Here is a 144,179-nt window from a genome sequence, read left to right as displayed (position 1 = left end):
CAAAGCTTAGAAAAGGTACCCTAAAAAACAGATACTATGACTATATGCATGCTAATGTTTATATGATCCAGGCATATGCTTCTGGACTGAGGATGTTGGATGGATGCATATTCAATACAAGGGTTATACAATCGACTAAAACTGGGAACTATTACAGCTGCACAACATTAAACCCACAGCGAACAAGAGAACAACACCCTCATCCTTAATAACGCTGTAAATGTTATCTCAATATCAGTTGATTTCCCTGCTGATAATACACTACACCCCACCGCATTCTCTCCGAATGATGAAACCATAATGATAAGCTATCATGTGTGCACAGTGGGTAACTCACCCACACAAGAGGAAACACTCATTTACAGCAATATTGAAATGGTTGCCTGTGTTTAGAGAGAGCGACACACACACACACACGCCATTTTAAATCTGATAGTTAAGCAAAACATCTCCACAATGCAGATAGACAGTGTGATCACAAAGTAGAAAGAATAATACCTACCTAAAACAAGGTTTGTGTAAAGTGCAAGTATGAAAATAAGCGGTGTAAGCGTAGACACTGACTTTACAACACTATGGTGTAAGCTAATAATCCTTTATGGATATAAGACATAAGATGTTTCTGTCCTCTGGCAAGGGAGGCGCAATGAGTCACTCTGCAACCATCCCTGATTACACATTTACACCACTAAGGCTGTATTATTCACTAGTGTTATGGTGTGCAGTGATTTTCTTCAAGCATGGGTATTTAGAAATATTCCTGTCTAGGACTTTTTTTTAAATGACACAAACTCACCTGGTGGCATGTTATGAGCAAGGCGGACCAGACGAATATCCCTGAGAGGCCCTGAGCTGCCAATGTGTTTAAGAACATCTGGTCTTCTATGATTGACCCGTTGCTTGTTCGAATAATAGTCATATTGGAGATGTCTGACTTGTCTGGGAGAATTGGTGTAGCCAGGTGAACAATAGAATTATTTTCGGTTGATGAATCCATGCCTTCAAAAGAAGTGTTCATCTGAAACAGATGGAATAAAAACACAGTCAGTAAGGCTTTCAAGTAAAACATAAGAACATCTCCCCTGTGGGTTTGACAGAATATTGCCCAATTATTTCATGCCGCCTACTGTGAACACAACATCTAGATTGTATTGTTATTATACTAAGTTAAAACAATAAATTCATTAGAAAATATACTACTGCTGAGGGAAGTGAAAGACTGACCTATTTAAATGATCACTCTCTTAAAATTCACCGTCAAACAGCTCACCTTGTCACGGGGACGGTGGGAGCAGCTTTATCCCGTTTAGATTGTACTGTCCACAATGCCAACGACCTCATTTACTGCCATTTACAAAAGGCCCGTCGACTCAATCAACGACGGGTTCAACAGACTGGACTTCCTTGTTTGAAACAGGTGTCTTACCGAGGTCGAAGTCCACACAGTCACCGAGTAAAAACTCAAACAAAACTTGTAACAAAAAACGTACTACTGCGGTAGCCTGAAGCGTTTACTCTGTGAAACACGTGGAAAAAGTCAGATTTTCAGTGTAAACGACGGGAATCTAAATTTATCCTTGAGCGGAGAGCCAGAGGAGCAGCAAAGATAAACAGGTTGGACACGCACGGGCACAGGTGAACGGGTCACGTGTCCACAACTCGTCATCACGTTGCCTACAGTATGTCTGGAATTATTACGTTTTTACTTTTTGGACTCGGAATAAAACTACATATGGTGTAAAACTAATCATAAGTGTAAAAATGAATATAACATTGAATTCGTTGTACTACTTCACTACAACTAACGTATTTGTCATGTGGTAAATTACAGTAAACTCTTATATTATTGAATTTTTTTTATCCCAATTATATTTATTTTGTATTTACGTTTTTCTGTACAATTATGTTGAGCACGTCTGCACTGTTTGTAAATGTGAACACTTTTTCAATAAAGATTGAAACAAATAGATTTTAGCCTAAGACTTACATTAAAATATTGCATATCTACTATTTGCATTGCCATTTATTTGCATATATGGGCTACTGCAATCCAATACAATCAACCACAAACTCAGAAATGATATAAAATCAAGCATAACGTTGAATAAAATCCTCCTCAACACATAATAAATAGTATATGCAGGTTATACTATATCCATGTTTTAAAAGCTGGATGTTACAAGAACAAGTAAGACATAAAATCAACTTTACAAAGTTAGGGCCCATATCATAACCAATAACAAATAATTCCAAATGACTCCCACATATTATAAATTAATTTAATGCACTTTACACAATTAAAGCAATATTCATCACAGCCAATTGGATCTGAAATAGTGCAACTCATTGCTTAGTGTTTTTTGTCATCATCTGCAGTAAAACACTGCTAGCACAGAATGCTTTGCTTTGAAATGTGTTAAAAAATTACTTTAAATGACTCTTTAACTGCAATTTCACCAATGTAACACAGCTGTAATTGACGAAGCAGATTAGAAAGATTAGAAAAAAAATAGGGGCTGAGATGACAAGAGTTGCATTTGTTTTAGAAGTGAGCTGTTTTATTTCTTAATTCTCTTCATACAAAAATAACTAGTATAAAGTCGAACAAATTCAAACAAACAAAAACGGTAAGGTTAATACATATTTCATACATTAAACTGAAGCTATTGCACATTCAGTTTTTAAGTGCACAGTGGCTTGCAGAAAGCACCAGATACAATCTAAATTGTTTTTCAGAAGACATTATTCACTGTCTCAACTAATCAAAAAGATCAGTCAACAAACAAACATTTTTGTCTTGCAGCACAAGCCTCAGGTTTTTTTTTTTATTTTTTAAAAATCACAGATTGGCATTTAGAAAATACTCAAAATATTTCAGTTTAAAAATACACAAGAGAAAAATGTGACATTGGGGGCATCTAGAGGCCTGTATTTTACCAAGCCTTTAGACTTCATGTCCATTATGTTGACCCTCTACCAGACTTGACAACTTTTTATGATCTCTTTCATTTGTTTTATTGCATCTATGGAGGAATCCTTGAGCGCCAGTCCCAGTAAGACAGGCCTGTTGCCGGCTTCTTGCGACACAAAAGTTGCCAGGTTTTTGGCACAAACATGTGTCAGAGGCTGAAAATAGAAATACAAATCAGGGGTGAGATAATTACACACAAAAATGCTGTGATGTAACACGTTAATGTCAGAAGAAAATGAAATGAAAATTGACCTATACAATCCTTGCATGTGCAAAGGTCTGTGAAACCTCATTAATCAAATGAAGAAACTACACATGTAGCACTTTCCAATCAATCGTTTCTAGTTAACACACAAACCAGTTTTCACCTTTTATAAACTTTTTTTTTAAGTGTACAGCAAATTGTCCAACACTGTTTTACAGATATCTACTCACTTTTAAAATAAAAAAAAGACCTTTCTAATAACATTGTGGTGTTGCCATTGAATATGTCGTAAATAGTCTTGCAGCATTATTGATTGGGCTATATTCCAAACACACCATGAGAAAAGTGATTTATTTTTGTGAAGTTTTCCTTTACTCTATTTTAATGAAACCCCTAATGTGGTTGTAGCAGGTTATCTGGCTGCTGTGTAATCCGTAAATTTGACAATAACAGAGATGAAGACTCGGCTGTTGGCATAATTCTTAATTATGCCAACAGCCATCACAACAATCACAATAATATTCCCTTATACGCTTTAGACCAGGGATCTTCAAAAGGGGGTCCCGGGCCCCTAGGGGGTCCTCAGAGTCAGTGCAGGGGGGCCTCCAAATTATTGTTAAGTTTTTTAAAAAGTTAACATGAATCCAACTTACTATTAGCAAACATGAATCCCCACTGCTAACTGTCCCATAGGTAGTCACAATTACCATTCTTCAACACTGCATCCCTCCTTGACTCTAAAACCCCACATTTTACAATAAAGTGCAAGTATTGTCTTATCTAAAATGACCAGAAGAGTGAAACAAATTATCCAATTCTCTATTGATGATCCGTGTCTGGCACTGCATGCCAGTTAGAAAATGACATGCTAATGCAGAGCCAAAATAAGTTTTCTTGTGCAAACGTTAACAGACCACTGAATACTGAACTCTGCTTGCACACATCTAATTTCTCTCCATTCACCACAGCAATTCAGAACCAAATCTTGCAACAAGTCAGTCTTATGTCCTGTGAACATGTCCATCTAATCTATACCAAATTCATCCAGCGTACCTCGTCTTTGCCCAGCAATACTTTGGTGGAGAATGTTGGGGTGCTGATATCATTAGATCTGGAGTCAGGTGTGACAGATATCAACGTCCCCATTTTGCCATACTGAGTGAGAACTATGAATATGTAATTGCTGAACTCTGTACAGACGACCTGTGTTGAAATTCCATTGACTTCTTTCTCTGTCTGTCGTGATCTGATGATGGGCTCAATAGAAGACATTTTGGTAATCCTGGGGAAGAAAATGGCAGTTACAATTTCCAAGAGCCGAAGGTGACAACCAAAATCCCAAAATGTATCATCATATCAGTTTACTATCATATATGACAAAGAAAATCATTAAAACCACACATGAGAGATGGTGGTACAGCAAATGTTTGGTATTTTTGCTTTTAAATTAACAGTTGCAAAATCATTAACGTTACTGTCATCACACTATAGATTAGTCATAACATTTAATTGGCATAGGTTTGTCATATAGCCTAACGATCTACAGTTAGCTAACTCATAAGTGCAAAGGAAATGCCTCTCCAGTCAGATAAGTTATTTAATAGTGATTGCTCTATGTAACGTTAGCATCCTTCAGATAAGTCTAGTGTGCATTTTCACTAACTCACTCACTCTCACTTATTTGCAAAAACGTGGAAATAATCTTAAAAGATGGCATAACGTTACGATTCAAACAAGTTATATTGGGATATTCAGACTGATACAGCACATTGTTAGCCGCTAACATTAAATAACGTTAACGTTCAGAAAGCAAACGACAAAAGTATTGGATAATTGAGCGTCCTCGCTAAAATCCACATCCCACCACCTGCAGAAACATTTTAACATCGATTATAGTGTTACCTTTCGGGGTCGAGAAAGAAAAGCTCCGCATAGGCTATGTGATGCTCGGCTACAGGGAAGTAGCTAGCTTACTGTTTACTGACATGCAGAGGCTAACATGCAGTTAGCTAGCTAAACAGCTAACGTTGCTGTTAGCTTCAGTTGTAATCTTCATAGTTGACATTACAATGAACTGATTTTTCAGCGTCTGTGTAAAATAAAAAAAATCCTCACCCTGTTTCTTTGTTTGTGCACAGAGTAAAAGCTTCTGCACGGAGACACTTGACTTTCAGCAACTTCAGTAGGGATCTGTCATTCGCCAAAAACAAACGTGCGTCGTTTGGTTGAGCGTATGCTATCTTTGCGTGATGACGTAGCTGAAGTCACGCCTGACTTCCGAGGTAGTTTCTGGCTCAACTTAAAACAAATGCGTCAATCATTTTTTCATCATGAAAAGCTGAAACCAGACATTTGGTTTTTTTTTTGTGTCAGCATAATTAGCAAATAACTTGATTCTGGTTCAGATTATTACACGATAAGATAGATAAGATAGAGTTAGGAAATGTGTCCTGGACACATAACTTACACTAGTACGTTAGGATCCAGCAACTACAGCCCCCATGAGGCTTCGCTGTGTTAAGGCTGTTGAATAAAATCGTTTTTGATGGATAGACTATTACTGTTTCTGACTAAATCTGAATTGTTTTGAATTGGATTAATTTAACAGATCTGGTAGTAGGCTACATGATTAGGCAATTATTATATATAGTTCTATGCAAAGGCTTAAATGATGTGGAACATCATATAGCCTACACTCACAGTGGCATGTCTAATTGAATGAAAAACCGAGAATATAGAAATGAAAGTTTGAACATAGGCTACTAAATGATACTGAAGTATTTTCTATTCCTTTTCTATGTATTTTAAATAAAAGCTAATACATGATGATATGTATTTTGTCCACTTGTTACTTGTTGGCCTTCCAAAATCATACAACTGTTACCATTCATATTTTCATTAGGATCTATTTTGAAATTCATGCACACAAAAATAAATCTTAAAATCCACAAGGAACTGCAGCAGAGTGGGTAAAAAGTGTTTCAGAACAAAAGATAGCATTATGGTCAGTGGTAAGTTAAATAAACAGCGAAATTGTCCCTTAAGGTATTTGCTATTTGTTCATAATCTTTTTATAGTTGTTTTTTGTCCTGGCCATTGGCCTCACAATAAACCTTCCTTGCAGGATCACCACGACTTCACCCACAGTAATAAAATAGATTAGGGTTGGAATTTTCTGTTTTTGCCTGAGGTTTGCCAGAGACTTGAAGATTAACAGATTTAAGTGCACTTTGTGTTTCTCTTTGTTTTTCTTAAAAATAATATTCAAGGTTCCAGCGTTCACAATGCATAATTATACTCAATCTGCATAGTGATTTTCCCAGAAATGACTGATGTAGTGAGGATGATTGAACTTATCAGGAGTGACTTTCTTTAGGTTTAAAAATTAAGCCGATCCTCTGCCCTGGTACATTTCAATCAATATTAAGTAACAAAACCATCTCTTCCAAAGCAAGAAACCACAGAGGCAAGACGTTTTAATTAACTGTCAATGGAGCTTTAATTTAAGGAGCAGTTAAAGTCCTGCTTTTCATTTTTATTCTTATTTATTTATTTATTTTTGCAGTGCATTTTATTTAATAGTAGCACTTTACACCCCAGGATGAATAAACCCTTTGTTTACAGGGAGAGATGTAAATATTGGCACTATGACATAAGTGGTACAAAGACTTTTATGATTATATGATATGATAAAATGAAAATGGAAGTACTCATTTTTTTAGCATGTGTGAAGAAAATCAACTGAAAAACAGTTTTCAGCCCAGCAGTGGTGGTACTGACCTGCTATTTGAACTGCATTCAAATGCTACAGGCTTTACAAGGACAGTTTAGTAGGACACTTCCATTTTGGCTACAAATTGGCCAACTACAGCTGTCACATCTGCAACAGTCCAGGAGAGGTTAGCAGTGGAGGAACTGTTAGCAAAAGTGCTTGCATTACATTTTTTTTTAGGTGGATGTGAGGCTCCACTGAAGTCTGCGAGTGCTGCATCAGGCTGATCCAAAAGGAGCCATCCCTATGAACATGACACACTCACAATGTCAAATAGAGCCGGCTCAGCGGAATTGTTATGCACTCTGAGTAAGCAGCAGTAGGTATGAAATTGGTTGGACCGCTCCCTATACTCTCTGGCTGACCATCTGTGTCCTTGACTGATGATTTTGATCTAAACAAAATTGTAATGCAAATATCAATATACAATATTTCAGCATTGTTTGTGCACAGAATCTGTGATGGTATACATGTTCATGTGAACGAGCAATGCACAAAAATGTTTTTGAAAGGCAATTATGACAATGATGACATGCCTTACCATGAATATGCATTTCCCATCACATGAGACATGATATTTAGTCTAATTAGCTATTTCCACATACAAATAGACAAACATTAACCCAGACCCTTGACACTTTTTATACATCATAATTTAAAACACACCAAAACAGCTACATGACATATTTTCTTGAAGATTGTGTTCATATCAGTTTAAGTCTAATGTCCTCATGGCCCTTGTTATTCATTAACATCAGCTATATGGCATGCAAACACAGACATGTGTTGTGAAGCTGTTCCTAACATGTTGTATACTGTTTTCGTTCCTTCATTTTCCATCTAATTGCTTTTGGTTTAACATCGCCAAATTCTCAAATGTCATCTGCTGTTATAGCTAATGCCAGGTTTATCCAGTGGGTCACAAGTAGGTTTTTAATTATATAAAATGTGTAATGAGTTTCATATTACACATTCCATGTAATATTATTTTGTGAATTACTAAGTACTTGTTTTGCATGAATTACAGTAGACTCACATTAATGGTTACAGTGGCTGTTTCAGGGGTTCAAGGGTCCTGGAGCTGTTTCCAGGAAAAATGAGGAGTAGTTCAATCCATTATAATGTGATTCATATGAAGATATTAGTAGGGAAACTAAGGCCTCTAAAAGTTGAGATACACCTAAAACAAAGCACAACCATGTTTCATAACTTTACAATGTCTATTTTTTTTAAATGGATGGTTGTAAAAATATTTTACTGCAAAAAATTTTTATTTGGTTGATGTTTGGATCCTCCCCAAAATGAAAATAGTGAAAATGTAGGCTTCTCCCAAAGGGTCAACCTTATCACGTGTCTCAGAAAATAATTATCGGGATGTCACCAAATTTGTAATGGATGTTCACAGACATTCATTACATACAGTAAAGCAAAGGTTTCATCAATATATCTGTCCATCTTTAACATTTATATACTTAAACACATATGAATTATAAGCAGAAATTGTATAGGAAATTACCACCCACAACCGAAAGGCTCTAAAGAGGGTGGTTAAACTGCTCAGCACATCACCAGGACAGAGCTGCTATCCATAGAGGACCTCTACACCCAGCAGTGCAGGAAGAAGGCCAACAGGGTATGTATCACCCCCGTACCACCAGGCTCAGGGACAGCTTCATCCCAAAGGCTACAAGACTTTTTCCCTAACCTTTTCCAAATCATCTGACATGTTAACAATAGTAGCATTGAAGCTACAGTAAATGCACATGCATTGGAGGGCCTTGATATAAAAATCTTTGCATTACATATCAAAGGGGCAGGAGTTGAATTTTAGTTGTCTATGTAAATAGATTTGTACTCATCAACATGTACTTTGGATGACAGACATGTCAAATTTAGGAACACAATGCACTTTTAAACAGTTTTTAGGACATTCTTGAGATATTATGTTTCATGATCTTTCTTTGGGCTATAAACATGCTGCAAATGCCAGCTGTATCCTAAAAGTTAGGCGTTGGTGTCACAGAGAGACAAAGAAATGTTGACTGTCACACTTTTCCAAAAGAGTTGATGGTGCTTCAGGGTTCTCAATTTTACAAAGACATCCAATGTGTCTGTATGACTAGTGAAGCATTTTATTTGTCTGTCACAAAACATACAGACCCTCTGTGTCAAAATGTCATCCCCTATGAGAATATCTTATATGCTTTATGAGGCAGCTCCCATCACCACCCTGCATTTCATCTTCACATTCAAATTTGCTCCATTTGTTTGTTAATCAAGTCTCTTTGGTACGCACTGAATACATATCATGCAGGCTAATTTTTGTCTCTTTACACCTTTTGAATAATAACTATCTCAATATTAGGCCATCAGTGATAATGTTAGCCAAGTGGATTTGAAACATTTTCCTCACACCTGCTTTGTTAAATCAGAGAAGCTCATAGAGGTGGATGAGGGGAAAAGGGCACCTTCATGCCTCAGTATATTCCATAGTCACACATTCTCACGCTCACACACACATACACACATACAGTACATACACACAGACAATTATTACCCTTGTGGCCACTAGAGTGCTGTGCTGTATTACAGATAGAGCTCAAAAACATCTTTACCATGACATTTGAAAGTTGCACGGGGGATTAACCCCTGGGATTAGTTTCCGTTAATTGTTTATAAAATACAGGCAAAGACAAACCAAAGGGTAAAAACAACATTTTCAGGGCATTTGCCTCAGTCTCAATAGACTGGATTTACCTTTTTCTGCCCACAGACCACCCAATAACAATAGTTTTGGTTTTGGTACAGCTTAATGATTTCTTTTGAATTTGGTAGTCAGTTTTTTTGTTTAAGATACCACCACTGCTACCTTCATCACAAAAATTTAAATCAGAATAAGCACACAACAAAGCCCTATCATTCCAGTATATTGCACCATGACAGGGGTTACCAATTTCTTATGTTTCACAAACCATATTAAGGCACCATGTTTCTATATCTCTTTGTTTGTCTGCTGGCTTGAATGAGTTGTGACTGACAGAAGGCAGATCCAAATATGTTGGAGAGGAAAACAGAAATCAGAGAAGCAACAAAGACGCATCCCACCCTGTCTCATCTCTGCTCTTCACAGTGTTCCAGAAATGCACACATTAAATCATGACTGGAACATCTTTCAGACAGTAAAGGTTTTTGGCTTCATGTTTGAATGCTTTGTGAATTGACTCCATGCTTCTCAAACCATATCACACAAAAGCAGAGACATAAAAACAAGATAATAATTCCATATAACTGATAGAAAAATAATCTGCTGCATAAAAACATTTATCATGGCTGATTGAAGTGCCTTTGCAATGTTGATGTTCATCTGTAGCATACAAAAGTCAAAGAAATGTCTTTTTCTCTATTTGAAAATAATTTGCTCTACTTGTTTTATGGCCATGGACAAACCATTAGCTAGCTTGTAAAAACTTCTCCCAAAGCTGATGCAGAGGCAGCCATTAATACCTCAAGGTGTAATAAAGTTAATACTTTGGAAGAAACAAACATAGCATGCTGAGGTAACCTTTAATCCAATTATGATCCAATTAGGCTACTTGTCAAATAACATAACTTCTACCTAAAAGTTTCTCTCACCAGCAATATCTGTTACTACAGTAAACATGTTGGACTGATATAAAATAAGATAAGATAGACTTTATTAATCTTACACTGGGGAAATTCCTGTGCTATGTATACTGTATACCGTAAATATATTTGAATTTTTATTTATTTGACAGGGACAGTGCATATTAATATATATTACTGTAAATATGTCAGAATTAGCCAAAAGGCTGTTTTCACCTGCAGTCCCTGGCCAGATGTTACAATAGACTCCCTGAAAGTAAAATAACAAAACAAGGAAAGGTTAAGATAAAACACAATTATTGAAATAGGGTGCAAGCAGCAACTCGTGTTAAAACATTAATTAAATTGGCATGTTAAATTAAAAAATAATGAGGTTAATGATAATAAGCTACAAAAGCAGTTTAAAAGAACTGCTTAAACCTTAATAACTGGAAAAGACGGGAAGGGATCCATTCGTATGTGTAAGCATCACATTCATAGTAATTTAGTTTATAGTGTGTCTACTGTACATAGCTTTGTGGTGTAATTAGTAATGTAGATGTGGAAGCGGCTAGTAAAAAACAAAATGGACTCTGTTGGGGAAAAAAATGTTGATTTGATGTTTCAAAAAAGAATGTGTAGGCCAACACAATAATTACTAATCAAATCAGTGTAAACATTTTTCAAGCTCTCCATTTCCATGCAGTTAACATTAGTATAACTGTTTGTCTGAATCAATTTATGAAATATCCATACCAAAAGAAAGGGAAAATATATCCATAGACCTGAGTGGAGGTGGGAACTCTGTGCACTATTAATACTTGCCTCATGTTGAAAGTGAAACCCAGTCCTTTGGTGTTATATGAGAAGCACCTTTAGATTCCTCAGTATTCCGATCAGCAATGGATGTATGCTTTGCTTGTCCATGTTTGTGGATTACACTTAGAAACATCCTTGTTAGTCTCCTAAGCAACATTTTTATAGAGTGGAAAGACCCTATCTTCACCTTTTCAGCAAGAATATGTGAATAATTAGCAACAAAGAAGACTTGCTTTAAACAAATTGCTCTCATCCCAGAGGTACTTAAGATATTAAGTGCTTCACATTTTCATTGTTCTCACACATTAAGCGGCAGTATTTGGTCCTCCATCTTGTATTTGTGATCATTAATCATTACTAACAACCTCCATTAGGTCCTAACTTAGTTTATCTATGTCCATGCATGTTTACTGTGCAGACTGAGAGCCAGACTTGGCCAATTAGGAAAATATAATAGTTAATACAAAATGGAATTAATGTCATCAGAGTCAGGAGATATTGATGAGTTTCACCAACACTGTCTAAATAGTTGAGCATATTTGATTGATGAGTTCATTAACGGTAATCAGTTTCAACTGCCTCTTGACACGTGCATGTAAATGAAACATAAGTAGCGTGCCCTTTGGTGTTGTTTAAATTTTCACACAAATGTATCACCTGATTAAGTCAAATAACTTTGTTAATTTGTGCCACTAATTATCTGCATGGTCTGTGATGCAGCACCTCATTAGACCAGCACGGCCAGAAGGCATTCATAGCAGTCTAGCTACGAAATTATATATTTCAAACTAATATTGAATGTAATTCCTAATTGAATTATTAAATGTACACTGAAACGTATTTGAAACTTCAGTACACTTTATGGATGAAAATGGTGAAGCTGTGAAGAAAAATGCAGGTTATAAAAAGTACATCCAATGTACTTTCACAGATGGTAGGCCTAATGGGGAAGGGTTATTTTTTCCTTAAAGCCTCAGGAACTGGACTCAAATGGCATCCATTTGTTTTCTACACTGTCCCTGAGTATTCCCAAGGAGTATTTACTCCACACCTTCAAACTCCAATGATACCAGGACACTCAAGGCCCCCTGGACAAACAGTATGCAAACAATAGAGTACATCTGTCTGTGGTTAAAAAAAAATAAAAAAAAACTCTGCTTGTGAGAATGTGTACACTGCTGCAAACTCTCCACAACTTGCATCGGGAGGAGGGTGGGGGCGGGGCTAAGTCAGAAGTAGAAAATATCCACTAGAAATTTTTGTTTTAATGACATAATGGTTAAGTATTTTATTTAAAGGATTGTTGGGTGACAGTGGCTTTAAGACATGTGTGGAGCATCTATCTAATAAAGCGAGACGTATCTGTATGTATGTATGTGTGTCCGTGTTTGGGGGCATGCTTGGGGGGAAGGTAACCTGCACGTCACATGCAGACGCCACATGCACAATGCTGGATATACCAAACTAACTTTTCCTCACTTTCCTGGAGCACGACCGTATAGTTGAAAGGAACATCGTGACTGTTGTATGGAATAAGGTTGACAAAAAAATGTATTACTACTATTACTCCTCTGACACTCAAATGGATAATTCACTGTGATTAAGTCACTTAACACCCAGTAAACAAAACAAAAAAAGCAGAATTATGCAGGTCAATTAAGTAGATAATACAATATAGTGGTGTCAACAATAATCGATTCGGCAATGCATCGCAATGCGGGGCATGCACGATTCAGCATCGATGCGGCAAAGTGCCATAATCGATTATGTCACTGTTTAGTTTCTGGCCTTGAGTGGACAATAAAGTTGTGAAGGTTCAATTACTTCCGGGGGCATAACAACAACAATCAAGATGGCTGAGGCGGAGGGAGATGACCGCGATAGACGGGTAATTAAAAACACACCCAAAGCTTGGAAAGCGGACAGCAGAAAACTAGACAAGACTTACGCGGTGTGTAAAACCTGCCACACTAAAATCAAGCACGTTGGCAATACAACTAACTTCACGAGCCACGTTGATTGTTGGCATCCTGAGTTGGCTTCAACAACAACAACAAATCATCACTCATTCTAAGCACTGAAAGCAGTGATTTGTGTTTTCTTTTTCAGGTTTGAAAATGCCATATCCAATACACTGTACCATTCAATTTTATTTTATTTAATGACATTTATGTCAAAGATACAGGAGAGTGAAAATACACACATAGCAGCCAATAAAATCTGTTGTTCAATATCTGACTGCTTGTATTGCGTCATGATTGATGAAAAATTTGCCTTGTTGTGTGCAGTAGAATTTTGATGCATCGCAATGCATCGTAGAATCGAATTGAATCGAATCGTTACCTGGTGAATTGTAATCGAATCGAATTGTGAGGGCAGTGCCAATGCACACCCCTAATACAATATACTGTAGCTTGTAAGACGTCTCACATCCAGGCGGGGGAAGAGGTGGTATTTTATGTTGGATCAAAAAATACATGATATGCATATTTTAGAGAGCTGAAAGTTCTCACTCATACATTACAGTTAAGAGGCAATTCACATGTGAATACTTCATGTGATGAAGTGATCCCATTTGTGAGTCTGCTGTACATTTGGTGCGATGCAGCCCTGAAGGTTCAGCTAGCATGAGTTGAACCTCAAAACAATCAATGAATAAAACAATACTCGTGGCTTCTGTGAGAATGGGGCCTTTTAATTTTCCTGCTCAGATCAGCCTCTACAGCACTCAGTTTTCCAGCCTCAATTAGGCTTGTCACATGGAGCTCTGGTGTCTGTTGCCTGTCTTTGTGTATGATGGAAGAGCAACTGAGGAAGGTTTTGTCAGCAGATAAAGAAACCTTTTAATCACAGATGTGGTCTCAATAGAGAGCCATTGCAGCAGGTTCATAAAATGTGGGTCGCTCCAGGACCTTATTTAATATTCTTAAATGTGGAAAACATTGTGAATATATTTTTGGCTGAGCAAGAGAAATTAAATCTGTAATCTACAAGCAGTCTCAACAAGCATTCTTCAATTTAGCACAGACCTCCTTTTTAGTGCTTGGTTCCCATTTTTGTAGTTGTGGTGGGTGTTTCAGTGCTGCTGTTGTGTGTCATTTTGCATGATTTATCACCAGTGAGATGACTGCTAACACACACTGAGAATGGTGTCAGGACTTGACTTAAAAAGAAATGCTGAAAAAAATGAACCGAAATAGGCTTACTTCTTCAATATGTGACATTTATGCTAATTTGAAATGAAGATCCTCATTTTGAAATACCAGCCTTTATTACGCCTTTTACATTTCGCCCACCATGGTAGATTTCAATAGCAGAATTCATCTCACATTTGGCTGGTGTTTGTTGTTTGATGTCCATTTGGGTATTGTTTTTCATGAGACATAATGGGCACAATATTTTACAGTGACATGGCAATGTCTTTGTAGGCGGACCACCCTAAATTCATTCATCAATCTGGGTCTCTGTGTTTGATGACTGGGTGGCTTTTTGTGAAGACTGAGTGCAGGTATAGTGGCAGGTCTGTGATTCTGCCTTGGCATTATTTAGAACAGCAGGAGGCACACAGATAGGCTACATTAAACACATCTGAGAAAAGGTCACAGAGAAAAATGGAGAACAGCGGCTAATTGCCGGTCCATCACATTACTAGTCTTTGTTACCACAATATGTTACCCAGTCTGCCACAGGCCGAGAACTTTGACTGTGTTACATTAATCTGGCCTGGGTGTTTTCTACTTGTCAACAAATTCTTTTTTTTACCTCCTAAGGGAAATTAGGAATACTAGAAGGAACTTTTTTATTATCACGTCTTTCATTTTTGATTTTGTGGTAACATCAGGGTTAGACTATATTGATATTTGTGGGTTTATAATGTCTAATGTCAATGATGAATATAAGTGAAAAAACCTCAAAGCTGTTTGGGGCTTTCCAGATAAGTAATTATGTCTGGAATTTATTGTTTTTGCTTTAAAATAATGTTGAAGTCCTTGATGAAAAAAAAGTGTTTTGAATGATTTACAAGATTTTGCAATTGCAAAGATTAATATGCCTTCTCATACATCCCTGAGGTTTGTGACCATGTGGCCTGTGAATGGGGACTACATCTCTAAGTATGAAAGTATCAAAGTATGACTGTTTTGAAATTCCTTCTCCAGTGGAGCTTCTCAGTGGCTCAGATCAGAATGTACTACATGTTTGTATTGCCCTAATTTTGCTATTCCTTTTTCTGTATAGACAGTCCTGACGTTACTTCCAGGCTAGCCTCTATTCCACTAGCTTCTATAACTCAATGCAATGAACATTTCAGATGAACTGATATTGTTAATTTCTCCCCAATTTCCGATCACATTTCTGTTGGAACATATCCGTTTGTGTTGCTGTTTTTCACGGTACATAGTCCCACTATATACTCTGTTGCAGACCTGCACTCAGTCCCCGGCTGCACCGGATTGTATAGAGACAGCGACAGCAGAGAACAGATCATGGAAGTTGATTAATAACTGGATCTCGGATCACAAAATGGCGGCAAAAAATTTTCTAAGCTTTCGGGTTTACTTACGTAATATGCTCTTTACACTGTGGTGACGTCACAGGTTTTTGAATTGCTTTTCGCGGCTAGAGGACGTTTTTCTAATATAAAATGTCCATGGATTCAAAATTCATAATAGAAAGAGTAGAAAGAGTAGTGTTGACGAACTGACCGAAGAGCCGGTTAATTAACCCGACTCGTTTCACTGAACCGGGAGAATCGAGTGCCATACGTCAATGAACCGACTCACTCCTGTTCTCTTAATACATCCGTGCATTCGTGCCGTTGTGTGTAGCTGGTATTCTTCTGCTAGACTGCTAGCACCTCCACTGGAGTGGTGTTAGAATCAATCAGGAAATGGCCTAGACCGCGCACCAGGCTACTGAACGAGACCGTTCTCTTAATACATCCATGAACGAGACCGAATGTAACTGTGAAACCGGCCGCTCAAGTCTAATGTAATCAAACGGTGTCTTGGTTATCGGCAAGTTTGAGTTATGAACCAAGTCTTGTTTGTGGTGCATCTTAGATGATTGTGTTCATGGCAATTCACACATTATCGATGGGGAAGTACATCACATACAAATACACGTCATGTTATCTTGGTAGTTATGTCAAGTTAAATGTTAGAGAAGTGAATGTTGCTACATGGTAGGTAGGCTGTCACGACGAGACCGCGTACCAGGCTACTGAACGAGACCGTAAGGACCGTAACCGAGGGTACTGCATGAGTCTATATTCAAACGGGTGTCTAGGTTCTCGGCAAGTTTGAGTTATCAACCGATCCCAGTAGCCTTTATGTCTCGTGCATTTTAGAATTGTGTTCATGGAAATTCATAGGCTACATTACCAAGGGGAAAGTATTATATCACATACAAATACATGTAACGTTATCTTGGTAGTTATATTAAGATAAATGTTAGAAGTGAATGTTGCTACATGGTAGTTAGACTGTCACGAGGAGACCGCGCACCAGGCTACCGAATGTAACCGTGGCCAGTACGTGAGTCTAGTGTCGGTCAGAGTGTGTAAATAGTATGTCGAGACTGAATGTAACCGCAACCGCTCGAGTCTAATGTAATCAAGCGGTTTCTGGTGGGGGAAGTAAATCAGAGCAGACTGTGCTTTTTCTAGAGGGGGTCTTAAAGAGACAGGCACTCCAACAGAGGGTAAATACAGCAGCCATGGGCAGTATGTGTGTAAATGTTTGTTTTTTTTACATTAAAGCATATGAACAAAATACAAGTATTTACCTGAAAACGAGTAAATAGCTCTCCTTTACATTAAAGCAGTCCTCAATTATTTGTCTAAAAATAGCTTAACCATGTCATGTGATGTGCTTCATGTACTCATTACACAACAAACAAATACTTGGACCACTACAGATGAACTTTTAACATTCAGGAATTCACATTATAGACACCACTGACACATACACGGTCAAGCCATATACTAGGTTTCAACCTAGTCTTGTTTTTAACTCTCCCCCAGGGCTCCACTCAATCAACAACATGGCAGGATAAATTCAGAGCCATCATTCACAAAGGCATCAGAGCATTGTATGTGTACGTATGTGTGTTTTGGAGGTGTAAAGAGTGAGAGGGTAGTGCCTGATGAAGTCAGAGAGGTGTGTACCTCTGGGGTGTTTGCTTTGGTTTGCTTTCTCTTTTGAAAAGACTCCCAGCAAAGCCTCAAATGTTCAAGGCTGTGTTTCTGCAAGTGTAGCCAGTGTCCAGGGCTCGTCAGACACAAAGAGCAAAATTATGCCAGTTTAATGTGCTCACTGAAGAGAAACATTGTGTTTGACTTTGGCTGTCCTTATCTTCCCCTTGGTAGTATCCTTCTCACATTCTAATTTGCTTTCCAGTTTCTACTGAAAGGCATATTTGTTATTAAATTATTCAAATGAATACTGCCACAGTATAAGAAATAAAGAGAACGGTTAAGATTCCACTTCAGGCAATAATGGTTGCTCACTATTTTCTAAAAAGGAAAATAATTTAAATCAATAGCCCTCAATCTATGAAGGAGACGAAAAAAGCAAGCCGATCCATTCTGTTGTCATGTGGATATTTTTGCAGACAACAGGGACTGATGAATTAAAACTTTAAACCCCACATGGAGAACATTGACCTCAGTATGTCAGTGTTTAATTAGAGTTGACAGAATTACATACACAGTGTGGGAAACTGAGATAATGCTAGTGTATTAGTAGTGGTGTCAACAATAATCGATTCGGCAATGCATCGCAATGCGGGGCATGCACGATTCAGCATCGATGCGGCAAAGTGCCATAATCGGTTATGTCACTGTTTATTTTCTGTCCTTGAGTGGACAATAAAGTTGTGAAGGTTCAATTACTTCCGGGGGCATAACAACAACAATCAAGATGGCTGAGACGAAGGGAGATGAACGCGATAGACGGGTAATTAAAAACACACCCAAAGCTTGGAAAGCGGACATCTGGGCACATTTCGGATTCTACGAAGTTAATGGGAAACTAGACAAGACTTACGCGGTGTGTAAAACCTGCCACACTAAAATCAAGCACGTTGGCAATACAACTAACTTCACGAGCCACGTTGATCGTTGGCATCCTGAGTTGGCTTCAACAACAACAACAAATCATCACTCATTCTAAGCACTGAAAGCAGTGATTTGTGTTTTCTTTTTCAGGTTTGAAAATGCCATATCCAATACACTGTACCATTCAATTTTATTTTATTTAATGACATTTATGTCAAAGATACAGGAGAGTGAAAATACACACATAGCAGCCAATAAAATCTGTTGTTCAATATCTGGCTGCTTGTATTGCGTCATGACTGATGAAAAATTTGCCTTGTTGTGTGCAGTAGAATTTTGATGCATCGCAATGCATCGTAGAATCGAATTGAATCGAATTGTTACCTGGTGAATCGTAATCGAATCGAATTGTGAGGGCAGTGCCAATGCACACCCCTATGTATTAGTATTGTATTTTACACGTTTCTACTCCGTAATTTATTATTGTATTGGTTCCCGGTACAATTTTGGGTAAAATGGGCAGTTTTTGCCACCAACACAAATTGGCCAACAAACCAAAACGACACTGGGCAGTCAAGAAGAACAGCAAGCAGGCGTCGCTGGATTGGGAAACCCTGGGTTGATTGAACTAGTTGTTAACCACCGTCGTGACACAGCTTATGACGCATATGACCACAGTTGTTAGGTTAGGTGAAGCCGGGTAAATCCAGGGCATGTTGATCTTGATTCGTAGTACAGGCCTCAGTTCACTTGTTCTTGACTGTCCAATCTCACAGAGAGAAGATCACTATCAGATAAACTTGTTGTCAAACAACTTGGACCAGAGCAGCGGGATGTTACAATTGACCAGAAAACCTGTGACAGAGGTAAAAAATACTATCAATTGTTTTGGAACAAATGGTTTGCAAAAATGCCATGGCTGCCTGTTGTGATGCTCGGGCACTATTCTGCTTTTCTTGCCTCCTTTTCCAAATCAAAGGAACAGACCAAGCCTGCATAGATATCTACAGCACCTTTCTGAAATAATAATTTAAAAAACATCCCACATTGAAAATGCCATGAAATTGGCCATGTTTGGTTAATTAAATATTGCAAGTAAACATCTGAAAGAAAAGCATGTTTAGTTATGTTCTGTTCAGTTCAGTAACAAAAAATATGTCAGTCATTATCTTATCTTTGTGGTTATTGATAGGGACAATATGAGCTGTTCTTTCTGTGTGCATTCATTAGGCCTATATTGACACACAATTGTCTCAGTGTTACAGGTTATATGTTTGTATCAGCAGAAAGTCTGCTCAATTTTTGGCATAACCCCCACTAAAATACATTCCTCCAGCCGCCATTGAGTTTTAATACATCTTTCTTCTTTGAAACTATTTGGTACCACTGATGCAGATTGTAACTGACACAATTTCAAGTTAAACTTTAAAAAGGAATCTTTTAATGAGGTCAGTATTTGATACCAACAGAATACAGTTTGAGTGGAGTGTCATAGGATTGTATCCCTTTGTCCATTTGGAGGATCAGACATTCCTTCATAAGAGGTACTGACTCATTACATTTGGTTCACAAACGTTTGGCCTGACACTAGCAGCTGGGTTGGGCCAGCTGAGTGAATTTCAGTCCTTTTGTAGGAAATTACATGACAGACGATATCATGATATACTTCACTTCAGGCTTTTGAACAGTTACCTGTTGCTGGCACTCAGATCTGTAAAGTTAGCTAGTGCAGTGAGCCAAAAACATAAAAGAGCAACAACAAAGCAGACATTTTGACAGGTTACTGCAACATCTGTGCTGTGCAAAAAGAGCTTATTTTAGCCAGTCAGACCGATGAAACAATCCTGATGAAGCTTTGGATCTGCATTGTGAAAAAGTTAAAGACTTCAACCCAGTCTCCTGGGAGATGCACATTGGATGATATAGAGTGTGGAAGATGGAGGATGGTGGTGTTACACCTTCAAGTGTAATTTGTTTACAAATATGTATTTTATTTCACATTTTAATTACCTATTACATTACCCTAATTGCAATAATGTAAGTAAAAGTAAAACATTTAAATAATGTAAGGCTTCTTACATAACACTTTTTTTTACATCTTAATTATCCTAATGTATTTATCACTTGTTTTTCCTAATCGGAAAGTTTTTAATGGCTTTTTATTTATATAATAATAATAATAATAATAATAATAATAATAATAATAATAATAATAATAACAATAATAATAATAATAATAATAATAATAATAATAATACATTTCATTTGGAGGTGCCTTTCAAAACACCTGAAGTCACCTTACATTACATTGTCATTGCCTCTTCTCTGTACTCTGTACTTGTGTTGTTTTGTTTTTGTTGGTCTTTGTAATTGACTTGATGTCATTGAGTCACCCCTTAATGATCTCTCAAGTATAAATAAAGGTTGAATGAATGAATGAATGGATGAATGAATAAATGAAAGAAGTTTAAGACTGCAGACCAACGATTGTGTCCTTTTACAGACTAGCAATTCATGTTGGCCTTTTTTACTTGTGACGATAATCTTTCTTTGAGCTGAACAACATTAGTTACCCTCCTTAAACACATCTTAACTAAACTGTAGTTGCCACATGCAGATGCTGTAGTAATAATTAATATTAATATTATTAAAGTTGCAGTTGAATATGAAACAATATTTTGCATACTTGTCGCAATCAATGTTGTTTGAGAAGAGGGTTGAAAACTCCCATCACAATGAAGCCAGTGTTTAGCATTACTGTTACAGTGCATTTTCTGGTAATATTACATATTAAAAGTCTCTTCTGAATACCTCCAACAAAATGGCTTTACAATCACCAAAGGCAAATGGCAACAATTTATGTAACTCATTTTCGCAACGCTTCATCCCCAGGAAAGAGTATAAAAATGTTAACTTTGCTCCAGCTACAAGTGAGTTCAAGCCCTGGAGCTCTTTAACAATTAATTAGAGATTTCTAATGATGGAACCATAGTTATGAATAATCCATGTGTCAAACCACAAGAGTTAGCATAGCCTTGAGGGAGATCAACAAGCAGGCTTATTGCCATTATTATCTTTCTTATTTCATTTATTTATTTTGCATCCAGTGCTTTGCTACACTTGCTGATAAAATCTGTTTCATTGGGTAACTTCAAGTCTCACATAAATAAACAGTTTAACAGCTTAGCCAACAGTTTCTTGTCATTAGCAATTAGTGAGGTATGAGAAAACTTATTTTTTCTTAAATTTCATCAATTGTCTCTTGATAATCTCTTGATTGGTGAACAGTTATCCCATGTTTACAATAAAATAAATAGAAATAAAACTATTTTTGCATCTGTAGGTTTATTTGTTAGGAGAACACGAGTCAAGTTCTAGCATGTCAAATCAATGGTTGCCGATATAATTTAAGTTAAACATTAAATAGAACAATCACTACCAGGAACTGGAATTTTTTTCACATTAGCTCTTTGACAATTTTATAGCATCATGGAGTGTTTTCATATTACTCTAACATCACAGGAAGGATTACTTTTGTGGATTATAGAGGGGCTGAGTCATGTGTGGGTAGAGCAGGTAAGCAGAAGCAGAAGTGTTGCTATGGTGTTAAACTTAAAAGGACTCTTTATGTTTCAAGAGATCAGACTTGCGTGGGCAACGTCTGCAGTTGTCATCCATCTGACCTCCAAGCTGAAGTCACATTTCTCCGTGCTGTATATAATATCAGATGTAACGTCTCAAGAGAAATCAGATCAGTGTTGGCAGTAACAAAATGGTGAAATTAGTCAAAATTTATTTCTTTCCTAAAGAAACTAAACAGTGGGAAAATATATGAATTATCATTTTAACCATGTCTTCATGTTACTAATAATAGAAACCATTGTGCAAAGAATGGAGCTCCTAAGTGCTTCACTGTAAGAAGAAGCAAGAAAAACCCAAAAGGAATGGTTAAGCAAAAAGAACCACACATTTACATCAGAAAAATAGACTTCCAACAGTTGAAACCTAGTTAGAAACTTTTATTGTCTTTTATTAAATGTTCAAATAATAACCATGTCATAACCTTTAATATTGCCAACTCACCGATTTGAAGTTGATGAACACATGGACTCATCTAAAATTTTAGTAAAAATACAATAAAATGGAATTACTCAATGCAAAAAATTTGTGTTTGAGCTTTAATTTAGTCTCTTTTACAATACTACTGTTGGAAACTGCCCATTTTGCCAGTAGTCCAACCAGTCTCATTAAACTTAGTCAGTTTTACTGTAAATTGGAAAGGGAATATTATCAATTCCAGTATTTCTATTAAAATATACTCATGTAGCTTTCAAGACTAACAGCAGCCAAATCAGAGTAGGGGAATAGAGAAATGGCAACAAAAATCCCAATTACCAGAAATAGGATGATGATTTTATAAATTCAGGAATCATGTCTTTGCTGAAGTAAATACGTTATCAAATTACTTTCTGACTCTGACTGCAGACACCTGAAGTGAGCAACACAACCCCCATAGCTCTGGTAAGCAAAAACAAAGGCTTCAACACACACACACACACACACACACACACACACACACACACACACACACACACACGCAGTTCAGCTTTTTCCTTCAGAAAGGCAACCTGGTGGGTTGAACATACTGGCTGATATACAGCATGTGTATAAAACAAGTCCCATCCTAACAACTTTCAAAGCAAAATGTGAACCAACTCAGTTCACAAATTGTTTGCCCTCTCTGGCTTGAAACTCTGTGTGCTTGCAAATAACACTTTTAAGAGCCAATACCTGAGAATGTACCCACCAGATATCTGGACTCAGTCGACTCTTCTGACTGGATTTAAGAGTTCGGTTGATGCAGAGAAGAAGTCCCTAAAATGATGTGATAAAGAAGGAAGGGGAATGTTTGAAATCGCAGTGGGCTACTGTGTGTGTGATGAAGTAAATGCATATTTAGTCTAAGTAGTTTTTGTTCTGCTGGATTATCTTATTTATATTATGCTCTAATGATTAAAAATCATTAATTGTACTATGCCTATTAGATTCCTGTGTATGTGAGGTGAGTCTCAAACGTAGTATATTATAAACTATGTACAACAGGGCACATGCTGCATGGTGTCATGCTAGTCTGGAGCAGAGGAAAGAATGCCAGTGCTTCACTGTTGGTCAGGGGGAAAGAATTCAAAGTGTGAACATATGTATGCAATCACAAAAGTGCATTGCATAAAAAGTGGCTACATTGGAGCACAATACCATCTCACTTTAATTGATTTCCTGCTGCCTATACAGAAGTGATATGACTCCATACTGTCTCTCTCTGCACGCTGCTGCTGTCCCTCAAAGTCTGATAGGATCTTGACATGGTCTAAATTAAAACCGAAATTCACCTTTCTTTGAACTGATTAATTTTTTTTACTCCTACACCTGTTCAGTATGAAATGTCAATTGGCCAGAGTGCTGTCACTTTGCCTTTTTTACTTGCTACATGGTCTGACTTATCTGAATATAGCTTTCAATGACTGTGAAATATTATATATATTATACCACTTGTATATTAGCCCTGTAACAAGGATTCCATTCATAAAAGTACTATTTAGCTGTTGAATGTAGATGTTCTGACATGATTATTGTTTTTTAACCGGATAGGATGTTAAAAGTTCACATGCACAGAGGCACCAAAGATTAACAACCATGCACGTCAGCGTGGCCCCATCATGTTTTTTTTAAGTATGGAAGTATCCTAATAAACTCTTAAGCACTCAGAGTGATTAGCTATTGCATAACCTGAAACAGCGCCAAAGGGTTAAAGCCCAGTTTTAATGTAGTTCAGGCATTACTGGACTTCAGTATTGGGCTGTATTCCAAAAGGACAATTTAAGAGAATTACTGAAGGCACATTAAGTTGTCAAGATACCCATTCCATCAATGAAAGCCTAAAGAAACATTGAGTTGCTGAAGAGAAATGCATCCCACACATGTGAGCTTTGTTCCATTGCGGCATGCATATTCTAAATGACCTATCTTCATCTAAAACAGGACAGCTAAATGTCACTAAGGTAGACAATTGTATGTGGCTACATACTGTGTGTTTCTGTTACATTTATGAACAGTTAACTGTACAGTGTGTGGGCAGAGTTACAGGAATTCACCATGACATAATAACAGCGGCCACTTGTTTTGATTGAGTACATTTATAAAGAGCTACATTATTTTTGTTTGGAAGAGGTGAGAAGAATGTTATTTTCATTTGGTGAAATAAACAGTTCTTACAGTTATGTGTATATTAGTGTGCATCAGCTTCACTGCCATCATCATTGTCTGTAATATCACATGGGAAAGCTAAAAACCATGGCAATGATAGTTCTCAAAGACATTTTGGCATATGGGTACATTTTTGGAATACATTGTTTATTAACCATTTACTTTTGGCAATTAAATGCCTCTCAGTCATTTTCACTTTTTAGAGCAAAACAACACTTCTAGATGACTTAACAGATTAGTCTTCAAGGCTGTGCTGGTTACTGTGTCCTTTTGGGACTAAATAATTTATATTCAAAAATATTTTTGGCATGTGCATTTTCAAGGAAATAGTGCTCACAATATATATTATACAATACGTCTATAATTGCAAGGAAATGGTTTATGGTTTAGCTGGCTGATATAATGCTCTATGATTGATCTTTTGTATACCCAGATTTTTTTAAGAATTGCATGACTACATTAAGACAATGTGCTGAAAAATGGAGTCCAATAATATTCCTAAAAGTTATGGGAAAGGAACTGTAGAATTGTATTTTGGCTTATTACCAGCATTGTTTCACACTAACAGAAAGCACTATATTGACTTTAATGCACACATATAGTCTGTGTTTGCAGTCCTCAGTTTCTCCCATTGTGTAACACAAACCAATAAAAACAACTTGTACTTACAGTGTACAAGGAAATGTGATCCATCATTGCAAAAATAAATAAATATTACTATTTCACCTACTGTATGTTACTTTAGATGCAAAGTCTTTGTCACTGTGACTAGACCTAAAATATTAGAGTCTGTAAGACACTGTCTGACATCTTAATGGTATTTCTTATCTTACCATTCAGGATTATTTCAAAATTTGGAACAGGCTTGGATGTTGTTAGAGTTCCAAAAATACACAAAACATGAGATTGTTGGCGCTGTCAATACTTCATTTGTGCCAAACCTTTAATGATAGTTATTGGTTTAACACCATCAAAGCATCTAATTCCATTTTTAAGTTACATTACAGTTGTTGGCAGGGTACCCAGGCAGGGGTCAGGGGAGAGAGACACAACTGATATCCATTTTATGGAGTTCTTTTGGCAGGTGATGTACACACTAATTTAAAGTTACAGTTGGACCAGACCCTCAGAGGACCTATGGCCCTCTGGTCCCTGTGGATTTCCTCAGAGCTCAGAGAGGGATTAACTGTAGTTTAAGAATATGTAGCATTTGTGACTAAAATCCAAAGAATATGCAGAAAAATAAATGTATTGCAATTTATGAGTTGTATTTGAATGGTGTTAGCATAATCATATACAGCACATTTAAAAGCTGTGTTTATAGATCTGTACTAGTGCATAATGAAAAAAGTTGCATAAAGCCTACAGAGGGCTCCTGAGGGAGAAATCTGCTAAATGATCTCTGCTTGAGGTTAGCAGATGCTCGATGGTGTTTTTTGCCTCCAACGGCGCCTTCCAGGCAGCTAACCCTAACCTTAACCCTAAACATAACCATTGCCGCGTTGCCTGGGAGGAGACGTTGGGGGAAAAAAACACCAAAGACCTTAGCAGATTCAGGCTGTATTAGCCACTACTAGTATACAAAAAAAAAGAAAAAAGAATCTCCGATCAAACTATCGGCTCTCAAGTTGCGTGTTTTGGTGGAACACGTGTATGTTCAAAAGTTGTTTTAGTCGTGCAACAGAAAACTCAGATTGGACAGATAGTCTAGCTAGCTGTCTGGATTTACCCTGCAGAGATCTGAGGAACAGTTAACCATAGTCCTCATAAATCCACCGGAGTTTAAAATTCCAACACAAACAAAACGGAAGGTAATGGACATCCAGCCGAAAAGAGTGAAATCCGGCGGAATTTCCGATGGCAACGCAGCAATCCCGGAAGTGGAACGTCATGGATATAGACTACATTGGGGGTAATATGGCACCAGGTTTTGACAAGAAAGAGGAATGCGTGGAATAAAATAGATGATATCTCGGGTATTACTACATCAATTTTTTTTAACTGTCCATTGTGAGTTGTTATAATAAATATCCAAAAAATATGTAACATTCTCTTGAAGGCCTTCTTGTCTTCTTCTGCCTGCTCTAAATGTTTCTCATTTCCTGCCAAAGAACAACACAGTCATTTTACAGCTATACAGACACCCAGATATTAGAAAAAGGTGGCCTTCATTCTTTTCAATACACAAGTCACTGTACCCGACCTCTGTGCTGTGTTCAAGATTATGTAACAAAAGGGGATTCTGTCAGATTGGCCAGAACAGCTGAACGCTTTCCTTCATGTCTATATACTGTATATGTAGACTGAATATTTGGATTCAGTTAAGAGCGATGTGTGGGAGTGCTGCATTTGATTGCATTACTATTGTCTTTGTTCTTCATTGGGAAAGCCCAGCCTGATCTCATCCGCTTTCTGAAACTCTGGCCGAGTTGATGGTCACTGACTGAGCATAAAATATTCAAGCTCTGTGACACCATCTGTGCTGCCTCATTAGAAACAATATTATCATTTCACAAAACAAAAGCTTCTATGCCACACGTAGTGGTAGAATCATAATATTATTTGTTCAGCTTCAACAACACAATGACATTTGTAAAAGTGCACCGTTATTCAAACACTAAATATTTTAAAAAGGACGATTTACATTATGCAGAAAGGTAAAGCAGAGATTTACAAAGGGTCTGTCCTGCATTAACTATAAGTAGATATTATTATTTACCAAATGATCACTGACACGGAGACTCAATAAATGAACACCATGAAAATATGAAATATAAACATTACAACATTTCAACAAAAGAAACATCTCATGTTATGTAGTGTCAGCTAAGATAAAAGGATTTGATATCCTTTCTGTTTTCATTTAAACAATGTTTCATCTTTGCCCTTCTGTGTTGTGAATACGCAAGGAATATTTGTGCATGTACTGTATTTATCATTGGATATTTCTATAGGGTCTAGTGTGGTTACTAAAGCAGCTTAGTTCTTTTGACTGCCACTGACTATAATCATCAGTAGAAAAACTGCACATAAGTGTTTTTTAATTAAAGTCTTTTTGCTTAGAAATGCCTCAGGCAGCCTCTAATCCCAAAGCAGCATGTTGTTGAGAATAGGGATATATAATTTTCAGGTCAAAATAAAATTCTCTGGTTCCTGTCAGAATCAAAGACTTGCAAAATGGGTGTCGCTTCTTCAATGCATTTGTCTAACTCCCAATATTCTTTCTATGTTCTTTCTTTTTAAGTGTAATTTCTTAGATGCAAAACTAACATAACTCAAATGCAAACTCTATAGACTTAAAACCAGTATAATGGAGAAAAACATGACAAAAACATCATTAGTAGCTGTCTCTGCAACAAAAGTCTCAAATGTGTAGTAAGGCCAAGTGAACGGACTAATGCACGTCCCTTCTCTTCATAAAGCTTCAAAAGATGATGGAATGCAAGCTTTAAAAGAGGGGTTTAAATTAAGTAAGTAAGGTTGTGGCCCTGCAGGTCTTGGAGCGAGATTCAAAGGCTTGGAGTCTAGCCCTATGACCAAACCAGAGCAGAGTTTATCAGGGAGGACAGGGAGGAGGAGAGTGTGGGAGGAGAGATGTGTGTAGGGTTGGATGAGGTCAGTGAATCAAGGAAGCCCAAGACCATGGAGGGATTTTGAAGACGACCTGGAAAATCTTGTTATAAATGCCATATAAGACTGGGAGCCAGTGTTAGTGCTGCAGAGTGTGGGCAAGGTGTTCACTGGGTCAGAGTGTATAGATCAAAGTTTGGGCATACTGCTACCTGAGTAAATACTTCAAAGAAAACAGTGGTGGTATTTATGTTCAAAACCATGCATTTTGGCTACAGGGGAATGAGTGCATCATGTGCCCTTAATTAACAAAAAAAAAATCTACTGTGTTGATGGCCCCCTTAATAGAGATAAGGAGGGTTATATTATTTTAAGTGTAAGCTGGCAACATTTACATGTGTGATGCATAAGGATGAATCTAGGCAGTTCTAACAAATGTGGATTTGGCTGTTACTATATTATTATTATTATTATTATTATTATTATTACAGTAGCGACAGCCCAGAGGCGAGTTATAAACAGCTGTATAGGTTGATTGTGCAAGCAGCTCATAACAACCATAACAACCCATAATTACATTTTTTACGAAAGCGAACGAGGAAGTGAGGTGACAAGTATAATAGCGCCAAATTCCGCTTAAGGAGGCATGCTGGGGTGGTGGACTTTCATTCAGAAGACTGGGGTTCATGTCCTGTATAAAACCATAAGTCAACTGTTACATTTTGAAATTAGGCGAGTTTTTACGGACCTAAGTATGTAACGCAATGACATTCATGACATCACCTGACGTCCTCATTTTAGTAGTTTTATGTGACTCATTTTAAACCAATTCCTGATGTTTTACTAAGCCGAACTAAGTATTATTTTTTTTGCCTAAACTTAACTAGTTCCGTTTCGCAACGTTAACTACTTGATTAAAACTGCGCCAGTTAGGTTAAATTGAACGCTAACATTATTAAAATGTCCACCGCGGTCACGTGTTATGGTTACATTTTTACAACAGCCATTGTGTGGCAGTAAATGGAACGGCCATTTGTGTCGTTTTGGGAGTCATTGACAATAGACCTATTCTGTCGTTTAGGTATGAGCATGTTTTGATATAACAATCGACCCTAAAAGGTAGAAGAGAGCTGATCAACAGATCAATTGATACCCAATCAATAGAGCAACAATCAGACAATTCTGACAAACTGCAAAGAGAACTTCAGCATTTTGAAGGCTATGGTTCACAACACAATTTTGAAGCCACAAGAGAGAAATGAAAGGCTTTTTTTCCATTACAAATCACAAAAGAATACTAATGCAAATCGAAATCAACAAAACTATAAATGACAGAACAGAGGTACAGTATTTCCCTGAATATCCCTTTATTCAGTATGTTGGCTTTTCTGCTGTTTAACATTTTCAAAGCTTGTGGTATTTGTCTCCCACAATTGCACAAAGTGACATCATTAATGTCACTAATTAGACGCTAGAAAGACAAATATTTGGGCAATGTGTGCTTTGCGGACACTGGGAGCCACAAGGCTATCTAATTTAAATAAAGGTTCAACAACTGCAGTAGCCAGGCACATGTAACGTGATAAACAACCAATAGAGATGAGGAGAGGAAACACATTTCTGGCTAGCTCAGAAGCACACATTTTAAAATGTGCTCATTATTTCGTTTTGCAGAGTGAACAACCTATCAACAATGTGATGGGTAACATGCAGGGGTAACTATTTTACAATATGATGTTATGGCCCAGTCAAATTTACTGTTACCAGGAACAATTTTAGTTTTGATGTACCAACATTCCATCAACATCAAAAGCTAAAATGGTTCTTGTTATTACCCATGATGCCAAACAAAAAGCAGCCTGGTATTGAATGGTTAGTGCCAAAATCCTCAGAATTAAAGAAATGGTTTGACATTTTTGAAAATGTGCTTTATTAGCTGGTTGCCAGGCAACCTTACGGCAATGACAGGACTCCAGAAAGTGACTGTGTCCGGCCAGGAAGTAGTCTGGCACCCCTTCATAAAACCCCAATGTGTTGTTTTTACACTTCAGTTTTTAAATGTTGGACAGATAGGGTAGCTGTCTCCCCGTTTCCAGTCTTTATGCTAAGCTAAGCTAACTGGCTGCTGGTCGTACAGTAGCTTAATATTTACTGTAATGAAAGTGGCATTAATCATCTCATCTAACTCTCAGTAAGAAAGTGAACAAACATATTTCCCAAAATGTCAAACTATTCCTTTAATACCTTACGTGCCAGCCTTACACAGACTTTATAGTTCAGTCTCATGGCTCTCAATTTCTCCCATGTAAAAACATAAAATAAATGTATTAAATAATAAATAAGTGTTTCTAAAAACCTTAGAGAAGCCAAATTTACACTACTCCCCAGCATGACAACAGGAGACAGCCAGAGTTAACAAGTGGCTAGTAAAGAAAAATATAAGTAACAAACTAAAGTCCAAGATCTCCTTTTGTGAAGTTATTTTTCTGCCTCATAGTGGTGAATTATCACAAAATACATCTTTAGGATATGAAGATGAAGCAGCTACTGTACCTCTGTGACTATAACTAAAGCATATTAAAAACCAGATGCACATGAATCAAAAAATGTAAATACATTCACATTCCACATGAGGTTATCTTAACATCCAATCCATCAATAAATATACAGAGCACGCAGCTTTACTGGGAAACATGGATAAAAGCTGGAATCAAGCAGTTGTCAGATGTCACAAACCACGACACTGTTGCACCATTTAGTGAATTAAAAAGCAAATATAACCTAAAAGATAGAGAATTATTTAGGTATATGCAACTGAAAAACTGGATTACCTGCAATTTTGACTTGGAAAAGAACATCAGCCCTGAAATGTCTAACATTTTAAGCCAAAGCAACAAAAAAAGGAGGCTGATCGGCTCTATGTACAATTTACTGATAAGCATGGAAAGCAGTGATGAATTATTACAAAGTATATACAATAAATGGACGGAAGACCTAGGGGTTGACATTAAAGAAAAATGGAAAGAAAGCTTGTCACTAACATACAAATTAACTACTAACGAAAATCTGTGTCTAATACAGTTTAAGATAATGACAAGAATATATTACACTAGAGATAAAATAAACAAGTTTGATAACACATCATCAGATATATGTTTAAAATGTAATCTATATGGTGACTCCCTTATGCATGCCTTTTGGTACTGCAAAGTAATTAAGAAGACTTAATTATAATAATTAATAAAAATTAAATAAAAAAAAAAAAACATCTTATCTTAACATCGTAAATAATTAAAGCAGTTGTTTACAAAAGTAGAATTTGATACATTTTTATCTTTTTAACTAACATTTTACTTGCCATACCAGCTCAGCTTCAAAAAGGTCACAGAATTCCCAAGGAGGTTGAGGACTAACAAAAGGATTCCACTGCATGTTTGTTTGTGCTATTTTTTTTGACTGAACATCTGATGAAAAATCTGCACAATGAAAAGCTCATTTTGACACACAGCCTATGCTTAACTCTCTGTACAGGGTGAATGTTAATTTAGCAAAGTTTATCACAATGAGGAATTTAAATGACAACAATATGTTTTGGCAGATAAAATTATCATTTCAAATGCCTTCCTATTCAGTACCCCTCTCACCTTCATGACCTCCCCCATAGAGTAAAATGTCCTCTGAATTTTAAATCAGCAATATGAAGATCCTTGTTGTGAAAAGGTCACGAGGTCTCATTTTTCATTTAGCCTTTGAGACTGTCACTGACTACCACGTTATTATTAGCAAACTAACTTTCAAGGTTTAGTAAGGAGTTCAGTGTAGAAGCCTCAACATGCATTTGATGACATTAAACTTTCAGGTGTCACTTTAAGTATTCATTGAAATGTATGATCTAATTTGAATGGAATGAAAATGCCATCTGTGCAACAAAACTTTCATGATTTATTGATTTAAAAAAACTGGATAAAACGCAGACCTGAGCCTTTGATGAGCGCAATCACATCTCATATATTCCACTCCATCTGCCATGATGATTTGCCAGCTTTTATACACCAAATTCCAAACTTTTGCCAAAGTAATATCTTTCTGTGGTACAGAGTGGACAAGCAAGTCTGTCTTTCGAGAGCCAATTTTCTTTCTGAAGTCATGCGCGCAAAAAAAACATCACTGCCAGCAGCAAATTTCACTAATAATGTAAATTCAGCGCCTAATTGGCAGCACACCAGCTGTTTCTCATCAAAATAATGAGTCTGTTTTTTCTTTTATGAGAATATTGATGATAATGATATATCCAGTCTGAACCTGCCTAATATTGCCAGCAGCCAGAAAAGAGAGAGGGTGGCTTTTACCACCAACAGGCAACTCACTGCTCAAGACATATTGATTCATTTCCTGCCTTTGTTGGTCAAGACAATATAGACCCCTTCATAAGTCTACCACCTTGTCTTCATCCTCCTTAATGGCTCACTGCATAGTTTGATTGTATGCAGATGAGGGAACCTGATGAAGTCAGTTTTTGTGCACATGCATAACCCCAGGGTATTAGATATGCCACTTGAGTGCGACTTATTAATGATTTCTGGGACTCCAACTATTACATATGCACAGAGCAATATAAAAAGGTTAATAGGTATCTTATTTTCTCAGTTTAAAGGGAGGCAGACGTGATCAACTTGCAATTCTCGCTGGGTATTAAATAAAAGAGCCTTCTGGCATCATGCTTTTGAGATCCAATGACTAGCCTGCTAGCCACTCAGTAGAATTAATGAATTGCTGTTTTAATGAGATCACTTCAACTTGTGCTGTATTTGAAAGCAAACATATCCAGGTTCTAATTAAGTCTTTGTTTGATTTTAATGAGTAAATACTTAAAAAAGTGTCACAGATCAATATCGAGGGGTTGATATTTTCTTCAGGTTTTACATGAAAAGGTCAAGAACTCCAGAAACAGAGCACATACATCTTCAGAGCAGAAACAATTTTAACAAAGAGAAACAAACATGCGACTAACAAGACTAAAAGTCTACAGCCATGCTAGTGCCTTTAGACAGAGCAGTGATTTGATCTAAATGCTGTCAGTCAGTATACTAAAATGCTCACAATGACAATGCTGATATGCTGATTTTTAGCAGATGTTTAGCATGGTAAAAACAGCTAATTAGCACTGAACACAAGGTACAGCTGTGGCTACAGGAAGAGAGTTTTGCAGGTATTTGCTCATAAAATAAAGTATTGGAAATATTAAAATATTGATGGTGCTAAATGAAAAGTCAGGAGATCACTAAAATTATTGTAATTCATCCTGAGGGTCACAAGAATTTGTGTACCAAATCTGTCCATGTACTGTACATGGTAGATGGTGATCCATCCAAACAATCTTGAGATGTTTCACTCAGAACCACAAATGTTAACCCTAATGGTAGGGAAAGAGAAAAGAGGAGATCACCAAAGTATTTTAAGATTATTGTATGGGTTTAATTGATAGGACAGCTGTAGACTGGAAAGGGGGGAGAGAGAGGTGGGACAGCATGCAGCAAAGGGCATCGAACCTGGGCCCCTGCGGTAAAGACTGAGCCTGGTACTTGGGGCACACACTCAACCAGGTGAGCTAGCAGGGCGCCCCGTCAGTGGGGTGTATCCTCTGTGGAAAATGAATGCCTGTACAAAATGTTATGGCAATCCATTCAATAGTTGTTGAGATATTTCAGTCTGGACCAAATTGGTAGACTGATTATCCATAAAGCCATGCCTCTAGTGTGGCTAAAATAATCTATTTTTAGCTAAAGAAAACTTTGGCATAAACTAGGCACTAACTCAAATGTTCTGGATTTATAAATGTAACGCATGTAAAACACTGTTGACACTTGTGGTGTAGTGCACTAAACCTTACTGTCATCCCCAGTGAGTTTTCATGTGAGATTAGATAAATTTCAAAAATTCATTTAGAGCGCTCATTGGTAATTTTCTTCCACAGCACGAGAAATATTGCTAAGTGATTGCACGGATTGCATGCAATGATGTAGGTTGAGAGGCACTAAGCAGAAGGTTCACAGCCTGTAATGTGATTAATTGTCACAGCATATGTTGCCTCCATTTGGTTTCTCAATAGAGTCATTTACACGTGAATCACAGACATCTTTTATTTGTTTGCATGGAGTTTTGATATCTTAACATGTAAGTCACTGTCTCTCCTACAATGACATTGATATTTCCAGTTAGTTATGCAATAGAACATGATTACCCACTGATCAAGATGCTCATGGATAACTATTGTTGTTAATTAGTCGCAGTTTTTCCTACTGGCACTTCTAATTATTGTTCCTTGCATACTGTTACTGATTACTGTAGGAGCATATTCTATATTATGTTGTGGCTGGAAGTTCCTGACAATCAGTTTTACAAAATGAATCTCCAAAAGTGTTGTTATGCGTAGAAGTAAGAGGTTTAGACTTTTAATATGATAAAGTAGGCAATTTGTATCTGGACTGGACAATGTGACAAGGTACTCTTCTGCTGTTTAGGAGCCACAGAACAGGAGCCTTACAGCATTCATTTTTTTTTCAGTAATATAAAAAAAAAATTGACTTGGCTTGACTCATGGAAACAGAAATGTTTTTTTTCTGTTATTGCCAGAGGAACAATAATATGATCCATTCATTGAAGTTGCCCTTTCATTGTTGGGATAATTTGAAGTAATTCCTTTATAATCACAAATACATTTGCAGTGCACCATGTACAATTTCTTGTCTTCCTTGTCTGTGCATGCCAAATGCGATAGAAGTAGCCAACCTTGAGTAGACCTGCATAATGTCTCCTAGCTGGGTTGTTCAAATTTTATCGGGTATTACTGTAGGACTCATAAATCACTATATGAATAAGTGAAGGTGACCCCAACCTCAGTGCAGTCATAATACATTGATTTCTGCATTTTTAGATAAAAAGAAAGCGAATGATGGCTTAATTGAATGCTGCCTTACATATTTAATACTTCAAGGTCCCATATTGTTAAAAGTGAGATTTCCAGAGCCATCAGGACTTCTGTATAGTTGTGATGTCACAACTATATATGCAATTTTACACTATAGGTAAGGGATAATGTAGAGCGAGGTGGTTGTTATAGCAAATACAACCCCGACAGGGTGATCAGGAATCAGCCTTTATTGTAATAAATATATTTATAACATGGCTTGGTTGAATTCTAAGGCATTCTGCGGTCTGTTATTTCTTGATAACAGACTGTTGCTAAGTATAACACACCACTGCCATGCATAGCACAGCGTTGCCATGGACGCAGTTCTGTTCACTCTGGAGGACAGCTATCAATCCCCTGAAAGAAGTCCGCCTAATTTATCAGCTGTGGGCCTGTGGGCCTGTGTGGAAAAATGAGGAAACGTGGATCAACTTCTGTCCTCCAATTCAAGCAATGACAGCAGATCTGGTGAGCGCCTACCGCTACATCTCTATATACGGTCTATGATCGCTACGCAGTAACTTCAGCCTTAGTGACAACAACATTGCATGTTTAACGTTACAGGTGTGTCAACCATAGACTGTTACTATTAATGGACAGAGCATGTGTGACGTCACCCATTGGTTTGTGGAGATCTGTTATGAGTCGTCGAGTTTGCCGTTACGGGTGCAGCCATCCTGGTTGCTGATGTGACGATTTTAGACGAGAGGGAAGAGTGAGGGAGGAGCCACGTTACGTTACACACTTTCACTGGCAATCACATCATAGCCACGCCCTAAAACACCCCCCTGCTTTATCGCCGATTTTAAAATTAACGAGACCATAATTTACAAAATGAACATCATTCTGTATTGCAGAAGACTTAAAACTAGCAATTGAGACCATACCATACCATACCATTACTGAGGTAATAAATCAAGTGAGAAGTGGGTCACTTTCTCATAGACTTCTACTAAAACCGACCTCCTTTTGCAACCACACGTGTCGCCCTCTGCTAGAATTCAGATAGAATGCAGGTTTAAGGTACTTCCACATTTGCAGCCGAACCGGATGCTTTGTCCATTAATATTAACAGTCTATGGTGTCAACTGCAGCAGCTGTGCAAAAAGGAAACAAGATAATTGAGGACATAAACGTCAACATAAATTTTCCCAAAGAAGTCCCATTCACCTTGTCTTACTTCACCGTCAACAGAAATGTTCAGTTTAATGTGAATTAGAGCAGCCGATAGCCCCCTAGCTCAATGCTTCAGCTATAATGTTGTGTCAATTCCTGCACTGCAGTGATTAAAACAGCAGCTGGGTAATTTGTCCACCTATAGCTAGCGATAGCATGGCAGCACCCACAACAGCCCGACACATTAAAATATACGGCTACTACCACAGCCTGTAAAGGGAATAAAATGCGTGCCCGGACTGGACCGGCCAGAAATGTATTCGCTGCAGGAGGGGGAGATACTGTGGTGTTGAGTGACAGATGGAGGGTTGCATTAAACAGCTACAGAGTTTACGTTGCTATGGACGCAGGATTCCAACCGTAGAGACAGAACGGACTATTTTCTTTAGCGGAAGCAATACAATCGTATTTAAATCAAGAAACTCCTTTTTAAATCAATATTATGAGTCAAATTATTGATTTCTTTGGTAAGTAGCCATAATTACATAATGTAGCATTACTTTCTAGAAAGTGATGACGCTACGGTGCCATTACAGTCAATTTCTGGTTGCAATGGCGGTTGAGAGAGCAGATGCGGAAGACCCAGAAACGCTGACCAATCAGAGCAGACTGAGCTTTTTCGAGACAGGCACTAAAATGAAGCGTTTCAGACAGAGAGTGAATGCAGGTATATTCACACAGATAGTATGAGAAAAATAATGTGTTTTTTAAACAATAAATCATGTAAACACGTTCCAGTAGAAACCCAAAATGCATGTTACATGATACAACAATACATCATTGTTGACTTTTTGTCCACACAATGACAAGAAGAATGTTTATTATACAGTGGCTATAAGTGTGTTTAGTTTTAACATATATTTGTTACTTTTGATGCAACATTACCACTCTGTGGGCAGCAGTAAAGTTAACTTAATTGTGTCTATTTTTTTTTGTTAAAGTTAAGCCATCCTACATGCCTCAGTAGTTTGACACAGTAACACAATAAATATTAATGCAAGCTGCAAACACATTTGCCAGGAGACGTAGCCAACAATCTGTTTTGAATAATAATCTTGGCACTTTTTGTATAGTCAGCTAACTAAATTGTTGTGTTTGCCTTATATCAGGCCTTATTCACAGATCATGTCAATAGTAGTGACTGTCAGGCTTGAGTTGCATGACAGCAGCTTACTTCCTCACTGAAGCTATGGGACCAATCAACTGCTGTGAGGGTATTAAACATGTTTGTGCTGCTTGTTAGATGTTTAATGCAAGTTGTGTGATGGAAGTGGCTGTTTAATAGATTTGTGATTGTATATTTGTGTTACCAAATAAAGGGAATTACTGCAAATAGTTTTCATTAAGCACATTGAACAGGCTCACATCGTGCCGGTAAGTTGAGGAACATTTTACACAGTAAATAAAATGCAAACTACCAGAGACCCATTTGAAGCAACCAGCAGCATGCTTGTTCGTCCAGTTTTTAATAATCCTTTTAATGAGTTTTTTTTTTTTTTTTTACACTTGGTGTGATATAGCATAACCAAATACTCTAAGGCATCCTCTGAAACTTCCATTTGGACTTTAATTTAATACCCAAGCTGTTACGGATTGGATGTTCAAAAAACAATGAAAGAGGAAAGAAAATTTGTAAGTGACAGAGAAAATTGTATAATTGAAAATGAAATCATGGAGCCCCTGAAGAGGCCGTACTAATTTGCATAATAATGAATACTCATGTGCTATTGTGTAGTCTGGTACATGCTGTTTAACTACACTAAGGCTTTAAAATGGTGTGTTCCTGGGCTTTGAACCTCTCGCTGTACAGCTGATGACTTTGCACTGAGCAGAATGACAGGAAAATAATGAAAAACCATCTCTCTGACATCAGAGTTCTCTGTAAATTCATTTGAACACATCTGTTTCCCTGGAGTGTCATCAAGTCATGCAGCTGTATAATATGTGGGAGCGACACTCGTTAATGGGGAAGAGCACAAATGGCTAACATTACCCATCAGCCACCATTTATTTTGAAATGAAATGGGCTTATTTGTATACACAGTCGGCTTTCTCTGCTCAGGGGACAACTGAAATGATATCCTAGCAGCGGAAACAATACATCTAAAATGTACCTAAATGTTGAATAGCTGACTAAAAACCACTCATCTAATTTGTCAATTAAAAAACACACTTTGCATGCCGATATGTCTGCCATTAGCAGGTCTGTTATTCACAGTGTTGGCAACAAGTGTTTGTTGCCCTTTAACCTGAATGAAATATTCAGTAGCGAGCCCCCCTCCACTCACTTGCTGAGCTGGGGAAACACATACAGGTGTTAGCTTTAGGTGGGCAACAAGCGGACATCTTCATGTGTAATAGTCAGAGTCATCAGGGTCGATATTGTTCTGCTCTGACCTGCTCCAAGCAGCAGAGACACCTGAATCATTTTAATGGTTTCATTGCATGGAGCCTCAGACACATGAGGAAGGATTACTGTGATTGCATCTGTCCCGCTCCAGATATCTGTCTGGGTGGCAGCATCACAGGGTCATGTAAGTCTGATTGAAGAAGCCACCGTAGATTTTAATGGACCTACAAAACAAAATAGTCCATAGAGAGAAAAGTAATTTCAGATGTGTTGATAAGCAATTTCATGTTGAGCGTCTGAGATAATATCTAACTTTAATCATATTTAGATCAAAGATGTCTACATCTAAAACTGGGTTTTATAGGATTTCAGAATGGCAGTAGTTCAAAACAGAATCTAAAAAGACAAGTCAGGTCTATACTTTTTTGAAGAAAACTAAAGTAATGGTTCGACATTTTGGGAAATAACCTTATTTAGTTTCTTGCCAAGAGTTAGATAAGAAGTGCTATCAACCACTCATGTCTGGAAGTATGGTTCCATACATGCTGAGCAAAACAGGGTTTTGTATTTGCTGAAGGAGCTGGTGGGCTTTTCAGCTGAATGCCTCCATATGCTGCATACCTCACACATGAGAGCTGCAGGCCGGAAACGAGGCAGGAGCTGTTCTCAGCGGTCCTTTCTACATGCTGCTTTTGTCTCTGGGGCTCTTGGGTTTGCGAGAGACTCTAAACTCATTCAGCATTAAAACCCTTCCACTGTTTCACATATAAACTTACTCATTTATTCAAGCAACTTTCCTTGACTAAACAATGCCTTTTTCATGAATGAATTTGTCTTAATTATCTTCTTCTGAAATTATAGGTAAAAACCTCTCATTTTTAGAAGTGTTTAGTATGCAACTACATCACTGTGATGTAACAAGCACCTAGCTTTTGCCAGCAGCAGATTATTCACTGGATCATAAAGCAATACCAGCTGCTACTCTTTGCTAATTTGCATATTCGACACCTTTGTAAATACTTCTTATGGAAGTATTCAGAACTCTTCCTGGCACACTCAATAGCACCACAGAGTTCAGTTGAATACATTTACAATTTGTTCGTACAATGTACAGTAATTATTAAAAATACTGCTTTGCAAGCTTACAGTAGCTGCTTTTTGATTCCTGAACATTAAGCCTCTCATAAAGCCAGGAGATTTATTTTCCTTTTGGCTTCTTTACAGTTTACAGTACTGTCAAACATTCACACACCATCTTCTGTGTCAATACATAACTAGAGTAAGGTTGGGTTAAGTCTCTTCAGATGTATAAGAAACTTTACAGACCGGCCAACATTTATAGATTCAACAAGGTTGACATAAGTAGCCCCAAACAGGGAGAGTGGTCTGTTTACATTTTGTGACATCAGCTCAAATCTCTTTTTATGACTGAAACAGCTTGCATGCTATTGTCACAGAACTGGAACTATCTAAAAATCCTGCAGAGCTTTCTGTGCCAGCATAATATTTGTATAACATTGTGGTGATAAGGCCAGAGTAGCCAGATGACAATGCTGACAATTTGTGATGCACAAGGCTCATTCAATAATGATTTCATAACGGTATTTGATTGTAAGTAGTATCATATTTGCTCACAGGACAGGGAGAAAAACTTAGTTGGAGTTTGGGTGCGGCAAAGGTTAATATTCACTACAATCATTTTATCGCACAATAAATCATTGATTTAACAAAAAAAAGCCATGCCGACTTGAAGCCATCTGATTTCTTCAAATTAAAGCAAAGTGCTTTTTTAAAAGGGTTACACATAGATTATTGAAAACCCATTTATCCTACTCCTACTATCCTACTATTAATAAGCAGTGTTCTCCTGTAGGTAGTTTTAACATTCTTGTATTAATCTTTCAAACTGGTAATTTAAAATGAACAGTTATTCCAAATAATGTACAAATTAATATGAGTTCATGAATAAATTCCCGTGTTAATGAGCAGTAACTAACATGACAAGCTAATAAGCTTATGAGGGATTTTGTGGTGCGTCAAAACCTCGGTGAAAATTTCAGCTAAGACGGAAGCCGTGTTCATGCATTCCTATGTGTGTGTGTGTGTGTGTGTGTGTGTGGTGCTTTTATGGCTTTATAGATTTAACAGCAACACCTACAATAACAGCTGAACATGTGCCTGTTGTGTGTGAGTGCACTTCTTTTGGCCTCTTCTCACCTTCACAGATGCAATGGTGATCAAAAGAATGAAGCCAGAGTTTATCAAAACAATCCCTTTCCATGCACCATCTGTCAGAAATCATAGGCCAGCTCACAACATTTGACCCTGCTCTTTTTATTCAAGAAACTCTTTAAGTGCAGTAATGAAAAGTTTTACAGGAACTGAGGCAAGTATTTTCTCTAAACACTTTCCAACCTCCACTGATCACACACTTCACAATCTGCTCTGCTTTTTTACCGTTACTTGAGCTAGGGAATCATTTAGACAACATAGTGTAGGCGGATGTCCTTTTGTCGGTATGCAGAGCATCTGTGTGGGCTGCCTGCTGGGCTCAGCTCTCTTATGGATAGGGCACTGGAAGGCCCAGGATCCCTGGCTGCAGTCAGATGGATGCAGACTGGTGGGCGCCTCAACTGCCTGCAGACAGACACACAAGCAGCGACTACAGTGTATCAACACTTAGTTTGAAATGACTGCGGGAGCAATGTAGATATACAGCACATGTGTGCCTGAGTCCACTTCCCTGGTCTCTGACCCGCCATCAGTCTGGTTACATCCTATATCATGAGTCAGATGTTGTGAATGAAAGAAACAATACTGTGTAGGATGAGGTATGTTTTATTAGCATTTCTGCATATATTATTGCCATAATGGTTTTATTTGTTGTTTGTACTGATTTAGTTTCATAAAATTACATGTACAAAATGAATGGTGATTAATAGTTATAATAGTTAATAGTTTTGGGAAATATGCTTACTTGTTTTCTTGCTGAGAGTTAGATGAGAACATTGATACCACATACATATAACGCCAGCGGAAGAAGACTGGAGACTAGATGACTCTGAAAAAGTATAAACTAATATTAGCAGGGTTGTCTTTATATTAGCTCACATAATTACTACTAAAGAAGATAAATAACCTAAATAGGCAGCACATCCTTCAATACTGAGAGGGTTTTCCCCCTCATACATCTCTATTGGTATACTGTATGTCTGCACTAGTTGAGATGTTTCTCAAGACATTTCAGATGATGAAAGACAGCAACAGTTCTACCAGATGAATAATTAACTAGTTATTTTTACCCCTCTGGGGCATGAAGCGACTGCCAGCATGTGTGCAGACAGGTGAGAGGATTGCTGATTGTATAAAGGATGGCATTGAGTCAGAGGATCTCATGGTTTCACAGGCATGCAGCCAAGCTTGTTAATAAAAGGCCCTAGTAGGGAATTGCTCTGCATTCAGAGCACTCTCAAATTTGAATAATTCAAATGCAGAGGTATTGTAAAGTTTATGCTACATCCCGAGCCGCTGTAAAATCATTACTAGGGAGAAATCTAAGGAAATGTTCTCTATTGTAGGGCTCTTAATGAAACAGTCAGTATTTCAGGCAAATATATTGTCATCAGCTTGATGGAAAGGACATGCAAAGAAGGCCCTTTACTTTGACTACAATGCCAAATTGTCGTGATATTCAAATTAAATCAATCTGTCACAGAACCTCAAATCCAAGTCAAGTCATTATACTTGTTGACTGTGGATAAATCGAGCCCACAAGGCTGAACAAGCCTCTGAATCATGCATGCAGTGCAATTTTGTTGGGTGCTGTGTGTAAAATATAGGTATTTCCCATCTTGCTTCCAAGCTAATGGATAGAGAAGGTACAAAAAATGACCAAAGCAGGCACACAGGCCATTATTTATTATATATGTCTTGCATCCCGTCAAAATAATCCCACTGTGCATTCCCTGTAAGTGTATCAATATGAGCTGGACACCATTTACAGACATAGAGCTTCATTACCTTGGTTAAAGGGACGGTCAACCCTTAACCTAAACCAGAGTAGCTCAGCTGGGAGAGCTGAAAGTACCAACATCAGGTATTTTTATGAAAGTACCAACATCAGGTATTTTCAGCCTTTCTTCCATCTAAACCATAAATAAACCTTGTTCATTCCAGAGTCACAGGGTACAGGCTGCATGTCACAGCTGTTGGAATAGTCTTGTCTCTTTTGTAAGGCTTTTAGTGTAGGTGGTGTGTTTATCCCACCGGTCACGCTGAGGCAGCCACCATGGGGCCTCAGCCCTCCTCGCTGAGTGTTGGCTGAGTTTGCCCACGCTCTGCTCTCCACTGTGAGCTGTCTCTCTCGGTACCCAAGCTGTCAAATATCTTCATAGGAAACATACAGGAGGAGGGGTGCAGAGAGAGGACATCATTTTCACTAAATTACAGAGCATGTACGACCCTCGCATCAGCTTTTTCTGGCTCTTGGAGAAATTATGAGGTCTGAAGTCTGACACCTTGACTGCTCCATAATGAGCATAGACACAGGCAAAGCAGAGAAACAATTAACTTCACAGAGGGTAATACCTTGGCTTAAGTGACATTTCACTACCCCTGCAGAGCCACTGATAAGAAGATAAAATCTCAAATTGGTCTTCTTGTCTTAGGGGACAGGTGATTGATATTTCAGCAGAACAAAGAAGTTTCTAACCAGCTCAACCCAAACCTGCGTAGCTGGGTGAAATGAAAACCAATCCTCAGTGATGACTGGAAGTCCCTTCTAGGTGCAATTTAAACTTTTTGGAAACCTACAGCAGGAAATATGAGATCACTTATTATCTCAAGCAGTTTATATGTGCTGACTAAATATTTAAATGAATGCAAATGGTACTCCCACAAAGGTTTGTCGGCTTGGGATCCATGTCGTAACCTAGTCCCACTCAGCGCTCTACCTAGTGTTTATGCAAATTATTCTTCAGAGTTAGCTGCTCATTGCAATTCTTTGGTTTGTGGAGGCCAGGTTAAACTGGTTCCTGCATACATATTTCTCCTTCCTTTTATCGCTCTGATCTGTCCATCTGTCAATGCTTGTTATTGTCTGCTCAGTAGAATTCTAGATGAATTCATTAAATGCAAAGTCTCACAATTCTTCATGAAATTGTATATTGTGTTAACATTCAATGGTAGAATGTAACTATCGGTAAGTATTCTCAAGGACTGTAGTTAAAGATAATATGTTACTTTTATCGGCTGGTGTTTGTAAACAGAGAGAGAGAGAGAGAGCGCAGTAGTGGTCGAGAGAGGTAGAAAGTGTATAAAGAGAGGAAGCGGCAGTGGTGTAGTCCAGGGTATACGCTGGTATACGGCGTATACCTACTTATTTTTCAGTCAGCATTGCGTATACCCACTTCTAAATCCCCCCTGATGTGCACCATTCAGTAATATCTGTGAGCCAGATTGCCAATTTTTTCCTCAAGGATAGTGAAGCCATGACCCACCCTCCTCTGCCTCTAATTGGCGGGTACTCGCTGCTTTCACTGATTAGATTGGTTAACTTTAGGCATGAGGACTGATGAGCCAATCAGAGGCAGAGTAGGGCGGGTCATGCCGAGGAAAATATCGCTAATACCTCAGGTGCCAGTGAAAAAAAACAAAAAAAAACCTCAGGTGCCGGTGCCACTTGACTATGATAACGGCAGCAGACCAAACAACAGCTGAAGAAATAACACAAGCGGCGGTGTGCCACCCCAGTTGATGGAAGACATAATTCTGAGGTAAGTTTTAAGATGGTTTCCAAATGAATCATTATTTTAAACTACTGGCAAATTGCCAGTGGCAATATGACTGCACATTTAGAGGAGAAGAGATAACACCATGTTTGCCTCATGATAAATACATTTTACATTCATCCAGGCTGCTTGTGTGACCAGTAGTAACTACAAACTGCTCCTAATCAAGTCATGATCATTTTATAATAGTGAGCAAGTAGAAATGACAGATTTTTGGGTAAACTAAATCATAGTCTTACATGTCACTGTTTCTAAAACAGGGCTTTTTTCTGGACTACTTTTAAAAAAAAAAAAAAAAAAAAAAAAAAGGTGAAAACTGAGAGTATACCCACTTCTCCAGGGACCACTACACCACTGGGAAGCGGCATTAACAAGAACAAAGCAGTGAATCAGAGGAATAAAACGTTAATTGTGTCATGGTGGTTACGTTCTAAAGCACAAATAAACACATCTATACCTCTGCAGAGGAGACAGGTAAGGAGCAGGAGAAACACTAAAAACACACAGCGCTGTAACAATCCGTTCTCATCCCAGGTCGTCAAATATCACCGCTTTGTAGAACGCAAACCCTAAAGGGTGCCTTGTGCCTCGGTATCAGACGCCAATGCACTCCAACAACTCCATGCACAATTCTGTTCCTCTATGTACTGTACTGCACTGTACATAGACTGATGACAACAAAGTGTTTCTTACCTATTATTAAAATAGAGCCAAAGAGCAGGTGCAGAAGTCTAGTTTTTCTCAGAACACTTGAATTACAATATCACCATTTATTTCTGTAAATAATAAGTACATGGTTAACAAAATTGTCACTGGGTCAGTCATTTTTCTTTACTATATAGACGTCTTTTTTCTTTAGTTTCATTTTATTCATCTGTTTGTTAGCTGTATACAGAGAAGACTGGAACAATAGCAGAGACATTAATTCCATGTCATGTGCAATCACTTCATAGCTTCCAGAGAGCAACATTCCATCTGTTTGCTGTGTTTGTGTGTTGCTGTGAGGACAATACCAAGGTATGTAAGTAGGGCTGTTAAAGTCAACAAGCACCTTTTGAGTGCAGCTTCCTATTTCTCCCACATAACATTATCATTGGTGAAGCAGCTGTAGATGTCGGCCCCACTGCTTAGCCAGTAAGATGGATCTCCTGCACTTCACTGACAGCAGATATTCCATTATATCAACCAGCAGTCACAGTCTCCTCCCCTGAATTATTGCCAGCCCTGTTACTTGCCTCAGCACCAAATTGGCTTAGCCAGTAAATTAAGGATTTGAATAATACATTGCACCTATCTGCCTCCTTTTCTTCTGCCTGGACTTCATTTAGTGACATTATAATATTTTTATTTGTAACAGTTGCTCAAGATTTACATGAAGCCTTACCACCCGCTCCAATGCAAAACAAGTAAAATCACCCGATTTCGGAAGCAGAACCGCTGTCGTTTTATACTTCCAATTCTGTATTAGAGGTAAGTATACGAAAATCTACATTTCAGTTACATGTACATGCTCTTAACTGGATTGAAAGTTCTAGGTTGTTGGTCTCCTAACTCCTTAGCTATACTTATACTTATTCTGTGTTGATGAAAACAATACCTGGTGTGTCATGAGAAGCTAAAATATCATGTGTGTCGTAGCACTCATTAAATACCAGAAAAACATTACTTACAGTTATGTTGTTGGATCAATTTCCACTTCTGCTTTATGTTCATTGTTGTTTCTTAAGTTGAATTTAGTCTTTCATAGCAAACTTTTATTTGTATTGAACTACAAATAAAATAATATGTCTATGTTGGTCTAGTCTAGTTTGTCTAATGTTTGTGTATATAATGCATAATTCAGACTATGTTCAGCAGTTCGCCAAAAAAAGTAAATTGGAGAAACATAAGTAATAAAATTGTGCTTAAAGTATTCATAGACTAAGATTGATAGCAGTGTTTGCTCGTGAAAGGACAATCACGTTCAGCTTTAAGCTAAAAGCCCTGAAAAGCATCAGTTTAACTGAAAATGCTGTAAGGACACCCAAATGCAAAGTGACAGAACAACAAGAGGGTTAAACACTAATATGTAAACAAACCTACAGTATTGCAACCTTGGATTATATGTTAAACCTGTTAAAAATCTGTCAAATGTGGTACCCCTTTGTATCAAACAGAAACTAGATTTCTAGATTTTCTTAAAACCCACACATCTGCATCAATAAATCCATTCACAGGGTGACAAGACACCATAACATTACACATTTGGATTTATAAATATTATATGAATATATATTCCTGTATATACTTAACCTCCACTGTATATTATAAAGCATTAGTATATTATAAACAGACAGTCCTATCCAATAGGAATTAAATCTTACCTGAATGACATTAAAGCGATCGTGCCCTCAAGGTAAATTCAGCTGGGAAGGTTCATTAAGAAAGCCCATCAAGCCCACCCCATCTGCTGCACTCTGAAAGCTGCTGTCCTCATGTTGTATCTGAATAAAAAATAAACAAAACAAAGAGGCAATAAAAACAGATGTCCGAAGCTTGTACTAATGTGCCTTCTCCAATGCATCCTAAGAAATACTTGCTTGTTAGGATTCAGAATTGAAGCAGAAACATTGGCATTTCTAAGAATACATGTAGCTTGTCTGCTCAAAAGAAGAATGAGACTTTTGGCTGTGACCTGTTCTTCTTTATTCTGCCAGCTGTGGGTCCTGATATCTTTAAACCTTTTTTTTTTTCATTCAGGGTGTTGTGCAGTGGCAGCACCAGGCTCAAAGGCTACAGTGTCTGTATGGGGTCATGTATCAGGCTCGCCCGGGGGTCGTGAGGACATTAAGGAGCATGATACAGTGTGCCTGTCACTCTCAGTGCTGCAGCTGCACTGCTCTGACTTCCTGGGCCGGGCTGTCGGCTTCCACATTTCACAGCTCCAACGTGGCTGCTGCAATGAGACAAGACATTGCAGCGTCTGTGCCAAGTCGTCGCACAACCACTTGCTCCCTCTCAGAGAAGTGCCTGGCTGCCGCTTCCCGACTTGCTCGGGTCATCCCCCAGACTACGTCATTACAGAGGACATCAGGCTGCACTCTCCATAAATTAAATCTGGGACTGCATTTACACAGGGACAGACAATGTGGGTTTAACCCTTGAGGCACAGATCAGAGTTTTGTCACAGCTATATCTTAGCAGGAAAATGTAATCCTTTCTTCTGTTTTCTACTTTTTCAGCTCCTTTTGCAAATAGGCTCACCTTGCCATAACCTCCATAATTTGGATTTTGTTTATGTGTGAACCCAAAGGGAAAGTAAGGAAATACAAATATACCTGTACTTTAACATGTTAATATCATCTCCTATTTCTTGTAAGCACTGTCCTGTATGACAATGCGTGGGCGCAGGTCCATATGGGTGGGAATTTGTATTCTGCAGTTTCTTGTATTCAACAATTTATCATTGTGTATTGATTTACTATCACAGGGACCAAGGCTTGACCTCTTTAGTGAAGTATGGTCTACTTCAATAGCTACCATGGCCCCTCCCTTTCTCTGCCCCCCCATTTAATCCTAAAATTTACAGACCATGCCATCACAACGTGGCAGTTTTTACTTCTCTATTGGGACTCCTTAATGGTTTCCATTTACATTACATATTCCTTTTTACATTTGTGCCTGTGCATGACATAAACAGCTTGTAATCAATCTTATTAATGTAGTGTGTACAAATATAACATAACACTAGGTCAATGTGAATATTACAAAAATATGCTGGTGATATTAGAGGGAATAGAAAGACCCCATATCACATCACATAGTCACCAAATTGCTTGGACATATTAGGCACTTCTTTTGGTGGTTAAAGGGACCCCTGCTGGTAGGACCAATGGACCTTAGTGCGGTAAAAAAAAAAAAAAAAGTATCTTCTTTCATGCAAATTATGCCCCCAACCAGACTGTGAAATTGAACAATTTCCAGCGCGGTGGTGCAGCCTATATGGTCAGAGAAAAAAGGAGGAAAAGTTTGCTCATAGATTGGCTGTTCAAGCCTGAAAGCTCATGTGACGTACTGATACTTTTCACTGCGACTGTCTTCATTAACTTGAAACCTCTCCGTTTTTATGATACAGCGGCTATCATGCGTTTTCACTTCAACCGGAGGAGTTGTTGCCGTAACCCTCCCAGCATCCGTGAACCCGCCACCATTTATAGCCTCGCGGTGACAAACAATCTTATTATGAGATTTAAACTTTGCCTCGGCTAGACTGGAGGATCAACATGCGCTCCTTTCGCACTTATTCCCCGCAGTTTCACAACTGATACAGTAGCCTAATACCTATCTAGCCTACGCACCCGCCTCCTTTGATTGCGGTTAAACGCCGGTGTCAGCTCTCGGGTGTAATAGAAAAACCCCTAGCAGGACTCCGGGTCTGTTCAGCATACATAAAGGCGAGCGGTGAGAGGAGCTCAGCCCTGAATTAAATCACTCACCGCTAAATGGATCTTTGAGACTCTCCCTTGACACAGTCAGCCGCGGCTTTGTGCGTCTTCAACCCGAAAACAGAGAACTGGGATTCTCTGTTTTAATGTTTTATTATCAAACAGAACAAATCTCCTGTCTCTTTGAAAATGTCTTGTGTTCGTGGTGACATACAGTAAGCTGCCAGCCTTGCATCGGGAAGAGGCTCTTGCTCCGCGATCGTCAAGCAGGTAAGCTGTTACAGTGTTGCTATTTTACACTTCAAAATCGCAGACTTTACAGACAGCATACTGTAGGCCTACGTTATGTCTATTGTATTCACACGGGAAAGTGGTAAATCTTTATGGTTAAAAGGGAGTGCTTTAAAGAATATTGGTGATAGTATTCGATTAGCATTGCTCGGCTGTTGTGTGCAGAACAAAAACAGCAACTCTTTTATTGAGAATACACACCGTGCAAAATGCATAATTGAACTTGTGCACCATCACGCCAAAGTCGGTGCATTTTGCTTTCGTTTCTGCGAGATCTTTGAAAGCTGACATGTACTGTGCACGGGACATGGGCGCACTCTTAGATTGCGATTCATGTGTTGCAAGTAGTCCTTTAAGTTTCTTTGTGTTAAGTTCTATCATTCTGAATATTCATTTGACTGAATACTTGTGCATTTTATGACACAATAGATTAGCTTCCCAGATGGAAGCTAATCTATACGGCTGCAGGGAAAGTAGTAGGTACTTTGCAACTGTAAACCTCTAATAACACCGCCCGCTTTAGATGTCGCTTCAGCACCACGGACAGCTCCCCGGCCGCAATTACTTAACCAGGAAAGGCTGAACTTTTTTTCAGAGATCCACACAAAGAAACGGATATCTACTCATATCGGAGTGAGAACTCATGCTAATGTGAAAGGTAGCTTTTACTTCTTATTATTACTGAATAATAAAATAAAGAAAAAGCTTTCAGCATTATGCCTACTCAGCCTACACCACAGTCACAAAATGAGAGTCAGTTTCACGGATCTATGCCATATAAACCCTGCATTAAGTCATGGCAAACGGTATGATTCTGACAATTTAAAACACATAATAAACGATCTGGGCATTGCATGGCCTGAACTTATTATGTTGACATTACACAGTCTTGTACTTATAGCCCTGTGCAGTTTTACTCAGATTAGCTGAGGATTTTGCTGTGTCTGTGCCATCTGTCTGGGAAATTCGTACTATATACTGCACGCTAGACATGTTGATCTATTTGAATTGCACAAGGCTTCATATGGATTGACTGATTTTTTTTAGTCAGCATAGGCCTAATTTCCAAAGATCTTTAGCCAGCTCTGAATGAAGACTTCCAGATTTTTTCTGTCAGGGGAGGATGTGGTGGTGGTATTGGGAAGGATCTGTAGTCCAAAGCATCAGGTTTGAAAAAAAAAAGCTGAAACAATGCCAGGTTTAATATAAATTACACTTGCGGTCACACAGCCAAAGAAATGACAAGCCCATAGGAACAATTCTCTGGCTTTCAACTCAGCTGCACTATGGATGTAGGTGTAGGAGTGCTGTATCATCTTGGCTCTGCTTAAATAATATGTTACTGTCTTAGTGACATTTAAAACCAGGAACGCATTTAAAGCTATCGTGCGTAGTTTCTGCCACCCCCATGAAGAATTCTATGACAATAACACTGTTGGTGCATCCACATGATACAAGCATTCCATGATTGCGCCCAGCCCCCACCCATCCCCTACGCAGTTGCTAGTAGCCAAGGAGGACACGGTGGATTAAAAAAACATGATGGAGACATTCATTAATATAAAAACCTTATGCACTAAAGCTTTAAGATATAATGCTTAAACAATCTGTGTTATGCCACTGCACTGCTGACATTGTATTAATTGTCAGTGGTTACCCTTGTTCCAGTCATTTCCTACAGAAGATCAGCCTCAACTTAGCCTTCACGATCAGTGTGAATCATTATCTTACTTCTTCCAACTTTTAGTGTCTAGAGTTATGACTGTTTCAAAACATTTTAGTTTTGCTGCTGTTGCTAAAGCTGTCTCTTGCATTAGCCTCCACATCTCCCTTTTTCTGTCCCCGTCTTCCTTATCTTGATTATGCAGCTGGATGATTGAGTCAGCTATTTTGTATGCAAGTTGCCGTAGCTTGATTCTTTGTGGAGGAGAGAGAGAGAGAGAGAGAGAGAGAGAGAGAGAGAGAGAGAGAGAGAGAGAGAGAGAAAGAGAGAGAGAGAGAGAGAGAGAGAGAGAGAGAGAGAGAGAGAGATAGAGAGAAAGAGAGAGATCGTGCCGCGGATACTGAGAGAGAATTACAGCTTCTCATGACGGTGAGGAGTGGAAAAGAGGCTGCCCTATTCGATAAATTGCTGTTTGAGAGAGACAGATATCCTAGGGGGACAGTGGTTTTGGAAATGTGACCAACCCTTTCTAAATGGAAATGGCAGTGCACATTACAGTTTTCCATGGCTCTATTCTGTGGACGACTTGAATAAAAGCATCCAAAACTCTTTGTTAGCAAGTTAGTCTGATATAAATCCAATTCTCTGAATTGAGAAAGATTTTACAGGCAAGTAGTACTGTGAGTGTACACAAACAGTTGTGAGTGCTATGGAGAATAAAAACCTTAAATCTAAACACATTCTGCATGTAACTGTGGCATCCCCATTTTGAGTCCAGTTGGGGACTTTCACCAGATGTCATTCCCCTTTATATCTCCCCATGTTTCTGGTTGCTTGTGAACTATTAAGGCCATATAATCATCTTTTCATCTATACTGTATTGCTGATCCTGAGTCAGTATATATACCACTGATGATATGGGTGTTTTTACGTGTGTACTGAGGTTAGTGGTGTCTCCCATTGTGATGATAAAAACGCAGTTTACTGGACACATCGGTTGAAAAACAGCCAAAACATTACATATGCAATGCAAATATGTTTTCCCATTGATGTCATATTGTCGAAAAAGACTGCAGACTGTACGTTGCAGTGATGCTCTGGTTATATGGTTAACAATGTGTAAAGTGTAATCAAAGGGACCAGTCAGGGTTTGTAGATGGAGCTGTGAAACATGGTACAACAGCATGTCATATTTCAGTTCAAGCTCCACAGCTTCAACAACCGTAAAAATTCAAACAGCAACTTCCTGTGCTGTGAGTAGTGTGTGTGCCATTTTACAAGAGCTGTTGTACCACCTTAGTTTCAAGAGTCCCATGTGACACTCAGCTGTTTTTAAAAGGAAGAATGAGCTCTCTTTTTTCATAGTGAAGAATAGTAAGGTCATGAAATTGGACACAGAGGGGTAACAACAGGAAGGAAAACATTTAATTATCCTTTCAGTAAGTGCTAAATGTCTGGATTGGATGCAGCAGATACAGTTATGTTTCAACAGGGAAAAGCCCATATACAGTAGTTTAGTTTTAACCTGCATTTTTCTTTTAGCAATTGCAATTCCGTGTATTTACATTCTGCAGTTACCTCTCTATATATTAGTTTACACTGTTAGTGGTGGAATCTGTCATTCCCACACTGGATTTAAGAGAAGTTCATTCACATGTAGAAGGTATTTATACATGCATGGAATCCAGCATCTCCTACCACTAAAACCCCCAAATGTCACCAAATCAACTAGGACTGAAATCTTAAGAATTACAACTTATACTGTATAATAATGAATAAAAATTAGAGCCTGACTGATATGGGAATTTTGAGACTGATCCCGATTTTAGAGAGGAAAGATTTATCGATTACCGATACTGTATGGTGGCCAATTTAGTGAAATTTTGAGATGGAATGAAAATAGATGTGAATTTTGCACCGATATAACTATGCAACAGGTACTCACAAGGCTTTCTTTATTAAAGCATACTTAAAAGTATTGAACATTATTATACATACAATGTATTACATTGTGAACTAATTCCAGAAATGAACACTGAGAAAATAAAAAAATAAAAACAAATAGCTAAATAATCAGTACTGTATGTATTAGTCAATTGCTGACCATGTGCTGCTGGACCAACTATGGAATAACACCATTTATAAATCACCCCAAATATTGGCAACATATACAACGATATTGATAGATACAGATATGTCTGTGAAAGGCCAATAATCGGTCGGGCTCTAATAAACATTTTCAGTTACATGACATTTCACAGAACTGATATATCATTACATTTTAAAATACAAAATGGTAACCTTTATTGGTTTGTTTATGTGATGATGTAGTAGCTACTCAGAGCTATCAGCCACTTATTATCTTAGTTTTAAAAACATATGGCAATTAATGCATTATAGCTGCCGACCTTTGCTTTGAAGCTTTTCTTCAGTTTTTGCAGTGGACAGACCTGTGAAGAGTCCTTCGTTGTGAAGGACAGAACCATCAATGACACTGACAGAGTTGCGCCTCAGGACAACAGACATGAAAAGGAAATGTTATTGACAGTAATTTAACATTCAGGAAAGGAAGGCAATTGGTTGGGGATTTCCAATATCTAATAAAGGCTGTAACTAGCAGATAATACAAAAACTGCTGCTGCTTAAATGCAGCTGCCCTGTACATTTTATTTAGCCAGTGCAAAACAAAGATGCACCTTTGTTGAGATAATATCTCCCGGAAAGCACGCAAAAAAAACATTAGCAAACTTCACCTTGATTCAGCAGCTCATCAGTCATTAACTGCACATTGTGTTCACAGAACTGTGGCCTGGTCCCATCTCAGGAAATAAAGTAATTGAGTTTACTAAGGGGAGTTTATTGAAAGTGGCAGCAATGGCTCTTTGGATTCAATGTACGTTTTAAGAAGAAGAAAAAAACATTGCCGAAGAAATGAAAGTACTTAGTCATAATGGTTACACAACCATTATTCAGTTTGGGTGAAAATGAGATTGCCATGTAAGTAGATTTTTACATATTTCTTGACAACTGATCAACCCACATGAGCTAAGCAGAATATAAATGTATGTACTGTACATGAGAAGAAAGCTGAAGACAGTAAAGTTAGAATGAGCTGCTGTGCCATTGACAGGCTGTAAGGATCAACCCGGAGATGTAGGGATTCACTTGAGGGTGGGAATCAGTCTTTTTAATTTAGGAGTGCACAACAATTAATCCACCCAAGAGTGCCAGAAACGCTTCTATGTAGTTTCCTCAGCCACCTGCTGGCTGCCTTATGATATAGATGAAACCATTTAGTAAACAAGCATCACAAAATGGCAGAGTGAGGCGTATTGAACATTGCTCTGTCTCTTCCTTGCCATCTTCTCGGCAAAGTAATTAGATGCTGGGATGCAAAACATCAATGTATCTGCAGGCACCTGCTCTGCTTGATGAATATCCTGTACATGGGAACCCATTAAAGCTGGCGATAGATAAGAGTTCTGTCATAGCTCACTTCAGAAGCAGTTTTTTTTTGTGTCAAGGGTCGTCCCTGATTGCCTTTTCTAAATTCATGCTTTTTGTAACATCAAATTATGCATATGATGATGAGCACAGAATAATGCACTGTGCCTTATGGTGTGTGGGTCACCTTTTCATTATAGACCAGAGCAGCATTTCCTCTGTGCATTGTACACAGCACAAATACTCTGTACATTACCACACACACAAAGCACTGGCATAAAAAGAGCTCTCATCTTCTTATCTATTCCATTTTATGAAACTAAACTCTTTTTATTAGTGATATTAGTTTCAATAGTCTTAATAATCAGTTTCTATGGCCAGTCTTTTGGCCATAGCAACTGATTACTGTAGCTATCTTGATAGCTACAACATAGCAACATAGTTGTTTTTTTTTTCTCCTGGCCCCACAGCACAAAAATGATCAAAACATTTCTACTGGGGGTTTATATGTTCAAATGATCAATTACATTTGACTCCAAATTATGACATCTTAATGCCCAATTACAGTGGAATTACATTAAAAGTGTAACACGGGGCTACACTTTGTATCTGTTTCAGTTCATGTCATAAAAATATCTGTTTTTGAATAACATATTTTAATCATGTACCTAAAATGATCAAACAAAATTACATTTATATTTGAACCCCACCTTCAAAAAAAAATCTAAATTGAGTCTAAATAAAAGCTGTGTAACTGTAATTCAGGTGGAAGTCAATAATCATTGTATACAGACTGCGTTCTATACAGTAAGGTGTCAATCATAAACAATAGCAGTTAAAGACCATGGGTATCATTAAGGTATTTATGTTGGTTGCAGATACAGGTGCGATTATGTCTATTATTATTATACCAAATGATGCCAGGAAACGATCAAAACAAAGTGTAACCTGGTGACAAGGGTTTACCTTCTGTGGTAGTCAGACAAACAAAGCGATGATGAATGAATAACCGGATACAAGAATTAGTCTCATTCACTGTATAGTCCAGACTGCAAATGCTCTTCATCAATCATGAAAGGGATGCTATAAAAACAATTATACTGCAGCTTGATGAGGGAAATTATGTGTCATGAATACATACAGTGTCCTGTCTCAGCTGCTTAATCAAACCAAACTAAAGGATAAAATGTGGGGTTTTCACAAATGAAATCTAACAGGCTATCTGTTAACGTGCTGTCAGGTGTGAATGAACAAAAATGACAATGTGCCATAATGACATATTTTTCATGTATTGGATGTAGCTGATTACCTTGAGTGGAAATGCTGTTTCTATAGTATAATATAGATTAGAGCAAACATCTTAAGGATCATAAAAATAGGATTAGACGTTGTAGTATTCCATTTACTATCCATCATTTTAACGGCTGACAACTACTTTAAGGCAGTCCTGGTACTCTCTAAGATATACACATGGGCACAAACATGCTCTGCCTCTCTATCTAATACACTCTCTATCTCTCTCTCTTACACTGAAAAGACAAGGCACCAATCACATTAATTGGTTCCTTGGGGAAATATAAAACCAAAGGAGTAGATCTGCAAAGTCCAAGGCACTCAAAGTCCACCAAGTAAGAAAATATATTTAAGACTGTGAGCTGTCAGTCTATCAAATTAAAATCATTTTATACAGCAGACTTTGTAGCTTGTGTTTCGCTGTGAGTTGCACATCTTTTGTTTAGATAATTATATTAGATTTAGTTACAAATAGTGTTAGAAAATGTAGCTGATTAGATCCCTGATTGGTAATGCAGCATGATTAAGCAGTTTGCAGTTTCCTACCAATTATGAAATTTAAACCAACAGCCTTTAAAGATCACAGATGCTCTATGAATAAAGTCACTCCCACATGCCACACTGAAGGCAAATGCTTTTCATCAAAATTCTTTGAGGTCAATAGATGCCAAAAGTCGTATCATGGTAATCGAAACATGGCCCTCCTCCATATGAATGTTAAGTAACCCCAGTCTGTTCTCGTAAACGGCTGATCCACTAATGTACTGAGGAAATTAACCTGTTCAATGACTTCTGCAAACATGAAGCACTACATGTGTGTTCTTCCTCTTTAACACTGCCAGCATGCAACAGTGTGGGTCTTTGACCCTCTGTATTTCTATCCTGCACTTTTTGACGAAGACTTGTAGTGCCATAATCTATTCCTCTGCATAGCAGAAATGTTCAGTATCTCCAAATACTGTTAAATTATCAGTCAATCAATTTATCAGTGGTGGCGGAAGTACTGAATCTCAGTACTTAAGTAAAAGTACAAATAACCAGAGACATATTTACTTTAGTAAAAGTAAAAGTACCACAATGACAACCCTACTTAAGTAAAAGTAAAAAGTACCTCATTTTAAATGTACTGTAAGTATTAAAAGTAAAAGTACTTGCATAATGATTTATTCTCTTAATCTTATTTGCATATTACCATTTGTAATGGTAATATGCAAATAAGAAAAAAAAAGTTGGTTAGTTCGTTAGTTTGCACCTTGGTCAGTGAGGGCACTGTCTAGCGACCCGTGATTTACAAAGGGGTGGTTCAGTTATTTTGATGCTGAGCTTCGACAGTATCCATACTGTCCACTGCCACAAACAAGGCCTGGCTTTTAAAAAAAGTTCCTATCCTAACCAGCATAAAACGGAAATATGTTGTTAGAATCGGAATACGGTTGGTTTTATTCATGGATGTATTTTAAGACGGTTTCATTTCCTTTAACCATGGGAGCGTAATCAAATAAAGTGTGTGAAGCAGTGGAAATGGGGAGGCGGATGTGAAGAGGTTCAGCCAAATAAATAAGATATGAACGCGTCTTTCGCAGCCTGGCGGAGAAGTAAACGACGCTGTGCAGAGAAATAGATGGCAACTATGATTTAAAAACAGCAATAATAAAAAACAAACATTTTCATTTTCACTTTTACCGGAGGCTGTATTACCGAGGGTCAGCGGCGCTGCGCCTGGGCTCTGGAGCACCGGAGCCGGCTTGGAAGCTGAAGGATAGATGGTGCCCAATATATATCTATGGCAACCAAACTTCACTGGTGAGACAAACATGTGACGGTCAGGAAGACGTTTTGGCAGGGGGAAAAACTGATCAGAAAATGTAACGAAAATGTAACGGAACATTGTAGAAATGTAGTGGAGTAGAAAGTACAGATAATTGCTGCAAAATGTAACAAAGTAAAAGTCGAAAGTATGCACTATGGATTCTACTTAAGTAAAGTACAGATACGTGAAAAATGTAATGTTAAGTACAGTAATGAAGTATTTGTTCGTTACTGTACTTAAGTACATAGATTCAATGACATTCTGGAAATTGGTAAACATGTGTTAAGACTCAAATTCAAAGTCCTGGTTTTTGGTATTACTAAACTGTACATTATGCATAGTTACAATGTTTATTCAGTGTAATGAATGGATGCCACACTTTAAATATTGTAAAATGAAATAATATAAATGGACAAATTATGAGACAATGAGTCCCATACACAATTATGTCAGAATGTCCTTTCACTGTTCACAAACATCCAAGCCCTCTGTCCACTCATAGTCCACTCACAATGTTGCTGGTTAATGTCTCTACTTTTTACCTCAGAGGATTGATTGTGGAGCTGTTTTTGCTCCGTGCACCCAATTTCCCCTCACCGACTGAACAAACATTTCAGTGTACAATCACCTAAAGTGAAAGCCAAGAAGACAAAGAGCAATCAGATGATCAGTCCAGGATTCATCTTCACTTTGATGTTGTGTGAAGGTCATCCCTTAATCTTACTTCACACCGCAGCCAACCACATTGTCGTCCACACGTCTTATGGATGATTTGAGCAAGTCGATTGCTTCCTGTTGAGCCAGTTTTTTAGAAGCCATAAAGGGGACAGACTGCAATGCTGGTGAGTGCTTGGTGGCTGATGGGCAACCCCCACAAATGTCCAGCTGACCCAAATAACAAGGTCAACATCAGACAGTATTCCTCTGATCATAAAAGGGACCTCTGTGACTCGCTAGCATTATAACCATTGTTTGGATGGCAACTATAGAAGGAAGATTCCATGGTAATCTAGAGATGGTCTGAGAAAAAAGGGAAAATAAAAACAATACGTAGTTTAAGTCACCTACATGTATGGCAACTCTCATGACTGGTTCTCCTGGAAACTGTTAAACAACATATTGTCGAGCATGTAGCACATAGCACAGATGACAAATCTGACGCATATGACACATTTAATGTGTTGAACATATGCTGCTCTAAGCCGTAAGTGTTTAAATCCTCCTTTTCAAAATAAAAATAATTTTCATTTGGTTTAAGGTGTATAATGTTAGCTTGTCGACTGCTCGTAATATACATCATGTTTGAATAAGTAATGCAGGAACACAAATGGCTTTTGAGAATAAAGTTCCCTTATTCAAAAGGCATCTTATCAGACAACTGATACATTTTAGGCTTAATAGTATACACTACATATACTATTCATCTCCTTTCCTCAGTTTTGTAAGTGCATTCCATGTGCAAGTATTATACTTAGGTACAAATTGCAGGTACTTGCACTTTACTTGAGTATTTCTATTTCACGCTACTTTATACTTGTACTCCACTACATTTCAGTGGGAAGTATTGTACATACTGCCTTATTTTTGAGTACTTTACTTTTACTTATTGTATCAGAGACACATTCTGGCATGTATATTTAATTCTCATTCATAATGAGGAATAATGCCATATATGAGTGATCATTTCCAGTTCCTGCAAAACCAGCCTCTTAACTCAGTGTGCAGCTGTTGTGACAGAAGGCTTTTATCACACAACAATCCCAGCATCTGTTTTACGAGTGAAGCTCGGCACCCGTTATTTTTGGGAATTTGAATGGTTCTGTAAGACAATCACAACTCTGGTGAATGAGATGTGAGGAAAGCTGAAACGTCATTGCCTCAACTGAGCTTCTCACAGGGACCAATAGCTTACAATATCACAGAGTGTGGATTCACAAAGTCAAGCTTAATTCAATGAGAAAATGGCTGCTTTAAAGACCAGCTGAGAAGGGAAATAATATAAAAATAATAGGGTGTCTGACTCATCAATAATTTCATCAGCCATATGTCTAGCCTTTGCAACATGTAGATGACTTTGTTTGTTGCGCTGTGGGGATCAAAGGTCAGTTTTGCGAGGAAATAATTTAGTACGTCTTTTTATAGCTATTGACTTACAGTGCACAAGCTGCCAGAATACCTCTAATGCATCTCTACATCTCAACTTAAAAGCCTTCAAGCACCTCTGTCAACATGGTGTATAGCTTAAGTTTTGGCAAGTGAGCAACTTTGCTTACCTAAGCACATGTGTCTTGTCATGATTAAAGAGTGCATCATATTTCAGAGTGTCAAAGCAATGGCTGTTCACCGGCTTGAATAGAGCTGCTCCATTCTTAATCAGGGAATCAGTTGACTAAATCTACAGATTGTCAGTGAGAAAGTGAAGATAGGACATTGTTACCATAGAAACTGCTCCAAAACTTAGAGCAAACATACTAGCATCTACTTATAAAAATGTGCCAGTATTCACACCATTAGCAGGCCATAACACTGCATACTTGACTTAATGTTCATTGACACTATCCAAGCCTTTAATAAAATGCAAATTACTCAAAGAGCCTGCATTATAGTCATCTAAATAGATTCAGGAAAAGGCCTAGGTGTAAGTGCTTTACACAACAAATTGCATAAGGAACCTTGAAAAAACTACACATTAATTAGGACTCACACTGTTTGTAAAAAATCCCACTGAGTCACTTGTGTTTCTGCAGTTGTTTGTCCTTTACAGAGAGATTGATTGCAGAGCAACAAAGCGAGGTAGAACGCTGGACTTTCAAAGCAATAACTAAACCAAGCCACATCAACTGGAAAAAATCACTATATTTGGTACGCCCTGAGCAATGAAGTCAGTGTTGGACTGTGTCAAGTTTTGTGCCGTTTTCCAAATACTACAGATCATGACTCAGATCGGATGCAAGACCTTTCTTGGCAGCTTACTTGGTGCTTACAGCAGCAAATCAGAAACGTATCAATATTTACCTGGATAACTGCCATGCTGAGAGCTGATGTCTCTGAACAACAGCCAGATGAATAACATCTTGCAAATATAACTTATTTCTCCCTTCCCAACAGCTGATGGAATCACAGAAAAATGTTCTGGTAGCATGAGCACTTTTGCACAAGACTTTAATTTTTTTTAGGATTATTATCCAGGTTGACAGCTGGCAAGAAAAGTGGTCCATTCCCAGCTGCAGAGCATAAATCTGACACTCCACCTGTTGTCTCTTCACTCACACCCTCCACTGCTCATTATACAGTGCTGCCTTTTAGGCCGAATCAGCTCAGCCTGGTGATCACCCACTGTGAGACCAGAGCACAGCGAGAGAACGGATCTGGGGTACCAGATTGTCAGGCCTGTGAGGTGTTATTCCTTAAATAAATATGTGTAAAGCCCGTGTGCCAATTATGATTTCCCACTTCTTTAGTACGGTATTGGAATATCTGTGAAGCTATGCAAGTAAATAAAATGTACAGTTATATGTGCTATATAAAATTAACAGGAGAAAAGCCGAATTTCTCCCATCTAGCATTGAGATAATATATCGCAATCAACTCTCTCGCACCACACAGTTCATAGTACGTATTACATCTACGGTAGCCTTCACACTTCAAAAAGCTAGTGTCTTGCTCTTTTCAATATCCTTATTCTTTTTCTGGGCGAAGAAGAGGACTCCTGTTCCTAAAATTTGGATTTTGAATACGTGTGGTCCTCCATGTTTCCTTCTTCAAACTTGCCGGGGCCGTGAAGCTACGATACCCATTAGCAGCATTAGCAGCACCTGTGAGTTTATCATGTGACAGCGAAAAAGCTGTCACATGATAGACTTCTAGTCTGTAAAATTCAGCAAGATTGTCCTTTTAAAAAAGAAAAATCTAAATGTGGGAGATCTCCATAACCTGTCTGAATTTAGAATCTGCCCAACCACTTTAGGCAAAATACAGGTGTCAAGGATTTTCACATTTAGAACATGCTGCCAAAACCAAAAAAAACAAAAAGCAAAACACTGAAGCATGTTTGCATCTGTTGTCATCTGTTAAACACAAAGAAACGATCAAAATCATGAGGCTTGATAACATTTATTAAAATTATAAAAGAGATCATATAAATCATTTCACAGCTATGCTGGACAGCAGTTTCTGCTGCTTTTACTGACGTGTGTGTGGTTTAACCGGGATGTTTGTGTGATTTCCCTGCCCCATGGTCTACCATGTAAGTTAGTGACTAAACTGAATAGCCTGCAGTCACGTGAAAATAAGGATCAGATTACATTAACTTTAAATGTATAGGCTTTTTGAGTTTTGTGGTCTCCTTCTTCAGTTGCTTATGCAGCTACTACAAATAGAGAGAATCATGGCTCTGTAGTGGCTAAAGTGCAATTCAGAAAGTTGATGAATACCAAAGTCTCATGCTGTCAGGACAGTAAATAATCTGGAAATGAAGAGTGGAGCAGAGTGCTCACCTTATGATATAATGTATCCAGATCTCTGCTCACTTTCACTTTTCATCAGTGAAATACAATAAATAAAATACAGTGACCTTGCATGCCACAGGCACTTTGCACATAAACATTCAAGGAAGAGCATGCTGTTTCCTTCTTCTTTTCTTGGCTTGGAACTTGAACACTTTGTCACTGATGTGATGCACAAAGAGAAGGCACCCTATGACCTGGGAGTGATGATTACCAGGGCACCATAGTGATGTGTCCTCCCTCCAGAGGACACCTCACCAGAGGAAATAGACTACGAGTATAAATGGTCTTAGTACAGTAGTATAGATCAGCTCACCTCCAGGGAAAATGAGAAGTGTTTAAAGGAAGTATAAGTGAGAGATGCCTGCTCTGTAGCCAACTGGGCTTCAGCTAATAGTTTTACAGTATGATTCTCTACAGTCTGAATGTAAGGACAGCAAATATGACTCCATGTAGCATTAAAATAGAAGAACACAACCCAGGCCCTTCAATATCCTCAGAGTGCTCAGTGGAGTGCTGGATGAACTGCAGGAATAAGCCTGAACAGTGAATATTACTACAAAATATACTGTGTATGTTTTATTCGAGGACAGGGCCTCCCTTGAGGGCCAGAGTGCCTATTAGCCCTGCGAGTGTGCCTGCTCAGTCTCCCATCCGATCTGCCACAGGCACAGTCCCTCTGTCAGTTCTTCTGTGTTGTGCCTCTGGTCCCTTCTCCAGGGAAGTTTTCAAAGAGGTACATCTGTTATGTCCCAGTCATAACATGATGATGAACTTCTTTTGTTTTTCTTTGCAAATTATCAAAAACATTTTCTTAACTGACTAAGACATCAAATGGAAGCATTACTACGATTAATGGTCTAATTCTAATAATACTATATATTAATTTGAGTTGATCAACTATAGCCTTATTCTTGTGGTAGCTACAAGGGTTTTCCATTAATCAATAATAAATTGAACTTTCCAACATTAATTATGCATTTTAGTCATTCCTGTAACGGGAATAAACATATTCCTGGAAATGTGTGGGAGACAACCCTTCAATTTAGCAATGTAATACAAAATTAGGTTTATTATAATTACATTAATCACAGCATAAAGGAGGTTGAAATTTCAATTAATTTTCCTTGATAGTCTTCTAAGATATGAGCCTGATTAAAAAGTATAATCCATTTTGACCACCGTATAAATCCACATCAGAAGAAGTCCATGAGGAAAAGTGCACACTGTAGTGAACATTGGGCTTTGCACCCTGTTATTAGAGGTTCAAGCCTGACTAACTGTATCCTTTTCTGTCTAATCTGATTTGCACAGCTAAATGCTTATGCCTAGTGCTACGTGCCAGTGTCACTGTACTTATAATTAAAAAATGTTAGGTCTTTCACTTTTCATTATTCTTGCTGTTTAAGGATTTTCAGTACTCCCATTTGGCTGATCTGATCTCATTACAAAGAAATACAGTGTGAATGACTCTGGCTGGACTGAGACATTGAGTGGTGCATAAAACTACGAGCAGGCAACTCTTAATAATTAGAATGCGTACACCGCTGGGAATATTGATAACCAATGTACACAATTTAATCTATAATCTTGTATGCAACACATTTCTAAAATTAGTAGCAGTACTACAATAAGACCAAAGTGGACTCACTTATGAGACTATGTTAAAGAACACATAGTTCAAAGCATACTTATCTTTTCCACATTAATTGCATGTGTGAAAGCTGCTTGATGAAAATGAGAAGAAAAAAAATGTGTCGTGTGGCATAAATCTTTTATGTGTACAGTGTTCAAAGCCCTGACACTGTGCAGCTTCTATCATACAAAGACCATAGGATGTTTCAGTCGTTAAATATGAAACAAAGACTAAAAATATGTCATTCACTGGTGGCCGGAAAGTACATCAAAGCTTTTCAAGTTTTTGTGTCTGAATATATCAGTGAGTAAAAGCTGATAGATTGGAGACAGGTTCTGCAGGCGTTCTTGGTTGTCGTCCCTGCAGCTCGGACTGCAGCCATGGTTTGGTCTGAGGCGGGGACTCAAAAGTTTGAAGGGGCCTCCCATAAGAGAGAGACAGTTGACAGTTGGTTGCAATTTCATTGATTAAAAGTTGAGTTTTCTGTGAGAATAAATTCCCTGATATGAAGTGATTCTATACTCTTTGCACTCCAGCTTTTATCAGAAATTTTAGCAGTTTTGCCAACAGTCTACAGTACAGTGAGTGCCTATAGACTACTCCCTATAGGCTAGAGTATGGGCTTCATGAATATCTTCACCTATGAAGTGTACTATGAAGCAAAAATGCAAGATCATCTTTTTTTTAATGAATATAACTAACTAATTGAAGGCTTCAGTAATCCTGGTTAAAGGAATTGTAAAAAGATTAAGCATATTGTTAAACTATCTTGAGCTCATTACAAACCTTAGTTTCCCATAATCTGATTATTTGCACAAACTATTTACTATTACTATTATTAAACCATTATTCTTCTTAAACATTGCAAGTGGTAACCTCTGCAATGTATTTTTTTTAATCATAATCTGTGTCTGTGTATTGTCTTTAGTTTTATCCTTTTTCACAATCCCCGCAATATGAACAGTTTAAATATCCTCTAATTTAAATTAAGCATGTTTCTTAACAAAATGTCTGGGGAAAAAGAAGCAGGCTCTCTTTCTTCCATGTATTTTACTATATAAAGCCTGCTGTCTGGGTCTGCTGTAGCCTGAACTGCCCTGCCATGATCCATTTGCATTTATATGCATCACAAACCATCCATGCCCCGACCACATGAGGCTTTGTGATGTAAGACATATACCATATAACAACAATGTCCTCAGTCTGAGGCCGGCTGAGGGCCTTTGTCACATGTCATGACTTGTTCTTCCCCCAATGTTGTTTGTCACTTTCTACTGTGAACTGCCAAAATATTAAGCAAAATTATGAAATAATATAAAATAATGTTTACAATTTTAATACAAATAATATGATTTATATGACAACAGTGTATATGAGCAATTATTTCTAGCATGTGCAAGAAGCACCACTGACCGGTGTGTCCGGTAATCATACTGTATCCAGTAATTACTCTGTGTCAAGTTCAAGCTTTACATTTTGCAACTGCTACCAAGCCGCAAGCGGCGGATGAGAACAAGAACAGATTATACTGTGTCGGAGTGTTTATTTTTTCATGAGTCTTGGAATTTATGCTCATAGTGAAATACAGTACATGCAGAATATTTTATGCATGGTTCACAATCTCAGCTCAGCTGTTGAGTGATAGCTTTCCTTACAATGCCTATATGGCCCACATTCAAAACAATGCACTGTTGTATTTTTGTAATATTATTCATGTACATCACTGCTTGTGTTTGCAAGGGAGACACAGAATATTTATGCAGATTAACATCTTACTCAACAAGTTCACATTCACAACATTTTTTGTTTCGTTTTAATCTTGTCATTCAGCAGGTGGATTTTTGTGAACCGCCAGTCGTGTTGGTTCTTAGCAATAATTAAGTATGAGAAAACAGGCTCTTTTGTGGAATTATATAACAAGTCCTCTCACAAAACTGGAGAGATGCCAATGGCAGCTTTGAGGGGCCAGCTGAACCATGCTTCTCTTCTTTTTTTAATGTGCTTCAGATACACAAACATGAGCCATCACACTTCCTCTGGTAGTCTACATACACTCACCTCAATATTTTTCCTTTGGGTTTGGCCTCTACATCCATGCAGTGTCTGACTTTACCTCAAAACACCAGCATTGGTTTGAAATGGGCAAGTGGGAGGGCCACTCACCTTCTTAAATTGTTTTTATTGACTCAGACAGATGTAAAGCACAGAGTGAGAGACTTGGAGAGCAAACAGAGGCAGAGGTGTCAGATACAGTAGTGAAGGTACTGTACTTGTCTGAGGCTTGTCAATAGATACAGTGACAATATATTTGTGTATTGTACTGTTGTATGGGGCAGGGTGGTGAGTGAAATGAGGGTGAGGGTGAAATCTTTATCAAAAATCAAAATCGAAATTTATATTTTTCTGATATCGATATACAGTAGCTATATACCACAATAAAGGCATATATCGCATATAAAATAATCAAATTAAAAGGACAATGCAATTGACTCTGTTGCACTGTTATGCATTACAAAACAAAGTTTTTGTGACAACAGAATTTTGATCGCAAAATGTCTTAACCCATTGCGCGTAATTGCTGCAGTTTGTGTCACAAATCGGAATCCTTTTTCTCTGAGTCAAAACTCAGTCAAATCTGAACACAAATGTATGATATATATTTAGATTCAGAGTGACTTACTCTTTCTGATGATATGATGATTATCTCAACCATATGTTGCAAATAAACATCTATAAATCCATTTATAAATCATAGAAAAAAAAATAATCCAGTGATAGCTCTCGCTGTTCACAAACAAGAACTGCAAATAGCTAATTCAGCATACTTTCAATGGTGCAAATTTGCCAAAACTTCCTGTTTATGTCCCTCAAAAGCATTATGGGACCTTTAGTTCCAAAACTACAAGTGGCAAATACTTATCACACCTACTTTTTAAAATACTAAAGCTCAGAATTTTCTATCAACATGGTTCTTAAATTCCGGCAACACTCATGAATCATCCATTCATATACAGATATTTGGCCATGGACATTCAGACAAAAAACAAATATTGCTTAACCTGTCATTAAACATGTAGCATACAACTCACAGGCAAATTGATGGCATAACCAAGCAAAAAAAGCTGAAGTTTGGCACTACTTTGATACTATATATACACAATTCCACTGTACATAAAATACATACAAATACTACTACGTGAGCCCTGTCTCTGTGCGTAATGTAGAGATTTTCCTGTGCGTCTCTACGACGAGTAATGTTAGACAGCCAATCACAAACATTATTAGATCTTGGTAGAAGCATGCTACATGCTTATTGGCTCATTGACACTGATTATATTTGCTCCTTAGGTATTGAAATTGGGTATTGAATGACAAGGCATTTTTCGATACTCCAGAGGCAATTCGGTTGGTGCCTAAAAAGTATTGAATTCGGAACCCAGCCCCACTAATATTTATATCATTTTACTTGAATAAGAAAATCTGAGGGTAGTCGTAGAGCCACTGAGAGATGAACAAAGAACTTTCTGTGAATTTTACTTTCTTGTCTCGTCCACCATCATTAGTGCTCTGCTGAATTGGTTTTCAGCTCTTATAAAATACGTGTTTATCTGGACATGTATTAGAACTGCCAAGCACTTTGATTGCATGGAGTGTATAGAAACCAGGGCCACACAAATGTCCTGCCACTCCTGCGAGCTGTAAGCTCTTCCATGCACTGCTCTGAATTACCTGTCAGCATCGATTACAGGGAGTCAGTGTGGATAGGATCTTGGATTTTCTCTCCCTCAGAATTAAGATAAGCTCCTGCCTGCCTGTTTGAGATGCCTCTTGTTGACCCACCTATTGAGTGTGATGTGAGATGTGTGTTCTGCCGCTGTGGCCATATTATCCCCCAGCTTCACACACATGCACTCACGCCAAGCTGGCAGCGCTCACTGTCCTCATCTGTTAATTTCTCCCCATCGCCCCCATTCCTCGTCTCTCATCTCACCTTTGTTTTCAGTCCTTTTTTCTTCTTCTCTCTTCTCTAACCCCTCTTGCTAAGCTATCTGCCTGCTTTTATTCTACCTCATCTCTCTCGCCACACCTCGTTGACAGCAAATTCCAAAGAGAATGTCCTATTTTTGCTGTTATCCAAGCAGAAATAAAACATTCTGCTCATTTAGTTTGTGATATTGGAAATATATAAATTTAAATAGGCAATTTCCCAATAGTTAGGGTGCACAATACTATGTACCATGCCTTCAGAATAGAATAAATAGTCAATAAAATATGTATCTGTTTAAATCTAAAGTGATACTCCACTTTAAGTAGTAAAGTCTTTTTATTATCAAATACTAATTTTCTATCGACATAAACGGTGGCTGTTCATGTCTGTTTCAATGGGTATCAATTCTGATAATTTGTCACGGCTCACAAGAAGCATCAAAATGTTAACAGAAAGAACCAACCCTGCATGTTCCAGACAGTCAGATTTTAACTAAAGGTTGATGCATATTAATCCATATTTTGGAAAAATAATAATAACTACTACACAACCAACATGAATTCAAGGTGACCACAGCACAACTTACCACTTATTTTGTATGAAGAATGAATAACCAACTTTAAACAGCCACACACGTCGATTATGATTATTGGCAGGAAATTAACTCAGCACAAAGGAAATAATCAAATGAAATTTCGACAAACTTAAAGGGGAACTATTATATAGCATTTTCAGGTTCATAATTGTATTTTGTGTTTGTACTAGGACATGTTTACATGCTTTAATGTTCAAAAAACACTTTATCTTTCTCATACTGCTCATGGTTGCTGCACCTGTATCTCCCAAAAAAGCCCAGTCTGCTCTGATTGGCCAAAGTGTTTCCTGGAATCTCCGCGCTGCAGTTTTGTTACACTAGTAGCAGCTGGAGCTACAGCAAAAATCCCAAACAAAAGCTTGTTAACCAAATACTACACAACCGGACATGTCCCAGCAGTAATGTGACCCGAAATTGGGGAGAAATTACCAGCATCGGTCGCCAAGATTACAGCTATCTGGCGTTAGCATGCAGCTACTTAATAGTTAGCAGTATGCTAACGTTAGATCTTAATGGGACGAAGCAGCACTTTCTACCGTAAAACAAATCACAGATTAAGGCTTCTGAAACGAATACTATCCGATTGGACATGTTTCAGCAGTAATGCAACCCAAAATTGGGGAGAAGTTAACAACATTGGTACCCAAGATGACATCCTTTACTGCCGTTAGCATGTAGCTACTATAGTTAGCAGTGGACACTAATAGAATATAGCAGCACTTTCTACAGTAAAAAATCACAGATAAAGGCTTTTAAACCAAATACTACATAACCAAAATTGGTTCAGGAGTAATGTGACCCGGAATTTAACAATATTGGCAGCCAAGATGAAATATTTTACTGCTGTTAGCATGTAGCTACATGCAACAATTTAAACAGCGCGATAGCTTAAAAAAACAAAACACTACAGTCCTGCCTGGCTTTAACTGGAATTACCGCCTTGCGGTTGTATGCCTTTTCCAACCAGCCAAGTTGCAGTTTACATTCCACCCAAGATTAGTGTCACCAATTCAGTATCAGACCAAATGTCTTCCCTTCTGTTCCTGAGTCACGGCATTAAATAATGACCAGAAAAGTGTTTTTGCAGAACATTATGATTGTGTGAAATGTTGTCATAATTACAGTAGGAGTTCTTTGAGTTTTGGTAAAAAAACTCGTTTTGTGAGGTAACAATGACCTTGACCTTTGACCTCCAAAATCTTATTGGTTCATCACTGAGTCCAAGTGGACGTTTCTGCCAAATTTGAAGATATAATATAAATAAAAATGAATACAGCACTACTGCAGCTATATGCCTTGTGCGTTTGTTTGTGGGCCTGGGCCGCTACTGCCTAAACGTTCAGCTTCCTGTCTGATTGAGCCTAGCCGGTCGGGAAATTCTTCTTCTCTTAATACATCCATGGTCGGGAAGAGAATTCACAGTGAGCGACTGAGCGTGTTGATGATGTTCTATCATGTGGCTGCAGGTACCGGAAGTGGACAAACAACGAGGGTGAAGAAGAAGAAGCACAAAGACGCTAATGTAGGCTAAATATTTAACTGCAGAGACAATTTTTCTGGTAAGAGCCGACGCCATTATCGTCGGACAAATTCACGGAACGGCAAGAGACTCGGTTGTTAATGACCAAATTACGAACGGCTCCGTGACCACGGTGTACCGGGTCATATCTGCCTCCTGCACACTCCAGAGAGAGAGAGAGAGAGGGAGGGAGAGAGGACTAACGTTACACAAGTTGTTATGTGTCCTGTTGTATTGGTTTGCCCTTTTATGGATACAATGCGCAAAATAGATATTTGAATATATTCCAACCTCTGTTGTTTTTTAGAACAAATATTTAAACGTCATTTTTGGCCAATTTTGACAGCCCTATTCCCTTCAGGCGTTCCTGAGGCATTGCGCTCATGATAATGGAAAAGATGTGAGGTCACAGTGACCTTGACCTTTGACCTTTGAGCTCCAAAATTGAATCAGTTCATGCCTGAGTTAAAGTGGATGTTTGAGTAAAACCTGAAGAAATTCCCTCCAGGGAGTCCGCGTTCAAAAGAATGGTTGTCGCTGGGGCAGAAGGCATTAAAAACTATTCCTGTTTTAGAGGACTTTGACTCGCTAATATTTTCTTGTATTAATGCCAGCCAGAAAAAGAGATTTTCCTGACCTCTAATCCAATGAACAGTATGTCTCACTATTATATAACTTGATAGGGTAAGAAATTGATTAAAAGATGGAAAAAGTGACCGTGGCGGTACTGAGATTAATATCTTTTTTTTTTTTTCAGAAAACGAGATTTCCCTGACCTCTAATCTTATGTACAGTTTCACTAATATATAGCTTGATAGGGGGGAAATTGATTAAAAGATGGGGGGAAAAAAGTGGCCATGGCGGTATAGAGAATATTCTATAAAGAAATGTCTTCAGTAAAGTTCTTTTCTTACTAGTAGAATAATGTAAAACTCTTTGAGGTGTAGTTCAGACAAACTATTTATGAGTCACCCAACTCAGTTTTACTATTCATTAATCATTACCAATGAAAGAACTCTGGACTGTGCATCAATATGACACTGCAGTTAAGTATTGGACCTCTGGCTTTGAGAGGGAGTTTTTCATCTTTATAGATTCTGATTGGACTTTCTAATACCCTGAGAAAATGATATGTGACTTTGTGGTGTTCCCTAAACCATCGCAAAAGCTTTCATCAGGAGAGAAAGGCTGGCCTTTAAACAAATGCTTTCCATAATTTGCACAGCTTCAAGCCTAATGTTAAGTTGATGAGAGTCTCATGGAGTCTGGAATCTAAAATAATTTCAGCAGAGGGCTGATTACACTCTAAATGGTGTGCAGACCTTTCAATATGTTGAGTTAAGTAGATACTCGAAAACATATATTTTAAGGTTTCTTCTGAGGGATTTCAATTTTACATGACTTATTTTTGTGACTTTGTGGTGTTCTCCTAAACTCTTATTACCATTTCATCTGGGGAATTAAGATGATTTTTAAGTGCATGCACCTTTAAAGATTAATGTTAACTTGTGTGAATGTGAAATGTCTCATGGATGATCTTGGAACATACACACTAAAAATTACTGGATCAAACTTTTAGGATTGTTTTAACCCAGTATTACTGTAGTGTTATTCTTTATATTACTGGGTTATTTACCCAAACTAAAATATGGTATGGTTGCAAACAGTTATATTCTATCCTATCTCTTTTTAAACTTATATGTATCTATTATTTACTGATTGTTAATAATATGTGTATCTGTCAGTTTTCAAAGTGTACATTTATGATCTTTTTAAGGTAAAATTCTTAGCTTCTTGTGTTTAACACTGGGTCAAAATCATATCTCAATTCTGGTTAATAACTCAACAGTAACATGAGAACTAACACTAAAATTGGGTCAAAACAACCCAGTAGTGGTGGGTAAAATAAAGTATATTGACCCAAACTGTACATGATTTTCAGTGAGTACTATGATGGGTCGAATCATATTTTGAGTTAGGGTTCAACCTTCTAGTCAGCAAGCTGCAGGAGCCCATTTTCAAATGTGACAGGGACTTAGGCCCTCATAGCCACGGTGCATGCCTTTATCAGCTCGTCTCAAACATGGCAGGGTAATTGTGTCCTTGTCAAGCCATTTTGTTATTGTATTTACAGTTCCTAATCCCCCAGGTAATCCCATCGACTTCACTGCAGCCACAACCCCCCTGGTTGAGCTTTTCTGGACAGCTGTCATCTGTTTCTATTTAACTGTCAAACTGTTGGGACAGATAAGGGTTTATTAGCTAGGTGTGATGTGGTCAACAACTTTTTATCGGCTTTTGCTGGCTAAATAACTGTGCCCATATGAAGACATGAAGAGTGGTGAGGTGTGGGAATAACAGCCCCATAATTGGATTCATTTGGAGATGATCATTGTCCCCGTTAGTGCCAATTGTGTACAGTGATGTAGACTCAATCTTTCATTGCCTTTCATTGCCTCCTCCTCTCCTCTTGGAAATGAACAATTATCTTCTGTAAATTGATTTCTGCCACACACCAGGTTGCACATCAAACGCATGCACATAAAGCCACTCAGTCCAGCACACCCTTTCTCTTGCTTTGAATCATGCTGCACACATGTTGGCAGTGCACTGTATCCCTTCCTGTGTGGGAGCATACATCTAGGTTGTGAAGAAATGCAAAATGTATGATTTTGTTTGTGTGATACTGGTGGAGAAAAGGACTTAGGGGCGCAGTGGCCACTGCTATCAGATGATAGTCAACAGCGCCTTAGGCACATCCCATCACGAGGTTGACATAATTTCCTTAGTGCCATCATCTATCTAATGCTGACTCTGAGGGCCAGTGTATGAGCCAACTGTCCAGAAGGGATTTTATAGTTCAGTCTTACTGCAACAGAAAACATCAAGATGCTGAAATCTTACTGGCTACTAAATAGTCAAGTGGATGAATTAGCTGATACCATCCAGTAGTTTGCTTTTCTACCGATTATTGTGTATTAAGGCTAAGCAGACCATGAACCTGAGTTGCATTGAAATCATATAGATAACATCAGATTGTCTAATAATCTAATAAGGGTCCAAGCATGAAAGTTCCAGGGGCCCCACGGTCGCTGGCACTGACAGTGCGAGGAACCTATTGTTTTGTAAATATATATATATATATTTTTTTTTTTTTTTTTGCACAATCACATTTTTGAGGGGCTTGGGATGCTGGAAGATCATGAAAAATGGCACACATGTCATATCTGGCAAAAATTCGGTGGGAGCATTGTTCTCATCTTTAGGAACACAATAGAAGTTTTTTTTCTCCTCTGACAGGAAGACAGCCATTTTGGATTCTGTGCATTCATTTTTATTTTACGAACAAATGTTTAAGGACTTTAGGATGCACAAAAACACACGTAACTTTGCACCCCTATTCAAATTATAAAGTTGTCGCACACACCAAAACTTACAGCAATTTGGTTCATGCATGTTTAGCGGGCTCCATAGCACCCCTAAGTTAACTGGCTGCTGGGTGTAGCTTCATATTAACTGTCCAGATTTTTTCTTCTAACTCTTTACCAGAATGTATCACATTTTTAACTTACTGTGCTGTACTATAACAAATTGGGTATGGGCAGAATAAACTTTTCATTTTTGGCTCTAAATGATACAAATTAATTTCTACAATATTAGTTAGAATAACATGCAACACTGAAATTCTGTGGTAAATCCCTTTTACTGTGTCTTAGAGCCTTGTGAAGAGGATTAGAGAGAAAATCCACACCATGCAGAGCTCAATCTCTGTATTGTGTTTTCATGATCATATACAGCTCGAGATTTCTTTACATGTAACACTTTCCCCCCAAAGTTAGAAAAAGAGCCAAGCATTGTAATAAAGCACTAATACAAAGACTGTGGTTTGCTGAGCCCCTAAAGAGGTCTGCACTGTATATAGCACATTGAGGGGCTGAGCCAGAGGCTGAAGGTGCTCTATAGCTGCATACGCTCACCAGGTGTTGTCTAAGATGTAGTTTAGACCTTAGTCTCCTCCTCCGCTGCTGCCTCCAGGCTGGCTGTCCAGCATCAGCCCTACAACACAGCCGCTCTCTCTCACAGTTTGTTTATCCCTGACTCCACATATTCCTCAGTCAGTGGAGCACTGAATAGCACTGACTGAGACCATGTTTAATAGTCTGTTACATGCATTGCAGCCTGAGCCTCTAAAAAGAGCAGTTCACTCGTTCTTGTAGGACTTTTCCATTTCCGCCTCCTCATACTGAGTGTTTACAGTGTCTCTGGCTCAGCTGGCTATTCATTGTTCTTGTAGTTCGTGTGTGTTTTGCATGTGTGCTTGGAAATCTGAAAATGGCTGAAAATGGCTGAAATTGTGGAGAGGGTGCAACGTAAAAGAGATTGTGCATTTTGTTGAGGTGGATAAGTCAGCTTAATCAATAAGCATAATAAAGGTTGAGAAAGAATGATTGGAACATGATTTTTTGGAGAAAAAAAATGTCAATCCACACAAATATACAGTAAATGGCATATTATGATAAAAGTAGCAATACATGTACCATGATGTAACAAGTCCCACATGAGTGTTCCAAAAATGACTCACATGGGCACTTTCTGATCTGCTGGCCCAATGGTTAAGTTATGGTACATTTAGATAACTAAATATTGATTAAGGATTGTAAAACGATTTCATGGTTGTAAGAAAAGCAATGTCGTCTAAGGTGCAGTTTTGACTGGATAGTCAAGATTAAAAATACACCAATATTGACTGTCAGTATGAAAGAACAGTTGTGTTAAAGTCCAACATTTTGGTGATCAATCCATCCATCCATCCTCCTCCCTATGTGGACTTTGTCGCTCTGTAATAAACTCACTTGACTTCCTGCTTCGCTCCCGATTGACAGAAGCCATGACTACTACAGCTGTTAAAGGGCTTTGTCACTTGAATATTAACACATTTTGGCAATGCTAATGTTTTTATACTAAATTAGAGTTACACCCGATGAAACACTCTTCTAGAATTCTGTTGTATTTTCAGCCTCCAAACTGTTCCAAACTATGTAATTCATTGAAGAACTTGTGGAGTGAACTCCGAAGTCAGAGAGGTCCAGCAAGTTTAGAAAGATGTGATGTGATGGTACAGTCCCCTGGAGTGCTTGTGCTTCTCTGCAGCTTGACTAACCCTGTGCTCTGCAGGTGGATAAGTGACAAATAACCTAAAAACTCTGACACTGTCTACTCACACTGCTCCGACTCTGATAGTGTTGGAAGTAATGGAAATCGAAGAATTTGATTCTTACCAACTTTCCGACTTCTGCAGGTGGAATAAAAAGTCTGCCTACAAAGTTCATGCAATGATGAGCACTGTTTTAGTTTAAGTTGAAAAAGTTATTGAATTATCTGTTATTATTTATTCATCCACTGTCACACAAAGGAGTCAGAACAGACAGTGCCGTACCTTCCTGAGCACTGAGACAAGAGTCAATCATAGCTCTAAGCACAGGGCATTTCTGCATGTCCTATCTCCACTGAGTTCCTTCAATACATTACAGTGATTGACGTGTGTCAAGTAGTGGGAAAAAGTCAAGCGATTTACACCAATCATTTGCTGCCTTACAGTTTGGCAGTTTAATGGGTCCATGTAAAGGGAAAGATAGACAGAAGTAAAGTGTTGCTCAGTTCTGTTGGAGGAGACAGACCTCTTCCTACAGATCAGCTGTCATTGAACTGACAGTCAGTTCTTTTCTTCCTCAAAGAAGCTGTGTCTGCCTGGTGTATCAAATGTTACATTTTTAAAACACTGCTTCTTGTACAATACTCCTCTGAGTATGTTGCCTGTTTGGTCTAGGGGATGTTTTGTATTGCGTTGGTTTGTAGGGAAGGCTTCTTTTTTTAACTAGCACAGAGAGACAAGTGTTCTGACAATTTGAGCTGTCATTTAGTACAATATACCACACTGCACTATGGATTTGGTTTCAGGAGAGGCTGTGTTGGCCTATGAGGGAGGCACAGTCAAACATAAGTTTTAATAGCCATGTTACACAGGTTTAGATGACATGACGATATACTTTGAGGCGATAGAGATTTTGTCAGATTTTTCTTTACTATTTCTACCAAGGTAACTACTCCTGAAAATCGCTTTGTTTCCATTGCAGGAAATGTTACAAATCAGTGAGCTTTTATAGCAATATTTCCTTTAATGGATTTTTGCATCGATGTAGAGATGACGCGATTAACCGATTTGAGGGACAGAAAATTAATCAGCAACTATCGTGGTAATCGATTTAGTCATTTGTCATGATTCATTCTCTAGTTACAGATGAAAAATAATTGAGCCCACCGAACTGCAACCCCTCCCCACCCCGACTACGCCTCGATATCCTGTCCATAAATACTACAAACAGGATTGGTGACAAAGCGCAGCCCTGGCGGAGGCCAACCCTCACCTGAAACGAGTTCGACTTACTGCCAAGAACCCGGACACAGCTCTCGCTTTGGTCGTACAGAGATTGGATGGCCCTGAGAAGGGGCCCCCTCACCCCAAACTCCCGCAGCACCTCCCACAGTATCTCCCGGGGGACCCGGTCATACGCCTTCTCCAGATCCACAAAGCACATGTAGACTGGTTGGGCATACTCCCAGGCTCCCTCCAGGATCCTTGCGAGAGTAAAGATCTGGTCCGTTGTTCTACGACGGGGACGGAATCCGCATTGTTCCTCTTCAACCCGAGGTTTGACTGTCGGCCGAACCCTCCTTTCCAGCACCTTTGAGTAGACTTTACCGGGGAGGCTGAGAAGTGTGATAGCCCTGTAATTGGCACACACCCTCTGGTCCCCCTTTTTAAACAGGGGAGCCACCACCCCGGTCTGCCACTCCTTAGGCACCGTCCCAGACTTTCATGCAATGTTGAAGAGGCGTGTCAACCAAGACAACCCCTCCACACCCAGCGCTTTAAGCATTTCTGGACGGATCTCATCAATCCCTGGGGCTTTGCCACTGTGGAGTTGTTTAACTACCTCAGCGACTTCCACCAGGGAAATTGACGACAATCCCCCATCATCCTCCAGCTCTGCCTCTAACATAGAGGGCGTATTAGTCGGGTTTAGGACTTCATTAAAGTGCTCCTTCCACCGCCCTATTACCTCCTCAGCTAAGGTCAACAGCGTCCCATCCTCACTGTACACAGCTTGGATGGTTCCCCCGCTTCCCCCTGAGGTGGCGAACGGTTTTCCAGAAGCACCTTGGTGCCGACCGAAAGTCCTTCTCCATGTCTTCTCCGAACTTCTCCCACACCCGCTGCTTTACCTCTTTCACGGCAGAGGCTGCAGCCCTTCGGGCCCTTCGGTACCTTGCAACTGCCTCCGGAGTCCTCCGGGATAACATATCCCGGAAAGACTCCTTCTTCAGTCGGACGGCTTCCCTGACCACGGTGTTCGAGGGTTATCGCCCTTTTGAGGCACCTAAGAACCTAAGACCACAGCTCCCCTCCGCAGCTTCAGCAATGGAAACTTTGAACATTGTCCACTCAGGTTCAATGCCCCCAGCCTCCACAGGGATGGACGAAAAGCTCCGCCGGAGGTGTGAGTTGAAAGTCTGTCAAACAGGGGCCTCTTCCAGACGTTCCCAATTTACCCGCACTACCCGTTTGGGCTTACCAGGTCTGTCCAGAGTCTTCCCCCACCCCCTGACCCAACTCACCACCAGATGGTGATCGGTTGACAGCTCCGCCCCTCTCTTCACCCGAGTGTCCAAAACATACAGCCTCAGATCAGATGAAACAATTATAAAATTGATCATTGACCTTCGGCCTAGGGTGCTCTGGTACCAAGTACACTTATGAGCATCCCTATGTTCGAACATGGTGTTCGTTATAGACAATCCATGACTAGCACAGAAGTCCAACAACAGACAAACACTCTGGTTTAGATCAGGGAGGCCGTTCCTCCCAATCACGCCTCTCCATGTATCTCCATCATTGCCCACATGCGGGTTGAAGTCCCCCAGCAGAACTATGGAGTCCCCCACTGGAGCCCCATACAGGACTCCATTCAAGGTCTCCAAGAAGGCCGAATACTCCGAACTCTTGTTTGGTGCATACGCACAAACAACAGTCAGAGTTTTCCCCCCCACAACCCGCAGGTGTAGGGAGGCGACCCTCTCGTCCACCAGGGTAAACTCCAACATAGCGGCGCTCAGCCGGGGGCTTGTGAGTATCCCCACACCCGCCCGGTGCCTCACACCCTGGGCAACTCCGGGGAAGAAAAGAGTCCAACCCCTATCCAGGAGTATGGTACCAGAACCGAGACTGTGCGTAGAGGTAAGCCCCACCAGATCCAACTGGTAGCGCTCCACCTCCCGCACAAGTTAGAGAGGTGACATTCCACGTCCCCAGAGCCAGCCTCTGCCGCCCGGGTCTGTTCCGTCGAGGCCCCTGACCTTCACCGCCACCCATGTGGCAGCGCACCCGACCCCAGCGGTTCCTCCCACAGGTGGTGGGCCCATGGGATGGAGAGAGAGGTGCCACGTAGCTTTTTCGGGCTGTGCCCGGCCGGGCTCCGTGGCAAACCCGGCCACCAGACGCTCACAAATGGGCCCTCCGTCTGGGCCTGGCTCCAGACGGGGGCCCTGGGCTTCCTCCGGGCAGGGTCAGGTCACTCTATCTCTTCCTCGATTACTCATAGGGTTTTTGAACCATTCTTTGTCTGGCCCCTCACCTGAGACCACTTTGCCATGGGAGACCCTACCAGGAGCACAAAGCTCCAAACAATACAGCCCTCAGGATCATAGGGACACACAAAAATAAATTTGTCATTTATAATAATAAACTTAATATCTTTGCTTTGTTGGACTCTTAAACAAGGATTTTTTTTTATTTTATACAACGTACAACAATACAAGGACAAAAATACTGATATATAAAATCAGAACAAAAATCATCAATAATTAATAATGTTAATCAGTTGCAGCCCTGCGTCAATGTCACAAAACACCTTGATTGGTACAGACATTCTATTTTATCCATTGATGGTTTTTCCAACTGATTTTCCAGAATATTTAATAAATATTGTAAATGTAATTGTGATTAAGATACTACAGATTAGAAGTCCTCTTGTATTGTGTTGACGTTTTGTCTGCTTGCAGTATTTCATAACATTTAAAATCACAATCTAAAGCAAACACCAATAATGCTCAATGTTCAAGGGGACATTAAGTGCTCATCATTAGTTTAGTTGGTAAATGTTAGGCTTATTTACTGATTGCACGAATGAAACATCCTGAAATGAAAGCCACCAAATGTGCGGCCATTAGGAAAGCAAGCCTTTTGTGGAAGCATTATTCTAAAGCATCCATTAAGTACAACAATATAGATTAAACAGACCATTTAAACGTTGCCATGGTGATGATAGTCACAAATCGTAACTGTAGTCAAAGCCTTTAATGGGGCTCTATGCCAATTATCCCTGAAACTCTCCTCAGTGAAATTTGCATATGTTCAGCCATTAGGATGATCCAACTTAGTCCTATGGGAGTAGCTACTCTACATCTCTTATAGTAGGCTTGTGTGGTAAAGTGCAATTACTGCACCCTGTGCCCTGACACAGCAACAATTATCTTTGAAGTTGGCCCAATGCAGCTCTCATTTTTTTAACCCTTGTGTAACAGGTCAGCACAACTGGTCTGCCACTCCCCATCTATTCTGAAAGGCTTTATACAAAAGCCTGTATATAGCGTGACTGACAATAGACAATTGCCTAACAAGTCAGGCAGGAACAATCTAACACATCCCGCCTCTGATAGGAAGTTGATGGGTGGCTTGACATAACTCTCCACGTGATGATCAGGAGTCCCACTGTGCAGGACAACACAGCCTTAGAAAGGAATTCACAGGACAGTGACTTCAATTAGTTTCTACAGTACACCATACCTATGACGGTTTTAGTTTTTCTGATATTTTATATAATAAAGTACCTTGTTTTTGAATATCATCAACTGCACCTAGCAACACCTGCTGTCACTGGAGATACGGGGCAGATGAGTCAAAAATAATTTCACCCACATAACTATTTCTAACATCATGATGTCTTTATTAACTCCACAAGACATAAAGTTAAAAACATTGTTGGAGTTTTAGGAACGAGTATTTGTCCTTAACATATGATGGAGCTTCTCTTTTACTCCTGCCTTTAATCCAGAGGTGGCGCCAGCCGATTTTGCCGGGGCTTCAGCCCTGAATGTTTTGAGCGTAGCCCCGAATGTATTTTGAAAAGTTGACTGACAAATATGAAACCGGACAATAGCCTATGTAAACCCTCAAAATCATAAGTTGCCTTATTCATTGTGCTAGAACTCATGGTAGAACTGTAACTTTGTCCAGTTTATTTTTCTGAGGTGAATAGAACAGGCAGCTACGTGCGGGGTCTGACCATCATGCCGTATTTGTTGCTATCACCTAGCAACCATCTCTAAGTGAGGAAAGCTGTGAAAGGTGTAATTGTCGGAGAAATTAAAGCCAAATCTAATACATCGATGCCATCCACACAAAGTTTAGGAGTAGGTTACTTCCTCAACAAAAGATGCAAAAGAGGAGGGAAGAGTAAATGATGCTAGGCTACATGTGTGCTGACTCAGATATAATTAGAAAAGCCGATCTACAGGAGAATAAATAGATGAACGCAATACAGAATGCCTGACAGCCTTACTGCAATATATTCCATTATGTTTTTATATTTGGATTGTAATCTATGTTTCCCTTTACATAAATATATTTCCTAATGCATGGCATAAATTGATTCAGAAAAAGGTATGACCGGAAAAAGGTATTACAGGGCTATCACTGCACCAGAATACAGGAAATGAAGTGTTTAATGCTAAAAAAATTCTGGGGGTGGACACCTAGACCCCCGCATCATTAGTGACCAAACAAATCTGGAAACAAAACCTTGGCCTTTGGGTTGCCAGACCAGTTATGATTAGGCCAAATAGTGGTGCCATCTAAATAACATATACAAACTGGGCAGCTAAAATGAACATACACTGATTATTAACAAGCTGGGCAAGATAATCGCTGTTTTGCATTGCATTCAGTTTATTTAAATGGGTCCGGGCTAAGCCCTGAATCCACTCAACTCCTAGAAACGCCCCTGCTTTAATCTTTGTGCTAAACTAACATATACCCGCGATCTTACTGTAGCAGAATGGCTAAAAAGGGTACTATACTGCCATTAGCTTGTAATAAAGAGAATACATAGTTTGTGCTAAGTTAAGCGGTATGAAAATTACATGAAAACAAAATTCTGACTGCTAGGATCAACTTTGGTCTCGGATTGGTACCTAAAGAAAATGTTTCCTCAACTCACATGTTTTTCCCCATTCTGAATGTGTGTGTGTGTGTGTGTGTGTGTGTGTGTGTGTGTGTGTGTGTGTGTGTGTGTGTATAATATAAGGCATAACCCTTTCTTGGTAAACATTGCAATATTTTACTCAAGAGTGTTTTTACTGGTATTAATGTTTAGTAGTGTTTTGAAGACTACCATTTTACAGATTACTCTCTCATGTAACATTGCAAAAATTGAGGTTATATTGTATCATACTGTAAATTGAACAGTGGATTCTTTACAACCCCCGAGTAAGGAAAGAAAGTTCATTACATCATGTTTTTATTGCTTCAGTGATCCTGCATTAGTCGTCGTCATAAGACTGAAAGATTAACAGCTTTGATACCACCTGAAGAATGATTCACTTTGCACTAGGCTACATAACACTACATTTATATTGGTAGGCCTGGAGGTATCACAGATGTTTCATAAAAAGAGTGTAATAAGTATCCTCAATATACTGCCCTGGATAATGAGTCTGTGGTTAGGGCTACAATCTGTAGTAAAGTACACTTTGTTTTTCAGTCCTACTGAGTTCCTCTGGATCAGATGGTTCTGGATATTTTGGCAAACATCTTCTTGTAGAACGATGATGTAAGCACACAGGCTTTTAGGTGGCTGGTGTGCAGCGAGGTAGAATGACAAACAGTATAACAAGGAGGCATGAGAAATGTGCTGCAAATCACACTTAGGTGAACACAATCTCTGCCTTGACTTTTAGGTTTCATAAATAATGCAGTATGGGCAAAAGAAAACATTTGGATTCCCAGGAGCAAAGACAAATACCTTTTAAATTCCACTTTTAAGTGTACTTGTTTAAAAAAAGCAAAAAGCATGTTATTCTTATCGACTGAAGCTAAGCTTCTTTGTCAAGAGTCCAAACATTTATAGCCAGAGTAGTCTAAAATGCCACTTAACTGCTCAACTTTGACCTGGAAAACACTTGTCTATTTTAAAACACAACATAAATTCAGCCCAAGAAGGTCTGGGACTTGAGCAGAATGGCAGGTGGTCCACAGTTCAAACAGACTGTAGATGAAGCCAGATTCATTCACAATGTGTTTATTTTAATGAACCAACCAACTCTCCATTGAGCATTTGTTGTAAATAATAATTAGTCACACATTCTTTGAACAGTCTATACTGATATCTTACTACTGCATCATGAGACGTATACTGTGTTTCATGTGATATAATAGTGTGAAAAACAGTGTGAAAGTGTGCAAAAATATTCAGTGTCTGGATTGTAGTTATTGTTTGAAACCGAGTAAGGTAATGTTTGTGATATGAAGATTAGAATTGTTAAATAGTAAGCTACCATATTCCTTAAAATTGGGTGTTGGTGTTTCAGATTATTTGGATATTCCAAAAATATGCTTATTACAGCCATTTCTAAAAAATGAAATGATAGTGCCCCCTCAGTTGCCAGGTAAAACATTGTTTTGTTTAGTCTTTTCTTACTGAAGGGGAAAGAGCAGTTAACTTAAAGTGCGTGCAACGAATGTGCCAGAAGAGAAACCCTACATATGTATAGATGCCTCCAATACCTCCCAATGTTATCCTTCCCCGAGCCTGACTTCAGGGTGAAGAGTTGACTTTAAAGGGCAGTGACATTGAAAGAACCCCATGAGTAGGCATGAGTAGGTCACAATAGCAGAGATATGAGTACCAACAAATACAAGTAATCCAGAAAATCAAAAACAAAATGACAAAACAGAGACACAGGGGGAAAAGCCCCAAGTAGTTTGGGAACATGAGGAATCAATGAAAACATTTAATTTAAATTTAGAAGAAGCACTGCTGACTTTTTCTTTTCTGTAATCATCAGTATCACTTTTTAGGACTATGTAGTTATTATACATATCATGCCTCAAATGGGTCTGGATTAGATGCATTGGGTTTTTCGAGTAAGGTACTGCATACACTCACACTGTCGCATTGAAAAAAAAGTCAATGAATTAATGAGAGCAGAAGTGAAAAAGGGGAGGAAGAGAGACAAACGAGGAGAGACAGAGAGAAAAATAAGAAGGGAGGTTTTTCTGCCTCGGACAGCATGTGGGCTTTTGTGTGATAGCTGGTGGCTGTAGGCGGCTGTGAAAAAATAATTTTTACTAATGGGGTGTTCAGAAGAATGTTTCATTTATTATCATACTTTGCTAATGCGACCGTGGAGTAATATCGAGCGTCTGCGCTATTCAGGAGAGCTCTGAGAGGTTTACATTGTAGGGACATTGTTAGTGGTGCTTCCAAAACCATTAATGCTGGTACAGAAGAGGCAGCTGCAGCTCTGAGAGGCTGTTATGAAGTGTAGCTTTAGAGCAGCCATGGGCAATGTTAGGTCTACAGACCTGATACTTTAATCTTTCCCATGAACACATCTCCAGTAATGTGTTTCTCCATGGTAGTTTCTTGTTCTTAGCTGTACTTTGACCTTCTTAGCACAAAGACATAAAACAGTTAGTCTATCACATTTTTGGCTGCCTTTCAACATGTCGATTTAGCATACTACAGTTCTCTGTACGGTTTCATCTAAGTTAGGAAAGACCAAACAAAGTAACCAAATAATTTACAATGTGAAATGCAATCATAAATATGTTAGCCTTTCTTAAAGGAGTACTCCACTGATTTAGCATTGCACTCCTATAACACTGTCAGACTCAAGATGGACAGTTTTTTTTTTTTTTTTTTTTTTTTTTAAGTATTAAAATCGATGCAGCAGAACCCGAGACATTGTGTTTTTTATTTTATACCAGCAAGAAGAGCAATCTATCATGTGAACTGTTTGACAGGACGTTTTGTGTTCTTGTAGATCTCCATTACTCATAGTAAGAAGCTGATTGAGAAGATAGTTTTTTAGGGTCTTTAAAGGGGCATTAATTAATACATGTAATGTGTTATAGGATGATTGGACCATAATATGCCTGCCGTTTTGATGTGTTTGATAAGACCATAATTCAATTATTAATACTTTGCCAAATTAGATTTTTGGTTTTCAAAACATACTTTCTAAGTTGCAGTCAATAAATAAAGCTCATTAACCACTTACGTTTTCTATTTCTACAATAAAGCAATGAGCTGCAGGCCACCAAACTTCTTACTATTGATCTTAGGCTGAAAAACATACGAGAGAGCAGTATTGTTATTGCAGTATTTAGCATTGTGATATACAACTTAAGCACTGAACATTTCTGTTGACTCTGTCTTGTGTTTAGCTTGGTCACTTATTCATGGAGTATGACTTTATTTTTGTGTCAAGCTACTATCACTGGTGTTGCCTGTGCCAGAGTTTCTGTATGAGACATTAAGCATTACCAGCAAGATAGTTTACCTCTTAAAGGGACAGTTCCCCTTAAAATAAAAAATGAAACATTTATTTTGTTGGTGGATGTAGTTCAATAGAAAGAAAATAGTTCCTTTATGAAACTGCTCATAACCAGGTCTTTATTTATTTTATTTTTATTTCAGGTTTATTTAACAGGGACAATGCACACTAATAATACATATGAAAATGTAAAATGTGCCAGAATTAGCCAAAAGGCTATTTTACATCTGCTGTCCCTGGACAGATAGTACAATGTCACACCTAAAAAGACAAAAGGATTATAATAGTACAATAAAATTAACTATAAATGTAAAAATTTAAAAAAATGACAAAATCAACATATAAACAATAACAGATTGTCATTATCAACATCAATACCAGCACACCTACACGAGCTAAACGTTCAGTCCATGTAACAACAACTTCGTAGGCATAGCACAAGTGGCACAAACGGGCAGGACAGGAGAGACAAAGTAGCAGCAAAATTTAGTGTCTACATGTAATGTCGACAGTCCTGATTACCTGTTAGCCACTTCTTTAAGTTAAATTTAAAAGAAACGTATGTTTTAAAATTTCTAATGTGAGTTGGAATGAGGTTCCCTTCACGAGCAGCGCTGACTGAAAAAGCTGTTTGACCGAATGCACTTTTCCTCAACGGGACAATGCAGTCACCTCTTGCTGCACTCCTTGTAGATCTGTAAGCGTTTGGTACTGTGTTTACAAACTGGCTCAATACCTGAGGAGCCAGTCCATGTAGAATTTTGTACATAAGACAAAGATCCGTATATCTAATCAAATTTTCGAAACTTAAAAGATTGTATTTTTTTAAAACATGACAATGATGATAATATATGGGTTTCCTGTCAAGTACTTTAAGAGTTTTTTTTATATAGGGAGAGTAGTGGTCTGTGGATTATCTTGAGTAACCGGGTCATAATTTCTGGAAAGAGACACTGCTGTTGAGGTTTTCAAATGTATTTTTTGGCACTTTGAGTACCACAAGTCGGGTGCCATCTAGTTCCATTATATTCGAGAGAAGGCAGACATCTCTAAGGCTGATATCTCTAACACTGGGCAATTCGCACCAAAACACTTTAAATTGATAAATAGCACTATAGGTAAGAGGAAAATTAATTTTGGGGTGAACTGTCCCATTAAAGCCTTTAAACTATATATAAGAGAGGAAATGATCCGTATTAACAAAGGGAACAAAAGTTATAATGAAAAGCACATTAAGTAATGTTGCAAAAAGTTGTATGTTCAGGTTAAAAATGGAGTTGCATTGGGCCAACTTCCTTGACAAGGAGGAGGAACATGCACACTGGGCAGGAAATGTCTCATAGGTGACCAACCTGGAGGAGTTCTGGAGGCAGAGAGAGAAAGGCAAAGCCCAGGAACACAGCCAGCACAAACAGATGTTGGAAAAGGCACCAAAAATCCAGCACAAAACCAGGTGCTGGGTGGCAGAATAAAAATGCGAGAATGTAGACAAAGATCACTGAAAGGAATTCTGCAACAGTAAGCCATGTCATGGCTAAAGAGGAATGGAGATATTAGCTCACAAAGTGAGCATATTTTGATTGAATTAAATTCAAAATAGATCCTTAATGCAATTATTATGTTGCAGACAAAGCCCAAAAGTTGAGTGAGTTGATCAAATTATACCCTCAGACAGTTCAGAGTGGTTATTCAGGGTTTCCTTTAGGATTCTTCAGCAGTGGGGGCAGGTCTGTCCAAATAACATATATCAGGATGATGAGCTGACAGAACTGACAAGTTGAACGTTTTCCAATTAGAACGGACCCACCGACGTTTTTGGTGGAGCTGTTAGTTTAATAGTCAACTCGGAAGAAAGCAAAAGTTTTGACAATAAACTACATCAACACAACAGTATGTGGAGTTAAACTGGACAGGCCCAATAACCTCTGAATAGTTCTACTTGTTGTTAAATTGCAATGTGAGCGGCAGCCAAGAGGGGGTGCATTATGTCGGCAGGATAATTTAAAAGGCAACCGCAACTACATTGTGCGTCTGCCCTATTTCTGATACCGTGGTGGCAGAAATTTTGCCATGGCGGGCCGCCACTACAAAAACAACATAGAGGAAACACTGTTATTATTGTGGTTGATTTTTTCCAGCAGTGTTTACATGTAGAGAATATAATGTATATTCCCGGCAACAAGACAACACTAAAGGCTTAATCAATTTAAATACAGTGTATCTGACAGAAATACGTCCTGCACAACTACCAAAGATAAACGCAGGATTGCAACACAGCCAATGATGAGCTGGTGTGCACAGATGTTTTGTGTGATGAAAGGACGTGCCAGAAGTTTTGTTTAACAAAAGAAGCTGAAAGATAAGTGAAAAAGACATATATGATGTTTCCCACTGAGACATCAGCCCAGCTATCTGAAGCAGTCATCTCATCCCTTGATGCAGCTAGTGGATTTTGGCAAATCCCACTGCATTAAAGCAGCCTAGAGTGCAAGCTGCTCAATGATGCTGCATGACATGTGGTATTTTTATTACCACTGTGATGTGAACGTGTGTGATCAGCACAAAGAAAAGGGGTGATATCGAGAGGAGTAAATCAAAGTGCTGGTAAACAAAAAGCTTACACATGGCATTGGATGGCACTGTGTTGATAATCAAAATAAGCAGCTTATTTTATTAGTTTGACAGATGCAGCTTTCTTTAAAAAGTCAGTCTGCTACATTCACTGCAAGGCCACCTGAGATGCTACATTCAATTTACTTTTAAACTACCAACTAAGATCAGTTCTAACATAGTTTGGTAGGGTGTCCAAGGTCGAGGTATGCAAAACTTCTGTTCCCCCTTTTTTCATTACCACTCAAGTCTTATTAGATAGTAAACCCTCTTGAGGGAAAACAAAATCAGGAAGAGATGAGAGGAGGAGGCAAGCAGGGGGAACTGGGTCTGTTTCTGTGCTTCAGCATTAGTGATGAGACATTAGCCTCAATGTACGTGAAGCCCTCCGATAATCTAAGTAAGCAAGGAGCTGATAGAGAATTAGAGATGTTGCAATTGTATTCAATGTCAAACATTTGTAACCAACTACATGCTGGTGAGAAATCAAAGATTACAGAATATGTTACCAGTATGTCCATATATTGTATAGGTATACAAGTGTTTAATAATTTATATTTTATTACACCTAGAGCTTCACCCAACTTATTATTGTGCCATGATTAATTCATTTAACCTAAATATAGCAAAGAATAACAGTATAATACAGTAAAGCAAACCAGAAAAGTAATGTATGAAAATACTTTAGATTTTTCTGTTGAGTCAAAAGCATGAAGACGCATTGCAGACAAGTGCTACAATAAGTAAACATTTCTACTGTTAAAGAAAGTGTCTCATTTTGGCTTAAAAAAGAAAATGAAGACTTGTTTCTAAAATTAAAAACCCAACTGCAGCTTTTTGATGAGTTGCTAAATATGCAGTTCCAAAGACAGACCATCATCATTTAAGATATTTGTATTGTGGAACAGACTCCATTACATTACCCATAAAATAGTAATAGATGGAAGATATAAGAACCCGTTTCCAGAATTAGAAAACACCAAAAGTTTAGTTTAATCAGCAGTCAGCACAAGTTTCCAGTGGCGTAGAGTTTGCTGAACTATATTGAACCGAGTGTGTGAATGGTTTACCTACCAAATTCAATTAGAGCATCATTAGCATAACAAGGAAGTTGAGGATTGGGCATATTTTGGTCTATATCATATTCTATTGTCAATTATTTTGTATTTCAGATATAGAGTACAGCAGATACACTGATCAGTCAGGTCACTAAATAAGGCTCAGTAAGATTTAATTTTTATGTTGGTATTAGGTCACACTCACAGTAAACGAGTAAGATTGAAAAATAAATGCAACAAAATGAATAACAAGCACTTAATGACAATCTCTAAAAAACAGAATGTAGGTTACATTTAATGGTGCAACAATACAAAGTAAATACAAAGTGTATGAACTTAATGTGCTATAATAAGCAGTTCCAAAAGAAGTTTTGGTAGTTGAATACATTCTGCTTGAATAACTGAGTGAATAATTTCGAGCAATGAGTTGGCTGCTGCACAGAATTTAATAACAACTTCAATCCTTGGATGACTCAGATACTGTTTTATGACTGTGCACTTTCTTTATATACTGTGTATCAGTTAATTTCTATAAGCATTCTCCATTGCAGCAGAATGCACAATGCAAAGACTTGAACCGACTGCTTGGCTTCAGTGTTGACACTTTAGCTTCATCAGACCCCAAAGTGCATAACCAGCTCCACTCAAACACTTTAATGAATCAACTCTGGCAAGACCCATCAATATGAAGACACTGAATAATGCCTTTAGTGCAGACACTTAACTTGTTACCCTATCCATCCTATAAGTGCTGATTGAGGAAACAGGAGAAATAGCTGCAGTGCACAGGTTGTTCTCATTTATGGCGTCAACCTAAAATGCAATTATGGTTATTAGAATTAGTTTGTTTCATGTGATGTGTTATTTACATTTATTTACAGTGCATGGATCAGTGCAACATAAAATGCTTTTGCAAAACTCATATTGAGATTTTTGTCTCTATGGTACACTGTAAATTGAACCAGGAAATGTTACTGTACACCAGTGTTTTGACCAGGTCTTTCACAGACAACAATACCTGTACATGCTTTATTGAGTAGGTCTACTGCAGAGGGAAGCAGGGAGAATAAAATGCTCTCACCTGGAAAATGAGGCTCACTGTGGTCAGGAGAGATTTTCTGAGGCTTCGCTACTCACATTACTGTAAAAAGAGCCAATGAGGTCTGAATGATTCCATATTCATGAGTGGATAAATGAACAGTCGCAGGAATCGTGTCTGCAAAGCCAAATTGATGGTTAACATTTGCCAGTGTTGAATATATGAATGGGCAAGAGCAAGCGTGCAGGAGGTTGGAGCTCGGACCACTTTCTAATGAACATAGAGGGAATGTGTACAGAAGACAGTCTGCAGTATCTCTCTTCTGCACATTCAGTTGAGTGGCTGGGACGTTCCCCCGTAAACTGCTTTAATGCACTCTCAGTGTGAGGGCACTACACACACTATGGCTGCCCTGGTTTGCAGCCTTGCAGGTCTCCGTGTTAACATATGTACAGTGCAGCTCTATGGACCCGGCACTTCAACTCCCCTGTGCACAAAGAGCTTCATGAGTTGAACAGGGTGAGATTACTTGTGTTTTTCATGCCAGATCATGTCCCAGATATGCATCACCTACCTGTAAATGTAGGGTGTCTTACTCAGTTGTACACAGTGAAGGTTTCAATCCGGACTGGTTTAGGGATTATATCAAGTTAAACATGAGGATTTTACAGCACTCTGTCATCTTGACAAACTCTGCAAACAACTCTAAGGCCTTAAGGCTGCTCAACAGCTATGCAGCAATTCCAGGTTTTTACATATCACATTCCTCGAAGTCTCCTCTGATCTCATCAATTAAATTGCAAGCTCGTTTTTATGGCGGGCTTATACCTTTTGTTCTTTCCACAGTAAAGCATGCCTTTAAAGCTATCCACATAACCTGACTGATCACAACAAACTGACATAAGTGTTTCTATTTCAATTTTAGAATATACCTGTATGGCCACTAGCAAATAATGTGAACTCAAATATAAATAAATGCATTAAATGTAAAGAGGGCATCTTATTGAAATGCTGAAATAACCCTGTTTGAAGAAGAAGAAAACTGATATTTTAAACCATTTTTATTAAATTGTTGATTTCCTAATGATGATATCAATTAGACAGGCTATGAAATGCCAAGAGTGAACTGCGGGATGCTTAATGGACTTGCTTTGCAAGCCTCAGAATCACCGTTTGAATTCAGGTCTCATGATGGCACTGATGATTGGACTCATTTTAAATTAATGCTGGAGCTGTTGGTGAGATTTTGCTGTAGGTCTTACTTTAATCGTGGCAGCAGTGCTCGAGATATTCTGCTGCTGCTGAACGTGCTAAACATTCAGAGATACTGAAATTGGATTATTTCCTGGTAAAATAAAGGTTAATAAATAAATAAAATAAATACTGGAAATTATTAGTGCTGAAAAGGAAAACAGTGTGCGCTTTACATGACTTCATGCATCTCTGTAATGAAATTTCACAATGTATCATGAATCCTTTCTTTTCCTGAAAAGAGCCTCTGTGCATTAGTCTGTCTTTCAATGTGCACTTGTTCATAACTGTTCTTCTCAGTCAATCCTAGAATGCCAGCACACAATGCCCTCTTCAGCTGGTCCTGCCCTGAAGAAACTCTGCTATAAGCATTAAAGGCAGTGGAGTAAAAACACGTAGAGCCCGTTATACTTGTCATCCTTTCATTCCACCTCACTTATTCCAGATAATAACAAATTACAGCCTGTGTCACTCAAGAGATCTGATTTTAATCGAGAATAAAAGTCATTATGATGCTTCACAAGATGTTCTTGATGAACAATCTTGGAGGGCAAAAGCAGACATGGGAGTACATGTCTTTGTCACATGCATGTGTGCAAGGCCACTTTTGGTCACAGAGTGCCATTCTGTTACTATTCATTACTATTCAGAGTTCGCCTGGAAGCAAAACAAGAAAAAAAATACTGTACGAGGCAAGGATCAGACATTAAATGAATGATTCCCCATGCAAAACAAAACAGCCCCAGAGTTACTTAATAGGTTTTCTACGTTGTACCCCGGGGTCCAGTCTGTTCACAGAGCACAGAAATGGCTTGAACAAAAGATTGTGAATGCACTTCTGAAATAAAATGTCAACAACAGGGTTTCCCTCAATGTGGCAAAGGTTAAGTGCCCAGCTTTTATATGTTAAAACAACACAAGAGGCACTGCAGTTAGAGTGCCAGGTTCTTAAAGAGATTATTATATAATAAAAAACTGACAGAAAGTACTGTACTTTACATTTTGAATATGATGATAAACACACCATCAAAAAATCTTAAATTCTAGCAGAATGTGTTGTGAAATTAATTTAAGGAAAACCACTATATTGAAGGAATATAGTGGTTGATATTATTTCCTTGGTGAATTGCTCGCAAATTCTCTTCAAAAGTGTGCTTAGTGTACCTCTGAGGATCTAAAAGACTGTAGATTTAGGGACTGTACACAAATTACTAGGGAGGGCAGAAAATAGGGAGGGTAATGTAATTTATCTTTTTTGCTGAAGGAAGGGCAAGTTTTTTCCTTTTCCGTTTAAGTCTATAATTTGATTTTATTTTATATTTGTGATTTTATTATATGAAAAAAATACCAAATAGTAGCATCAGAAGATGGTTTCCATGTGCTTTTAGGCATATGCAGAGGATATAGGGTGGGGAGAAAAGATATTGCAGTGAACGAGCCCTTGAGCACAGAGCTGCTGTCTGTTCGTCACCATTTTGTTATATTTCCTATAAATACATTATTTTGGGATATTAGGGGGAAGATATTGTAGTTTTTTAAGTGAAAAGGTGGTCCAAAGAAAATTTTGTAGGATGTAGTTGTCTTACAGTCCCTTCATTATTTCTTATTTAGAAAAAGAGGACAACACATCTAACACTTGTAGAAATACTAAATTGATAATCAAGCAGTATGTGATGTTACTGTGCATTTATAAAGTATACAGTATCATTAGGTTAACTATTAGCAGAATCATACAATTTAAATCACAAATAAATTGCATGTAACTCTTGTAGGATCTTGTAAGATTGTTAAACCACAACGTGCCTTTATCCATCTATTTAATTTAATTTTACATAAAGTAGCATGCAGGCCCGGATTGCCTCGGGTGCCGGTCTGTTTTTTGTTGGCCGCGAGGGCCGTTGTTGTCATGGCACTGGGTTGAAATATGGATGCTGTCCCTAGGCTGCCTGCACTCACAGCAGCCCCACTTTATTTATTATTTTACCGCAGTCCCACTCTTTTTATTTATTATTTTACTACAGCCCCACTCTTTTTATTTATTATTTTACCGCAGTCCCACTCTTTTTTATGAGTGCAGCCTGCAGGTTAATGATGACGTGATTATCTTTTGACTCCCTGGCCCCGCCCCCGACACGGCACCTTGCAAGTTGCTCAAAATAAAAAAAGTCAGATAAAAATGGATAACAGGAAGCGCAAAGGCGGCGCTGAAAGCTTTGGAAACTGACGCGGCCAAATGTTCTAAGCTGAGCACATTTTTCCTCAAAAAAACAAATGAACGAGGCCGGTAAGTAAGCTAACGTTAAGGTAGTTAGGAGCAGTGCAAGATGCTAGCGGCAAAACAACGTTGTCTGCAAACCACCGTTCATGTATCAAACTTTTTCTTGTAGCTCTTCAGCAGCAGCTGCCTCTAGTCCAGTTTGCTGCTAACAGTGAAGAGCAAGGCCCAGTAACGTTACCAAGCTCCAGTCATGAACCCAACACACCAGAATGGGCAGGTAGGATTGTCATTCAGAAGAACTAATAGTAATGAAGAGCCCTGCTCAATGAAAAATGCCCTGAGATAATTAATGATAACTGATGATTCAGCAATACATTAACAAAACTGACTTGACTTGATTTGAAAGCTTTGTAAAAAGGGGATATTTGTGGTGAGAAATAAATGTAAAAAATTTCATTTAGTGTCAGAAACAGAGCCAGGACCCAGTTGTGAAGAGACTAATGCTCTCACTGTGAGAAAACGTAGGCTACTGTTTTTGCACTGAATTGGAAATGATATTTTTCAAAAATACAATGAATTACAAGGCTGTAGAGAACAGTGCGCCTATTGCAGACTTATATTCTGAGGTTTTAATTACATTATTTTAATATAGTCAGTCGTGAACTAAAGTGGGCCGGTCTAAGGCATGAAACTCCAGGGCTGAAAATGAGTCCCAATCCGGCCCCGGTAGCATGTACAATTTAACTTGAGATATGAGATTTTGTGGCAGTTTCTTGCATTGGCGGTTTTTAAAATAGTTAATCAAATCTCAGTAGATAAATGTCTCAAAATGTGTCATGGTTAATTTTTTTGTTTCTGTAGACCAAAACCTCCCCCACACGCTCAGAGTACTGCAGTCATTTTGTACCTTAGCAGTAAAGTCTATAACCAGCCATGTTTTATTTTTCTGTCGAGCCATTACATCATTATGTGTGCTCTAGAAAGCATGCCATGCTACTTAAATATTGAATGAGTGAAGGAATAGCACACCAGTATCTTGCTTTCATGAAGCTATCAGGAAACCCATTCTGTCTCCAAATGTGTTTTTTACCGTCAATAGCATTTTCTATGGTTGAGGGTACTGTAAGTATTACTGCACGTCTATTTTTAGAAAGGCAATTTCAAAGTTTACTGTGTGCATACGCATGCACATGGCCAAGTTAGATGGAAGTATTCTTGTGTGTGTGTGTGTGTGTGTGTGTGTGTAAGTGTGTGCATGCGTGTTACTTTGCTTAAGGCTTGTTGTTTGTGGGTTCAACAGGCAGCGCAAACTCTTTTATTCTCCACAGGGGAAACTAGCTGTGTTGCTCTCCACTTCCATACCTTCAGGCTTAACTGAGATTGAGTCACTCAGATGTAAAACCAGAAACTTAACATCTTGAGTATGACTGTAGCAAATATGTAAATCTAATAACTTTTCCCCCGGTTCAGTTATCTCATGGTCAGTTGGAACCACCTGCATTTTTCTATCCCAACACAACCCCAGTTAGTGATTCATTTTGTTATAGAGAAACTGCTTTTATTTTATTCAATGTTGTTGGTAATGATTCTATGATTCTACATCAGTGGCCCTTTCAAAGACCAGCGATAGTTTTAGCCAGTCTGCTGCTCACTCTGTCCAGCTTGTGACTGTGCAACATGCTACAAAGATGTTTTGTGCTAGTGAGGTACTGAAATCCTTGATTAGCAACTCAGGGTTGGTGAAGTACGTAACAGGATCACCTAAACCTCGTCATCATGTCAAAAATAGTCTTATTTAATACAAGTTACTCTGAGTGTACCGCGCAAGGAGCATAAAATGGATACGTTATTGAAAAGCAACACTCTTGTCACATCTTTTTACACTAAGATTTATTTCTGTTTGGCCACTGGCCAACGGAAGGTAAGACATAATATAACAAGGTAATATAAACTACTTCAGCACACTAATCTCTTCAATTAATGAAGGGGCACAAGATGTTTAGACTTTTTTTTTTTTGTTACACAGGAAGATGAGGAGGGCACACATAACTTGACTTGGGGTTACTTCTTTTCTGAATATTTTAACTACTCTCATTTCAAATAAATTGCACCCGACCAGTCTTACAAACTAGATTTTTTTCTAAAGCCTCCACTTAGGACAATGATAGCACAGACCAAACAGAATTAACTCAAATATCCTTTACACACAATAACTAAATATTGCTACACTGTGACGGTAGTCATCTCATAGAAAGTTGACGGACAGAATAAATTGGCAGTGATTTAAATTCTGAACAGTTGCGTCAAGCTGTGGATCCCAGCAAGCTATTTTTGTCCTCGTATCAATGTGCGCTGCTCTGCACGTCAGCAGCTGGGCAGAATCAGTCAGATCGCTGCCAGTGCTCAACCTTTCAATGCTCTGGGTCAGCATCTTGGAGATGTGCCAGCTCCTGAAGACCATATGGGGTCTGTTTCTCCTCAGCTTCTCCACTCTTCCCCCCACTCTGCACTGTTTCTCCAAGAAACAAGTACATCATGTCTTATGAAAAGCAACACAAAAGAGGAGAGACCTTGGATAGTAAGACCGTGTTCAAAAGAGAGAGCATGGTAGATGAATACTGCTCCAGGTCTACATAAATGTGTCAATAATTCAGAAAAAAAAGGGATATTAAAGATTCCCTCTTAGTGTCTGTAAAATATTATTACAAGAAAACAGATTATTATATGAAATTAAGTTAAGTTCCATATAGTGTTACAAAATAAGGTGTTACATACATTATTGTAGTAAAACTAATGAGGTAAATTCACATAACAATGGACTCCCTCTAACTGTAACCTGAACACAGTTGCTACTGTAGTCAAGCAGCATCTACATAATCATTACCAACATCTTACTGTGCATATAGGACACATTGTTTATCTTCGAAGCTTCTATTTGCCAACTTCATGGTGTGCGCCAACGTGACAAACCTACCTTTATCTGATGCACAAAAACATACATGAAAAATAATTATTTTCTTCCATAAAAGTTGCTTTTCTTTGTATTTAATTCCCTTTTGGAGCCACTGTGAACATGTGTGAATGTGTTTTGAGGGGAAATTCTTAAGCAACCTGTCTGTTAAAACCCGATGGCGAGGGGGGGGGATGCTCCCTCTTGGAAATAGGATGGCAGGCAGGGGCAGCTGCAGGACTGACCCTGCCAAGGACAGAGAGCTTCCCATGCCTGTTCAATGCCGTAAAATGGGTCATTGAACAGCTAAATGGAGTCATTATGATGAGTAATTAAAAGAATACTGCGAAAGACTCCCACACTCGCCTTTTCTCTTGGTTCCGCTTCTTTTTGTGTTGTCACGGGCCTTTGCTGAAAGGCAGCTGCTTTGGGCCACTTAAAATCACCCCTTTCACTGGGATGCAGATAGCAGCCTTAGCAGCTAATTGAATAGCATTATCTATTGTCCTCTCATTTACTGAAAATGATTTCCATTACTGATTGTTGGAGATTGAATTTTGCTGGTGCTTTTCATCTGATACAGCGTGTCAAACTCTGAATCACAAGGGTTGAGAACACAGAATTGTTTCATTAAAGCAAGAAGAGTAATATGAATACAGATTGTGCAGTAATCTGGCGCTTGTCTTATGCGGATATTAATACGTACCAGTATGTAGGTGGGAAAATTGCTGCTTGGCATCGCTGCATCAAGACTCGATAAACAGAATCAACGAAACATGTATAGAAGATGAGGAAATCACATTTCATTTCTATTTCACTATTGTGGTGAATACAAAACATTTGTCTCTCTTTAGCACAAAGCTTATGTTTCGCTTTGATTTTAACTTCCAAAACAAAATGCATTAAGTTGTGCCCATGCAGCCTTCCCCGGGCATTGTGTGCAGCCCATTCACATTTACTTTACAGGGAGTCATTAAGATGATAGGGGGGGGAACTGATGTTTGATTAATTAATAAAACTAACTTTGGCAAGACCGGGCACTGAAACAAAGGATTTCATGAGCTTCTGCTTGCTAGATAAGGTTAATGAGGTGGTTCAGATATTTTTGAAAAAAAAAAAGAAATTAGAAAAAAGTATGCTGCTAAATTCATTTCGGAGACCGCAATGCCAAAAGAAGGTTATCCTTTGAAGAAGCAGCTTTTTATTACATGCCCCATTAAGCCAGGACTCCATGGAAAGACATGTTGGCTTAAATACCTTGTTATATGAAAGTGTTAAAGGGATACTTTTTTAACTAACTTTGTATCATAATAATGTTATGATAAATAAAGTATTAATTTAACTATATGTTAAACATCCCTCCATCTTACCAGTGCCCAGATCTTTCTACTCACAGGTCAGCAGAAAAACCTCCAAGTGATGCGTTTTGCGTCAAACGCTGTTTGGTGTGTGTGTGTGTGTGTGTGTGTGTGTGTGTGTGTGTGTGTGTGTGTGTGTGTGTGTGTGTGTGTGTGTGTGTGTGTGTGTGTGTGTGTGTGTGTGTGTGTGTGTGTTAGTGTGTGTGGATATGACACATGCCTTTGGTGTGGGAGACCTGGGTTTGATTCCCACTGCGATACATCAACTATGTGTCCCTGAGCAAGACACTTAACCCCTAGTTGCTCCAGAGGCGTGTTACCTCTGACATAGCAATTGGAAGTCGCTTTGGATAAAAGCATCAGCTAAATAACATGTAACGTAATGTAACTACAGACTGTACTTTGCATACAGACAAAGAATTTAGAAGCGGATGGAGAAAGAGAGCCGCTTAATGTTTTCAGAAACATATTTCAGCTTACCGTTTAACTGTTATACGAGATTGTTTGTTACCAGCCGACCGCCATTCTGTGTCAATCAGACGAGCTTGCATTGCATCACCCACCAGCGGGAGCAATTATTGGTCCGGTGCAGCGCAGTGCATTCTGGTAGTTTTCTACCTTTTGAGCGAAAGGGAATATCACAGGGTTTTTTTCTGTTTCTCTGGTCATATAGCACCAGTTTCAAAAATGTTTTGTTGCGCCATTCTACTGCAGACAGTCTAGTTTTATGAAAAGACCCTCTTTCCTTTGGTGAAATACTTCTTCACTTGTAAATATACAAAAAAACATTCACTTTATTAAGTTGCTCAAAAACAAACATATTAATAGAAAATGACCTAATATGTTTCTCTATCATTTCATTTTCCCTCAGAGTTCAAAAGGAGAAATCAGTTAACATCTGCACTGCTGGAGGACACCAGGGATGCTTTCTCACACTGAGGACTTCAACCTAGATTCCAGAGGTAATTGCAGGCATTTGCTTGTAGCTTGAGTCAACTGCAGCTCTGCATGAGCAAACGGCCCATAAGAGGATCACAAAGAATCCATCGTTAATCCACTGGTCAATACACACGACAAGTACAGTACAGTGCCAAAGACATGTCACTCGAAGGACATGTCATCCTGAGAGTGGACAGTCTGAATATCACTCTGTGGAATTGTGTTGTGTTCAGGTTCCCTGTTTCTACCTCTGCTTTAACATTTACATTAGAATGTCAGCACCAGAAGCAAATAGGTTTATTATAGGATTTAGAAGGTGGAGTCTTTTAATCTTAGTAGGAACATCAAAATGAATGTCTCGTTTGTTTTTCTAGTTCTATTTTTATAACCCACTTCCAACCACCTGGACAAATGACTTTATAACAACTATTGTGTTCAAAATTATATTCCTCCTCTAACGACTAGAATATATGAAATTATTTTTTCACTATAGCTTAACTTGAATTATTCAAATAATTAAAAAACATAAAAATGGCCCAATAATCATGGTGGGGGGGAAAGCTAACTTGCACCAAAATATAAATCAGTGTCAATTATTTCAGTCAATTTAATAAGTTTATCACCACCCTTCTGCCTTAGAGTTACTAGGTCTGCATATGAGTAGGCCTGTCACAATTATTATATAACATAATCGCCTGATTGTGATTATTTGAGCTGACCTTGATCATTTTGCATAATCGTTGGATTCCACAATCAAGGGAATTTAAAGCCAATGTTACAAATGTGGCAACAAATAGAAGGTGAATTACAGTAGGTGTACCTGAGCATAAGGTTCCAATGTCAGAAAAAAAAAGCTGTCTACAGTATATATTACTGCTGTTGGGCAGGTTCTTTTGTTTCAGCTTATATGAGACTGTATTTGTTGCTATTTGAAGCAAGATGATGTCAGAGCAGTGCCGATAACGGCTCTCTTTTAATTTATCGCAGAGAGTCTCCCCTACGAGCACAGCAGTGTGTTTGACAGCTCTGGGGAAAGTTATGCTGAAGTTGTCGCTTCCATCCAGCTTTTCAAAATTTAATATTTCACATGCAAATGTTAAGATGGAAACATGGTATTATAAGAGTAGCGCGGGTCCTTTCAGGAATGGTTTAGTGTATGAGAGAGAGAGAGAGAGAGGGAGAGAGGATAAGAAGACAGGTGTTGTATAGTAGTAGTAAATGAACAGTGCAACCCCGAAGTGAGCATAACTCGGCCCTGGAGGCAAAACAAAGTCTCCCCCGTCTGATAACTGAAGCAGTTTAACACTCGCTTTGTGTTCCCCTGTTGCATATTACTGCTTACTTTTGGAAAAAAATAAGCCTCCTTCTACATTAATTAACTGTCTTGAACCATGTTTTGTGTTTTTGTGTTGTGCTTAATTTGTATGACTATTAATTGTCAACTAAAATTAATGATTGTGACAGCCCTACATATGGGCATAATTAAGTAAAGTTAAGCTTCAATATACTATACTACCCAACGATCCTTTTAAAGATACAACAGATTTTTTTCTTTGCTTTTTCTGTCCCTTTTTCTTTCCACCAAACAACAAATGAGTACTTTCATTGACTGATGTGTGTAGGGTGACAGGAAGAGTAGGTGCACACTGAACAATTAGTGCTAATTAAGAGGCTGTTCACAGAGGGGCATGGCCTTAGAATTTTAATCATCACTGACTCACTTTCTGGGAATACATTTCCATAACCTGCACAACCTTTCTGTTTAACTGACTCACTAGTTACATAGCTAGTCTGTCATGTAAAGCAGAGCAGATGGGGAGTGCCCTTTGGCTTCATTAAGGCACGTCAGCAGCAGTAGAGTTCTAAATTTAACACTTTCTTTATGCAGTTTACTTAATTGTAGCAGAATAATAAAAAAGTGAACTAGGCTTTAATAATTCATTCCTACAGCCCAGTGTCCTAGATGTAGTTAAATGAAACTCATAGTAGGTAGATATTTCTACTATGTCCAATACTTAGCTCAGTTCGCATGTTAATAGCGTTCATTTTAAAGCACAGCTGAGCATGAGTGGCTTACAAAGAACAGCATTTCCTCAGAGCTGACGTAAAGATCTAAAAAAAAAAAGATTTTGTATCCATCCAACAACTTTATTTTGGTGTGAAATTAACAATCTAATCTCACGGGGCTGCTAGTGTAGCTATAAACAACAAAACTCCCAACTTGTTAATACTTGACCCGGCTGAAGTACCAGTGCCCATTAAACAAAAATTAAACTAAACCAAACAGAGAGATGCAATCTCAACATGGAGAGGACCCGAGAAAGGAACAATAATAAGACAAAGCTATGTGGAAATAATTGACTTGTTTGAAAACAGTTTCTCACATTGCAGATAATGTATTCAGTGGTTCACATATCACCATCTAAATCAGCTTGCAACAAGACATTCAGTTTATGAGTTCTGCCAAAAAGCACTTAAATGGATACTGAATCTGCTGTTTTAGTGTCAGCCAGTGTAGCCAAAGAATTCCTCTTTGTTGTATTTTTGAAGTATTTCTTTCATGTTTACATCATGTTCAGTTTTTGTTTGAAATGGAAGCAGCTATTCATGGCATTTTTATTTAAACTAGAAGTTGAGAGACAATGAGCCTTTGTATATACAGTATTCTTGTCAATCACGCAAGGAAAGACGTGTTTGGACAGACTTCAAAAATAAAATCCCCAATTGTACATATCAAATATGTGTTGGAGTGCTGGATCAATTGAATGACTTTGATTTAATCCTTGCTGCCTTTTAAGTACAGCCAAAGGGATTTTTTTAAGTTAGTGATGAGTCTGTGAGCCCAGAGCTGGAGAGGGACAACAAAACTCGTAGTTTAATTATTTTATTTGTCCAGACCAATATTCTTTAAGGGGACCAATAATGTTTCCTTGTAGTGATATGTGCTTTTATACTACTGATTTACAGTGTACAGAATGTGCAATGTGCACTACAGGAGGAAAAGTCCTTCCCACTTTAAGAAACACTGGGCCTCAAGGAGGAACATTTTCATATTCTTACCCTATCATCTCCCTTACGTTTTCCTGAGGCTTGAAACAAGTGTTTCAAGACAGATTCACCAGACTCTCTTAACCGCACACACTTGACCTAAACCTAAACCTCTGATGAGCCTGATAAGTGCCACCTGTTAATGAGGTGTGTGTAATGTGTATCATTACCATATTGAATGTCCCTAAAATATGCCAAATGAGGCTATCTGTTACGCTCACAAAAATGTTACCAACAAGTAGACAAAAGGGAGCAGGCAAAGCCATAATACATTTAGTAGTGTCAGTAGTAGTGTTAGAGAAAACACTAAAAGAAAAGCATGAATAGCACAGCTGCCAACATGTCATGAGCAGCACTGTACTGTGAAAGAAGCAAAGAGGGAACGGTTTGACATTAAGTTAAAAAAAAAAAAAAAAAATCCTTCTGAAGCAATGACTTATATGAAAGGGGCTTAAGGTGCTATGGCAATAACAGAGATATTACACGGGATAATATTATAGCCTACAGTTGATGTTATTACACTGTCAGAAGCAACAGAATATTATACTGGACAGTTGCAGCTGTTGGAGTGAGAGAATTGTTCTAGCAACTACTAACTGTATTGACAAATTGACAATAAAAATGATAAAATCTTAAAAACTTCAAACTTAATTCAAATCAGTGTATTGGGAAGCCATGATGGTGATAATCTGGTAAACAGGATATTCATTTTGCATCAAGTCTCTTTTCGTTCTATATTTTAATTTCAGTATTTAGTTCTGTGAGAAAAGGCATGTACATGACTCACACGTCTGGACTATTTATTTGTAAATTACGTTCGTACGAGAAAGTTCAAAGTATGAGAAAATTATTGACATTCTCTTAAATCACGTGTGTGCCACATAAGAAGTAATATGTTCGTACAAGTAGTTCTTGCATGAGGCCCTGCGTTTTATTGTAAACAAACACTACTGTATGCCACTAGTGTAGGGCTGCAACTGACGATTATTTTCATAGTCTCGATTATCGATTAATCGATTAGTTGCTTTGTCTATAAAATGTCAGAAAATGGTGAAAAATGTCGATCAGTTTTTTCCAAAGTCCAACATGACCTCCTCATATTACTCAAAGATATTCAGTTTACTGTGGGTCTCACTACTGTACATGTAAAACCTATCAACATCGCCGTAGAGTAATTGATCATTGTGATGATCATTCTCCCGACCAGGTCACAGCTAGGCCAGTAACAATTATTGCATAATTTTCTAATTGTCAATTATTTTACATAATCGCGTTTTCTTTGTTTAACCGCAATTAATTGCTAACGTTAGCTAAGGTCTTAAGGCATATGATTGGTAGTTTTTTACTTTGTTTAGATATGCCAAATTGTAATTATAGAAGTGATTATTGTTCAGACTATATATTTTAATTGTTGGCACTTGAGCCTTTACATGTTCATAGCAACAAAAATGACAAGAGGGGATATAGTTAGAAAATATGTTTTATGATAATAAAGAGGCATTGTTTACTTAATAGGCTTTGTACAGTGTTTTACATTATCTAGGTCACATGACAGTGATATAACCAAAAGATGTATCCTGGAATTCATTCAAAACTTTAATTTGTATAAAAAAGCAATACATAAATACATATTTTTAAAATTTGACTGAAAGAGACAATTATATTGTTAATCTCAATTATTTCTGAGACAATTAACTGTACAGCAAAATTTTGAGTTGTTACAGCTCTAGTCACAGCAGCTTTATCCCTGTCAAGCTGTATAGTGCCAGCTCCTACATCAACTTGGATTCCTAATTGATGACACTAGATAAGAGTTATTTGAATGGATTACTGTAAAGAACATCACGGATAAGCCTGTGGGAGACATGGATCCCGAGGGAGCCTTAAATTGGTCACATAAAGTGATTATAAAACATCTGTATGGTTGGCAATTATTGGGCTCCCTCCTCATCAAAGAAATTGAACCCTTCCTCTACATTTGCTCACAGCATTGATTCGACTCTAGCCTGTTATACCTCACATTGGATGCAGTGGTGTTTGTTGGTGCCCAAGCAGTACAATGATCAATGCCCATAGGAAGGAAAACAACTGGCTGTAAACATAGCATTGGTATATGTAGTTGCATTTACAAGGATGTCAAATTGGTAACTATATAAAACCAACATGTTTTTTTAGGCAAGATCAATGCATTATACCACATCCTCCATGGCAGAAAACTCCATATTTAAAAGGGTAAATGGCTGGTTTTGGTTTACACTTCTTGATTAACGATGTGATTACATTATTACTGGGAACTTTTATTACTGGGATCTACGGTGCTCAATCAGAATAAAGAAAAATACGACATAGTGCCTCCTCAGTGGTTCTGTTGTGGTTCTGTATTGGTGCGATTCCAGAATTGAAGTCATCCAACTGCCCTGCCCGGGCTGTTACCAGTCCTAATGTACTGTCATTTTTTGTGATCACTTTACTCACTTGATGCTCCCTCAGTCCATTAATTCCATGATGAGAGCTACATCTATCAGAAATATGGCCAGGGCAATATTAAAGGCTTTGGCCTGTAGAAGATGAGTGGATCCAAATCAGACCAAAAATGTCTTCAGTAAACATTGTGTGCATGCTCAAGTCCCTTTGTGTCAGTCAGTGTTAACATCTCAGTGTTATTTATGTCTGCAGTATGCAGATGTATTCAAATGGTAACCCTTCCATTTGCCACAAACTGGGTTCGCACATTTGAAGAAGGTAGCAAAATATAGATGTTACACCAAATAAGGAACTGGTTTATGATTTGTACGTTATATGAGATATACATTAACAAATATATATATATATTACTTTTGTTCTCCAAAGCGGCATTAACAAGCAAAGAAATGTACAAGATGTTATTCTACACAATTAAATTCAGACAAATTAACACACATTTTGGATATTGAACATGTTTTGCTGTGTAAAAAGTCATGGTAAAGGATATGAACATCCATCATATTTATAAAATAAGGAAAAGTCATGAAGTATCAAGGTGATAAAACAATACTGAGTATGTTTTTTCAGCTGTTAATGTGGGTCTGGGGTCTCCAGACCCCAAAATGGAACAATAGGGTTAAGTAAAAACAATTACAGCCTACAATGCATCTGTACAACAAATACGTGTAAAAGAAGCCAAAATGAGACTCCAGTGTGACTTATGTCATCTCCATGACTTCGATCAAATCCTATATTGTGTTAATAAAGACGAAGCAGCCAGGCTGTGACTTAGCAATGAGAAAGGCAATCATGGAGAAAATGGATGAAAGTTAAAATAGGGCTACACAGATTTGACAGACAGCTGTCAGCCATTCATTACAGACTCCTAATGATATTTTTCCACATCACTGATAAAGTGCTGCACTCTGCCACCTTTCTCAGCATGACGGGGGACTTTTCTCAAATCATGACACCTCAAACCTTCCCTCTTATTACATGGCATTCATTCAGTCAGATCTCAGAAGACAAAGCTTCCTGTTGGTCTCTTAGAAATTTAAATTAATGCAATGCAAAAAACTCCATGTTTAATGCATGTGTTGTTTATAGCTCAGATTTAGGCATGTTTATGATTGAGACATGAGGAGATAACTGAGGCTTTGGTTGAATGCCTACAGAGAATGATTAAAAACCAGAGGCCACCCTCCTTTAAAGAAGGATCTCTGGACAGCGGCTTTTGTTTCTTCTTGTCAAACGTTGTCCTTCATTTTTGTCATGTCTCTTTGACATTTACCTTTTAGCTTTGTTTTTAAGCCTGTAAACTAGTACCATATTTCATAAAGATTATTAAAATAATAGAAGAAAATATGGTGGTAAATGAGTCTTTAAATACATTTAATGAGCATGCCTATCATTTGTTCACCTTCTTGCATTAGGTAAATGTCATGTGAGTCACTGTTTATAATGAGCTAAAACTGATGTGAAGCTCACTATGGCACTTTTAATTTTATATAGTGATTTTCTAAGAAGCTTTCTTTGGTCTGAAAGATAAGATTGCAGGAGATGAGATGCTTAAATGAGAAAACTGTCACACCATCATTTTGTCCCAGTATAATTTGAAAAACTATCTGCCTCTCATCCTCCGTTGCAATGTTATTTCACCCATAACTTTTTTAATGACAGTAAAAAAAAAAACATTATAATTTCCATTATATCCTGCATGTGTTTGGTTATTTCTATTTAACAGGAATTGGCCTTAACCATTTCAGGATTCTGTGTTTTTCATCGCCCCTGTGCTTCTTTATTCCCTCATCCCTTTCGAAAGATAGCACATAGCTGAAAATTGCACCTCAAATAGGTTATAGATTGGTATCAGTGTCTGACTGTTCAACTTGGGTGGTAATGTGTCAGGAGTCAGGACTGTGGCACAGTCCCAACAAAGAATCACTCATTCAGTGTGTTTTAAAAACCTAGTTGAAGATGTAATAAATCTATGATATGAAAACAGTACATTAGTGATTTAACGTTGAATACCCAAAGGTAAAAAGGTAGCACACACAGAGATCTTTAGGACAAAGTTGGACGAAGATTAATGTGTGTCCAGGTTTGCTATAGAGCAGCTGCATTTATTAATTCACCTTGAGCAAGTGAGAGGGAGTGAAGTGATTTTCAGCAGCTGTACTAGTTGTAAATACTCTGATACCTGAATAAACACAGCTGTGGGTGTTTCATGAATAAAGACCACTGACATCCATGTACAGTGACATCATGTCTACATTTCTAAAGGCAAGGTTACTGTGTCTAACAATATACAAACTGACATGAACACAAACAAAACCATGCCAATTTAGCTTCGAGCACATTTTGTAGTGAATATTTTTTTGGTGACATCCAGATAAAAGGCATACTTATTATTAATAATAGGGAGTGTAAAATCACATATAGGTATAGGAAAAAACGGCATTGATGAAAAAAGTAAGTGATGCTCAGGCGATGTGAGGTATAATTATACATATAAACAATTCCTGAAGTATATCATGAAAAAAAAAAAAAAATCCCAGCAAGTGGGACTGGTTATCAAGAGAAGTCTCAACAGTTAGCTGGAATTATACAAATATTGGACAAATTATTAAAATATACGGATAAAAGTAATAGATTAACAGTCTCTTTCAAACTTGCACCTTTTACAAAACCATGCATCTATTTAACAGCACAGTAAAATCCAAATGTATCACAGTGAAGACAAAATGTGTGTGGTCTGACTGACAGCAGTTATTTCAACAGGGTCCGATAAAAGTAGAACGCTTTCATCTGCAAAATGATGAATCACATCCGGCATCTGTCCACTATGTAATATATCTTGTCAAATGACCTTTAGACTTTGTCGTAGAATGATAATTGCCTCTGCCTCGTCTCCTTAGTAGGTCATGACAGAGATGACATTTATTGACTACACACCCTTGTACAAGTATTTTACAAGTGTGCAAAAGGTAATTTAGATGAGGAGCATCTGTGAAAAAGAGGCACTTATTTTTATATGGAGGACTTGCATTATCAATGCTGGTGATGAAACCTGCTGTTGAAAACCTAATTAAAGCTTCTGCTTCTTGAAATAGGGAATGATGTATTCAAATAAAATCTCTGCCAGAGAGGAGGCATGTGGGAAAAACCGTGAATGGCATTGTTACGGCAGTAGTCTGGTTCAACGGAAGTATATTTCCAGGATAATTGCCTGACATCTGGTGCGTGTCCCTCACCTTCCGCTCTTTGTGTGTGGCTGTTCTCAAACTCTATTCACTTCAGGAAACATCAACAACTTCAAGCTAGCAAGCTACACGCTGAAAATGGCAAGTTTTTAAGCAAATTTGGATCATGCAAGAAGGCAGGCCTCCTTGGTTCTTTCGGGAAATGATTGTAAGACTTACAAGGAATACGTTTACAGCATTTACTATCTAACTGGGACGTTTGGAGACCGATTGGTGGGGATTGCTATGGACAAAGTACACACGGTGATATACTGGTAAAAGCAAATGAGGTTAACCATGTATCCTAGTCTGGCTATCACCAGACAAAGCTCAATCTTTTAAGATTGAACATTAGTCAGGGGAGTCTGCTCTCTATTTTCTCTGCACAAGAGGCGTGATCAACGAGCATAGTTCAAATGACTCTGTACGCAATTGGATAGTCCTTCAACCAATCAGACCAACGATCCGGGTGACAGCAGCAACAGCAGCATCAACGGGTTGCTGCCATGGAGTGCTACTCTTCGGTGGCTGGCTTGTTGAATGTAAACAAAAAGCTGCTTGGTCGCTTCTCTATCATCATCGTGTTAAACCCGCCAATAGCACGCCAAGTGGATAAGCCTTTTGTGATTGGTTCCCGCAAATTTGTAACAGAAGCAGGATAGATAAACTTACCGGTTTCCAGCCTGAGCTGCAGGGCGAAATCATATCACCGGCAGATCGGGCTGGGTTTACCCAGCCTACATGTATCCAGCTAATTAAAATAGTGAACAGTGAACTTCATTTTATATTATATATGTCATTTTCGTTTGCGGGGTCCAAATGTTCCACCAAAACAAGTTCCTTCCCGAGACCATTTTGCTGAGCGACCCTCTTTGTGTCCAGAGCTTAGCTCCGCCCAAGACTATTGTGATTGGTTTAAAGAAATGCAAACAACCCAGAGCGTTTTTTTTCTCCTATCCCAAAATGTATGTGCGGTGTAGCCAGACTATTACGGTGGTGACAACTATAGCGTTGAATGTGAGAGCTACTCAAGCACAAGGTGATTTTTTTTAACCACTGTTTACTGCATACACACTACAATACTCCTTTGTGAAGAAATGGTTGTTTTTTTCAAAATCAGAAAAGCAAACACTCCCTTTTTCACCCCCAATGTACGTTTGTGGAGGTAAATTCAAATAGACAACAACAATAAAAATGCAAATTCTGACAATGTTATCAGAGCATTCTAAGTCTGTTTATCTCACTAATGGCCATTAGCATTTAAAGGATTTATTTGCTGCATCCTCCAACCTAACTGGGATAAAAGTCCTCCCAGTGGTGTACCTGTCATCTCGTGTTGAGATCTCATTTATTTACTGTACTGTATGACAGTTCGCTTTCTGTGGTGCACCAAAAAACTTTTCACTCCTGTGATAGTCAAGCACCAGCTTGCTGTTGCATCCTCTGCCCCTTATTGAGCATGAGAGAATTTGCCCTGTCAGAAACAATAACTTCCCTTTCAAGGAAGAGACAGTTTTATTTCCTAACATCGCACAAGGTGGCTGTTTTCATTTGCCTTCCCCCGTGTTTCCTATGATTCCTGCACTCGTCATAGATGGATCAAATTGTAGTGCCAGTAAAGTCGGACTAACATTCTTGCTTACACAGATTGATTTTTATCCTGTCACCTTGTCCAACTGTGATACTCCTTTTTGGTCCTGTAAAAAGGAGCTCATACTGTAGGTTCAGGGAGTCATTATCCCCCCACACACTAAACTAATTTATTGAAACTCCTGCTTCATGAATCTGTTGCTACTGCTGCTCCTATCTGCTGTCACTGACCACCACAATCTTAAATTCACCTCCCATGGATGGATTGCTAATTGCTGCCCTGGTAGGCCCGTTCATTAAATGTAAATGGTTATCTCTGGAACAAATCTGAGTAAGTTTGACACAGACAATCCCCCTGACAGAGCATTACATAAGCAGAGCCACACCGCCAAAGTAAAATGCATATAGCTGCAATAAATGGTTAAAACCCTGACGCGAGTGTCCTGACTGAATTTGTGTAAATGAGGGCAAAAAGATAAAAAATTTAAATTCCCGGGAAGCCAGCGAACTCTTCAAGATGTAGATGAATTGAGTTAAACTCCTTGTGGAGATACTCAAAGTGATAATTTCCTCTTCCTTAATGTGTCAGATAGTCTGTCTGGTCAGACAGATATAAACTTTCAGCACAGGGAATGGGTGCTCTTCTGTTCACAGCCTGTCAATCAGAACACTGAGGCAGGTTGACCTGTCAGTCAGAAGCATGGTCCTGCAGTACAGCATAATTGAATTAGCTCCAGTCACTTCCTGAAGATTAATTGGTAGGGAAACCTGGGTTCAGCAAGGCGAGGTAATTGACAAAGATAAGGAGAGCGATTCTTATCACAGCTTTTGTCAGCACATGAACTTTTATCAATTCTCTAAATATAAGATATTAATAAAAACATAAAGAAGTTGACACGCAGCAATCCTGTTAAATCCACTCGAGTAGTGAGCTTCCCATAACTTCCTGCTGAGGGCTGCACACTTTAGTTCGACATGTCATGAGTCAGCAGCTAGAGACATTGCTGGCAGATGCTTTGGCTTGGAGGCCAAAATGACGTGCCGGGTTGATGGTCAGTTGATGGCCTGGAAAATTGCATTTAAACCTTCAGGTGTTATTCCAAGTTGTATCTTACTTTCAAACGTACAGAATTAAATTAAATTCTTCTTAGCTCCTGTCCCTGTGATAAATGATCTCTATAGGCCAGTTGCCTTTTCCCCTGTTCAGTATGCATCCTGCGGAGCTGAACTGTTATGGTTTTGTTATAGAATACAGCACAGTGCAGAGATCACAGCGTTCATTTTAAAGAAAGAACTGTGAAAGGTTGAGCAGGATGCACTTTTCTGCTAACTATTGTGCCAGGCTGCTTTAATTCTCCTGCAGGATTTCACTGATGCATCGGTCTTCATCAGCGTGATGTGATTCCACACCACTCTCCATGGCTTATCATCTTGACATAAGAGGTGTCACCCAAAGTAGAGCCTTTAGTTTGTAATGAGATTTTTTGCTCTCGTCGGAGCTTGAATCATACTAGTTCACGAGCCTCCTGAAGGACTCTTGATACACTAAAGAACAATAGAGTGAGATATTGGGAATTTAAAAGAGATGGCAGGGCAGTAAGTCATTTAAAGTTTTACAAAGTATGACACCTGTGTGGAATACTAAGTAGTTAGTGGACTGCATAACTTTCCAATACACCAGTTTCAAATACAGAATGCCTGTGCAAATCTGTATTAGCCCAACCTTAGCTCTCAATACCTTAATTATCCAAAAAGGATCTGGTATTTGACATTTTAGCACTAATATATCATCAGCATTAATTTAGATCAACCCACACTTCAGCAATACTTAATATCCTGATGCCAATTTGAAGCTAATTAGCAGGGACCAGTAGTAATTGGCAGCAAAAATATGTTACTTGTACTTAATTCGTCTCAGCTCAAGCTAGGATTATTGGGAAAAATAAAAAATAAACATTTGTGTATTCTTTGGATTTGTTTCTTCAACAACAATTATAGTAATGTATAATATATATATATATATATATATATATATATATATATATATAGGTTATACTAACTAAAAACTCCATTTGCTGAGCTCTTGTCTACTTAGACACACTAAGTCCAACAAGTATATCACTGAAGCCATGAAAAGTGCTGAACCTTTAGCAAACAGTATTTAATGAAGACAGGACCATCATTTTTTTGCCAGACAATATTCCCATCGTAATTAATGTATGAGTTTAATATCCTCTGATATAACCCATGCATACGTGCCCTCATTCTCCTGCCCTCAAAAGCAATTCAGTACCTCAATGAGCACAATGTTTTCCTTCCCCAAGAGGAGAAGTTCCATTTAAACTCAATTGATTCTACACTTCTGGTTTCCAATCTTTACTCTATTTCATTCTTCCCAGCAAGAAGTGCATGCATTTTCAATGGCATCAAATAAAGGGCAGTCATTGGTATGGATGAGGAGGGTCCTCTGAGATTGAGGCACCTTCACAAAAAAACAAGATAGGAAGCACGGGTAGAAACAAGAAAAAGCAGGGCCTCAAACAGTAAAAACAGATCCTTTGATATCACGCTTTAGTAGACACTGGGAGATAGAACAGAAAAATATCCATTTAGTATGCACCGTGAAATTATTTTGACGGACACGCTGGCAAACAGAAGGGGACTGAGAGACAGAGATAGCCAGAGGGCGGTGAGGTGCAGTCCGGTTGGTTTGCATACAATATACGACTGTTTGTTGTGAAGGAGACAAAGTAGTTTCAAGATCGTTTTTCTCAATGTGGCATTCTGAAGCTTCTGTCAAAGTTTGCCTTGAAGCACTGGCTTTTGTGGCGAGGCAGCACTCCTGAGGCTCTGTGTGAGAGAAGACTTTTGCTTTACATTTAAAGACTCCAACCAGACACACACAGAGCCAATGCAGCTGAGAGATTCCCTCTAAAGTACGATCCAACCTGTCACTATCACAACACCTACTTCAATCCTCTCCTTGGAGGCCATATCAGCATTCAAACTCGTGTGATTTTTCACTGGACGACTCCAAAAAAAGTTAGATTCTGTGCTCAAAGTTAGTTGCTTTACATGTTGCCAGAAATAGTTCAATTCAAGATAGACCTCAATACACATTTACAGCTGCCTCTGTGATGTTTTGTAGCCTTTTTTCACAAAAAAAGAAGCAATGATTTACTGAGTAGAAGTGAAGTATGAACAGGCCCTGAGCAACTGGAACCGAAATTTACAAGGCAGCGTTTGAATCATTCTTCAAGAGCAGGGTTTCAATAGGTTATCCACAGAAGAGGAAAATAAAAAGAAAAGCCTTCATTACCCAGCGCATAAAGCCTAAATGGAAAAGAGACTGTGGAATGGCTGCCTGTGTCTGATAGGGGAATATACTAGGCTCTGATGCCTTGGGTGTTCTGGCCTGCTGCACTCAGGGATAGCACTGGACCATACAGATTGCTGCCATTATGGAAAGTAGGTCTGTGGTGGCAAGTAGACGTAAGCTCTCATAAGGCAACATACCCTTCTGGATGCTTTAGGCTCCCTTGAAGATCTGCATATACAGTATGATGTGATTTGCATGAAACCAAAGCACTAAAAAAATTATTTTAATGTCGTTGGTTGCTTTGTTTATCCCTGAACAACTCAACACCGCAGGCATCATTTTTGTTGGCATATGCTGTGGATTCTTTGGGACACAAGTGCAAGGGTAAAAATAAAGTCTTTGAATTCAAAATCTGCACGCAAACACTACAGTATCACCTATCATTGTGAGTATGCTTGTGTGCATTTGTGTTAACCCTAACATAGGAAACTAGCGTGGCTGTAATTTATGCATGGCTTTCAGTGGTAAGGCAGTGAATCATTTGGAGGCTCACTAGAGTGAGTCACTGTGGACAAACAAAACAGCCAATGCATTGTAAATGAGAGGAGACTGCTCAGATTTAACTTTAACTTGCATTTAACCGCTGAAGGATCTTGCACCAGTGCCACGCTTTGAGCGGGTGGAGATCAGGTCAGATGTTCAGTCTCTGCCATGTGGAATTTGCAATAAAGATCAGGAACTGGGGAATAATAACAAGGCACAGTTTTTCTTTAAGAGATCCTTTGCCTTGCCAGATATTCTGCAGAGCTGTATTTTTTCATATTCATTTCATGGAACATTTGATTTGGAACCTCTTTCCTCCCAGGGTCTTTGAGAGTGTTCTTTTCTTCAACGCTCCTCTGTGTCTGCTCTTTTGTCGCCATGAAGGTGTTTTTGTAATGGCAGCCTTTGACATTCTGTTGCAGTGTCTTCCACCACAGCATTTATTTCTCCTCTTTATCTGCACTTGAACAGCTGACCAAAGCTTTTACTTGATCATCATATCCCAGTAGCAGATAATTTGTTAGCATTGTGTGAACATGGTTCTTATGCACCAATGCTGTCTTTTATTTGACTTTGAATGAAACTGGGGACATTTTTGAGTGTGTACAGTATGGATTAGGGCTGCACGATATGAAGAAAATATGTGATAACGTTGTTGAATAACGATATTACTTGCGATAAATAAACAGATATTAAGGTGTACTTACTTTTGCGGCTTTTAGTATTCTGCTAAAACACAACACATTGCTCGTTGATTTAAAACAAATCAATAACATTCTGTTATTAAAAAAGAATGACCGTTACATTTTAAAGTGCAGTTTTCTACTGATAAAAAATCAGCAGCCTTTCGCGATATGTCGCTGCCTTTCGCAATATGTGTATTGCGCCAGTTAATATTGTGATGACAATGAAAAAACAATATATTGTGCAGCCCTAGTATGGATACAGCATTGCAGTTAGCTGTAGTTCCACAGGACTGACATTCGGTGGCAAGGTCTGCCCTCAGTTGTGGAACTTTGTCACACTCATATTGCCAATAAAATCTTCATGCTAACTGCCACTTAACAAAATACAAATGTATTCAATACATAAACCACATAGCAAAACAGCTTGCTGTATTATGCATTCCTTTACCACATTTGGTAAAGAGTGGGACTAGGAAGGCAGAAAGAGTGAATTGGCAATGAAGACATACCAGCTTCCCCATTTACAGTAAATGTGTGGAATACAATCACAAAAAGGCTAAACTATGAGCTATAGATTCACATATAATCTCACCCTCTAGGCCAATCTAAATCTATGTGAAACATACATCAGATTACACCTTAAATGCTCCAATGTACTGATTCTGTATCAGTTTATCAGCATACAGCACAGTGTTTACTGTTGGAGGGGATTCAGAGCTGCTGAATAAATATTTCCCCAATATCATTCTGTTATCATTTATTATCCGTTCAACTGTAATTCTAATGTAACATGAAGCATGCAGTTCTTATGTACTTTTGTCAATGTGTGTTAGGGTTGTTTGGAAATATAAAAAGTGGATTTGTTATTAGTTGGTACAGTGGTTAAGTGGTTAGCAGTGACACCTCACTGCAAGAAGATCCTAGCCTGGCTCCGCCCTCCTACGTACTTCTGCTCAATTTTCATTTTCCTTCAGTACTGCGTCTGGGTTTGCAGTATATTCTTAGGTTTTCTCCTGTCAAAATCTTACCGGTCCAATCAGCGCACAGAAGGAGTGGCTGAAAACGATGACGTTGAGATTCGGTAACCTTCGGTGAGTTCCTTAATGGCGGCAGAGAAAGATGCGAGCGAAGCCATTCGGTCCGTTGTGGCAACGCTGCCGAATATCCAGAAGTTAAAGCCCGAGCGAAAATCAGAATCAGAATCAGAATCAGAATCAGAAAGGGCTTTATTGCCAAGTACGTTGCACATACGAGGAATTTGTCATGGTGTTGTTGGAGCATGTCACACATACAAATATAAGAAGGATAAAAAGATATAAACAATATAAGTATAAACATATACACACAGTACGTATTAATAACGATAAAATACATTTAAATAAATAGTAAAATAAGTTAAACAGTAGTGAAAAGGGACGCTACAGCAGAGTAAGTACAGTGGCATGAGGAGCCAGAGGTGGGGTGTGGAGAGAGTCAGGGTGGATTCCGAGCCTTGTTTAGAAGGCTAGTGGCGGAGGGGAAAAAACTGTTTATGTGGCGTGAGGTTTTGGTCCTAATGGACCTCATCCTCCTGCCAGAGGGGAGTGGCTCAAAGAGCTTGTGTCCGGGGTGGGAGGGGTCAGCCACAATCTTACCAGCACGCTTCAGAGTCCTGGTGGCGTATAGGTCCTGGAGCGGCGGCAGATTGCAACCAATCACCTTCTCAGCTGACCGAATGACACGCTGCAGCCTGCCCTTGTCCTTGGCAGTGGCAGCAGCGTACCAGATGGTGATGGAGGATGTGAGGATGGACTCAATGATGGCTGTGTAAAAGTGCACCATCATTGTCTTTGGCAGGTTGAATTTCTTCAGCTGCCGCAGGAAGTACATCCTCTGTTGTGCTTTCTTGACGAGGGAGCTGATGTTCAGCTCCCACTTGAGGTCCTGGGAGATGGTAGTTCCCAGGAAGCGGAAAGACTCCACAGTGTCAATTGTGGAGCCACAGAGGGTGATGGGGGCAGGTGAGGCTGGGTTCTTTCTGAAGTCCACAACCATCTCCACTGTCTTTAGAGCGTTGAGCTCTAGATTGTTGTGCTTGCACCAGGTCACCAGAAAACAGTCTTTGCTGAGTTTTGTTGGTGGCCATGATGCTGTGGCCCTCCTCCCCACGGGGTTAGGGAAAAGTTTCATTTTCCAGCTCACTCCGTTAGTGGTGAAGGAGTTAGTTAAGGTTAACGCTAGCGATGCTAAGCCGACGTCACGACCAAACGTTAACAATTGTTTATGGCAGATCCAATAGTTTTAAACTTCAACAGAGTACCCGCCTTTAAGGGAGTCTTGTCAATGGAGAGTGGCCAAACTCTCTGTACAAATGAAATGTACAAGAGTCTGGTAGGACCAGGCTAAGAAGATCCTGGGATTGAACCCTAATTAGGTGGCTGGGTAAAACACAAAACAGACACACACCCACCCCAGCTCAGTACCTCTGGGAATCATATACATTCATACTGATTTCAGCACCTGGAGGCATTGGCCTTAGAACTGGTGCTGGTCCCCAGTCAATACCAATACTATTTAGGGCCAAACAAATAGGACAAATTAGTGATTATATTTCAGTGCAGACACTGCTCAACTTGGTGTATGATGAAGAAAACCACACCAATGTGATAAACTTAACTCAGAAAAAGGTCAAAAGACAGCGGGAATGGCCTTTAGGTCCTCGATGGCAGGTGGGGTTTTCAACTTGAAGTATATTCTCTCTGCCACAAACTGTCACATTTATTCTATTCTAACAGTGATTATCTCTGTTGTGAAAAGCCGTGTCCACTAAAACACCTTTTGACCCCCTGTGTCCCCCTCACAAGACAACTGATTTTGGCCTTTGTCAGAGGCAGAACTGGTGAACTAAAAGAGAAGAATAGATTACTACACATATCAATATCTCTGGGTTGATGCACTCATTTCAAGCACATTTTGATTCATACTCTAATTACGATTTAGTGCTTATTAGAAGATAATTGTAAATACTAAGCTTAAATATTTCTGATGTTGCCCAACAGTAGTGTCTGTCTTTGTGTAACTACTTAAACAAATAGTGTTCTCTCTTCATAAATTTAAAATGTATGATTTAATGTTATCATTTCTGTGAACATAACTACACTAGATATGTAAAATGGTGTAAATGACATTGAACAGTAGAGGAAATAATGTAATCTCACCTTCAGAAAGGGTAGTGTTAATGACTAATTATATTTGAACAGTAAGTTGATTTGAGAGCTACAAAAAAATTCTAAATTGTTTTAAGAAATAATGAAGGTTCCACTGATTAGAATAAATCTTTTAACTATTCTGTGGATGAAACAATCATATCCGATAACAAATTCCATTTCTACACAAACATCGTCCAACCTGCAATTGAGTACAAACATCCCCTTGCTGTATTTTATAAATCAATTTGACAAATTGCGTCAAAAGACACTTTATTATTGGTGATTTCAGTCAAGCACAACTGCATACTTGAGCAGCAGGCGGCATTATATTATTTTTTTCATTTTAATTTTTCATGTCAGTAGCCATACGTTGACCCATTAACAATTAAAATGCTGTTGAAGGCTGTAATAATGAGTGATTTAGTGATGGTATAGAATAAGGTTGGGCTCTGAATCCATCTACTGAAAGAACTATAATCACTACACTTTAAAGCAACATTATAACTTTTGAAAGATAGCACATTTATCCTTTTACAAATTAAAAGTTGAACACATAACAGGGGTGTGTTTTAATGCTTGAGTTCAATACACTTAGGTTTTATTTCATATAGGCTTCGCCCTCTAAGAGCTATTGCTATTGGGTTAATCCCTTCGCGCACGCGCAGTCGTGAAGATTGCTTTCATGCCCTGTGCCCCGCACGGGCCTCTCTTACGTCCACAGATACTGTATATTACAGTGGCGCGACCAGAGATCTGCTCCCATTTTTTCTTCAGCGACAAGCAGTTTGAAAACTTTGAAGAACAGAGAATCGAACTACAGCCTTTTCGCAGCGGTTACGCTATAGCGCGGGAAGGCTCAGCGCTCTCTGTTGCTATGGCAACAAACAACACACGGCTATACGCCTCAACTCGCCAGCCTTTCCCCGGCTCTTACCGGCGTGGTAAAAGCTATCATGCTATCTTGAGTTCAGATAACGGCTCCAGGTCACTCCCACACTGTGTAAACAGCAGGAGCGAGCGCCCACTCAGTATGTGTGTGCTACACAGTCACTCCTCCCCCGGCCGTCTAGCGGGACGGGGAGACCACTGTCTCGATGACTGCCCCACCATGTATCCACAGCATAGCGGCGCACTTTCTGTTGCTATGCCAACAGACAACACACGGATGTGTGCGCGCCCGCTCTCAGAGCGGGGCGCAGTGTGGGAGAGTTTGCCACCCAGGAATGCATGGCTGTCAAGCTTATCACAAAAAAGGCTATACGCCCCAGTTTACCAGCCCTCCTCTTCCTTTTTGACGGTGTGTTGGAAACTAAACAGTGCACACTGTGGTTTTTCTATGACCACACGGGACAACCCACCCCTCGGGGCCAATGCCTTTTCTCACCGACCACAGCCCAGGGCTCTTCTATAGGCTTTTCCCCCAGTCCTTCTGATTCCTCGCCTCCTGGCACGCATCCAGGAGGAGAGCCTATCGGGCATTATGGTGGCACCGGAACGCACAAGCGCATCCTGGTTCCTGACCCTGGTTCAACTACTTGCCGGTGTCCCCATGGCAACTGCCGTGGCAAGGGGACGTATTGTCGCAGCTGAGCGGTGCGATATTCCACCCCCCGGTTATAAGCCAGCAGCTATAGGCTGAGCGAGAGCGTCTGGAGAGGCTAGACTTGCCCCCTGCCATTATGCACACTATCCCGGGTGCAAGAGCCCCCTCCACTATGGCGTGTTACGCGGGGCGGTGGGTCCGTTTTTCCGGCGCTGGTGTGTGGAAAAAGCCCACGTCGTGTCCTTTGCCCTTAGTGTTGACTAACTCCAAACACAGGTGAATAATGATTTGGCTCCGTCTACAGTTAAAGCCTACGTAGCAGCCATTTCGTCCGGCCATAAGCCAGTTTTTGCGCACCCCCTGGTAAAACGTTTTTGTTGTCGTTTTGCTGTTCGAGCCTCTGGCGCAAGCCCCTCTCAGAACGCTGTCACTGACAACAGTGCTCTTCCTCGGCTTTGACGTCGGCTGAGAGGGGGAGTGATTTATGCGCGCTGGCGGTTTCATCGTCCTGCCTCTCCATTAGAGGGGGCGGGAATGCAGCCACTTTACAGCCAAATCCATCATTACACCGAAAGTTTTAACAACCCCTTCGAGCGAGGGAGTTATTTCCCTCTGCCTCATCGATTGCCCGGTGCGCATGTTATTCCAGTATGTTTAACGCTCGACAGACATCAGACGAACACAGCGGCTGTTCGTTAACTACAGAGAACGCACACAGGGTGCGGCTCTTTTGGAGCAGCGTCTGTCTCATTGACTGTGTGAAGCTATCACCCTGGCCTATAGCGCGGAGGGAGTGGAACCCCCCCCCTCAGAACATTCGGGCGCACTCCACGAGAGCGCTGTCAGCGTTCATGGCCTCCTCAGAAGGCGTGACGGTGGCCGACATTTGTGCAGCGGCTTCCTGGGCGTCCCCGTGCCCGTTCATCCGTTTTTTATCTGCACGGTGCGTCTGAGTTCCCCATGACTCACGCAGTTTTACCCGCACTTGACGGCAGATGATGCGCTGTCAGGTTCGGTTTTGCTGCTGTCTCCATCCTCCTGCACTTGAGTGGCTTGGAGGAATGCGGGGGGTTTTGCAGCTATTAATTGTGATGTTAATTTTTTGTCACCATAAAACATTTTCACAATCCACATGACATGGGCCTCACGATCAGTAGGCATACTCATGATGATGATAGGGTTTTGTCATCAAAATAATGTATGTTTTGATTCATTAAACCATGTTCAGTGTGAATAGGAAGACAAATTAGTCCATGTTCTGCTTGTGGACCTTGTGTCGCAGGTGGCGTTGACTACGTCAGCTTCGCCCTTAACCCAATAGCAATAGCTCTTAGAGGGCAAAGCCTATACGAAATAGAACGATAGTTACATATTGTAACTCCAGATTCTATGAGTATAGGCACAGCCCTCTAAGATTCGGGCCACCTGTTTCACCAACATTGGCTGAAGAAAAATGCTGATGTTGGGAGCAGATCTCTGGTCGCGCCACTGTAATATACAATATCTGCGGACGTAAGAGAGACCCGTGCGGGGCACAGGGTGCGAAAGAAATCTTCACGACTGCGCATGCGCGAAGGGATTAACCCAATAGCAATAGCTCTTGGATTTCTGGAATCTGGAGTTACAATACGTAACTATCGTTTTACCACTACAACCTTAATTGGTCTGGTATGACCACCAGTAGCTCATAGTGGCTAATGTTAGCAAACATTTGATAGATATCCCTGTGTAACTGACAAAGGGTCAGTTTGCTGACTGTAGGACTCTTCTCTACTTGTGCTATGTTACCATATATTTTAGTTTATTTAGTATATATATCATTATCCTGTAATCGTCACTTGTATCGAGAGTGGCTGCTGTTCAGCTAAAATTACATAGGATTGCTTTGTATAATAATAAGAGAAGACACCTTCAGCCTAGCCAAACCATTTACCTGTTACAGCAAACTGTCACTCAGTGGATAAACTGGTATTGTAACTGGTATTATCTATTGTATGAGACTGCACAAACAGTAAAACCAGATGATGGGTTCAAAAGCAAGTGTTCTAAGGATGTCATATGCTGTATTTTGTATTTGAGAAGCAAGATTAACGAGAAAAGAACATCATAAAAGAAAATATTTTTGGGGGATTTTCTTTCTGCAGTGGCCTCTGCAGATTAGAGAGCAAGAATGTTCCCATTTTTACAACCATGGCTTCTCTCCCTTTGCAAACAAACTTAATTTAATTTAGGATGATCCAGTAATGACACCTTGGGCTCTTTTCTGTTGTTTGTTTCTGAATCAGTGCACAAAAGTATTTCAATTTATGCATAAAAGGTTTTCAGAGGAAAATCCTGAATACATTGATCCAAACTGTCATTTCATTTAGTGTTGTATAATTGATGTAATGTAGCTTCTTAACATTGTTGCGTCTGACAGTCCTCAGGTTAATGGTGTGAAAACAGGGACCTGCTTTTCCCAACCTGTCAAATGGTAATTGGCCAATGGTTTCCTCAAATTGCAGTCTGCCACAGGGACTGCAAACACCTCTTAAATTGTGTACAAAATAATTGGTGGGGCATAAACAAGGAGGGCATGCAGTAAACATGAATCCTGGGCTTTGAATGCAAAATTTCATTACCAACATATGTAGCAGAAGTACATTTCTTATCCTGATAAAATGTAATTCATGTCAACTATGTGTTCTTGTCTTTTGCAGGTTATTCCTCCGTGCACATAAAGAAGAAAGGAAGACAGTGGCAGAAACAATAAGATGAGACCATTTAATGATGGTTACCTCTAAGAAGAAAAGCACAAGCCAACCTGAGATGGTGAAATCTCTTTTAAGCATTACCACAACTTCACTGCAGACAAACCTCAATGAAAGAAACTCTGTGTAAGGGCAGATTCTCAAAAAATGTTTTAATTGGTACATGGGGACAATACCATCCATCAATGAGAAGGAGACAAATAAAAGGATTGTTTCTGGCCCGGAGAACAGTTGAACAACCAGCTGATTTTCCAGGATTGTCTCAGCTGCACTGAAAACGCAGCAGTATCACCCCTCTCATTTTTTTGGCCCTGTACATGACTCTCAGAAAAGCACCAATGGCCTGCAGCTCAGGCATGGTGATGAGTGCCTTGTTTTGGTCTGTAGCCATTGTATATTTGACTCATATTGGCAGAGTCAGTGGAGACTGCTGGTTAATTGAGGGGGAAAAGGGCTTTGTATGGCTTGCAATTTGTAGCCAAAACCAACCACCTTATGAGGCCATCCCACAGCATATCAACAGCACCATTGTGGACCTTCGTCTGAATGAAAACAAAATCAAAAGTATCCATTATTCTGCCCTTAGTCGCTTTGCCAACTTGACCTACCTGAACCTAACAAAGAATGAAATCTCCTACATAGAGGATGGGGCCTTTTCTGCTCAGTTTAACTTACAAGTCCTTCAAATGGGCTTCAACAAGTTGCGGAATCTGACAGAGGGCATCCTTAGAGGTTTAGGAAAGCTGCAGTACCTCTACCTCCAGGCAAACCTGATTGAGACTGTGACACCCAATGCCTTTTGGGAATGCCCCAACATTGAGAACATTGACCTTTCCATGAACCGAATCCAGCAGTTAGACGGGTCCACGTTTACAAGTTTGACTAAACTAACCACCTGCGAGCTGTACACCAACCCTTTCAACTGCTCTTGTGAATTATTTGGTTTTGTCAAATGGCTCACCATTTTCCCAAACAGGACGAATGAGCGGATGGTCTGCGACTCCCCATCTGATGTCTCTGGTTATAGCTTATTGAATCCAAACAATCCAAAATATAGAAATGCGCTTTACATGCTAACCACTGTGTGTACTGAGGACTACGTGACTCCATTTATTTCTGTGCCCATTGAGCCCACGACACCTGCGCTAGACTCCACACTCTGTGGGATGGAAGATTGTCCCTCAGGCACGGAACCAGAAGACATTACCATCAGTACAACTTACAACGATGTGGAAGTAAACCCTCTGATGAAACTGAAGCAAGTATCAAATACAGGTGCTATCATCACAGTTCAGATTCCTCACCCCTACAAAAAGATGTACATCCTGGTTCAGTACAACAACAGCTTTTTCACAGATATTCAAAACCTGAAAGATATAAAGGAGGACATTGAACTAAAAACTCTTAAACCCCACACTAACTACACATACTGTGTTGCTTCGATACGTAATTCTCTAAGACACAACCACACTTGTCTGACACTCACTACTGGCCCTTGGAATGGAAAGGATAGAGTTGTAAACAATGCAACTGCTACTCACTACATTATGACAATCTTGGGCTGCCTCTTTAGCATGGTCATTTTTCTGGGTGTGGTCTACTATTGCTTGCGAAGAAAGCGTCAGCAAGATGAAAAGCACAAAAAAGCAGGTAGCCTGAAGAAAAATATAATAGAACTCAAATACGGACAAGAACTGGAGGGAGCGACTATTTCTCGAATGTCGCAGAAGCAGCTGCTGGCCGGGGAGAGCATGGCACGTATGCCGTACTTACCATCTGCAGCTGAAATGGAGCAGTACAAATTTCAAGAGATAAGTGATACTCCTAAAATGATGAAAGGAAATTACATGGAGGTGCGAAGCATGGACCACCATGAACGCAGGGAGTGTGACATGGGAATGGCTGGGAATAGCCAGGGGTCAGTGGCAGAGATTTCAACCATTGCAAAAGAGGTGGATAAGGTCAATCAGATAATTAACAATTGTATAGATGCTCTAAAGTCAGAATCCACCTCTTTTCAAGGGAAATCTGGAGCAGTCTCCACTGCAGAGCCCCAGCTCGTACTAATATCAGAACACCCACAGAGTAAATCTGGCCTTCTTTCCCCAGTGTATACGGACAGCTATCACCACTCTCTGCAGAGGCATCGGACCTCTGATGTCTCGCCAAAGAGGCCCAGCACTGCCACAGGAGGGCCCATGCGAAGTCCCAGGCCTTATCGCTCTGAATCCAAGTACATAGAGAAAACCTCCCCAACAGGAGAGACGATGCTCACTGTAACACCTGCTGCCGCCATCCTGAGGGCTGAGGCAGAGAAGATCCGTCATTATGACCACCGGCACTCATATCCCGATGCTCAGATAGAGGAGCTTGAAAGACCTGACAGCCACAAGTCCTCCATGTTGGAGCCTCTTACTCACTCCCGCGCCAGAGACTTGGCATATTCCCAGCTGTCATCTCAGTATCACAATCTAAGCTACTCCTCCAGTCCCGAATACTACTGCAAACCTTCACACAGCATCTGGGAGCGATTCAAACTCCACCGGAAACGGCACAAAGATGAGGAATACATGGCTGCGGGCCATGCACTGCGTAAGAAAGTCCAGTTTGCAAAGGATGAGGACCTGCATGATATTTTAGACTACTGGAAAGGTGTATCATCCCAACAGAAGTCATAACCTCTTTGCAACCTCACACATTGCAGAAAAGACACAAGAAACTCATCTGACAATTGAATCAATGGAAACTTCCATATTATAATCAACTACTTACTCACATTCTCTTTTGACTGTGAGGAAAATGGGGTAAAGAGTGTTTAAATTTGTAATATTATGTAAAGCATTCATCGGGAAAACTTTTATCTATTAAAGAGAAAATATATTGCAAATTAATAATATATATATATATATATATATATATATATATATATATATATTTATTTATGTTACAATGGATTATAGGTTTTTGGGTATCGCATGGCCAAGTCCTGTGACAGTGGATTTGCTGTTGTGTAATATGAAACTACTATATGAAAATATGTCTACTGAAACCTCAATATTCTTTTGAGGAACTATCTGGACCCTTCATTCAAAATTAACTTTTTCTTTTCTTTCCTCCCTGCATATATTTCATTAAACAAAAACTATGTACAGATATGGGTATCTATATTTGCAATGTTTGCTGTGTAAATTGTAAATGGATAAGTATTAGTGGATGAATCAGGTTCATCAAATGAAGCACTGTTCATTTAGAGTTAACTTGTTGCTGAAGAACGGCCACTTTAAACCTGTCAGAACATTTGTCATTTTAACAGTCACTGCCTATTTTTTTAATTCTTTTTTTAAAGCTTTTACATGCATTTAAAAAGATACAGACGATTCAGTTTTAATGTCCCCTTTTTCACACAAAACAGTATTCACTGCATGGAATCTGATAGACTTCATGCAGACAAGATGCAGTATATTACATGCTAAAATGAAAGTCTCAATCATCAGTTTCATGAACCATCATTTGTATCTTTAGTACCAAAGTAGAAAAGCTGAAATGTTTACAATATTCCTGCACGGTCTGGGAATCGTAAGAACATACAGTAGTAGGTCCATGTTGACTTTCTTTCCATTTTTTATTGTATCAGTTACTATGTGAAAACATTGGGAAACAATAATATCCACATACAGGATATGGTATTGAAAGCCTACTCACTAACATTTTAAAGGGAAGGCAGCTGTACTTTGTCACCTGTTGTTTAGGTAGAGACAGCTGTTGTTTCCTGCAGGAGAGCCCGATGGATGAATGTAACAGATACATATTCTGATCTGTCTATGGCAGCTTTTATGTAAGGAAATATTTATTTAATGCTATTAACGACTGTGTTTTTTTCCTTTGCTTCAATATTTCTTCCAGTGTATTATATTGCATAATGTCTGATCTGATAAATGCAGGAAAGTAGTTTGTTGTTTGGATGGGCCTTGTTGCTTGCTGAGAGGTTTGATTTTATTTTCAACTGCTAGGCTGTTAAATCTTTTTGTATATTATAAAAGCTACGTACCAGATGATAATCAACGTGCTAGAGTAAAATTTAAGAATGTGAAACTGAATCCTCTGACTTACTGGCTGTGAATTTGTATATCATGACATTTTTTGAGTAAATATCAACGCTTTGTCTTAGTAAGATGTTTTTATAACTTATTCCAAACAGGCTCATGATGCCTCATTGCATATTCATGAATGAGCAATACATTTGTATTTCAACTTTCCCACTCATTTGAAGTATTGTAATAATGTAACTTTAAATGTATAGTTGATGTAGGATGTGGGTGTTTTAAAAAGCTATTTAAGGGTTAGGCAGTTATGCCTCACATAGGAACGTTAGGACTTTGCGTGGAAATAAATATTAAACATTTCGATATACATAAATGAAAAGCAGGACAGACATACTCTGTGTTGAGGTGAGGATCAGAGTCTGCAATCTGATAGCAGGGCTGACCTGAGGGAATGAATTTGTCTGGTGACATGTTTTTTTCATCAACTCTTTTTTGCCATTAGTCATTCAGTATGTAAGAATAACTGCAGGCATTAGTTAACCCATTTGTATTTTTTCTGTGTCATAATTCAGGCGTCCATTTCATGTAAGTGTGTCATGACGCGGATATTATTCATTGATGTGAAATGAAGCATTCATGAGCCTGATGTGAATGTGTTATGTAAGAACCTTATGAAGTGTTAACTTGGTTGTCTGACTTAATATTTCAACCGCCTTAAGATTTTGGGATATGTGTACAAGTGTAAATTTCCTTTTGTTTCATTTCAATGTTGAAACTGTTGACAAGTCTCCATTTGTTGTTATTTTTTATAAAAGCATTTCAGTATCTTCTGAGAGCTGTCAGGTTTCTAGTTAATTTAGTTATTTAGCAACATGTTTTTATACTGCATATTGTAGCACTTCTGTGTATAAAAAGAGTGTTGATAAAACCTTTAAAAAGATCAACAGTTGTTCACGTGCATCAAAACAAACAAGAGCACAAAATATGTTTTTTTTATTTTATTTCTTAATACTATGTTATCTGCTTTCAGACAAAGTACTGTGAAATAAAGTTAAGGGTGCACATACAGTATACAGCAGCATATTTATTATGACTTCTGGCCAGAATCACTTTAAAGGGGTGGTTCAGAATTTTGGACATAAGACCTCCTTTCCAAGTTAGCCAGTGTGTTATTTATTAGTGGAGACCGTTTTCAACACTTTTCATCCAGTCCTTCCAGTTGCAGAGTTCGCTGGTGCTAGGCTAGCGCAAGTCAACAGTATCTGCTAGCATGCCACTAAAAACAGTCTTATCCACTCCACAGTACACCAGAGGCAAATAAATTATAATGCCAGACTATCAATGTACATGTCTGTGTTGATAGAATAATGTTAGAAATAAAACTACCCTTGCATCTCAATGATCGCATTACATTTTGAGGGACTAGTTTCTCAGCAGCGGCGGAATTTTTTGCTGTTAGTAGTACTGTGCCGAAAAGTAAACAGAGAAGCGCACTCCAGTCGGGACACCTAGTAGTAGCCTAGTACATTGATATAGAAGCATTGGATTGGAAACTAATGACTAGGCAACATGGTGATTCAGTGTGCATTTAGAAATTGTAAAAATAAACCAAACAGATGGGCACCACAAAGTTTCCACAAATTTCCATTGGGAGATCCAGAAAGGAACCAACTGTGGCTTCTTGCTGCTGGTTTGGACATCAAGGCGGAGACTCTACTCAAGTGGCGAATGTTTAGTGATCATTTTAGATCAGATGACTTTGAAAAAACCCTGCAAAGGACCACAAGTCACTGACAACGAATGCAGTTCCATCCGTCTTTCCAGATGCACCAACAGCTACTGATTTAACAGGTAATAACTTTTGGTAGGTACTCTAGCTAATAAAGCTAGCCCCTTTCATCACGTTAGCCTAGCTGCTACTGATAGATTGAGACTGACAACGTTAGTGGAGATAACGTTACAGTTCAGTGCATTGTGGAGAGTGACAACGTTAGCTAACGGTATAGCTACACTCTTGGTAGATAGCTGGCTGGGCTAACCGCTAACTTTAGGTAATTGCTGACAGAAAAGTCATGTAAGCTTGGACAGTTTATATGCAAATTGCAGCGGCAGGTAAATAAACGTGTGATTGTCATGGAAACCGGCTTTCCCAGTAGCCTAGGTAATATCACTCCGCCGCTGCTGTAGCCTATGCTACCAACTACAGGCAACAAAGTATAACTATTGCAATGCGATGCAAGGGTAGTTTTATTCCTAACATTATTCTATCAACATAGACATTTACATCGATATTCTGGCGTTATAATTTATTTGCCTCGGGTGTACTGGGGAGTGGGTAAGACCACCAGCGAACTCTGCAACTGGAAGGACTGGATGAAAAGTGTTGAAAATGGTCTCCACTGATAAATAACACACTGGCTAACTTGGAAATTAGGTCTTATGTCCAAAATTCTGAACCACCCCTTTAAGGCTGATATAACAGCCATTGAGCACTGGATCCGTGTACGTAATGTTCATTCTCTGTCGCGGCTGCCAGCAACAGTGTGCTGCCATTCTAGCCGGTGTGGAAATGTCCACCGGCTCTGTGATATGAATGTCTCGCCTACCGCTTTCTTCTTCACTCTGCTATTATTGAATTTGATACATAAACACCATGTTTGAACAATAGTTAGGGTTAGTCCAAAGGATGATGTTCGACGGACATTGTGTTGTCACAACAAACATCATGATTCCACACCACATGCCATGAGTGATTCTCATTCAAAGAACGTCACGATTGATAAGATGACAGACATATTTTTATTCTTAATGGTGGCGGATATAGCTCCTGTAGCGGGTTTTGTGCCCATATGATTTCAGTTTCAGTTTGGATGACAGCCCGCGTCCGCAATCAGAGTGACAGAATAGACAGATAGGCCTATTACAGACATTCAGCAAGAGAGGACTGGGAGCAAGATGCCTGAATATTAATTCATTCATATCAAATTAGAATTTAAAAGACATCATCCCCCTCCCCCAACAACAATGTCAGCAGCCATCATGATGTTTCACTGTGGACATCGTCATATGCCAATTCGGTAGATATCGCCCAACCCTACTAATAGTCATTACCAGCTGCTGTGCTGCAGCAGAGTCTGACAAAACAAACAAAAGTGCAGGCTAACGACAACAACTGTGCTGTGTGATCAGCTATATTGCCATTTAAAATGAGTGATGACAGAGAAAGTTAGATCTGCTAGACGTGTCCAGACCTGCCATGCTATTTTCAATGTACAAATGTATGCAGCAAGGTGCTCCATAATCTAAATCAAATCATCTACACTACAGAGCAAACCTTTGACTTCAGTAGAAACCTGTTCTTAAGTAATTAGGACTCATTTTCTGCAGCACACATTAAGACTGTGACTTTGTAAGTGGATATTTTTTCACCATCCACTTGTGATTTTGTAGTTTATCATGATGTCACATGTGCTATAATGGGCCTGGAGTGCACTAAAGATACATTTTATTGCAATTCAGGTAAGTTGGTGATGGTACACCAATATAGACCTCGACAAAAATCACGTCATCTCCTTTCATGTACACTATGCCTGCCAGTCTCATTTGAGATAAACTCTTCAACCAGCAGACATGTTTCCATGTTCACACGTCCATGTCACATGTTTTAATGTGATTGGGATATAATGACTGTTCAGCTCAAGTACTAAACAGGATAAAGAGCTTATTCTTACAAAAATACCTTGTATTTTCTGAACCCATGCACATTTTTCTTGTTCCAGTAGAGAACTGGCCAAACAGACAACATGGTGCAGTTTAGTGGTGACATTCTATTGATAAAATCTTATTCTATCTATTTTTTCAGGTATTGAAAACATGAAATGTAAATGTCTTCCTCTGAAAATCTAAGTGTCTTTCCTCGCCATTTTACACCCATCATACAGGGAGAAAAGGAGCCGAAAAACATTTTTCTCCACTCAGAGTAGCCTTAATAGATCAATACACAATGTAGCTGCATGTTGCAAGAGCTCTGCCATTGTCATGAATGCACAGTTGCAACTATGACAGAAGGTAAAAGGCTTCTTTTGAAAGTTTTTTTCGTAATGTTCTCACTCCTACCTTTCACTAAAAGCAAAAGTCCAGGCCCATTCACAGAGTCTAAATCACAATTTTAAAGATTCTATGTGTTTCCTCATTCATTTATGCTTTCAAGAAGCATATGAGCAGTAAATATCTGCAAGGGTTGCTGGATTATTAGTAGAGGCAAGTAAACAAGCCAAGGTACATGTCTAGACTGCATTCAAAATCACAGGAGCAGATCAAAGCTGTATTTTTTTATGTTGTTTGAAGGTCCAACTGTCTCACTTAGTTCACTTACATTTTTTGTCCTCAACAAACCACAGCCATTTAATTAGCCCAATAAACATCAACAGTTCAGTACATAAAGCTAAAAGCAGTATATCCTTTCTAAAAATGCAATAGAATTCAAAAAGAAAGCAATAACCATATTGCTTTACTTTGCTTGACTCACTTCTGCCATCAATAGCGTTGTTTACAGTGCTGCTTTTTCTGCCTATTGCAATTTGCTTGTTTGGCTTGCCTGGAGGGAAATGAAGGGGAGAGACTGTGGAGGGCGTGGACTTGGAACAGAGGTTAGCATTGGGGCGGAAATTACAGACACAACTTGTAACTCCTCACATGATCGTTGTATAGCAGAAGTAGAGCTGAATCGACTTCTAGGACTGGAAAGTTTTACAGCTCTAACTTAGAATTTCCCATGTTTATTGTATACTGATCACAGAACTGGGGCTTTACCCAAGGGTTTATGTAGATCCTGAACTAACAAATATTTTAGGGGACACAGCATAACAGCTAGATAATAATGGAAAAAAAAGATCAGCCTTATCCCCGAACACATTTGTTTATGTTGTTTCTGGTTTTCTTACCTGGAAGAGTGTTATTGTGAAAAGACAAAAGATTATGTCCATATAGTCGAAGTGGAATACAAGCCACAAATATTACTTTTATTTCATGACACATTTTTCAAAAAAAACATTCCCTGTAAGAAAGATTGCTTTTTGAACATAAACACCCTGCCTGTCATCCCTTCAGCAAAGTTTAGCGATGGAGACCCTCTATCCCTGGACATGGCACACACAGTGCATTAATCAGCTGTCAGCAGAGCATGACTATAGCTCAGAGTTTAAAGCAGCCATATTATGCTCATTTTCAGGTTCATAATTGTATTTTAAGGTTGTACCAGAATAGGTTTACATGGTTTAATTTTCAAAAAACACCATATTTTTGTTGTACTGCAGTGCTCTCTCTCTCACTGCTGCAGATCCTCTTTTCAGCTGGTCTCTGTTTTAGCTACAGAGTGAGACCTCTTTTCTTCTTCTTCTTCTGTACTATCTTTGATTGCACTGCACATGCCCAGTAGCTCAGATGTAGATCATGTCAGCTAGCTAGCTCCATAGACAGTAAAAGAAAGGCTGTTTCTACAACTTCAGTCAGTTACAAGGCAGGATTAGCTGGGAGACTTCTAAATGAGGGCGCACATGTAAGTAGTTCTTTTGTAGATTATGGTGAACTTGTGTGTGTTGTAGCAGTGCTTTGCTATTGAGAACGAGGTAGCATGCTAGCGTTAGCATGCTAGCGTTAGCCATAGCGTTAGCATGTTAGCGAGCTAATGGTTGCGGTTAGCCTGCTCGTTTCGGCTTGTGACGTCACAAGCCGTGCCGATTTTGAACAGCTCACCCAGAGACTGAAGGCAGGACACATTCAGAAACCGTATCTCACTCTAAACAGCATGGATGGATTTTTTTCAAAGTTTGTATGTGTGTGGAAGCACCAGAGACACAACATAACACCCCAAATCCCAGAAAAAGTGATTTTTTCATAATATGGGCACTTTAAAGTATTTTAGAAGAGGAAACACCAAAAGGTTCCCTGCTCTTGTCAAATTCAATGTCTAACTAGATAGGGTTGACCAGCTGTGAAGAAGAGAGGATCTACAGTTGGGATATAAAATGAGATCTGCACGGAGATCAAAGCTCAAATAGCAGGTGTAATTAACAGATCAAACTCGTATAAAGCTGCTTTAGAGGGTGATCAAACAAGTTAATAACATTTCCAGCACAGACAGTGACCAAAACCTTGCAAATGACATTTCAAAATATATTTGAATATGAAATATGACAATCAATTTAGTCGTTGCTTTGCATTCAGCCGTAACATTGTTACATGTAGCTAACTGTGTGAAGTGCTTCCTGCTGTGTGCTTATGCCCCAAGAAAGAGCATTATGAATGAATCTTTCATGGTTTTACCAAGGGCTGTTGAAGCCTGTGATCTATAAGCACCTTCATGTTGATGGGCTGAAACTCCTCACTCTTGTTAAAAGGTGATTTATGCTGATGGATGATTCCGACGAGCCGGAAAGACCCGGGACCAGCTCATTAATACACGGCACAGCAGCTCGAGACCAGAGCTCCAGTGATCGCCAAGCAAAGCAAGTGAATGATCCTTCAAATGAGTGCTGTGCAGAGGCAGGTCACAGGGACCATCAGTCAATACTACTGGCAGAGAAGAGAAGAGAAGAGGAACTGCCGAGCACATCACATGTTGGAGCAGGAGAGACCCAACGGCTCATTAGGATATGAAAGTCAGAGCAAATCAAAGCGTCTTCACACACTAGAAAATATAAGACGTGTGCCCACGCGGGTCATATGACTTTTGTTCCCGGAACTTTTGCTTCTGGCGATAATGAGCCTGCCTGTCTCATCCCCACAGGTATGGACTTCTTTTTTTCTCTTCTTCCAAACACTGACTTCTCTGATCACAGCGGAGTACAAACGATAGGAGGCTGAGCAAAAAATAAATAAATCAATAGTTTCATTCTTGAAAAAGCTAAAAAGCTTTTAGGCTTTAATTATGTCCTCCTCGTAGCTTTATGAATTTGCTTACCACTCTATTCAGTGGTGAGGACTCCCTTGAACACACTTCCAATAGGCTGTATCACTTCATTTCCTTTTACCGCATTTAAAGGAGTATGTGAATTATTTTCCTGTATTAAACACTGGGAATCTACTTGGAAAAAAAGAAAGTTATTTTTCTTTTGCTTTGCTTATAAACTGTGGAATTGATTAGTAGCCCATTCAATAAAATCAAAATTTAAACATTAATAAAGCCAGTGAGAAACATTTGACTTAAAACTTAAAGCTTACTTGCATTAAGTCAGCGAACAGGCAAGTGTAAATATTGTGTTTGTATTTGTCTATGTAAAAATATTGAGTGAATAAAACAATAGGTCTTTTGTTATAAAAGACCTTTTGGCCCGTTACAGTAGGAAAAGCACAGGTGTAAATAATAATATTAATGAGGACTGAATTCAGCTTAGCTTCAGGGTCCTGATATTGTGCATGCTGGCTCACTGTAACACAGTGATGGCTTACTGGGAAACTCGAATGGAACAAAGCCATCTTTAACATTATCAGGAACACCTGTGCTTTTCCTGCTATGACAAGTCAAATTGTCTTGCTGTGAAAAAGGTCTCAATGAACGAATAAACAATAACAATCTCTAGTATAAAGGAAATCTGAGAACCATATACAACCAATATCTGTCTTTATCTCTCACATGTGCTAAAAGTAGTACTATGCAGCAGATTATGAAAAATGCATCAAAGATTTCAATGTAACCTAATAAGGGAACATTTCAGATTTCACTGAGGGACTAAATCATTTTGTTTTGAGGGCCGTGTATGCTGAGAAGTTAAGCTGCATTATCATTCGGAGAATGAATTCACTGTGTTGAGTGAAATGATGTCCTGCTGCTGTTCTGTGTTGTCAATGTGTCACTACAAGATCCTGACACTGAGATTTCTTTCGGTCACACTTTGTTGGTGCTTTTGTCTCAGCTGGGAATTCACTATAGCTATGTACTCCGTGGGATGTCTTTTAATCTCAAAATGCTGCAATCACAGAGGCTGTTATTTTTCCTGGGGAACGCGTTTCTGATTGCTGAGGCACTTGTTATTTCCTGGATGAGGCTCTGATGCATACTACAGTCCTCTAATCTGTCCAGCAATCAAAGTCTCTGGAAGCTGTCACTGATTGCCTTGATAAGTACATTATTTCAGAAGATGCCTAAAAAATGTCACTGTCAATGAAAGGCATTTTGGCCTATAACCTTCATCAATGTATGTCCACCAGCATGTCATGTAACTAAAGAATATATATATATTCTTATATATAAAAATACACACGTATACAAACACACACACAACCCAAATTGATTTTCATTGTTCTTGCATGAAGATAAAAACACACGAGTCACCAATTAAAGTTGTTGGTAGTGGTAATAGCAAGTCAACCTTTATCTGTAGGAGTTATTAGTTGTTCTGAATAATGTTTTTTTTTAGAATGATCAGCCTTTGACATGTGAAATGACTTTGTGGTGCACAAGAGAATGCAATTAGTCAGAGGCTTCATGACTTTGAAAAACTTAGATTGCAATCCATTAAAAAGTGGCCTTTCCCATCATACGCTAAAAACATTTTAAGAATTCTCGGAATACTTGACGCTTTAGCGCATTATTTTCTCTCTTTAGTGAAAAACTATTCTCTATTATTCAAATTCTATTGCCTGTTGAATCACACAGAAAAAGAAGGAAGCACCATGATTTTTATTAGCAGGAGCTCTCACGCTGCTTCATATTCTGCACAAACTACTACTGCTTATCTGTGGAGCTAAATCAGGGCCAAATGTTTTGTAAATTTGAAAAAAAATATATTTAGTTGAAAAACTAAAGCTTGAAATTGAAAATGAAGTGTACCAATTTTTCTTTCAGTTTGAATAAAATTTAGATTCAATTCTGGAATTATTTTGAATAAATTATTAATTTTCATTTTTCACTTTTATATTTGTTTTTAGTTCCACATTTCATGTTTTCAGATTCAAAATTTTTTTTTTTTACGGCTTCAAATCTTTTTTTTCAATTTCAGATCTGTTTTTTTCAGTTTCAGACTTTTGGCCCTGATTTTGTGTAGGGGGCGTGGCTTCAACTCAGAGGGGTGTGGAATTATGAGTGACAGCCTAACAAAGAAGGCAGAAAACTCTCCTCAGTCATGTTGCCTTCAGGAAATTGTGTTACTGCGAGAACTATGACTGAATGCTTTCTATCCACTATATACATGTGATTTTTACTAAACAAATTGATGCCAGTGACAAAGTTCCATTTAAAAAACTGTTTTGGACAACATGTGGTACCAATTACACTATAAGAGCAATGAACTGTGCCAGAGTGTGCAGTTCAGCAGGAAAAATGACTTCTCCCACTTCTACGTACGACTTTGAATGTATGCACGCGATACATAGCCCCATCCATCCTCCCCTCAATACGGTGCAGTCATCCTGTCCCCTTTGCAGAAAAGCATCCCCAAAGAATGATGTTTCCACCTCCATGCTTCACTGTTGGGATGGTATTCTTGCGGTTGTACTCATCCTTCTTCTTCCTCCAAACACGGCGAGTGGAGTTTAGACCAAAAAGCTCTATTTTTGTCTCATCAGACCACATGACCTTCTCCCATTCCTCCTCTGGATCATCCAGATGGTCATTGGCAAACTTCAGATGGGCCTGGACATGTGCTGGCTTGAGCAGGGGGACCTAGCGTGCGCTGCAGGATTTTAATCCATGACGGCGTAGTGTGTTACTAATGTTTTTTTTTTGAGACTGTGGTCCCAGCTCTCTTCAGGTCATTGACTAGGTCCTGCCGTGTAGTTCTAGGCTGATCCCTCACCTTCCTCATGATCATTGATGCCCCACGAGGTGAGATCTTGCATGAAGCCCCAGACCGAGGGAGATTGACCGTCATCTTGAACTTCTTCCATTTTCTAATAATTGCGCCAACAGTTGTTGCCTTCTCACCAAGCTGCTTGCCTATTGTCCTGTAGCCCATCCCAGCCTTGTGCAGGTCTACAATTTTATCCCTGATGTCCTTACACAGCTCTCTAGTCTTGGCCATTGTGGAGAGGTTGGAGTCTGTTTGATTGAGTGTGTGGACAGGTGTCTTTTATACAGGTAACAAGTTCAAACAGAAGAAAAAAAACTAAAACAGGTCTGTGAGAGCCGGAATTCTTACTGGTTGGTAGGTGATCAAATACTTATGTCATGCAATAAAATGCAAATTAATTATTTAAAAATCATACAATGTGATTTCTGGATTTTTGTTTTAGATTCCATCTCTCATAGTTGAAGTGTACCTATGATACAAATTACAGACCTCTATATGCTTTGTAAGTAGGAAAACCTGCAAAATCAGCAGTGTATCAAATACTTGTTCTCCCCACTGTACATTTTTTTCAAATTAACAAAACATTTGGCCCTGATTTAGCTCCATACTTATCCTTCTTTCTTTCTGAACGTATGAATCTGAGCATTCATCAGAGTGCGATGGCAACAAGAACTGAGACATTACGAAGTGAAGAAGCTGATGAACATGAATGGAACATCTGCACAGAATCAAAATGAACATGTACTACTCACATGCAAGTGTTTGAATTTATTCATTTTCCATGCCCACAGGTCAAATGGGGGTTAGAGTCTATCCTAGCATTTGGAAAATTAGTAAAAGAGGAAAGACCATGCAAACTACACTCATACTGAGGCCATATATGCTCACCTATGAAATGAGCAAATACTCAAATGATCCTGCAGTTGAGACATTGCACTTGTATATTTGCATTTTAGAACTAAAGAATGTGTCACTGCTTTGTCACTGCAACAGAAACTAGTTTTGAAGGGTGAAGTGTGAAAAAACAAGTGATAATTACAAATGAACCTCCTCTCCTCCTTCTACTAAGCAACAACACTCGTGCTGCATAGAGAATGAGAGGCATCAGACCAGGGAATGGTGTGTTAGTATGCATTGTGACTGAAATGAAGCTTTGTTCTTCGTTTTACACCCTTGGCATGCACAGAAGTCTGAATTCTACAGAAATAGCTCTTGTAGGTGGCCGTGCATGAATTCATTACTTCTAGTAAAAGCGTTTAACAGAGATCCCAACATTTGTGTTGATTAAAGAAAAGGGGCTCTAGGTTTCTATCTAACAGAAGGGTTCTAAAATAAATGATGCTGATGTGGAAACAAAGCAGGGAAATGAATGGATTATCTAGGAATTTGCACCTTTTTACCCTATGTATTGATTGATAGTGGGACAAAAGTTAAGTTTCACAGTATGATAATTAGTTTTATTGTGTCTGTGTATGTTCTCATCGTGTCTGCATGTTTTTTTCCTGCGGGTGCTCTGGTTTCCTCCCACAGTCCAAAGACATGCAGGTCAGGGGAAGGAAACTTTAAATTGCCTGTAGGTTTGTACTAGCCCTGAGAAAGACTGGTGACCTCTCCAGCAGTGTACCTTGCCTCTCATCCAATGCATGCTGGGATAGACTCCAGCCCCCCTCGACCCCGAGTAAAACGAGTCGGTACGGACAGATGGAGAGCCATCTGAACTATCTGAAATGCAAATCATTTTAGAATAATTTGTTCTTTCAAAATACAAGAATCTTGTAGAACCTGTTAACATCTAAATAGTTATTTTTTCCAAAGTTGAAAATGAGTACTAATAACACAACTAACACATTATAATTTTATAACTAAAAACATTACCAGTTCAAAATCGTTACGTAGTTGAATGAACAGGTTCAGGTTTGAGGAATAAGATTTAAAAGTCTCAAAAGGGAATTTATGTATAAATTAAAAAATAAATTCATCCAGTTTACCTATCAGCCCCTTGTGGCTGTCAAAGTCTGCAAATGACAATAAACCAGGATGATCCTCGGTCAACCTCTGCAGTTCTGTAACTCTCTCTCTATAACCCTATGTATGTTTTTGTTTAGGAACATTCTTCCCCATTTACCAAAAATAGCAATAAATATTGTATTTATGGAATTTCATTAATTGGCTTAAGGGTGCTGATAGTGTGAATGTCCGGGTTGAATCGTCAGTCTGTAAAATTAACAAAAGTGGGTTAGGGTTATCCGTTTCTTTGATAACAAGTCAAAGGTACAAGCCTGTGTACATAAACATTTCCAGGGAGAAGTTGACTACAACTCCCAATTTTTTATTTTTTTTTTTAAATATCATTTTGTTTTCTGTAATGTTGTGCGGTTTTTTTTTCAAACTTTTATTTATTCAGGGAAGGTTCACTGAGAGGAAGCCTCTCTTTTGCAGGAACACCCTGATCACATTCACACAGTTACACATTCATACCTCACAGGTTTTGCACCTCAGGACCACCGTACAATATGTACTAGTATAGCAATTCCAGCTACAATACAGCTAGTGAACCAAAGTGTATTTTCTAGACATTTTTAGATGGTAACTAATGACATTATTATGGCTCAAATTCCATTTAGACATTCTAGCTCCAATTTCCTAGTATTGTGCATGCTGGCTCAAGGGCATGGATGACTGGGACACCTTAATGTAAAAGAGCCATCATTAATATTGTCAAATACACCTGTGGTTTTCTTGCTGCTGGTATTTGAGAAAAGGTTGGTTGTGACAAAAATATTAAACAAGTTCAGTTAATGACAAACATTTCTCCTTTCAGCAGTTATGACACGTAAATAGGAAAGCGAGAATAACAATCTAAACACTAAAACTTTTCAATGTCACTGTTGCCAGGATAACGCAGGATGTGATTAAGACAATTAGATCCACCTGCTCGGGAGGGATCTAATAGCTGAGTGGTTAGGGCGCATACCACGGGCCATTTGCTGAGTGTCATTCTCCACATTTCCTGTCTATCTCCACTATCACTATCAAAAAAAGGTGTAAAATGCCCACAAAAAACATCCACCTGCTCTCTGCTATCCCCTGTGTCCCTAATGTTCCCCAAATGCACTCATTGATTAGCGGCTGAAGGCAAAACAGTCTCTATACAGTCTCTATCTGAACAGACGACTACTGTTGATGAAAAAGAGTGTTTTTCATTGGAGAAGCCTATGGTCCAGTCTGTGTGACTGATCCCAGTGTGTGGGAGTGAGTAGGTCAGGTACCCAGCTGTAGTGGGATATATTCACTGAGAGCATGCAGGTATTACTTTATTGTGAAGTAGTGCAGACAGTATAGTGTGTCTGACTCTACAGATTGATCTTAATTGACCTATTACTCAGACCAAGCTAGACAGAGCAGAGAGAGGTCAGGGGAGAGCTGCAGAATGGATGACATTTTTTTTTAAATTTTGGCCCTTAAAGAAAGACGTTATTTGCTAGGATATTCATGATCCCCAGAGGATATCTCCAATTTTTTTGGTAATCCAATGGCGTTTGGATATTCAATAAGCTTTCCCTCCAGCACTACCTTTACAATCAAGATGACTCATAAGCTAATGGGGCAGATTCCCATTAAGTTTCATAGGCACATTAATGTAGTGCTGAAATGATAACGCAATTAATTGATTAGTCGACAGGACAATTTTCAAGCAAACATGCCAAACAGATGCTGGTTCCAGCCACTGAACTGTGAGGCTTTGCCACTTTTCTCTGTTTTATATCCTATCATATTACACTCAGTATATTTGGGTTTTATACTTTTGTTATAACAAAAAATTATTTGAAGATGTTACCTTGGACTCTGAGAATATGTGATCGGTATTTCTTTTGACATTTTAGGTTAGTAGATTTAGTTTAGTTTATTTATTTTTTTCAATTGTTTTTCAATTGTTGCTAGATAGCAAACATCTGCATAGCCTGCCACCTTTTACATTTTTGCCACTATTATTGGGAGTAACATTGCTGCCTCTCGGGGTTATTGGAACTATTCATTTTTAAAAACTGTTTTGTCCCTGTGGGATGGGAGGTCAATGGTCTTTTGCAAACCATGCTACAGTTGTCCTAATCCCAGCCTTAAGGGATACGCAAAAATAAATTTTATAGAAGAAGTTAACAGAAAAGTGTTTTTACAGCAACAATCAATAAAGCAATCTGAAAGTATCTGATTGTTCTTAAGACACAGTGCCATGCACAGAGGATGAGAAGTAGAGTTGAGCCGGATACTCGGCTGAAACGAGTATCCGGTACGGATAAAGCACTTTTGCCGAGTACGAGTATTATACGAGTAATACGAGTCAATATCTGTGCTCGGATTGAATAAAAATCCTCATTGGGTAGTTGACTGTGTCTGCGTTCTGTGATAGGCTAGTCGTCACAGCGCCCCTCCCCTACACACATACAGATTTATTGTGTTGCTGTGTGTGTCCCGCTCTGCTCACTCACACAGAACAGCTCTCTCTCTCTCTGTCTCTCCCTCAGTCACTCAGGTTCGCGGGTCTTTTCCGTTAACGTTTAGGGTTTTTTCAGCTTCAGGTTTGTTTTTTACTTCGGTTTGTAGTACTTACTTATTAACCAGTAGAGTTCTGGTAAACGTGGGGTTTATTCAGACGTGGTGCTTGGTAGAATGCGACTTGCGTTGCGTCTCTGCCTGTCGGAGATTTTTTTTTCTTTTTTAAACCGTCAGCTGGCTCTAAACAGATCTGAAAAACAGCATCGGACTATTTGATCCGTAGAACACAGTCCCCCCGCCCCCCTCTCTCTCTCTCTCTCTCTCTCTCTCTCTCTCTCTCTCTCTCTCTCTCTCTCTCTCTCTCTCTCTCTGTCTCTCTGTTACTCTCACACACACACACACACACACACACACACACACACACACACACACACACACACACACACACACACACACTTACCTGGTGTGGAAATAAAAAAAATTAAAAAGAACCAAAAAAATAAAAAATCACACTGATCATAAAAAAATTAAAAGTTAAAAAAATAAAGTTATGTTGAGTATGAAAACTCTTGTTCATTACATTTTACTTCATAATTGCAACCGCATGTGTTGTATTCATTGTTCTTGTTCTGTATATAGTTTGTTATCGTGATCAAAACCATTGATCTGAAGCTCAATGCTGATGCTGTCATGTAAATAGTTTTCTAATCAATAATCAATAAATCAATAAATATAACAATTTCTGATCAACCCATATCAATTGCATGCTTAAAATAACATACTGGTTAAAGCCCCTCCCATTTCAAGACAAACCGACCCACTTCCGGGTTAAATCCCGCCCACTTCCGGGTTAGGCCCCGCCCAGTCCGAGTACAGATACAGATACAGATAATTCATATGGTTAACAGATACAGATACAGATACAGATAATGCTGTACTCGCTCATCCCTAATGAGAAGTGATCACCTCATCCACTGCCCCCTTTACTCCTACCACTGTACTCTTGGTCAGTACTGAGCACAGATTTTGTCTGTGTACAGTATGTATTCAAACTCTGTCAACACTCCTTCACAGTAGCAGCACTCAGAAACATTGCATATTTTTCAATGACCTGCTTTGACTATAGGCTCTAGGAATTAAGAAACAGCAGTCACATCAGAATGACGTTTTAAGCTTAAATATTCATTGATACGGTACAAATGAACGTTGCCCTTGCTAGATTTTTCACCCATTATGAGGCTCACAAACAGCTGACATATGCTTATTACTAAAGCAAATGAAGAGCAGCGGATAAATTGTCAGGAGTCATTAGAGTCAAAGCCACTCTGTTTTCCCCAGAGTACCTGTTAAAAGGTGCAACAGCATGAGAGATACTTGTTCTATCACTTGTACCATCCAAAATAAACAGAAGTGATACTTACTGAGCATGTCTGGCAATCTGTGCTATCTTTTAACCTTGACTTTGTTAAGAAGCATCCTCCTTAAATTGTCTCTTTCCTTCTTTTTCAGTAATTAATTCAAGCAACATTATGTTATAGGCCTACAGAAAGTAGAATAAGGACAACGAATACAGTGTGATATTGTTGTAACTTTCTATTGACACTAGCAATACAATGTTGTACATTTTAACTGATGTGTCTCCTGCTCTAAAAGTAGTAAAAATCTACCTATTTGGCCCCAAAATAAAGTTAAACAATAATTCTAAATATTTCTCCCCACCTGTATTCAGGTTGACAGAAGTCTGTACCTACAACTGCTACAAAGTGGGCAAAAGGATGGAAACACTCTCCACACACTGTCAGTCTGTGGAAGAGCTAACAAAGACAAATACTCCACCTTCACATCTGTGGCCAAGAAGATGGATTTGAGTCTACAACTCTGACTTGCAGATCTACTGAGAGGAAACCAACCCAAACATGAGCTGAACCTGCAAACTTCACTGGACTTTCTTGTGTTTAAACATAATTATAAATCACATGTACAGTATAACTCAAACTGTTTAGAGTAAGGATGTTGAGTAACAAGGGGAATAGTATTGTCACAATAACAGTTTTTACTCTAACGTGCAATAATATCTTATATCTACCACCATTAAGCAAAGCTACAGATCAAACACTGAGCTGCATTTTAACAAGATGCACCACAGAGTGCATTATCAAAATAACTGAAACACCCGAGCACATCTCTGGCCAATACACTGCTAGCACTAATTAACAACAGTGACACAGAGTTGGGACTTCTGCTAACATGATGTGCAGTTATTGACTAAAATGTCAACTGTCTCCAAAACAGAACCATGTTAAACTAATTTGCCTTTAATTCATTGTTCAGGTCAGCGCGTCAGTCACTAAGGAGCTTTGACTCTGACAGCTTTGTCCTTTCTGCCAGCTCTGTGAACAGAATGGTTTCATAATTTGGCTCCTGGCAACAGTCTTTTCAAAGAAAATGTAGGTGGACTGAGGTTCAAAATGCGGTTACTATGTGTTGCTCTTGCAATGTTTTTCAGCTTCTGTATTTATCCACTCCGTTGCCTTCTTAAATGTACCGGTGTGTAGGATTTAGTGGCATCTAACGGTGAGTTTGGAGATAGCCCTCACCCCTGCCTTTCCAAGAGTGTAGTAGAACCTACGTCCTTCAGTTAACGTAAAAACACGAAAGGAGCCAGTGTTTGGTTTGTCCGTTCTGGGTTACTGTAAAAATATGGGCGGTGGAACATGGCGGCCTCCATGGAAGAGGACCTGCTCCTAGCTATGAAGGGCTCATTCTAAGCTAACGAAAACACAATTCTTAGTTTTAGGTTAGGTCATTATACGAATTAATGAAACATAATTAATATAATAATTCCATTTCTGCCAATAGATCCCCATAAATCCTACACACTGGTCCTTTAAGCAGGTGAAATGTCTCTAATAAAATGCATTTTAAACTTCAGCACAGTACACTTACCGACACTAAAATAGCAAAGCTGACTTCATGCATTTCAGACCAACTTCTGAGAAACCTAAATTTCCTAAATGTTTCAAATGCACCGTGTAGGCACTGGAAAGATATTAGGTAAATACATTTCAGATCAAAGCCTCTGGCACAGCAGTGAATAGAACTAAAAATGTCTGTGGAGGAGAAAAAGCCATTTCTATCCTCTGAGATGTGCAAAAAACGCAATAACTCTGGTGTTATTCGTTTAGGGTCACATCCATTTTTGATCTAATAAATTTCATTACACTTTCATACCATGGTCGCAATGAATACTCGATTCTGAATGACTCGAGGGGTGTTGATTAATTTCAGATAACGGATATAGCTGTGATGGAGTGGTCTTATCACTGTTGTATTTTAGTGCACCATGATGTGAGCATGCTGTGAAGCCATCAGGCTGATGCAAACAACTGTGGACCGACATGTAGCCTTACAGCATGACAGAATCAGGTTGCAATACTTATAGTATACATATATAACCACTGCCTTCCCAATTAGGTCTATTGTAGCAACATTTTTATGTTAAAGTGCTCATATTATGCTCATTTTCAGGTTCATAATTGTATTTAGAAGTTATATCAGAATAGGTTTACATGGTTTAATTTTCAAAAAACACCATATTTTTGTTGTACTGCACATTGCTGCAGCTCCTCTTTTCACCCTGTGTGTTAAGCTCTCTGTTTTAGCTACCGAGTGAGACATCTCACTTCTGTTCCATCTTTGTTGGGAGTCGCACATGCGCAGTAATTAGGTAAGGACTACTAGCTAGTCAGTTGCAGAGTATGAGGGCATGCCACGCTAGCAGCTAGGCGAGCATTATAACGCGTGTTACAAAGTGACGCACGTTAGTCATGGAAGTAAAGGCTGGACTACAATAGAGCTGTTTGGAGCAGTGTGTGAACAGTGTTTTCTGTTGGTAAGTGTCTTTGGGGTGGACTTTGGGCTTTTTCACTTTGTAAACCTATAACTTGCACAAAAAAAGATGCATAACACAATAAAGGAAAGGGAAAAAGCCAAAACGCATAAAATGAGCACTTTAAAAGTAAAGTTGGGAGGCATTCAGTATATTTACTTGCTGTCAATTTCAGTGCAGACACTGAGTAATATTAGTGTTTACACAAAAGAAGAAAATATTATTTCTCTCTCTCAAATCTGAAGTGCAAAAGAAAGATGTATTTAAAGGTCCTATAGATGAAACGATAAGTTTGTAGTTGGTCGGAAAAAATTATAACTATTTTGAAATTTGATCTATCTTTTTAGCCATTTTCAAACAAAAATTGTGAAAAAAGTGGATAATTTTCTGCTTCCAGCTTCTCTAATGTTGTAAGATTTGCTGCTTTTCTTAATTGTTAATCATTGTAAATCAAATATCCTTGGGTTTTGAACTGTTGGTTGGCCAAAACAAGGACTGCATTTAGAAAGTCAAAAGAATTATGTCCTTCTGTCCTTTACTAAGCACTTTTTGTTAACCCCAAAGGTAAAAATCATTAGGTCAAGGAAAAAGGAGAATTCAAAATGAATTAGGAAAGACAACTACGTTGCAAGGAGAATCTGACTGTCCTTACACTCATGTTGTTTCATGCAGGCTCTATGAACGTGGACAACCCGGTGGAAATATTACTCCATCCCCATTTTATTTTCCATCCTATTCTGCATTAATTACGTCTATTCATGTGAAGCACTTGGTGCATGTCATTTTGTTATTGTAAAGCACTGAGCTGTAGGCTATTTATTGTGACAGGTGTTATGCAAATAAAGTTTATAATCAGATGTTGCTCACGCTCACTCTCCTGTCCACTCATATTTATTCACATGAATCCTGATTAGGTTGTATGAAAATAATTGTTCAATTTATGCACAATAAACATAACGTGTTAGGCCTACAAATCTACTGTGCATATTATTCAATTCAATTCAATTTCATTTATAGTATCAAATCATAACAAGAGTTATCTCAAGACACTTTGCAGATAGAGTAGGTCTAGACCACACTCCATAATTTACAAAGACCCAACAATTCCAGTAATTCCCCCAAGAGCAAGCATTTAGTGCGACAGTGGCGAGGAAGAACTTCCTTTTAGGGAGAAACCTCAGGTGGTGAGGAAAACTTCCTTTTAGGGAGAAACCTCGGACAGACCCAGGCTCTTGGTAGGCGGTGTCTGGTTTGGGGGGGTGTGATGAACAGTGGCAATAATAGTCACAATAAAGATAATGGAACTATGACTAGAAATAGTAGTTGTAGTAGTTCATGGTGTAGCAGGGCACTGCAGGGCGTTACAGGGTGTAGCAGTATGTAGCAGAGCGTAGCAGGGCACTGCAGAGCGTAACAGGGCGTAGCAGGGTGTAGCAGGGCGCGGAGCAGGACCACGGCGACAGCTGCAACCATGATTTAGGTGCCACCTTAATCCAAGGAAAACTGCTGTGCGAAAAAAACATAAGGACTCCGGGGAATAAGCTCCCCAGAGCTAGGTTAGTAACAAGCATTTCTGGGACATGGATGCACACAGATGGAAAGAGAGAGGAGAGAGGAGCTTACTGTGTCAAAGGAAGGACGTCCCCTGGCAGTCTAAAACTATAACAGCATAATTAAGAGCTGGTGCAAGGCAAACCTGAGCCAGTTCTATAAAGGGTTGGTAGATGAATCTGACAACTATGAAGAGAAGCAGAAAAGGGAAGGGGTGCCGTGTCTGAAG

The 144,179-nt window shown here is 38.9% G+C and overlaps 3 protein-coding genes across 6 annotated transcripts in view; 1 reads left to right on the top strand and 2 right to left on the bottom strand.

Moving 5' to 3' along the window:
• Positions 1-1,660, bottom strand: part of tmem184a (transmembrane protein 184a) — a 20,027-nt gene extending 18,367 nt beyond the window's left edge. The window contains exons 1-2 of one of the 3 annotated variants that reach the window (XM_031312329.2): positions 1,225-1,660; positions 797-1,018 (exon numbers count right to left, since the gene is read on the bottom strand). In XM_031312329.2, the coding sequence (XP_031168189.1) occupies positions 797-1,018 (222 nt within the window). In that variant the 5' untranslated portion in view covers positions 1,225-1,660. The remainder of the gene's footprint in view (positions 1-796; positions 1,019-1,224) is intronic. The other 2 variants (XM_031312328.2, XM_031312330.2) reach the window with 2 other exon arrangements.
• Positions 1,661-2,265: 605 nt separating this feature from the next.
• On the bottom strand, positions 2,266-5,451 carry psmg3 (proteasome (prosome, macropain) assembly chaperone 3). Its single transcript, XM_031312903.2, has 3 exons — positions 5,292-5,451; positions 4,230-4,458; positions 2,266-3,126 (listed from the first exon to the last, which is right to left on the bottom strand). Exons 2-3 carry the CDS (start codon positions 4,446-4,448, stop codon positions 2,974-2,976), a joined length of 372 nt encoding a protein of 123 aa, XP_031168763.1. The 5' UTR covers positions 4,449-4,458; positions 5,292-5,451; the 3' UTR covers positions 2,266-2,973.
• A 43,125-nt stretch (positions 5,452-48,576) lies between these two features.
• On the top strand, positions 48,577-123,082 carry elfn1a (extracellular leucine-rich repeat and fibronectin type III domain containing 1a). Of its 2 annotated transcripts, XM_031312902.2 has the most exons (3): positions 48,577-49,240; positions 97,746-97,836; positions 120,135-123,082. In XM_031312902.2, the coding sequence occupies exon 3, from the start codon at positions 120,503-120,505 to the stop codon at positions 122,861-122,863; it is 2,361 nt and encodes a 786-aa protein (XP_031168762.1). In that variant the 5' UTR covers positions 48,577-49,240; positions 97,746-97,836; positions 120,135-120,502; the 3' UTR covers positions 122,864-123,082. The 2 variants fall into 2 exon arrangements, with proteins under 2 accessions (XP_031168762.1, XP_035852908.1); XM_035997015.1 differs by lacking the exon at positions 97,746-97,836.
• The last annotated feature ends 21,097 nt before the right edge of the window (positions 123,083-144,179 follow it).

This window comes from Sander lucioperca, chromosome 21 (assembly GCF_008315115.2).
Source record: "Sander lucioperca isolate FBNREF2018 chromosome 21, SLUC_FBN_1.2, whole genome shotgun sequence".
NCBI classification, from domain to species: domain Eukaryota; kingdom Metazoa; phylum Chordata; class Actinopteri; order Perciformes; family Percidae; genus Sander; species Sander lucioperca.
Note: the sequence above shows the minus strand (reverse complement) of the source record. Positions and strands in the feature narration are given on the sequence as shown.

Coding starts and splice junctions, on each gene's coding strand:
- elfn1a (XM_035997015.1), top strand. CDS start 120,503: ATGACTCTCAGAAAAGCACCAATGGCCTGCAGCTCAGGCATGGTGATG.
- psmg3 (XM_031312903.2), bottom strand. CDS start 4,448: ATGTCTTCTATTGAGCCCATCATCAGATCACGACAGACAGAGAAAGAA. Junction 3,127..4,229: donor TATTGCTGGGCAAAGACGAG/GTACGCTGGATG, acceptor TTCTATTTTCAG/CCTCTGACACATGTTTGTGC.